This window comes from Lepus europaeus, chromosome 14 (assembly GCF_033115175.1).
Source record: "Lepus europaeus isolate LE1 chromosome 14, mLepTim1.pri, whole genome shotgun sequence".
Lineage (NCBI taxonomy): Eukaryota > Metazoa > Chordata > Mammalia > Lagomorpha > Leporidae > Lepus > Lepus europaeus.
In genome coordinates this window covers 50175028-50319206 of record NC_084840.1, presented here as the reverse complement: position 1 = coordinate 50319206, position 144179 = coordinate 50175028, and the positions used below count along the sequence as shown (strand labels likewise).

The window sequence follows — 144179 nt, the reverse complement described above, 5'->3', positions numbered from 1 at the left end:
GAGACAAAAAAGTAAAACATGTAGGTGAACACAAAAAGTTGTAGGTGCATATTTCTATCTATAAGTTAGAAAAGGCTATATACTATAACAGGCAGGAGGGATAAATAATTGGAATATAGGGTATTTTTTTCTTTTTTTTTTTTTTTTTTTTTTTTTTGACAGAGTGGATAGTGAGAGAGAGAGAGACAGAGAGAAAGGTCTTCCTTTTGCCGTTGGTTTACCCTCCAGTGGCCGCTGCGGCTGGCGCATCGCGCTGATCCGAAGCCAGGAGCCAGGTGCTTCTCCTGGTCTCCCATGTGGGTGCAGGGCCCAAGCACTTGGGGCATCCTCCACTGCCTTCCCGGGCCATAGCAGAGAGCTGGCCTGAAAGAGGGGCAACTGGGATAGAATCCGGTGCCCCGACTGGGACTAGAACCCGGAGTGCCGGCGCCGCAAGGCAGAGGATTAGCCTGTTAAGCCTCGGTGCTGGCCGGAATATAGGATATTTTTAGAGAGTAAAACTATACTGTATTTGATGGTATAATGATGGGTACTTATCCTCACATATTTGTAAAAACCTATCAATGTACATTATAAAAACTATACTGTAAACTCTGTACTTTCATTAATAGTAACATGTGTGTTGTGGCAGGCATTTAGACTGGGGGTTAAGATGCGTATGTCCCATATCAGAGTACCTGGGTTTGGTGCTTGACTCCAGCTTCCTGCTAATACAGGACCTGGGAAGCAACAGTGATGGCTCAAGTAATTGGGTTCCTGCCACCCAGGTAGGTGATCTGGACTGATTTTTGACTCCTGGCTTTAGCCCAGTTCAGTCTTGGCCATTTCAGGTATTTGGAGAGTGAACCAGTAGATGGGGACTCTGTCTCTCAATGCCTCTCCCTCTCTCTCCTTCACTCTCTTCTCTCTCTTTCTCTCTGTCTCTTTCCAACCCATTAGTCCTTCTGCCTCTCAAATAAATAAAAATTTAAAGATAATAATGTGTCAATATTAGCTCATTGGCTGTAACACTTGTACAACACCAATGCAAGTTGTTGTTGGAACAAAGTGAAAAGAAGTATCTGGGATTTCCCTGTACTTTCCCTTCATTTTTCTGTCACCCTAAAACTACTCTAAAAACTAGTGTCTTTTAATTAACAACAACAGCAACAAAACCTGACAGCCAAATGAAACACTTGATTATTGACCTAGAAAAACATTTTTATCTTGCTATACAGAATAGTACTGGGATAATTTGTTAACTTTGAATAAGGATTGTAGATGAAATAATAGCATTATATCAAAAGTGTGGTATTATATCAATATGTTTCCCAGTTTTTATCATTATACTATTGTTGTAAAACACAATGTTCTTTTTAAATATTTACGTATTTATTTTGAAATTCAGAGTTACAAAGAGAGAGGAAGAGACAGAGAGTGAAAGAGATCCTCGATCTGCTGGTTTACTCCCCAGATGGCTGCAATAGCCAGTACTGGGCCAGGCCAAAACCAAGAGCCAGGAGCTTCATTCAGGTCTCCCAGGTACGTAGCAGGGGCCAAAACACATAGGCCATCCTCTGCTGCTTTTCCCAGGCCATTAGCAGGGAGCTGGATTGGAAGTGAGGAAGCCCAGACATGAACCAGTGCCCAAATTGGATGCCCACCATGTCATAATGCTAGCCCCAGAAAATTCTTGTTTTTAGGAAAAATACAATTAAGGTTTTAGGAATTAATGAGGTATCATGTATGCAACTAAGTCAACTCAGGGAAAAACAGTAATGTGGATAGGAAGAAATAATGCAAATCTGATAAAATGTTAGCATTCAGAGAATCTGGGTGAAGAATGCATGAGAACTTTTTGTGCTTATTGGAGCTTCTCTGTCAATCTGAAATTATTTCAAAATAAATTGAAAAATTAAAACAGCTAAGGGAAAGGGCATATAAGGAAAGGTTGCTGTTGCTATGTTATGGAGACAAGATAAAAATGCACAAAAATTGGTGAAAACTGCACTACAGAATTTCAAGACAGACTGTGTGCTGGAACTGAGCCCATAGAAAACCTGACATGTATTGAACGTGTACTGAAGACTCAGTGGGATCAGTGAACTTTGCATTCAGCTACTGTTAAAAAAAGGGAAACAACTCACATATGAACCAATCTACTGCTGTGTTCACTGTTAGCATGCCTTTGTTTACCAATTCCATACAGGCTAATTAGCCTTACAGAAGCAGGCACATTGCAAACCAGACTATATTTGAATCCTCATTTAACTGATCAAACTGAAGTTAGAGAGAATGAGAAACTTCCCCAAGATCATAGAGTTGCCAGGGAAGCCACAGTGGCTGTGGAAGGGATGACAGTAATCACTGTGGGCTCATGCTTCCTTCCATGGTGTGGCGCTGTTGCTGGGAAGTCGCCTCCTCTGCAGAAGCTACATGTACCGGTTCCTGTGCATCTCTCTGAGGTCTTACGACTAAGGTCTTTCTACTAGAATTTGGAGAAGTGATGCATGCCTCTGCCAGACTGACCTACACAAACTCATTTACAGTTTCCCAGGTATTCTCTCTTTCATGATCTATCTTACTGAAAGGCAACAACACCAAGGACCTAGAGGATAATAGAAGCCATGAAGTACTAGCAGTAGCTGCAAAGCCACCTAAACAAAAAAATTAGACTACAATATGAGTGAGAAAAAGACTTTATTGTTTTCTATCCTCTTAAAATTTGATTTATCTGCAGTAGCAGCTAACATGGATACACTGAAACTGACCCTTGACTCTGCATCACACTGACTGAAAGGTCCATACGTTGAGCTACAATCCTATACTTTTTCAAAACAGTCACCCAAATTTAAGAGAGAAAATTCAACAGAGAATATTTAACAATATTCTCCCTGGAAACCTGCAAGTGTACATGTCTAAACAACAGATGTTTTCCATTCTGTGTATTCTGGAAGTGGGAACTCTAGTTACCACCTTGGTTTGCCTAAGAAACAGCAACTTTGCCCAATATGCTCTTGCTCACATTTGGTCCTGTAGTCACAGCTCAATCCTAGCTCCTAGACTGCAGTTTCACAGCATTTGCCCTGAGCATCCCAGGAAGGAACCCACTGGGGAAGATGCTCTGAGAGTCTCAAGCTCCTGCTTCCATGTCACTCAACCCCTTCTAGCAGCCATCCAGGTAATAATTGCTAGTAATATTCTATTTTATTAGTATATAAGAGGGGTCTTCAAAATGTTCATGGAAAATACATAGTATGAAAAAACTATGGATGATTTTCAAAATGTTTCTGCCATGAAATAAACTCATGCTAACTTGTTACAACACGTCTAAACAGGATCTGATTTGAGACACTAAGAAGACTAAGATATTACTTTGAAAAGAGCCCCCTATCAGATCAACATAAATTCTGCTAAAATTGAAGAAAGAATAACAATCAAATTTATGATGAATCTTAGACAGAAGAATGGTAAAATCACTGATGCTTTCTGAAAGTTAATGGGGACAGTGCCCCCAAAGAAATCAGCAGCTTGTAAATGGATAACTCGTTTTAAGAAAGGACAAAATGATGTTGAAGATGAAACCTGCAGCAGTAGACTACCCACATCAATAGCTGAGGACAAAATTATCTTGGGGCTGGTGCTGTGGCATAGTGGGTAATGCCGCTCCCTGCAGTGCTGGAATCCCATACAGAATCCCAGCTGCTCCACTTCCGATCCCGCTCTCTGCTATGGCCTGGAAAAGCAGTAGAAGATGGCTCAAGTGCTTGGGCCCCTGCACCTGTGTGGGAGACCTGGAAGAAGCTCCTGGCTCCTGGCTTCAGATCAGCACAGCTCTGGCTGTTGTGGCCATCAGGGGAGTGAACCAGTGGATAGAAGACCTCTCTCTCTCTCTCTCCCTACCTCTCCTTTTCTCTCTGTGTAACTCTGACTTTCAAATAGTCAGTGGCATTGTGCATTGAAAATCTATTTTAAAAAAAGAAATTATCTTGTTTGTGCTCTAATTGAAAAGGACCATCAATTTACAATAGTAATAGTAGACAGCCCATCTCAGTTGGTCAGGCTTACACAATTCTAACTGAAAAACTAAAGTTGAGCAAGCTTTCTCCTCAGTGGATACAAAAAATAGAAAACTTACTCTGGTGCAAAAATGATTTCCATACCAAATACTGATTGATTATAGAAGTGAAATATTTTGGGGTATGATTTAGCCATACCATTTATATACCTTTCTATAAGGTGATTACGTAGGAACTTTTAAGAATGTTGTGTTGTTGGCTGGCGCCATGGCTCAACAGGCTAATCCTCCACCTTGCAGCGCCGGCACACCAGGTTCTAGTCCTGGTCGGGGCACCAGATTCTGTCCCGGTTGCCCCTCTTCCAGGCCAGCTCTCTGCTGGGGCCCGGGAGTGCAGTGGAGGATGGCCCAAGTGCTTGGGCCCTGCACCCCATGGGAGACCAGGAGAAGCACCTGGCTCCTGGCTTCGGATCAGTGCGGTGCGCCGGCTGCAGCGTGGCAGCCGCGGCGGCCATTGGAGGGTGAACCAACGGCAAAGGAAGACCTTTCTCTCTGTCTCTCTCTCTCTCACTGTTCACTCTGCCTGTCAAAAAAAAAAAAAAGTCAGCTAATTTAGGAAAATTTCAATAGCATGTGAATCTTCTTAGTCTCTCTGACTCTGTTACATGAAGTCCCTAGTCCCTCTAAATTAATTGTTCCATTGTTCATTAAGCACACCCTATGCTTCTAACCCTTAAAAATGGACTTCTTCACCTATAAATAATTCTAATTTTTCATGTGCAAATGTTTTCTGTCTTTCAGAGCTCTGTTCAGATTCAATCCTATCCATAGAATCTTGTCTCCATCTCATAGATGATATTCATACATTCATTCATCAATACATGTTGTATCTTTACTGAGTGCATAAGACTATACTCAATACTAAAGATGCATTTCCTTTTCTGAACTGTTATCATCCTTATTTATAACATTCTTTTAAAAATATGTATGTCTGTATGTATTTAAAAGGCAGAGAGGGAGAGACATACAGAGAGAGAGAGAGAATCTGCTGGTTCACTTCCCAAATGGCTGCAACAACCCTGGCTGGACCAGGCCAGGAGCCAAGAACTCTATCTGTGTCTCTCTTGTGGGTGGCAGGGGCCCAAGTACTTCAGCTGCCTTCCCAGGCTCATTTACTGAAAGCTGGATTGGAGTCATTGCAGCTGGGGCTTTAACCAATGCTCCAAGACAGAAAGCTGATGTGTCAAGCAGTGGCTTAATCCACTGCATCACAGTGCCAGCCTCTTCATAACATTCTTTTGGTAGTAATTGTCTGATGTCTTAAAGCATCAATGTTGTTGTTTTAAGATTGAAACCGAATCTTTGTTATTGGATTCTGTACAGCACCTGCAGAATTGCCTTACATATAATAAATTCTCCATTAATTGTTGACTTGATATGTAATAGAAATTCTTACCCTATTTTATCTTGTCCTTACCCGATAAATATCTGTACACCCATTAAGAACTTTTAAAGTAAAAAGCTTCAATGTTTTTATTTTTAAAATCTATTTATTTGAGAGGCACAAAGACAGGGAGACAGAGAGACAAAGCTCCCATCTGCTAGTTCATTTCCCCAATGATCACAACAGCTGGGAATGGGTCATGGCCCAAGCCAGGAGCCAGGAACTCAATTCAGGTCTTCCACATGGGTGGCAGGAATCCAATTACTTGAGCCATCATCACTGCTTCCTATCACTTACTGCATTAGCAGGAAGCCGGAGTCAGGAACTATAACTGGGGGATTCAATCCAGGTAGTCTGATATGAGAAAGATGTCTTAACCAGCATCAGCTGCTAGGCTAAATGCATCCCCTCCCCCCATGAAGAACTTAACGAGGTGATTGAAACTTCCCATATTAAAGAATCTGTGTATTATTCTGATAGTTCAATGAAAATTGCTTGTAATGTCTATAGAAAGAACTGATATATGTACTCATTTTCCAAAATAAGCTTCACATTCTTCATGGTGAAAAAATAAAAATCTGTTGGTTTTCATAGTGGTCAGTCTAAAGTCCTAAAGCAAAGAATTGTAGCACATACTACAACTATTACAGTATTGCCTCATGTCTTGTGAGCCCTGTATTCTATAAGTAAGTCATGTTATAAATGAGTGTGATTTATTTATTTTAAAACTTTGCATATTTTCGCAGAAGACAAATGTACTATAAAACTTTGAAATTAATATATGTAATATACCTGTAAATTATTTTATTTAATATTTTATTTATTTTTGAGATAACATTTTTAATTTACATTATACTCAAAGGCTTAGTGCTCCACTAAATAAGGAATCTGACAAATGAAGAGTGAAATCTGTAAATTTTTCATACTGGAATTCACACGGACAGAGAAAATGTTTAGTTTCCTCTTTAACTCATTTGGTCTTCCTCACTTGCCTCTGCTGTCTGAGTAGCATGATGTAAACCTTAATTTTTACCTAATATGGTCATCTTTGTCTCATGCAATAATATGAAGTATGCCTTTTCATAAATGTTCCTCTCTATAGATAAGAATGGTCAATCTCACATTTCCTCTTTATGCCTCCCTCATTTCTCTCCAAGAAAGGAAAAGTTGTGGCTGGCTGTGGCCTTGTGGCCACAAGGAAAAAGCTTCCTCAGAAACCATGGTGCCCTTGCGTTGTGCTCTTCTGCTCTCTGCAGCGATGACCACATCCTCTTGGTCACTTCTTGTCTTCCAGGCATCATGAGATCAGGTCTGCAATCAGTATAATTTGTGGCTGGGGATCTCTCAGCTTGGTCAGAGACCGAGTAGAGCTCCCGGTGTAATTTGGCCTTCCTGACAATGGAAATCAGACTGTATTTTGAATCTGCCTTCTTTTATCGTCTGGCCCAGGTGATCTACTTCCCAGCACTGATTATTTTTCATGTATTCGGTCCCCATTGCAGGATCATTAGTTCCCACCTCAGCTACCTACCATGTTCTCCCTTTGTTGCTTGCAGCAACTTCTTGGTCCTTCCTAAGTCATCTAGGAACTAAGGGACCTAAGGAAAGTTAAAAGACTGTCTTTTTTTTTAGCCTGCCAATTCCACCAAATTTTAATGTGATGTGACCTTGACTAATTTGGGTAAAAGAAAAGTTTTCAAGAACCATTATGTCTCTACTATTTTTTCTAATTAATTTATTTGAAAGAGTTAGAGACAGAGAGAGGAAAAAAAGAGAGGGAAAAAAGCGAAGAGAGAGATCAAGATCTTCCATCTGTTAGTTCAGTCCCCAAATGGCTGCAACAGCTGGGCCAGGCTGAAGTCAGAAGCCTGGAATTCCATCCAGGTCTCCCTTGTTGATGGTAGGGTTCAAGTACTTGGGCCATCTTCCACCGTTTTCCCATGTGCATTAGCAGGGAGCTGGATTGAAAGTGGAGCAGCCAGGACTTCAACCCAAGCTCTTATGGGATGCTGGTGTCACAGGTGGCAGCTTAACCCACTGTCCGATAGTGGTGGCCCCCTATCTTCCTACTTCTGGCTCTCTCCTCCCTACAGTGCCCAAAACCAAAGGACAGGCTTTTTGCCACTTGCAGTTTCCTAAAACTGCGGTGTCTTTTCCCTAGTCCTGCATCTGTAGAAACTAAGGGAATTCTTGACAAAGGCTATCTGACAAGATTATTGTCTTTGTAAGACATCTCATCTTAAATGTTGCAAGCTGAATTTTTTTTTTTTTTTTTTTTTTGGACAGGCAGAGTGGATAGTGAGAGAGAGAGACAGAGAGAAAGGTCTTCCTTTTTGCTGTTGGTTCACCCTCCAATGGCCGCTGCGGCCGGCGCATTGCGCTGATCCAAAGCCAGGAGCCAGGTGCTTCTCCTGGTCTCCCATGCAGGTGCAGGGCCCAAGCACTTGGGCCATCCTCCACTGCCTTCCCGGGCCATAGTAGAGAGCTGGCCTGGAAGAGGGGCAACCGGGATAGAATCCGGCACCCCAACCGGGACTAGAACCGGTGTGCCAGCACCGCAAGGCGGAGGATTAGCCTGTTAAGCCATGGCACCGGCCGCAAGCTGAATATTAACTCATTGTTTTCTTATGCATTCCTCTGTAACAGTCCTAATTGTCATTCCCTGACTTCCTGCAGATTGCCGTTTTGAACTAAGAAGATCATTAAGGTAGAAAAGTTAGAGGGGCAAAAAAGGAGAATAACACTAATAGTTGTACTGGTATTGTAAATTAATATAATTAATTGTAAATTAATGCAATTTGTAAATAATAATTTAAATATGTTATTGCAAATTGAATGTTATAAAATTAGTTAAGTTCTAAATCAGGGGTGAGTGATGCAGATTGCAAAAAACATTCTGTATGCTAATTCGTACATATTGCAGGGTTTCCTATAAGGGAGTACCAAATACCATTCTGGAAAAGAGAACCGTGAATTCTTTTTTTTTTTTCTTCTTCTTTTTTTAAAAAAATTTTTTTTTGACAGGCAGAGTGGATAGTGAGAGAGAGAGAGAGACAGAGAGAAAGGTCTTCCTTTGCCATTGGTTCACGCCACAATGGCCGCTGCAACCGGCACACTGGGGCCAGCACACCACACTGATCCGAAGCCAGGAGCCAGGTGCTTCTCCTGCTCTCCCATGCGGGTGCAGGGCCCAAGGACCTGGGCCATCCTCCACTGCACTCCCAGGCCACAGCAGAGAGCTGGACTGCAAGAGGAGCGATCGGGACAGAATCCGGCGCCCCGACTGGGACTAGAACCTGGTGTACCAGCGCCGCAGGTGGAGGATTAGCCTAGTGAGCCACAGCACCGGCCAGAACTGTGAATTCTTAAAGTCCCACTAGTACTATCCTAGAATAGTTACTTTCAATAGTTCAAATATGGGCTATAAGATACAAGGAAAATCTTAGATCAAAAGGGGGTAAAGAAGAAACTAGAATTTTATTAAAAATATAATTGGAGCCCACACTGAGGGCAGCACAGATTCCCTGTGTGGTCCTTGGGAAAGAGCTTCCAATCTCTGGCTCCTGTGGGTATATCATTTGCCTAACTACCTCCAATTATGTTCAGCTGTGCAGAAATACTTCCCTTTTGAATCAAAAAAAGAAAGAAAGAAAGAGAGATTTACCACACCTAACCTGGGAGTGTCATCTTTGACACACCCTCAACCCTGAGGAACCAAACACAGCTCTCAGTCCACACTCATCTCAAGCCTCTAAGGCTCCACCGAAAGCAGACAGTCCACTTAATATAGAGCCATAGTGTAACAAGAAAAAACACCACAGTGAAGAAGCCAAATATCTCCAACATGCCAAACAACAAACGCAAAAACCGAGGTAACAAGAACAAGGAAGACACTATGACGCCCCCAAATGAAAAAGACACCCCAATTCAAGATTATGAAGATGATGAGATAGAAGAAATGCAAGAAGCGGATCTCAAAAAATTGATAAGAACATTAAGAAGTTCTCAAAAACAAATTCTTGAACTAGAAATCCTTAATGGACAAGATAGAAAATCTCTCTCGTGAAAATGAAATATTAAGGAGGAATCAAAATGAAATGAAACAACTAGTAGAACAAGAAACTGTGATAGTGACGAGAAATCATAATGAAATGAAGAATTCAGTAGATCAAATGACAAACACATTGGAGAGCCTTAAAAACAGAATGGGCAAAGCAGAAGAGAGAATATCAGACTTAGAAGACAGAGAACAGGAAAGGAAACAGGCAAACTAAAGAAAAGAAAAAGAAATTAGAAATCTAAAAAATATTGTTGGGAATCTACAGGATACTATTAAAAAACCCAACATTCGGGTTCTAGGAGTTCCTGAAGGCATGGAGAGGGAGAAAGGATTAGAAGGCATTTTCAGTGATATACTAGCAGAAAATTTCCCAGGTTTGGAGAAGGACAGAGGCATCTTAGTACAGGAAGCTTATAGAACCCCTAATAAACATGACCAAAAGAGATCCTCACCACGACATGTTGTAATCAAACTCACCACAGTGAAACATAAAGAAAAGATCCTAAAATGTGCAAGAGAGAAACGTCAGATTACTCTCAGAGGATCTCCAATTAGACTCACAGCTGACTTCTCATCAGAAACCCTACAAGCTAGAAGGGAATGGCGAGACATAGCCCAGGTACTAAGAGAGAAAAACTGCCAGCCCAGAATATTATATCCTGCAAAGCTCTCATTTGTGAATGAAGGTGAAATTAAGACTTTTCATAGCAAACAGAAACTGAAAGAATTTGTTGCCACTCATCCTGCCCTGCAAAAGATGCTTAAAGATGTGTTACACACAGAAACACAGAAACATGGTCACCAATATGAAAGAAGGTAAAAGGAAGGAAACCTCACAGCAAAAGATCACAGGAAGCTCAATTTCTCTTTGACATAGAATTAAACTCTGATGCTCTGTTAAAGCAATGTGTTAAAGTAATCTATTATGTTCTCTTGATGTTTGTTGAATTCTAATTGTTCAAAAACAGCTGAATTTTTATTAAGAGCTATGGGTTATTTAAATATGTGCTTATTTTCAAAGATTTGAATAATCACCTGTAACAATGATCAAATTTGGTCTATATTATGTCATGATTTTAAGGAATCTTATTTCAACCAGGTATTTCGGATTTTGAGCCTTCTTGGCATTCTTGACAGGCATTCAAAAAATCAAAGTTTCAAACAATCTGGTCTCTAAAATTTCCAGTAAATCCTGGACTTTGGTTTTTCCAGTTTGGGCCCAACTGAAAAAATCGAAGGACCTATGTCTCTCATCTTATAGAGACACCAACTAATCAGGCTATTTGGATGATACTTTATTTTTAATGACTCACACAGATAGGAGAAGTCATTTGGGATATGGAGGTAAAATTGTGCAGTTCATGTTCACTCGTACTTACCCCTAATGGTAGAACTAGAAACATGCCAGGGGATTCCATTTCAATCCCATCAAGATGGCATGTACCAATGCCATCTCACTAGTCAAAGTGATCAGTTTAAGTTCATAATTAATTATAATGATAGGATTAAGTGTCAAAGGGATCAAATAAACAAGACTAGAGTCTGCTAATACCAAATGATAGAATTAAATAGGAGAGAACAATCCAACATGGGAAGCAGGAAACACAGCAGACTCATACAATGGCAGATGCCCTAAACAGCACTCTGGCCTCAGAATCAGCCCTTAAGGCATTCAGATCTGGCTAAAAAGCCCATGAGAGTTTTGCAGGCATGGAAAGCCAAGACATTCTGGCAAAAAAAAAAAAAAAAAAAACCTAATTGAAAGATCTCTGCGAGTGAGATCCCAGCGGAAAGAATGGACCATCAAAGAAGGAGGTACCTTTCTCTGAAGGGAGGAGAGAACTTCCACTTTGACTATGGCCTTGTCTAAATAAGATCGGAGTTGGTGAACTCAAGAGGCTTCCATAGCCTTGGCAACTCATGACAAGAGCCTAGGGTGATTACTGATGTCATAAACAAGAGTGTCAATTGTTAAATCAACAACGGGAGTCACTGTGTACCTACTCCCCATGCAGGATCTCTGTCTTTAATGTGTTGTACTATGAGAATTAATGGTAAAACTGCTACTCAAACAGTACTCTATGCTTTGTGTGTCTGTGTGGGTGCAAACTGATGAAATCTTTACTTAGTATATACTAAATTGAACTTCTGTATATAAAGATAATTGAAAATGAATCTTGATGTGAATTAGATGGGAGAGGGAGTGGGAGATGGAAGGGTTGTGGGTGGGAGGGAGGTTATGGGGGGAAAAGCCACTGTAATCCAAAAGTTATACTTTGGAAATTCATATTTATTAAATAAATGTTGAAAAAAAGAAAAAAATATAATTTACAATGCACAATTCTCACTGTCTTGAAATTGATTTTCATTTCGTGAATGATCTGAATCAAACAAGATCACTTTTCCTGATGACTTTTTCCATTTCCAGACTGTCAGATCTTCAGGCCCTCTTCTTACCTCTAGGTTACAGTTTCCAATTATGGAGTATTGAGAGTCAGACAAAACTAAGACTATACTTTTAGTCAGACACAAATCAACACTAGTTTACATGGTGAGAGAAGGGGGTAGGGAATATGCATACCAGTATTTCAAACTTAGATATAAATTACTTAAGATTATTTTAATAGTTTTTTAAAAACAGATATCAACTACTTAACATTGATTCATTGTTATTCATTCTTTAGTCAACAAACATTTTTTAAAAAGATTTATTTATTTATTTGAAACTCAGAGTTACAGAGAGGCAGAGGCAGAAAGAGTTCTTCCATCTGCTGCTTCACTCCGCAGTTGGCTGCAACAGCCAGAGCTGTGCCAATCCTAAGCCAGGAGCCAGGAGCCTCTTCCAGGTCTCCCACATGGGTGCAAGGGCCCAAGGATTTGGGCCATCTTTTGCTGCTTTCCCAGGCCTTAGCAGAGAGCTGGATTGGGAGAGAAGCAGCCAGGACTAGAACCAGTGCCCATATGGGATGCTGGCACGACAGGTGGCAGCTTTACCCGTTATGCCACAGCGCCAGCCCTGAAAACAAACATTTTTAACACCTGTCATATACTAAGCAGAGTGCTAGGTATACATAGATTAAAGAAAAATCACAGTCTAGTGGAAAGACCAATTTTTAAATTAATACTGTTTAAAAATAAGACAGTACTAAAGCTAACATCTTACTAACAGAAAAATTATTACAGCGATTTGCATGATGGATGAAAACAGACAGGGACTTACAGAAGGGAATATTATAATAATCCAAGTCAGATGTAATGAGTGCTTAAACTAGAGCACCAGGATTAAGGAAAGCATGAATTTCTTTGAGGGAACTTTCTGAAGTACAATCTAGATTAAGATGTCAACCAACCTCTTATTCTTTCTGAAGTAGAAACTGGATTAGGATGCATACCAGCAGTATAGCTGTGTAGTTTATAATCTGCAGAGGTTTCACTAAAATACCACTGGAAAAATTTGAACTGTTGTATCAATTCCTACACATACCTGCAGTCAGTTCCTTATGTAAATACCAAAATATAAATCAATGTTCTTTTATAAACAGAGATAGTTTCCTAAAGAAAAGATGTTAAAATATTTCTTGCCTGCGCCAGCATATGTGTAACTCTATTACATCTGCAGCAAACACATGACAGATTTACCATGTGACTATGGCCGACTACTAGTTACAAAATCCACGTATCTTATAGTCCCATGAACTTGACAGTCATATTTACAATCAGAAATTCTAGAGCCAAATAAAGCATAAAATCTTGTTTATTAAGAATGAGAGGCTTATTTCATGTAAGTTTTAAATATTTCCATAGGCCTCCCAGGATGTCTGATCCCTAAAAATTATGTATAAAATGTATATAGCATTTTTTCACATTCATACTAAACAAATATTGAATAATACTTAGGAGTATCAGTTGAATTGACATCATAGTTTAAGATTTCTAGGACTTTGGCACTGTGTCGTGGCAGGTTAAGCCTCTGCCTTCAGTGCCAGCATCCCATATGGGCACCAGTTGGAGTCCCAGCTACTGCACTTCCAATCCAGATCCCTGCTTATATGCCTGAGAAAGCAGCAGAGAATGGCCCAAATTCTTGAGCCCCTGCACCCACGTGGGAGACCCAGAAGAAGCTCCTGGGTCCTGGCTTTGCTCTGGCCTTACTCCAGTCATTGCAGCCAACTGGGGAGTGAACCAGCAGATGGAAGATTCTCTCTCTCTCTCTCTCTCTCTCTCTCTCTATCTAACTCTGACTTTCAAATAAAAAAAAAAAGATTTCTAGGACTGTCACATGCCTTAATATAGTCCTAGGAAAAGCCAACAGGTCTTGGAAATTGAGCATATAGAAGAAAGAGAAAAAAGTAATAAGATTTAGGATGAAGACAGTTTTGTCTTGATGAAATAGACTAACAAAACCATTGATGATGAAGAGTGAAACATCTCAACCTAGCCTGCTCACGCGATCTCCTTAATAAGATACTATATGTTCTGCACTTTCAATGTTGAAATGTAGTTTCACTATTTCCAAACATTCAAAGTCACTACTCTATAAATATAGATACCTACAAAGACTCACATTACATTTAAGCACAATTGTTTGTGCGGGGGTTCTTCACCAAATGAAAGTTTTTGACCTTTTTTATAACTGAATATTATAAAGTCTTTCTGAAGAAAAATTCAAATATACTCATCATATTGCATGTGCTCTTCTAGAGAATTTGTGGACACTCTGAAACTTCATGAATCCCAGTTTAAATTTCATCTTCGGCCGGCGCCGTGGCTTAACAGGCTAATTCTCCGCCTTGCGGCGCCGGCACACCAGGTTCTAGTCCCAGTTGGGGCGCCGGATTCTATCCCGGTTGCCCCTCTTCCAGGCTAGCTCTCTGCTGTGGCCCGGGAAGGCAGTGGAGGATGGCCCAAATGCTTGGGCCCTGCACCCGCATGGGAGACCAGGAGAAGCACCTGGCTCCGGGCTTCGGATCAGCACGATGTGCCGGCCGCGGCGGCCATTGGAGGGTGAACCAACAGCAAAAAGGAAGACCTTTCTATCTGTCTCTCTCTCTCTCACTATCCACTCTGCCTGTTAAAAAAAAAAAATTCATCTTCTGTTTTTTTTTATTCCTAGGAAATCTGATCTTCGCAGACTTACAAATAAAATACGTGTTTTATCTGTCCGACCAAGCGTCCTCATTTCCTGCTTCTGATATATTTATGCAGTGCTTTATACAGTTTAAAAGCATGCACATAAAAAACACAATGTACTTTGTCAACATCATGGTAAGTGTTTTTGTGCAGGGACTCTTTCATAAAAATGCATTTGTTTATCACCTACTTTCTGCCATCTCAGAAATTGTCACTGAATTTTTTAAGTAGAATGCAATTCTCATGGTTTACAATTATATATGAGTAGGGACTTTAAAATGTTATTTAATTGTTCACAGAAATATTTTAATAAAGAAAAATTGGAAACCAACTAAATGTCTATCAATAAATGAATGATCGGTTTATTCAACGAAATTTTCACAGCTATTAAAAATGATGGTTAGCCAAAGTTTGTAATAACATGGGAATGTGCTTATGTTTTGATGTTAATTGGAAAGGATAGTACAGATTTCTTCTTCCTGTTAGGATGTAGAAAGTCACAGAGATAATCATTCTTATCCTAACAACTAAAACAAGACAGAAAAGCTGTAATACAATGTTTTCAAAACTCATCAGAGAGCTCAGGATGCAAAGAAACCAAATGAATTAAGTTTCAGAAAGCAACAAGTCATCTCAAGAAGACAGAGTGTTCATAGCTGCTCTTATCCTTGAGGAAATAGTGAGAAGAGGTCTCTACCTTATCTGGTGGACCAGGAGAAGCCAAACAAGCTAACAAATTTAACATCCCTATGTGATTGGACATAACAGATCAGAATTCAAATGAACCACATCCACAGAGTAAGTTTGGATCCGCCCATCAACTATTTCAATAAGTCTTCACAGGATGCCGAAAGGTAGCAAGCTAGTGACTGGCAAGGAATGGAGAGCCAAGAAAAGCCTCTTTTCAAGTGTGCAGTGCCTCTTTTAAGTCCAAGGCTACTGTCCTTGGAAACAGAAGGCCAAAGCAGGAGACCTGAGAGACCAGGCTAAATGCCTGTGTGTGTCACTCCCAAATGCTGGAGGGAAAAAAAGAGCTGAGAGGAACCCTGATGAAGCTTTTTTCACAGAGAGAGTGGAGGAACTGCCCTGCAAAGACAGGTAGCAGTACAGTAGGGCAGAGACAGATCTCCTGAGGTGTAGAAAGCTAGGATCAGTACTAGAGAACAAAGCTCCTCCAGAATCCCCAAAAGTTGAAAGTTCAGCTGTAAAGCAAAAAAGGGACAGCCCATTATTTTAAAAACTGATAACTTATCTGTAAAGTACAAAGAGGTCTCTGGAAACTTGTCATTGCTTGGATCTCAAACTCTACAGAAAGAAAACTCTCAATCCCAACATCAAAACATTTAGAGACAACCAAGTCCAGACCTAGCTCAACCAGTTTTTAAAATTCTTACCTCCTTTCTTGAGAGGCAGCGAGATAGAGACAAAAAGAGATACACAGAGAGAGATCCTATCTGTTCGTCCACGCCTCGAATGCCCACAACGGCCAGAGCCAAAGCCAGGATCCAGTAACACAATGTAGGTCTCATATGTAAGTGGCAGAAGCCCAGTTACTGGAACGATCACTCACTGCCTTTCAGCATCTGCACTGGCAAGAAGCTGGTGCAGGTTATTGAACCCAGGTCCTTTGATGTGGAATGAGGAATCTTAGCAGCAACACTAAATGCCTGCTCCCCCTAGCTCAACTGTTGGTCACATGGTCTCAGCCTCCAGTTCTAGTAGCTTGACAAAAGAAGGGACAATTGCTTTTTTAGAGGAAATTATTATTTACTTCATTCTTCACTACTCTTTTGCGTATCGTCTGACATGCAAAGAAAAATTAGAAACCACAAAATTCTGACAATAAATATTGGTTAACATCAAATGAAATATTTACAACCACTAAAACTGATGACTAGCAAACATTTTTAATAAACATGAAAAAGTCTTTATATTTTGATTAAATGTGAAAAAATATTTCCTGATAAGATATAGAAAATCACAGATTAATTAAAAACACATAAAGAAGCAAGAAGGTGTGACCAATGGAAAGGAAAAAGGCAGTAAACACAAAGGCCCTTAAATTTGGCAGGTACATTGATATTTTTTATAAAAACCACATGTAAAAGTTTCAAAAGTATTGAGTTAGAAAAGAAGGATTCATTAGATAGGTTTAACAGCAAATTAGGGATAACAGAGCTTGAATACCAGAAATATAAAGTATCCAAAATGAGAAAAAATTGTTTAAAAAACCAACAGAACAAAGCATTCAAAATCTAAATAAAAGCAAAAGATCTAATATATGGGTAACTGAATTCACAACAAAGAGAAGAAAAAGGAAATAGAAAAGAAATATATGAAGAGATAATGACTGAAAATGTTCTCAGTATCACTGGTAGACATCAGCTTATAAATCCATGAAGTTAAGCACCAAAGAAAAACATCTTGGCTATCAAAAAGCTAAAAAACAAAGATAAAGAGCAAATATAAAAAGCAATTAGAGAAGAAAAAAGACACAAAAATGGAAGAAACCGTAGCTAATTTTTCACAGTAATGATGGAGAATACATGAAAATAAAAGATAAAATGCTGAAAGATACACAATCTAGAATTCTGTATCCAATGAAAATCCTCTTCAAACATCGAATAATAACATTATTATACAAATAACAGCTGAGGGAATTTTGTCTCCAGCAAACTTTTATTACGAGTTTCTTAAGCTGAAGGGAAGTGATGCCAGGTGAAACCCAATATATGGAGGAAGAAATGGAGTGTTGGATAGGGTAAATTTATAGGATTAAAGAAAACTTCTCCCATGTGGGAGACCTGGAAGAGGATACTGGCTCCTGGATTCGGATCAGCTCAGCTCTGGCCGTTGCAGTCATTTGGGGAGTGAACCAGCGAATAGATAACCTCTCTCTCTGGCTCTACCTCTCTCTGTAACTCTGACTTTCAAATAAATAAAATAAATCTTAAAAAAAAGTCTAGAGCAACATCTAAAAATAATACCAAGAGGGAAGATTAAAAAGCAAATAAAGTAATAAAAATAATATATAAATCACATGGGAGAAACAAGGAAACAAAAAAACAAATGGGGGAAAAAAAGATAGGATAAGTAGGGGTGGGCATTTGGCCTACCAGTTAAGGGATGCTAGTTAAGATGCTCGTGTCCCGTATCAGACTCTGCATTTGGCATCCAGCTCCAGTTCCTGACAAGTTCATGCCACCGCAGACTCTGCAAAGCAGAGTTAATGGCTCTAGTAGTTGACTCCCTGCCACCCACATGAGAGACCCAAATTGCACTTCTTGCTCCTTGCTTCAGCCCGGGACTAACCTGGACTATTTCAAGACTTTGGGGAGTAAACCAGAAGATTAGAACTAACTCTCTCTCTCTCTCTTTCTCTCTCTCTCTTTCTCTCTCTCTTGCCCTCTCACTCCCTCTCTCCTCCCTCTTTCTCTCTCCCTTTCTACCTTTTGAATAAAGAAAATAAAGAGAATAAAAGATACAACCATATCAATGTGTGCATTAAATGTAAATGGAATAAACACTTTATTAAGAGACAGTGCTTGAGGCTAACATTGTGGCACAGAGGGTAAAGACACCACCTGCAATACTAACATTCCATATGGGCTCTGGTTCAAGTCCCAGCTACTCCACTTCTGATCCTTGCTAATGCACCTGGGAAAGCAATAGAAGATGGCCCAAGTGCATGGGCTCCTGCAGTGGGAGACCGGGAAGAAGCTCCTGGCTCCTGATTTCATTCTGGCCCTGCCCTGGCCATTGCAGCCATTTGGGGAGTCAAACCAGCAAATGGAAGATTGTCTCTCCCTCTCTCTCTGGAACTCTTGCTTTTCAAATAATAAAATAACTTTTTTAAAAGATCATTATATAAACAAAAAGCAAGATTTAACTATGTTGTGTATAAGAATTCATTTCAAGAATAAAGTTATAAAGAGATTGAAAAATATGCTATACAAAATGTAAAAACTGGGGCCGGCACCATGGCGCAGCAGGTTAAAGCCCTGGCCTGAAGCACCGGCAACCCATATTGGCGCTGGTTCTAATCCCAGCTGCTCCTCTTCCGATCCAGCTCTCTGCTGTGGCCTGGGAAAGCAGTAGAAGATGGCCCAAGTCTTTGGGCCCCTGCACCCACGTGGGAGATCAGGAAGAAGCTCCTGTCTCCTGATTTCAAATCGGCTCAGCTCTGGCCATTGTGGCCATTTGGGGTTTGAACCAGCAAATGAACAACCCCTCTCTCTCTGTGTGTGCCTCTATCTCTCTCTGTAACTCTGTCTTTCAAATAACTAAAAATAAATCTTTTTTAAAAATGTAAAAATTAATAAAATCCAAATAAATTCTATGGTTTAGCTAATAGTATTGAACAATGTAAATGTCCTAGTTTTGATTATTGTGATTTGGTTACATAATATGTTATCATTAGAGGGAGCCAAATGGGGGTACATAGAAACACTGTACTGTTTTCGCAACTTCTGTATGAGTCATGGCTTCTATAAGAAATGGCTGGTGTGTGCAACTGAACTATTTTGTTTCAGTTTGCTTCTAATCAAAGTGGTTCAGAGATCCCAAAGTCTTCTTTTATTTTAAAATGTCTGTTGCTGTAAGTACAAGTTTCTGATGTTTCCATCAATGTGATTCTTTTAAAAATGTGGTAGCTTTCTTAAAAATCTTATTGGGATTTGTTTTATTTAGTGAAAGACACACATGCACATATAACAAAGACGAGCCTTTCTACCTTGGGCTCCCTCCGAGATTGCTATAAGACAATTTTAAGCCTCAGCAGTCCTGTTGGCCCAAGGCTTACTTTCAAGATTCTTATGGGGACTTTTATCTACTTGAACAGATCTATGATATATTCCTTAATTTTTTTTGAAGTCTTCGCAAAGAGCTTTACAGTCATACTCTTGACTTCATCTCTAGGCCATGTTTCTTGATAGTGCATTTGATTTATCTCTGTTCAAGAGACATTTTAAAATTTTAACATTGTTTCTTTTCAAGAGTCTGAAAAACAGATGCAGGAAGTCTTAGATAAGAATACTATTTTTGTTATGGCAAAAAAGAGACATAAAATTCATCCTCCCAACAGTTTCCAAGTGTGTGGTGTAGTGTTGTCAACTCTATACATGTTTTGCAATGGATCCCCAGGACTTCCCCATCCTGAGTGGTTGCAGCTGTACTCCCAGCAAGGAACAACTCCTTACCTCCAGCTCCCACCACACCCCGGCACCCACCATTTTACTTTCTATTTCTACAATTTTGACTACCTTAGATAACTCATATAAGTAATATCATGCAGTACTTTTTGTGATTGACTCTTTTAACTTACTATAAGATCTTCAAGGTTTATCTGTGTTGTAGCATATGACAGAATTTCCTCCTTTTTAAATATTGAATAATATATTGTTGCATATGTATGCTGCATTTTATTTATCCATTCTTCTGTCAGTGAGTCTTCAGGTTGCAGCCATCATGTGGATATTGTGAATAATACCCCAAAGAATATGAACATGCAAATACCTCTTTAAGATACTATTTTTAATTCTTTTGGATATTTACCCAGAGGTGTTGGATCATGGCAGTTCTATTTTTAATATTGCTTATCTTTAATATGTAACAATTCTTTCTTTTGCTTATCTCTATCTGTACCTTATCATAAGCAGCTTAAAGAAACTAGGTGACACTTTTGACATCTGTCCGGAAATCTTCTTAGCTAGATCCATCGGTTCATTAGATGCATTATTTATTTTCCATGTTACCAGACTTAACAATTCTGCTAAAATTTCTGCCACTATAGGAGTATAACAGAAGTCTTCTATCTACCTTCTGACAACATTGTCCTCATTTTTCTTTAAGCCAACAGTCTCCTTGAATGCTCTTCTAACCTCCAACTGCTTGCTCTCAAAACTATCACCACATGTTTTATTATGGAAGCACCCCACTTGCAGTTACCACAGTCTATTCCAGTTCTGTATCCTGAATAAAGAATCACCCCAGGGCCAGCGCTGTGGGATAGCAGATATAGGCACCGCCTGCAGTGCTGGCATCCCACATGGGTGCCAATTCAACTCCCAGCTGCTCTAATTCCCACCCATCTCTCTGCTATGGCCTGGGAAGGCAGTAGAAGATGACCCAAGTCCTTGAGACCCTGCACCCACTTGGGAGACCAAGAAGAAGCTCCAGGCTCCTGGCTTTGGATTGGCACAGCTCTAGCCATTGTTGTCATTTGGGGAGTGGACCAGTGGATGAAAGACTCCCTCTCTCTCTCTCTCTCTCTCTCTCTCTCTCTCTCTCTCTCTCTCTCTTTGCTCCTGCCACTCTGTAATTCTGACTTTCAATTAAATAAATAAATCTTTTAAAAAAAATGAACCACCCCACAGTTAAAAAGCTTAAGATAAGAATGATCATTTTATTTTTGTTTCTCTTGGTTTGGGAGCATTGACTGATCTCAGGTGGTTCTTGCCTAGGATCTCTCATGTAGTCAGAGGCTAGAGTTACCTTGAAACTTCTCTCATTCACCTATCTGGTTGATGCTGGCTATCAGCTGAGAGCTCACCTAAGTTATTGGCTGGAACACTTACATGTGAACCTCTCTGTGTAACTTGGAGTCCTTTAATCTGTGGTATTGAAAATCAAGGCATGTATCTCAAACATATTGAGAGAGCTGAATAGGAGCTGTATTGCCTTTTATGACTTAACCTCAGAAATCCCATTTCGGAAGCTGTCATGAAGACTCTCCACATTCAAGAGTAGAAAACCTTTCACCTCTTGGCTGGGGAGAAGCAAGTTTCTGGAAGAGCATATAGTACTGGAAATAGTGTTACAGTCATTTATGGAAAAGACAAAAAGCTACCACAGCCCTGTTTGATAAGGTGGTAGCTGGGTCATTTTCATGTTCCAGCTCACTTACTAGGGTACTTCTCATTGGTTACAAGTAGGCCACATGGTTGCAGTTAGTGCTATGATGCTTGATAGATAGGATTCTTTGACACTCATGGGGATGACTAAAGGGAATGTTTTGATCAATAATCCCAAAGGAAGTAGCACCAAGACCTTTATCTGAAGCAAAGTTTTTGTTAGATCTGGATGTGGCAAACTATTTCTTGAGGGTCAAATCCAGCCTACCACATGTATTTGTAAATGGACATGTTTTATAAGTGTGTTAATTGAAGCAGTCATGCTCATTAGTTTACCTATTGTTGGTTGCTACTTTCACAGAGATGGGTAGTAGAATTAGAGATCACATGGCCTGCAAGTCTGCATTTTTTGTGTGGCCCTTTCCAGAAAACATTGACTGATCTATAAAATAGATGACCCCTGTTTCACCATAGGATCAGGTGGATGCACTTTTCCTATTTCAAGATCTCAGGATCAGAAAGATTTCTTGGTGTTTTTCTATCTCATCTCATCTCATCAATTAAAGTCTACTGGAGGAGGGGCTGATAGAGTGTACTACCACCCAGGTGGGAGGGCAGTGTACATCTTGACCGCCAAGTTCATTGATGTAGTTCAACAGACTGTAGATCAGAGGTATATATTTATATAGGTATTTCTTAAGAGGGAGGGCTTAGTGTAGGTGGGGTCCTGTTCGTAGCTTCCAGATCGCTTTTTGACACATCTATTTAATAAATGAGAGAGTTAATGAAATGGTCTATTGTGAGGGTAAGATAGCCTGATATAGGGTTGAGGCAAAAGAATCATCTGAGGGACAGTGTTGTGGTGTAGCAGATAAAGCCACCACCTGCAAAGCTGGCACTCTGTATGTGTGATGGTACATGTCCTGGTTGCTCCACTTCTAATCCAACTCTCTGCTAACAGTCTGGAAAAAGCAGCAACGGATGACCCAAGTGCTTGGGCCCCTGCACCCACATGGGAGACTCAGATGAAGCTCCAGGCTCCTGGTGTTCATTTGGCCCAGCCCCAGCCATTGTGGCCATCTGGGGAGTGAACCAGTGGATGGAAGACCTCTCTCTCCCCATCTCTCCCTCCCTCCCTGTAATTCTGACTTTCAAGCAAAATAAGTCTTTTTAAAAAAAAAAAAAAAGAAAGAAAGAAAGAAAGAAAGAAAGAAAGAAAGAAAGAAAGAAAGAAAGAAAGAAGAAAACATTTGAAAAGGAAAGAATCATCTGAGAAGATCCCTCTGTGGAAAGATTTGAGGATCAGATCTTCCTAATCATTTCTCATTGAAGCATAGCTATTTTTTAGTTTTTTATCGTCTATTGATTTTTTTTCTTCTCTCCAATAAGGTGTCTTTGAGTAGTATAAGCAGGGAGTTGGTTGTTGTAGTCTCTGTCTTAATAATAGCAAATTGCTCTTCATGGAAATTCTGAAATCCAACTTCCATTTCTTGAATTGTCTGTCTTTAAAGTTTTGTTTTCCTACCTACATCTGGTTATTTCTGTTCAGTTCTTATGTTCTTCCTGAATTGATCTCTTCTGAAGCATTTCTATCAACTCAGAGAGTTCTTCAAGAGCCTTGGTTTTCCACTAGAGAGTTTTGTACTTATTTTCCAGGTGTATTTTGATTAGTGGTAGTGATCAGAATAGTCAAGTATCAGTTTGGGTTGTTCCTTCCATTCATGCCTAGCCCGTAGCCCACCCTCATTTTTGGTTGCAGATGGTTTCTAATATTTTTAACTAATATTAATACAATTTCTGCACACCAGATATAAATCATTTCTCTTTTCTGATATGTTAGCCTCTATTCCAATGATCTACCAGTTCTTCATTAGCTAATTTATACCTTTATTTTTATTTCATTGTATTATATGTACCATCTGATTCAAAATGAAGATCTAAGTTGCACAAGGCAATGATTAAAATTTTCAGCTTCATTTTCCTTATAAGCAAGAGTTTTTCTGTGTCTTTCTGAGACTTTAGTTTTGTTTCCTTAGATAGTAAATTTATATTTCAGACTGCTGCTTCTTCCTATATGTTTCTCCTCAGTCTTTCTCCCCTTTAAAAAAATGATTTCATATATTTGAGGTTTATAAATGATGCTATGAGATCCATATAAATATGAAAATGGTTACTATAATGAAGCAAATTAAAACATTTATCATCTCACATAGTTACTTTTTCTTGAGAAGAATATTTAAAACCTATTTAACAAAAATCTCTAATGCACTACAAATGCATTAACTTTAGTCTTCATGTTGTACATTCGGTCTCTAGATTTGTTTATCCTACATATCCGCCACTTTGTATCCTTTGACATGTCTCCCTATCTGCCCCAACTCCCAATCACTGTTTTAGTCTCTGTGTATATGATCTCTTTTTAAAAATGTACTTTGTTAGGTTTCACACATAAATGAGGTTATGCAATATTTTTTATGTATTCAACTTATTACACTTAGTACAATATCCTCTAATTCCATCCATCTTGTGGCAAATGGCAAAGTCTTCTTTTTAAAGGCTGAATAATATTCCATTGTGTATGCATACCACATTTTCATTAGCCATTCATTGGTCAGTGTACACTTAGGTTGTTTCTATATCATAGTTATTGTGAGTAATGCGATAATGACATGTGAATGTAGATATCTTTATGAGGTAGGGATTTAATTTCCTTGCCCAGAAGAGGGATTGCTGGCTCATGTGGAACTTCTGTTTTTATAGGAAGCAGGAGTTTAAACTTGAGCTTCTCTTCATTGCCTCTTCCTTCATTGGGGATATTTTGAGAAATTTTATAGAATTCTAACATCTCTATAAATTTCTGACTTTTCAAAATCTATCCCATTTGTTTACATACTATTTTTACTTGGATTCAGCATGACAAGCAGATATTTCACCATATTTTGCATGACTTCTTCAAGCCCATGGATTGTAGATTTAATTCAGTCCTTTCATGAGAAAATGAAGTCAGTTGGGCTCCCTTGTTATCCTCACTACCACTAAGCCCACTAATACAATTCTGTAATGTAATTATTTGGCTGCCTGCCATTATGTTTATAAGATGATGGGGGCATAAGCAAGTGGAGATCCTCAGAGGCCTCAACCTCTTTGTGTGCTCGCCTTCTGCTGTGAGAGTAAAGAGGTATGAATCTGAAGTCAGCTCCACGGTTGTTCTTTGGCCTTTCCAAATCTGACCCTGATCCTGGAGCTGAGCTCCTGAGTTACATTTGGCATTGTCAGCAGTATTCATCTCCAGCCAGCACAATTCAGGGGTAGCTTGAAGTATTTGGTACTTGGTAGTATTTAGACTTGTTTGCCTGGTTGGCCTGTCCCCCACCCCAGAGTGGTTCAAAGGGATGGCTCTCTCACTAGTGTATAAAAGGCATTGCATGTACTTGGAGAAACACTAAAGAAGCAAGAAGCCAGAGCAGAGGCAGGAGATGTGGGGTGGGTCTTTCTAACTGTCTTGCAGGTGGAAACCAATGCTAGGTTGCAGACAGAAACCCAAGAATGGACTTGTAGTGTGGCCTAGAGAAGGAGAGAGAAATCAGAGGGCAAGTAAAATACCACTCACACCCTGGAAATTGCTGTCACTGCCCTCTGAGCTACACCCAACTCTGGAGATAACCCTGTAGTTTCAGTGGTTGAGTCCTCTGATGACAAGGATGATTCTGAACCTCTGGTGCTATTTAAGTCACCCTGAAGTTTAAGACTCAAGAACAGAAGGTTCCTCAGAGACAGCCCCGGGCTCCTTCTCCAGGTGGTAGAGTATTCAGTATTCCACCTGTATACTCAGGCAGAACTAGTCGATCTCATATCTAAGTTAGGCAAAAGGCCTCTGAATCCATTGATGCTTTGTTGCTCCAATTATGGCATTTAGGAATGCTTCCAGGACTAAAAATAAAACAATTGGCATCCCTGACTGTGCAGAGTTGGGATCATTTCTCCTCCACTTGGGACAGCTGGCAGGGCAGCAGGCCTTCACTGTTCTTCTACAAGGCTGTGTACGTAGCCCCACCTTGTGTCATGGTTTGCTAGTGAGAGAGTTGGCACAATGGCCTCTATCTGTGACGGGGCATATATTCTGTTATATAGACAATGTGATGTCCATGTATGATTCTCTTGCAGATTTGGAAGCAGCTATGCCCACTTTACCGAACCAGTTAAAGTCATGTGACAGGGTAGTAACTAGTCAATAATCTAGGGACCAGGGCTGTTTCAAATTCTTGGGAGTTGTCTGGTCAGGGAAGACAAAGGTCATTCCCAAGGCAGTTACAGACAAAATCCAGGGCTTCCCCACCCCAAAGACTGTAAAGCAGTTGCAGAAGTTTATAAGATGGTTGGGATACTAGAAAATGTTTGTTCCACATCTGACACAAATTCTGAGGCCCTTGTACCATTCGATCAAAATGGATGTCAGGTTAGAATGAAATGAGCAAGAAAAAGTGGGCTTCACAGTGACTAAATAAAGTTACAGGCTGTCCAAGCCCTCAATGTGTTTGATCCAACTCGCCCACGTGAGCTTAACATACATGTCATTGCAGAAGGTTTTGGTTGGGGCCTTTGGCAGTGGCACAAAATGCTAAGACAGTCCAGTGGGTTTTGGTCCCAACGGGAGTGGGGCCTTACTGTCTGAACTGCAGCATGGCATATAAAACATTGGATAGTCACACATCAACCTTTCTGGGCCAAGCCATGTGGCAAGACCTATGAAAGGTAGAATACCAAAAAGAAATCACCAGATACTATATGATGAATCATATGGCATGGCCCTTTTCCATCTGGGAAATGATAAAGCTGATACCCTAGCTAAAGTGCCTTGGTTATAAAAGGCCCCCAAACTGACACCATAAACAAGAGTGTCAGTTTGTTAAGTCAACAACAGGAGTCATTGTGCACTTACTCCTCATGTAGGATCTCTGTCCTTAATGTGTTATACAATGTGAATTAATGCTATAACTAGTGCTCAAACAGTATTTTACACTTTATGTTTCTGTGTGCATGCAAACTGTTGAAATCTTTACTTAATATATACTAAATTCATCTTCTGTATATAAAGATAATTGAAAATGAATCTTGATGCAAATGGAATGGGAGAGGGAGTAGGAGATGGGAGGGTTGCAGGTGGGAGGGAAGTTATGGGGGAGGAAGCCATTGTAATCCACAAACTGTACTTTGGAAATTTATATTTGTTAAATAAAAGTTTAAAAATAAAAAAATAAATAAAAGGCCCCCAAAAATAATGTTGCCCAGTGGTTACATTGGCAGCTGCTACACACAAGACAAAAGATGTTGTGGGCTACAGTAAAGGCTTGGATCCTACCTGTAACCTACCAGGAGATTCTAAGTACCTGCAAAACCTGTACCATCTGGTCCTGGGAGCATCCCCACCGAGAACCAGTGGCCATTAAAACTGTGATGTGGGGGCAAATGCCCCTGAAAAGGTGGCAGATAGACTTTTTCAGATCTTTGGGCCAGATGGTTATGAGTAAGCTGTTAACCTGTGTAAACACTGCCACTGGATTGCTTTTTGCAGTTCCTGTTAGGTAGCCCAAACAATGGACAGTCCTCTATGCCTGGGAAAATTATGTTCCATGTGTAAGAGACCACAGGTCATTAATAGTGACCAGGGGACCCATTTTACAAGCTTAGAAGTGCAAAGTGGGACTAAACATCTTGGCATCAACTAAAAATTACACACACCATATCATACCCAAGGAGCTGAAATGATTGAGTAGTGTAATGGCCTGTTAAAGCAAGGCCTCGAAAAGGAAGCCAGAGTCTGTGGACTGTGTTATGGTTATGAAATAAATGGCCCAGCGCAGGAACACTAGGCTCTGTAGAAGCATTGCCGCATTATTCAGCAGCACCCATTCAACCACAGGTGCAAACCACTGACCTGTTAAAACTAGGTTTTGGAAGACAAAACAGAGTGTTGTTACCTGCTCCCACAGCCCTTGAGCTAGGGAAACATGTCACCTGGCAATGGCCATGGAAAATACAAAAAGCCAACAAAGCCTGATTCGCCTTGCTGTCACCATTGGAATAAAAATAAAATGTGATCTAAAGGTGACACCATAGGTAACAGCCACTTGGCTTCCTGTAGTCAAGGTACATTATCCATGGAAGAAAGGGCCACCGCCTTTCTCAAGACATATTTGTCTTAGCTTTATGGCCAATGCTAGCTTCTCCAGCATCCCTAGGTATGAGAGTACCCAGTAAAACCTGTACCCCACCAAGTCTGGTATAGGAGGCCAGGTTGATCCCTTCTCCTGCTGTCGTGCTGTCAAGGTAAATCCCTTGCCTGTATCCTACCTGATGGCAGGATTGACCACTGTCAATTGAAAGGTAGGTGGACTGGACACCTACCTTTCCAACATTAACCACCAATTCAGTTTGTTAGATATACACTGAGCTGCCTATTAGCCCTATGACTGGACTGTCTAAAAAGGTCACTGCAGCTACTGACACAAAGTCGACTTGGCCAAAAGGATAAAATTCTACTGACCTGTTATAAAACAATACCTGGACCCATGAAAAGATTCTAGTCTTGGAACAATATAATAAAACCAGTCCATGGGTGGGTGTTCTGTGTGAGATGGCTATTCTGTATTGTCTTTCCTTACATGCTTACTCATAGTTTATTACTGTAGCTTATATTGTTGTAAAAGTTAGATACAATATTCCATATTCACACACTTCTCACATGGGGATCCTCCTGGAAGAGAACTGACATGTAGGTTATGAGACAAAAAACACTAACAGCATGGAGTGTTGGGAAAATGAAGTAATTCTTCCTCCTTGACCAAATTACCGCTAAACCCAGAAGCTGATACGTTTCTGCTAGTCAGGGAGCCCAGAAGCTGGTACAGTTCTGCTATGTAACAATTTGGCTGTCAGCCACTATTGATAGTAAGCACATATAAGACCGTTGGGACATAGTCAAGTGCCAATCTCAGAGGCATGGAAACTGTAGTTAGCCATGCCAGGAGAATAAAGAGATATGAATCTACAGTCTACTCCACGGTTTTACTTGGCCTGTCCAAAATCGGATGCTGATCTTCATGGAGTGGAGATCCTGCATTATAGTTTTGTTCACTGGTTCCTTCAAATATTTATACTTATTTTATTTCAGATTTATTTTATTTATTTGAATGGCAGAGTTACAGAGAGAGAGGAAGAGAAAGAGAGAAAAATCTTCCATCCACTGTTTCATTCCCCAAATGGCCACAACAGCTAGGGCTGGGCCAGGCCAAAGCCATGAACCAGGAGCTTCTGGGTCTCCCATATGGGACAGGGGCCCAAGCACTTAGGCCATCCTCCGCTCCTTTCCCAGATGCATTAGCAGGGAAGTGGAGCAGCAGGGACTCGAACTAGTGCCGATATGTAATGTGGGTGTCACAAGTGGTGGCTTTACCCACTATACCACAATGCCAGCCCCAAATATTTATATTTAATATCACATCATTTTTTGAAAAATTGGTTTATCTTCCAGAATGTTAATTGGATGCACAAATCTTGAGTTTCAAATATTTTGGCATGCAAAATTCTTTTCACTATATCCAGGTTGTGGGTCTTTAAAGAATTCAAGTTCTTGTCCAGGGTATTTCCAACGTTACTGGCTGGACTTTCTGGATCAGATACTACTTTGGCTTTGCGGCATGTAGCATGACTTCAGTCAAGGAGAATGTTGAGAACCAATATGCTTATTGAAGTGTCCTGCAGTCTGTTAATCAATGCAAAAATTTCATGGAATTCCATTTTCCTAACCTCTGAAGATATAATGATATATTAAGTTCCTTCAAGTTTGTTCATTTTCTCTATGAATCTCTTCAAACCTTCATATATGTTTAGTAGAATTCCTTTGTTTAAAAATTATTTTATTTATTTGAAATGGAGAGAGGTAGGGAGGGAGATAGAGAAAGAGAGAGAGGAGAGAATGCGCCCATCCCTTTTTAAAAAAATTATATATTTATTTAAAAGGCAGAGTTACAGAGAGAGAGGGAAAGACAGAGAGAGAGAGAGAGAGAGAGAGAGAGAGAGAGAGAAAGATATCTTCCATCTGCTGGCTCACTCCCCAAATGGCTGCAATAGCCGGGGTTGGACCAGGCTGAAGCCAGGAGCCAGGAGCTTCATCCAGGTCTCTCACATGGTACTGCAGCCCAAGCACTTGGGCCATCTTGCACTGCTTTCCCAGGCACATTAGCAGGGAGCTAGATCAGAAGTGAAGCAGCCAAAACTCAAAACAGTACCCATATGGGATGCCAGCATTGCAGGTGGCAGCTTAACCTGCTTTGCCATATCTCTAGTCCCATTAGAATTCTATGGTAGCCTGGTCAGGCTGAAGATTTTTGTTTTGTCTTCAATGAAGTCCCCAGTTTTTACCCTATTGGAGCTAATTATTCTCTCTGTCTCTTTCTTCCTCTACTCCTTTTTTCTCTCTCCCTCTCCTCCCACCCTCTGCCCTGGCAGAAAAAAGTAAAGGGAATCCAGATAAAAGCAAGACTGTAACCATAGACACAGTGGTGAGAGGACTGCATTTACATATGTGAAAGAATATATGTCAATAAAATAGGAGAGGTAGTTGGAGCTGAGGTGGAAAGAGAGTGGAGGGTCCAATATGTTAACCTAAGGGTTTGACTTCATCCTACAGAAGTGAACTAGGATCCGTCTAAGTTTATTATTATTGCTATTACTAAGCATGGGAGAAGAATGCAATTCCTGTGTTAAGAAAGATCATTATGGGCCGGCGCCGTGGCTTAACAGGCTAATCCTCCGCCTTGTGGTGCCGGCACACTGGGTTCTAGTCCCGGTTGGGGTGCCGGATTCTATCCCAGTTGCCCCTCTTCCAGGCCAGCTCTCTGCTATGGCCCGGGAAGGCAGTGGAGGATGGCCCAAGTCCTTGGGCCCTGCACCTGCATGGGAGACCAGGAGAAGCACCTGGCTCCTGGCTTCGGATCAGCGAGATGCGGCGGCCACAGCGGCCATTGGAGGGTGAACCAACGGCAAAAAGGAAGACCTTTCTCTCTGTCTCTCATTATCCACTCTGCCTGTCAAAAAAAAAAAAAAAAAAAGAAAGAAAGATAGAAAGATCATTATGAAATAGTAGTTTTGAACAGTGCCTTGAAGGTGGGAAACAGGGAGACAAGTCAGGAGACAACTACAGCCACCTACCAGGGATGGGGAAGGTGAACTGTGCCTCAGACAAAGCAGCATATCCGAAATACTGAAGGGGAAACCTCCAGTGAGCGCAGCAGCAGCCCTATCTCAAGAGTGTCAATGCAGAGAAGCGAGAAAATATTCTAAAGAACTGAATGTGGTTTTAATTATCAGTAGTGTTATTAGTGCCTGAATGTTCTTCAAGAGTCTATCCTGGGCCGGCGCCGCGGCTCAATAGGCTAATCCTCTGCCTTGCGGCGCCGGCACACCGGGTTCTAGTCCCGGTCGGGGCACCGATCCTGTCTCGGTTGCCCCTCTTCCAGGCCAGCTCTCTGCTGTGGCCAGGGAGTGCAGTGGAGGATGGCCCAGGTCCTTGGGCCCTGCACCCCATGGGAGACCAGGAGAAGCACCTGGCTCCTGCCATCGGATCAGCGCGGTGTGCCGGCCGCAGCGTGCTACCGCGGCGGCCATTGGAGGGTGAACCAACGGCAAAGGAAGACCTTTCTCTCTGTCTCTCTCTCACTGTCCACTCTGCCTGTCAAAAAAAAAAAAAATTTAAAAAAAATTAAAAAAAAAAAAAAAGAGTCTATCCTGGCTGGCACTTTGGGGTCTTCTTGATGGATCCGGAGACTCCTTTGATCACTTGTTACCACCTCATACTCTGTCTCTCTTTTTCAAAGATTTTATTTGTGTATTTGAAATCCAGAGTGACAGGCAGGAGGGCAGGAGTGGGGGACAGAAAAAGATATTCATCTGCTGATTCACGCCCCTAAATGACCGCAAGACCTAGGGCGGAGCCAGGAACTTTATCCTGGTCTCCCACGTGGGTGGCAGGAGCCTAATCATTTGGATTGTCTTCTGCTACTTTCCCACGCATATTAGCAGGGAACTGGATTGGAAATGGAGCAACACTTCAGTATAGGATGCAGATGTCACAAGCTTAACCCACTGATCCACAAGGTCAGCCCCTGTACTTTGTTTCTTAAATAATGCTTGCGTTCAAGTTCCTCTTCTGGAATAACTGGAGTTAACCACAGATGCCATCCCAGTTTCTGTCTGTGCAGCCCCTGCATTGCATTAGGTACAAAATGTAATGAGGACACACAGGAAGAAACTGAGTTAAGGCTCCTTTCTTTACTAAAATTGTAGAGTTTACTTGATAACTAAATGGATCTGGGAAATAAACAAGAGAAGCCAGAGATGACTGATTTATCCAATTTTGACAACTGCATAATTTTGCATAGACTTAAAATGCAAAAGGAGATGGAGGGGGCATTGCAAATAAACAATTTGGAACTTCTGGTATTTGAAGTGTCTGCAAGACATCAAGGTACAGATCGCTAGAAGAGAGCTGGAAGCCCTGATAGTGTCTTCCTTATTTGGAGCTCTTTATCTGGAGCCAAACGCTCATATGTTTTTGTTGGACTGTATATAAAAGATAAGGCACTGGGAGCCGGCTCTGTGCCGTAGTGGGTAGACCTGCAGCCTGCAGTGTCAGCATCCCGTATGGACACCAGTTCCAGTCCCGGCTGCTCTATTTTTCATCCAGCTCTCTGCTATGGCCTGGGAAAACAGTAGAAGATGGCCCAAGTCCTTGGGCCCCTGCACCTGCAGGGGAGACTGGGAAGAAGCTCCTGGCTCCTGGCTTCGCATGGGCACAGCTCCAGCCAGTGAGGCCATCTGCGGAGTGAACCAGTGGATGGAAGATCTCTCTTTCTCTGCTTCTGCCTCTCTGTAACTCTGCCTTTCAAATAAATAAATAAATCTTAAAAAAAAAAAAAGATAAGGCAGAAACCTACCATCTAAAATACTTAAAAGAGTATATTTCCCCCTCTGTTTGCTGTGATGGTTGCTCTAGTAGTTCAACACTTCAGCTTCACACTCCAGTTCTTGGTTTGTCGCTTAGGCACTGCTTGTTTTGTCAGTGGGTACACTCTTCTATGATTTACAGACCATCTTCATCTGCCCCCTGAAAATGCGGATAATTAAATTGTACCTACCCTGCCTACTTCAAAGAAGTTGTTGAGAGAATTAACTGACAGATGAAAATTGTTTTACCTATATTTTGTGTGCCTCATATTATGAACTTTTTGATACAGTTTAGTGGTAATCTTTCTGACTTTATCTTAAGTCATACTGCCAGCATAATATTGAATTGTGTTGGTGTGCGATGCAGTATTAATGAAGTGATCATGATTGTTTTATTTATATTTATTTACATTCTGACTCAATAATTTAAATGACGCCATTATAATATGAGAGTTAAGTCCAATAGGAATTCTTTAAAAGTCAACAAAGCATGTGAGTATAGATGATGTGATTATCAGCCCAGATGGGAAAGACAGAATATACTCACTGAGGAAGGCCATTCTGAGAGAACAAAATACTGTGCTGGCCTTTTCGTGTCTCCTCATCCAGAACACCTTCTCTGACCATTGCAAAGTAGATGGGGTGCGCCTCTCCTGAAAGCCCCCAGGATTGCATGGACCTTGGTGTTAGCACTCCTTATGTGACATGTGCTATGACCACTTGTTAGCCTCAGACGGTCTTTCCTTTGCCCACTGCTTTGACTCAGTTTCTTATCCCTTTCTCACATATTGCATACTTTCCAGTTTGTCACTTTAATAAACAACCATATATTTTATGAGAATGAAGGCCGGCGCCATGGCTCACTAGGCTAATCCTCCACCTTGCAGCGCTGGCACACTGGGTTCTAGTCCCGATCGGGGCACCGATCCTGTCCCGGTTGCCCCTCTTCCAGGCCAGCTCTCTGCTGTGGCCAGGGAGTGCAGTGGAGGATGGCCCAAGTGCTTGGGCCCTGCACCCCATGGGAGACCAGGAGAAGCACCTGGCTCCTGCCATCGGATCAGCGCGGTGTGCCGGCCGCAGCGTGCTACCGCGGCGGCCATTGGAGGGTGAACCAACAGCAAAGGAAGACCTTTCTCTCTGTCTCTCTCTCACTGTCCACTCTACCTGTCAAAAATAAAAAATAAATAAATAAAAATAAAAATAAATATTTTATGAGAATGATTAACTCAAAGCCTATTATAGTTGGAAAGAAATTTTGTGTTTCCAACTATCTACATCATACACAGAGCAATATATAATACATAACACCCATTATAGCACTCACTCATTAAATATATTTATATACATATACCATATATAAACATACCATATACATACTGCATGTAAATATACATGTAAATATGCATGTAAATATACACACTCCAATGTACTCTTTCATGGAAATGAAATTAAAAGATAAGTTTATTACGGTGCAAAAAATTTGAAATCCGAGCATAGTTTTTCATAATAAATGTTTTCCATTACCTATTTGCAGTACTGTCACATATTGTCATATATATATATATATATGTATGTATGTATATGTATATATATAGTCACACACATCATCATCATCATCCACATAGTTATTCATAATAACTTCTAGTATACATGAAATTCATGCACCTCTAACTTGTCTTATATAGAGCTATTGAAGTGATGACCAAAGATTAAATAGCATGTAGTTTACTGAGGCTCTTTAACAAATGGCCCATGATTAATTGTGAGGAAAATTTCAATCACCAACCACAACCACAACCACAGCTCCTTTGTATATGAATTGTGGCAGCCCTCAAGATATGACTTGCACTTTAATTCTCATCTCTCTGCTTACTGTCATCCTTACATTCCAAGGAAATTCATGTCACTTTTTTTTAAAAGATTTATTTATCTTTGAAAGGTGAAGTTACAGAGAGGCAGAGGCAGAGAGAGAGAGAGAGAGAGAGAGAGAGAGAGGTCTTCCATCCTCTGGTTCACTCCCCAAATAGCTGCAATGGCCGGAGCTGTGCCAATCCGAATCAAAATGTAGCATATACTGATACAAAATAGAAAACATGAATTATAAAAGTCAGGAATACACTTTTCCTTTCTTGTTAAACCTGTTCCATTTCAAATTTCTACAGGTTTACAGAAATACTCATTCTTGGCTTTTAGCTTCTTTCATGGTCTGACAGTTATACAAAAGTATTACCTGCTTATGTAAGCAAATGCTTCTGTTAATAGAGCATTCAAATATTGTAACTTATGTTTTGTTGCAATGAAAGGAGTTTGGCCTTCTGAAAAGTGAAGAGAAAGGAACTCTTGTTTACAATAACTGTGTAATACCAATCAGAGTTAGCTAAATCACATTTGATAGGAGGATAGACAGCAAATTGATTGGTGGAGGTTTAAAAACACAGGAATAAAACATTCAACGTCTTCTAACGTACTTGGTGAGTTTAACATAATGGATTTTGGGAGGCAAAAGAGGATATGCATTTCTTTTCATACACATGTGGCACCTGCTTTGAAAACCGCGGCTATTTTCTACAGGACACTGTGAATTACAATAGCAGGAGACTGGTTTGGAAAGTTTAGTTAAGTTTTGGGTTCAATTAAGTTTTAGGTAAAGTGAGGGCTTTGTTTTTTAAGCTTCATTTATGAGGGTGAACATGTGGTATTTACCTTTCTCTGTATGGCTGATTTCACTTAACATGATGTCTTCCAATTCCGTACATTTTGCTGCAAATGATAGAATTTAATTCTTTTTGTGGCTGAATAAAATTCCATAGTGTAAATGGATTTTTTTTTTTATCCAGTCATCTGATGATGGAAACCTTGGATGATTCTGTATCTTAGCTGTTGTAAACAGTGCTCCAATAAACATGGTAGATCAAGTATTTCTCTGATATAATTTCATGTTTTTTAAATGATTTATTTATTTATTTGAAAGACTTACACAGAGAGAGAAGGAGAGGCAGAGAGAGAGAGAGAGAGAGAGAGAGAGAGAGAGAGAGAGAGAGAGAGGTCTTCCTCCGCTGGTTCACTCTGTAACTAGTTGCAATGGCTGGAGCTGGACCCATCTGAAGCCAGGAGCCAGGGGCTTCTTCCAGGTCTCCCACGTGGGTGCAGGGGCCCAAGAACTTGGGCCATCTTCTACTGCTTTCCCAGAGCATAGCAAGCAGCTGGATCGGAAATGGAGCAGCCAGGACTTGAACTGGTATTTTTTGGATATATATCCAGTAGTGGGATTGGGTTTCACATAGCTGTTCCATTTCTAGTTTATTAAAGAATTTCCATACTGTTTTCCATGCTGGTTGTACTAAATTGCATTCCATAAATTATATAAGAACTCACTTTCTTCTCAACCTCACCAGCATATGTTCTTTTTTATATATAATAGATATTCTAACGGGTAAGGTGCTATCTCATTGCAGTTTTGATCTGAAATTCTCTGATGACTAGTGATACTGAACCTTTTTTCATATATGTGTTTGCCATTTGTATTTCTTCTTTTGAGAACCTTGTTTGCACATTTCTTAATAGGGTAGACTGATTCTTATTACTGTGTTTTTTAAGTTGCTGATATATTCTGGACATTAATTTTTTGTCAGATAAGTAGCTTACAGATATTTTCTCCCATTCTGTCTGATGTCTCTTCTCTCTAATGATGGTTACTTTTGCACTGTAGAAGCTTCTGAGTTTGATATAATCTTGTTTGTCTAGTTTTGCTTTTTTGGCTTATGTTTCTGGGATCTTAGCCAAAATTTCATCGTCCTGCACCATTGTCTTCAACTGTTTCCTCTATGCTTTTTACTAGCAATTTCATAATGACAGGTCTTACATTTAGATCTTTGATACATCTTGAATTGATTTTTGTATATGTTGAGGTGTAGAGATCTAATTTCAGTCTTCCACACATGAATATCCAGTTTTACCAGCACAGTTTATTGAAAAGAATATCTTTTTTCCAATTGTGTTCTTGACATCTTTATCAAAAATCAGTTAGCTAAATGTACAAGGATATTTTTTACTTCCTCCTTTCCAATTTTGGTGCCCTTTATTTCTTTTTCTTTACTAATTGCTCTTGCTAATACTTGCAATACTATATTGAATAAGACTGGTGAAAGTGGGCATCCTTGTCTTGCTCCAGATCTGAGGTGGAAATTCCTTCAGCTTTTCCACATTCAGGATGATACTGGCTGTGTATCTGTAATATATAGCCTTTGTAATTTTGAGGTATGTTCCATCTGTACCTAAGTTGTTGAGAAGGTTTTTATTATGAAAAGATGTTGTCTCTTTTTTTATAGTAAAATGTTTATTCAAACATATCAGGAAAACATATATCATATATTCTTTAGCACAAGTATATAATACATACTTAAGCATGAATACTTTAGCATACATTTCTAAAAAACACAAACATTTTCTGTTTTTTTTAAAAGTTTTTATTTAATGAATGCATTTGTTCATAGATACAACTTTAGAAATATAGTGGTTCTTTCCCCCATAACTACCCTTCCCCTCCCAACTCCTACCCCACCTCCCTCTCCCTCTCCCATCTCCTTCTTCATTATGCTTCATTTTTAGTTTGATTTTATATACAGAGGACCAACTCCATGTTAAGCATAGATTTCAGCAGTTTGTACCCCCCCCCACACACACACACAACATAAGGAGTACAGTTTAGGAACAAAATTTGCAGTCAATTCTCATGGTACAACTCATTAGGGATGGAGGTCCTATATGGGAAGTAAGTGCACAGTGACTTCTGTTGTTCCTTTAACAATTAACACTCTTATTTATGACATCAGTGATCACCTGAGGCTCTTGCCATGGGCTGCCAAGGCTATGGAAGCCTTTTGTGACCATAGACTCCAAGATGTTCAGTCTTATAAAAATCCATTTTCTGCATCTATTGAAATTATCATATGGTTTTTGAACTTCATTCTGTTGATGTTACAATATTAACACATCCTTGCATCCCTGGGATAAATCTCACGTTGTTGTGACACAGCAGTCTTCCTGGGTAGTGTTTGATTCAGTTTGCTAATATTTTGTTGAAAAGTTTTGCTTCTATATTAATCAAGACTATTGGCCTGTAGTTCTTCTTGTGTGTTGTATCTTTGCTTGGTTTAGAGTCAGGATAAGGCTGGCATCATAAAAAGAGTTTGACAGACTTCCATTCTTTTTTTTTTTTTTTTTTTGACAGGCAGAGTGGACAGTGTGAGAGAGAGAGACAGAGAGAAAAGTCTTCCTTTTTGCCGTTGATTCACCCTCCAATGGCCGCTGCGGTAGGCACGCTGCGGCCGGTGCACCGCGCTGATCCGATGGCAGGAGCCAGGTGCTTCTCCTGGTCTCCCGTGGGGTGCAGGGCCCAAGCACTTGGGCCATCCTCCACTGCACTCCCTGGCCACAGCAGAGAGCTGGCCTGGAAGAGGGGCAACCGGGACAGGATTGGTGCCCCGACCGGGACTAGAACCCGGTGTGCTGGTGCCGCAAGGCGGAGGATTAGCCTATTGAGCCGCGGCGCCGGCCAGACTTCCATTCTTATCAGTGTTTTGGAATAGTCTGAGAAGTATTGGAGCTAGTTCCTATTCAAATGTTTTTGGAATTCAATTGTAAAGTCATCAGGTCCTGTATTTTGCTTTGATGGGGCTTGAGCCCCACCATCCACATGGGAGATCCAGATGAAGCTCCTGGCTCTTGGCTTTGGCCTGGCCCAGCCCTGGCTATTGTGGCCATTTAGGGAGTGAGCCATAGGATGGAAGACTGATCTCTCTCTCTCTCTCTTGCTCTCTCTCCATCCCTGTCCCTCCCTCCTTTCCTCTCCCTGTCTCCCTGTCTCCCTGTAACTATCTTTCAAATAAATAAATAAATCTTTAAAACTAAAAAAGCCAACTAGACAAACAGCTGCTTTTTAAAAGTTAAACAAAATAAACAAACCTTTACTAACAAAGAAAATTGAGATAAAAATGGAGACATTACAGCTGATATCACAATAATACAAAGGATCATAAGAAAACTGCTGTGGGGCTGGCACTGTGGTGGGTAAAGCTGCTACCTGCAATGTCAGCATCCCATATGGGTGCTGGTTCAAGACCCAGTTGCTCCACTTCCAATCCAGCTCTCTGCTATGGCCTGGGAGAGCAGTAGAAGATGACCCAAGTCTTTGGGCCCCTGTGCCCATGTAGGAGACTCAGAAAAAGCTCCTGGCTCCTGGCTTCGGATGGGCCCAGCTCTGGCCGTTGCAGCCACTGGGGGCGTGAACTACCCGATGGATGATCTCTCTCTCTCTCTCTCTCTCTCTCTACCTCTGCCTCTGCCTCTGCCTCTCTGTAACTTTGCCTTTCAAATAAATAAATAAATCTTTAAAAAAAAAAAAAGGAAAACTGCTATGAAAAAACTATATGGTAACAAATTGAAAAGCCTTAAAGAAATGGATAAATTCCTGGATACATACAACCTATCAAGATTAAATCAAGAGAATACAGAAGGGGCCGGCAGGTGGCTCAATAGGTTAATCCTCCACCTGCCATGCCGGCATCCCATATGGGTGCCGGGTTCTAGTCCCAGTTGCTCCTCTTCCAGTCCATCTCTCTGCTGTGGCCTGGGAGGGCAGTGGAGGATGGCCCAAGTGCTTGGGCCCCTGCACCCAGATGGGAGACCAGGAGGAAGCACCTGGCTCCTGGCTCGGATCAGCACAGTGCCGGCCATAGTAGCCATTTGGGGAGTGAACCAGCGGAAGGAAGACCTTTCTCTCTCTGTTTCTCTCTCTCACTGTCTAACTCTTCCTGTCAAATAAAAAAAAGAGAGAATACAGAAAAGCTAAACAATAACAACTCATGAGATTGAAGCAAATATTAAAAGTTTATTTGAAGACTTGAGAAGTTTTCAACTTTTTTTTAAGATTTATTTATTTATTTGAGAGGTTGAATTACAGAGAGAGGGAGAAACAGTGAAAAGGGTCTTCCATCCACTGGATTCACTCCCCAAATGGCCGCAGAGGCCATAACTGAGCCGATATGGAGCCAGAAGCCAGGAACTGCTTTGTAGTCACAGGGGACCAAACACTTGGGCCATCCTCCATTACTTTCCTAGGCCACAAGCAGAGAGCAGGATCAGCACCTGTGCCAGTGCCACAGGAGGAGGCCTTGTCCACGATGCCACAGCACCAGACCCCTATTATTTCTTTTTTTTTTTTTTAAGATTTGTTTATTTGAAAGAGCTACACAGAGAGAGGGAGATATATATAGAGAGATCTTCCATCTGCTGATTCACTCCCCAAATGGCTGCAATGCCCAGGGCTAGGCCGAGCTGAAGCCAGAAACTGGAAACTTCTTCTGGGTCTCCCATGTGGGTACAGAGTCCAAGGACATGAGCCATCCTCCACTGAGTTCCCAGGCACATTAGCAGGGAGCTGGATCAGAAGTGGAGCAACCAGGACTCGACCTGGCACCCATATGCCATGCCACCATCACAGGCAGTGGCTTTTCCTGCTATACCACAACACTGGCCCCCACACTATTATTTCATCCAATAGAATCTGAATGCCTTTTTCCTTCTTTTCAACCTCAGGTATCCCTATAATATGAATATATGTTCACTTAATGGTTTCCCAAGTGTCTTACAGGCTTTCTTCATTCATTTTTATTATTTTCTATTTATTTGTGTCTCTCTTCATGACATTCTTTTACTTGGTCCATCTCTCAACTGTATTTTTTATTTCATTGACTGCAGTGTTCAGCTAAAAAATTTCTGATGGATTCTTTTTCATGATTTCTATTTCTTTATTGAATTTGTCATTCATACCATACATTTTTCCTTATTTTGTCAAAGTTTCTACTTGTATTCTCTTGCATCTTATTGAATGTCCTTGGAATCATTACTGTGCATTCTTTTTTAGATTTTCATATATTTCCTTCAAGTCTAGAAAACAATTGTTCTTTTGGAGGTGTCATGCTTCCTTGTTTCTTGATGTTTCCTGTGTTCCTATGCTGATGCCAGCACATCTGGTATAGCAGCTCCTTTTTCATTATGGAATAGCTTTCACAAAAACCTTTTTCTTTAAATAGAATTTGAGATGTCAGTTTCAAAGTTACTTCAGCTTTGGTTCTATATGAACCCAGAAGTGTAACCTCTGAGTGATTTCTTCCGTTGTAACAAATGTCAGCATTGTCTATGAGTGCCACAGTAGTCTAATCTGCAGTAGTGCATGGGAGTGTAGTATGACTTTGAAGTGGACATGGGCTTCAGAGGGTGGGTTTCTTTAGACTCCAGAGAGTTTTCAGTCACAGTGGTGTTTGTGATGACAGTAGCCACATTTCTGGTGTTGTGGAACACTAAAGTTGCTGTCTCCTCAGGTAAGTGTGAATGGTCCTGGAGCTTGTGTCCCCTATACTTGTGTCCCTGTATCTGTGTGATGTGGATGGAACCTTCTCCAGGTCTTCTGAGTAGGCATGCATGATACTGAAACATGTAGGCCCCAGATCCCCAGTTCTAGCACGGGATGTGAAGGGGACCTTTCCCAGGCCCTGTGGGGGTGGAAACAAGTTATTCTGGGAATTGTACACTGGTAGGCATGGACTTGGAGCAGTGAAATGCAGGTAAAGTCCTCCCAAGGTCCCACAGGGTTGTTTTAGGTAACTCTGAATAGCTACATCATACACCTGCAGGATAGGAAGGGTGCCTTACCCAAGGCACATGGGAAAAGCATAGGTTATGCTGGGGATAATGCACTGGATGCTGTGGGCCTGCTCCAGTGAAACAGGGATAGGGCCATCCCAGGTCCCACACAGCAAATTCAACTAGTACAAATTTCTCCTAGGACTTACAGAACTCCCAATTGCAGTGCTAGAGCTACAGGGCACAATAGAGACCTTATCCAGGTTCCATGTCTCACATGCAGGTTATGCTGGTGATTGTACCCTGACAGGCATGGGTCTAGAGCAATGGAATGAATAGGGTCTTCTCCAGGTCCCACAGGGTGAACTCGGGTGACTCCACAGAGTATAGTTCCAATAGCCCCAGTCCATGAGCTACAGGATTCAGAAGGCACCTTACCCAGATCCCACACGGTGATCACAGGTTATGTTAGGGATTTTGCACTAACATGTGCAAGCTTGGATCAGTGGGATGCAGGTAGGTCCTTCTTCAGACTCATGGCATGATCACAGATGTCCCTGAAATTTATAGAACAACCAGTAACAGAACCAGCACTGCATGACACATGGAGTCCTTACCCTGGTCCTTCAGGGTGAACTCAAGTGACTGAAACATAGCCCAACAGACAAGAGCTGCAGGACTCAGAGGATTTTTTTTTTACCTAGGTCCCACATGGTGACCGTTGGTTATACTTGGAATTGTGTACTAGCAGGTGCAGGCCTAGACTAGTGAGATGAGGATGGGGCTTTCCCTAGTTCCCATGGGGGAGCCCAGGTGTCCCTATAACTTACAAAACCAACAATCACGGTCCCAGAGCTCCTTACCCAGGTCTCCTGGGGCAAATGCAGATTATGCTGTGTAGGTTGTGGACTGGATGTAGCTAGCCTTAAATCACAAGAATCTGGTAGGGCTCCAGTTCCCACTGGTGAGTGTGAGTTACTGCAGGGATTATAGCACCAATAGCCACAGTCCTGGCCAGGACATGCAAGGATGATTCTGGGGCTTATCCCCCAGACAAATGCAGAAGGGGACTTTCTCAGACCTGATCCACCGGATTTGTGTATCGGCTATTCCTGGTGCTAAGCCCCAAGAAACAGAGGGGAGCTTTCCTAGATAGCACAGAGCAAGTAAGCAAGGCTCCAGGGCTGATGCCCAGCAATCCTGCCGCTGTAGAATGCAGAGACTAGCTCTCTGCCCTGTCATATGCTCTGGGTTCTGGCGCTGGGGCCTTCTAGTGATTATGGGGCTGCTTGCTGTCCCCCAAGACAGAATGGAGTTTAGCAAGAACTATACAACAGCAGCTTGGGTTTGGGGATTTGGGTGCCTTTTCAGGAGCAAAGCAGTCACTCAGACCACAGTCAGCATTTTTTTTTTTAAGATTTTTTGTTTATTTGCAAGGCAGAACTACAGAAAGGGAAAGGCAGAGAGAGGGGAGAGATCTTCTATCTGCTGGTTCATTCCCCAAAATGGCTGCCACACACTAGGCCAAGCCAAAATCAGGAGCTAGGAGATTCATTTGGGTCTCCCATATGGGTGCAGGGACCCAAGCACTTGAGCCATCCTCTGCTGTTTTTCCAGGCACGCTAGTAGGGAGCTGGATCAGAAATGGAGAAGCCAGGACTCGAACTGGCACCCATATGGGATGCCAGCGTTAAAGACGGTGGCTTAAGCCACTGTGCCACAGCACTAGCTCCACCAGTCAGCTTTGTAGACTGGATTTAAAGCCAGTGAAGACTGGAATTTTCTTGTATTTAAGGCTTCAGGTCTGCAATTATGTGGGATCATGGAACTTTCTACCTTGTTCTGGCAACATGGAGTTCCCCTCCCAGGAAGCATGGATAAGAGCTGAGGTATGCTTTCTCTCCTGTGCTATTTATAATTCCTGTTGTTACAGGCAGATATTTCTGCCAGATTATTTGGAAATGTTTTAGCTCTTTATGATAGCAACTTTTCTCTCCACTGGGTTCTTTGTCTCATGACCATGAAGAATGAGGAATATGGACAAAGAAGAATGAGCAAAGTGAAGGAAATTTATTAAGCGAAAGATAAAAATTCTAGCAGCCAGGAGAGGACTCAAGAGGGCTGCCACCAAAGAACTGTGTCTAGGGTTTTTTTGTGTGTGTTCAAAATGAGGAAATTCATCTGATTGGCCTGTACATATGCAAGCAAGGCAAAAACCTGTGAGTCAATTGGGACTGACATTAATGTACCCTATTGATGGACAAGACATTTGGCAGATCAACAACACCTGATGATTGCACTGTACATATTTCTTCCATCTCTCATGATTCCTGGATAGTTACACCATGTATTATTCTTCCTTCCTTTCCAGTTGCCCCTGGAGTCCCTATACTGTCATTTCCTCACTGAAATGTTCCCTCAGTCTCCTGGAATCTTTCTCTAGGTTTTCTGGTACTTCCATGCAGTTGAGGTGAAGGTAGGACATGTCTATTCATCCATCTTGGATCTCCCCAGAACATTGAGTAGATACATTTTTAAAACATTAATGTATATTCAAAACTAATATCCATTAGCAAATAGAGCCACGACAGTAGAATTATAGAATTCAACATGTATGTAAATAGATTTATCAAAATAATGACTAACACTACTTTTGACTACAGATCTAATTATACTTAAGGAATTCATTTAAATTATAATTAATTGTTATATATCCTACCTAGTAAATTCTCAAAATTATGTAATGAGAATTTTAATATTATATCCTAAACTGTAAATGTTGTTTTGTTTCTTCATATAAATTAAACACAATTAGAATGCTTAGCTCAGCAAAAGACAATTTTGTTTGCCAAGGCTGGTCTTTCTCTGTTTAAGATTCACATAATCTGGTTGCCCCTCTTCCAGGCCAGCTCTCTGCTGTGGCCCGGGAGTACAGTGGAGGATGGCCCAAGTTCTTGGGCCCTGCACCCGCATGGGAGACCAGGCTCCTGGCTTCAGATCAGCACGGTGCGCCGGCCGCAGCGCGCCAGCCGCGGCAGCCATTGGAGGGTGAACCAATGGCAAAGGAAGACCTTTCTCTCTGTCTCTTTCTCTCACTGTCCACTCTGCCTGTCAAAAAAAAAAAAAAAAGATTCACATAATGAGGGGCCGGCGCCATGGCTCACTTGGCTAATCCTCCGCCTGTGGCGCCGGAATCCCATATGGGTGCTGGGTTCTAGTCCTGGTTGCTCCTCTTCCAGTCCAGCTCTATGCTGTGGCTCCGGAGGGCAGTGGAGGATGGCCCAAGTGCTTGGGTGCCTATACCCGTGTCAGAGACCAGGAAGAAGCACCTGGCCCCTGGCTTTGGATTGGCATAGCTCCAGCCGTAGCGGCCATTTTGGGGGTGAACCAACGGAAGCAAGACCTTTCTCTCTGTCTTTCCCTCTCACTGTCTGTAGCTCTACCTGTCAAATAAATTAAAAATTTTTTTAAATCTAAAAAAAAAAAGAGAGAGAATACCTGCATTTCATATTGGAATGACTGGTTTGAGCCTTGGCTCTGCTCTTGATTACAACTTCCTGCTAAAGTACACCTTTGGGAGGAAGAGGGTGGTGTATTTGAGTCGCTGCCACTCATGTGAGAGACCTAGATGGAGTTCTGTGCTCCTGAGGTGGGTGTTTGGTGCACCTGCATAGACTTTCCACATTGGACTATCTGGTTTGAGTCCCAGCTGTTTTGCTTCTAATCCAGCTTCCTACTAATGTGCATTCTAGGAGGCAGTAGATAATGGCTCACGTACTTTAGGCTCTGCCACTCATATAGGACACCCAGGTCAAGTCCCAGAATCATGACTTCAGGCGGGCCCAGCCCTGGTTGTTGTAGGGATTTGGGGACTGAACCAGCAGATGGAAGGTCTCTCTCTGTCTCCTCCGTCTGTCTACCTTTCAAATAAAATTAAAATAAATGAATAACAATTTTAAAAAGGAAAAGATTCACATTAAATAACATTACTTTTATAGATCATATATTTTATGCAGATTACTTTTTTAAAGATAGTTTTTATTATCAGACATATCATTCTTAATTTTCATAGCTTTTTAAAAAAGATTTATTCAGAGACAGAGACAGAGGCAGAGAGAGAGAGAGAGAGAGAGAGAGAGAGAGAGAGAGGTCTTCCATCTGCTGGTTCATTCCCTAGATGGCTACAACAGCTGGAGCTGTGCTGATCTGAAGCTAGGAGCCAGGAGCTTCTTCTGGGTATCCCACACAGGTGCAGGGGCCCAAGGACTTGGGCCATCTTTTACTGCTTTTCCAGGCCATAGCAGAGAGCTGGATCAGAAGTGGAGCAGCCGGGACTGGAACCAGAGCCCATATGGGATGCTGGCACTGCAGGTGGCAGCTTTACCTATTACACCACAGTGCCGGCCACACAGATTACATTTTTAAAGTTAATTTATGTATTCTTATTTATTTGAAAGGTGAGTGATACAGAGAAAGATTGAGATCTTCCGTCTGCTGGTTTACTTCTCAAATACCCACAACAGGGGCTGGGTCTGGCCAAAGCCAGGAGCCAAGAACTCCATCCAAGTCTCCTACATGGGTAGCAGGGATTCAAGTAGTTGAACCATCAAATGCTGCTTAGCAGTGCCTTAGCAGGAAGCTGGATCAGAAGTGGAGTAGAGCTCAATTCCAGACAGTCTGTTAAGAGATGCAGGCGTCCCATGCCGCAGTTTAACACGCTGTACCACAACACCCACCCCTTTTCAGGCTGCTTATACAAAATATTTCTAAAATTGAAGCATTTCACTGTCACAGAGTTAACAATGGGTTAGTTAGGCACCACTTGAGAATATTTGATATTTCTGTTTCTCCATGAAATATTTAGAGTATCCATAAAACATAACATCAGAGAATAAGGAAAATATCATAATGATATTGTTGATATAAATGTTCCTGAAGAGTTTTTAAATATTTTAATATTCTGGAAAATAATTTTCTGAAACCAATTCATAAAATGACTTTCTGAAATGTATTCAACATAATGACCAAGGAGATCTCCTTTAGAATTTTTATGTTAAACTCTTTCGGATTTAAGTCTTTTCTCTACAGCAATGAAGTTCTCATCATCTTCACATTATTAACTACATTCAAGTGAATGGTATTAATTTGCCTCTTCTTTTTGCATCCTTATTTTGAATTCTTAAGCGAATTTGTTCAGTACAGAAAACAATTTAATTTTCACTGAGGCTTTTCAGGCTTTGTACATTTGTGAAACCAGAAAAGAAATATCCAGAGCTCCAACTCTGGCAAAGGAAGATCTTTGTGGGACAACTTGGAAAGAAAGGAGAAGAAAGTGTCTAATGTTATTAATCATTTTAAAAATCTTTCCGAGGCCACTGCTGGTGAATCCTAAAGTATAATACTGTTTAACATTGGCATTACTATTGTGAAAGTGCCCTTTACATGGAATTCAGAAGTGAAGAGCTAAGAAATATTTTTAGAGGCTATTTTCTGCAAAGGATGCCTTCCTATAGCTTCTGAGAATGCCATGTGTCTTTTTCCATTTTTGCTGCTGTAACAGAATACTTGGAACTGATTAATTTATAATGATCAGCAATTAATTTGGCTCATTCTTCTGAAGTTTTGTAAAGCCAACATTGCAGTACTGGCATCTGTTTCAAGGCCTTCTTCCTCTGTCATCCAATGGCAGAAAGCAGAACAAGAGCCAGCAAGTGACAGGGCCCTCCCACTCTGACCTCAAGCCCTTTTATAAGGACCCTATTCCCATCCATGAGAGCTCTGTCCTCATGTTATTACTTCTTCAGGGCTCTACCTTATAATATTGTTTCAATGGCAATTAAATTTCAACATATTTTTGAAGGGGACAAATATTCAAACTTTATCACCATGCATCAGCAAAATTTGACCAAAAGAAAATAATTTGTGATGAATGCTGTTCCAGGATCTAAGGATCTGAAGGGTCCAGATGATTCCGCTAGCAAGAGAGAGGTTTACTCGTGGGTTCACCGGCAAAGCATATTGCAGATTAATACATTCATCATACACACGGAGGTATGTCCGTCTATTGTGTTCATATACAATGGTCACGGTGACTGTAGGAAAAGTATGGAAGAGAGTCTCTAGGATATCGGGTTTCACTTTATTTGTATTCTTTAATTCTATGACCTTGAGAATGTATACAAACATATGGTAAATTGATTTAAAAGATTTGGAGAAAGACTTTTCCCTTATATATAGAGAGAAAAAACAAAATAGATTGAAAAATAAGGTCAAAACAAAATTTTGAAAAAGGTTCTAAATTAATTTGGAAAACTAGTGGAATGTAAATGTGCTTTATGAAGCACTTTAAAATTGTGCAAATTATCTTAAAATTATTTCTTTTAGCACTTATCATAAAATGAGAGTAGGTAGTATTATTTCTTCTTTACAGATGAGTGAACTGAGTACCAGGAAGGCATCTGGTATTCAGATACATAAATATTAAGGGAGTTTAAGTTTGAATGCAATTCCTTCTCCAAAACTCATTGTTTTCCAACTGGAAAACAATGTGTTGCTTCTACTAAAACACTTTTTATTAAAGATTTATTTATTCATTTGAAAGAGTTACACAGAGAGAGAAGGAGAGGCAGAGAGAGGTCTTCCATCTGCTGGTTCACTCCCTAATTGGTCACAAAGGTAGTAGCTGCGCCGATCCAAAGCCAGTAGCCAGGAGCCAGGAGCTTCTTCTGGGTCTCCCATGTGGGTGCAGGGTCCAAGGACTTGGGCCATCTTCTACTGTTTTCCCAGGCCATCGTAGAGAGCTGTATCAGAAGTGGAGCAGCCAAGACTCAAACTGCTGCCCATATGGGATTGCCAGTACTGAAGGTGGCGGCTTTACCCACTACGCCACAGTGCTGGCCCCAACACTTTAGTTTTAATTCCTTCATTATTTAACACTATTTTGTACTATAAACAAATAATTCTATAATTACTTGATTTTTTATTAAGAATGTGTTTTACAAAGTTTTTACAATTATAGAAGAATAGTAAAATAACAAAAGCTGAAAGAAATAAACCAAAAATGTATATGACCATACCACTCATATGGGACCTGCACTGTGGCATGGCAAGTTAAGCTACTGCCTGTGATACCACGCCCCATATCAGTCCAAGCAGCTCTTATTCCAGGCTAGTTCCTTATTGATAGACTAGGAGGGCAGCAGAGGGTTACCCCTGACACTCACAAGGGAGACCCAGATGGATTTCCAGGTTCCTAGCTTCACTCTGGCCCAGCCCTGGCTATTGTGGCCATTTGGAAAGTGAACCAGCAAATGGAAGATCTTTTTCTCTCTATCATTCTGCCTTTCAAATAAATGAATATTTTTTAAAAAGTAATTACTATTAACGTTCTGTTATACATTCCTTACATTCTGCACGATCACATTGTAATGCTGTTTACAAATTACAAAGGCTGTTTTTTAATCAGCTTTAAAAACTTACTCTTATAATATTAATTGGATGCCTGAAATGTGTTGTTATATAACAATGTATTATGACTATTTTCCCATCATTAAATCTCTTTGATAATCATCTTATTACCAAAACAAGATATAGCTTCATTCTTTTGAGTGCCTTGTGGATGATATGAACTGATAGTTTTGTATTTCATGAGAAATTTCAAAAAAGTTAAATTATTATTTTACTAATAAGATCTCTGAATTTTCTGCAGACTCACTCACATCACCATCTGTTATAACATTTTGTGAATTGTTTTGTCCGCTTTGAAGCCATTTCCTAGAGATTGGTATATGGTAGGCATTGGCAAACTCATTACCTGTTCGTGTTCTAGTTTGTAGGAACACCGTCACGCTCATTTAGCTACTTATACTTTCTACAGCTGTTTTTATATGACAACAGCAGAGCCATTGGCTCAAAACAACAAAAAATAAGACAGTCAAAATAGCCTTCGATGTTTATTATCTAGGCCTAGGCAGAAAAATTGTTCTGACCCTGATACACAGCATAATGTTGATTTCTATCCTGGAGCATTCCTGGCCACTGTACTCACAAAAACCATATTTTGAATACAACACAGATGATTCTAAATAGAGCTTTCAGGTCCCGAACATAATGTCAGAAGGCTGAGTCACAGTCCCTCTGTACAAGAGTGCAAATAAAACCATAGATTACCCAGCCTTCCATATTAGTGGGAAATAGGGGACAACCCAAACTTCAAAGTACCTGTTAGTGAAGAAATAAATAAATACCAACAGAATGTCTGGTGCTGCAAGTTATGGTGCTAAAAGTAGAGTAAGTGTGGCTTGAATAGTAAAGTGGAGCGCAGCGAACCTAAGTAAGCATACACAAAAGTCACCCCAGCAGGAAAATAACCAACACTATGTGTTAAAACATAGGTGAGAGGTGATCGTTTTTATAGTACTAGGTGCATGGAAGAGGCCTCAAAGTGACTGGACTAGAAAGCAACCTCAGAAAAGTATTTCCTCTGACACAGGCAGTTGAGCAGAGGCGTCGTGCCTCTTAGAGACAGTGCATTGAAGGGAAAGAGGGGAGGAAGTGCAATTGAGGATCCCAAGTGGTAAGATATACTAACACTTGCACTTCCCAACACTGTCACAGACCCATTTATTAAAGACACTGCACTTCCATATCCTGGCTGAGATGGGCTTATATACAATATCCACAAAAATCTCTAGGAATACGAAAACCAAACAAGGTCAACAGTACAATACCCCCCCAAAAAGATAATAAAGCTATGTATTGAACTTTTAGCTGATGAAAACTCTCCTCCCCAAACCAGCCATGGTGTAGAGCAGTGAAACAAAAAACTCTACACTAAATTATATATTCTCAAAGAAGCATGTAAAGATAATTTTTTTAAAAGTCACTTAGAGGGGGCCGGCACTGTGGCACAGCAGGTTAAAGCTGCAGCCTGCATTGGCAGCATCCCATATGGGCACCAGTTCGAGTCCCGGCTGCTCCACTTCTGATCCAGCTCTCTGCAATGGCCTGGAAAAGCAGTAAAAGATGGCCCAAGTCCTTGGGCCCCTGCATCTGTGTGGGAGACCCAGCAGAAGCTCCTGACTCCTGGCTTTGGATTGGCACAGCTACTACCTTTGTGGCCAATTGGGGAGTGAACCAGCAGATCGAAGATCTCAATCTCTCTCTCTCTCTCTCTCTCTCTCTCTCTCTCTGGCTCTACCTCTCTCTGTAACTCTTTCAAATAGATAAAGTAAATCTTAAAAAAACAAAAGTCATTTAGAGGTACGGTGTTTTGTGTAGCAGATAAGACAATGCTTGGGACACCCACATCCCATATCAGTTTGTTCCGGCTTTGCTCCCAATTCCATCTTCCTGCTGGTGCAGACCCTGGGAGGCAGTAGGTGACGGCTCAATGAGAAAATACTTTTCTGAGGTTGCTTTCTAGTCCAGTCACTTTGAGGCCTCTTCCATGCACCTAGCACTATAAAAACGATCACCTCTCACCTATGTTTTAACACATAGTGTTGGATATTTTCCTGCTGGGGTGACTTTTGTGTATGCTTACTTAGGTTTGCTGCGCTCTTCTTTTCTATTCAAGCTACACTTACCCTACACAGAACGCACAAACATAAAATCTTCCATCTGCTGGTTCATTCCCCAAGTGGCTGCATTGGCTGGAGCTGAGCCGATCCAAAGCCAGGAGCCAGGAGCCAGGAGCCAGGAGCCAGGAGCTTCTTCTGGGTCTCCCAGATGGGTGCAGGAGTCCAAGGACTTGGGCATCTTCTACTGCTTTCCCAGGCCATAGCAGAGTGTTTGGTTGGAAGAAGAGCAGCCAGGACTAAAACCGGTGCCCATATGGGATGCCAGTGCCACAGGCGGAGGATTAACCTACTGCACCACAGCGCCGGCCCCTGAACTATCTTTTATAAGCATATTACATAGTGCAAAGGAAAATTAAACATAATGAGGTAAGAGATAGGGGATAAAGAAAGAAAAAGACAAATGGAAATAGAGCTAAAAAGGACAGTATCTGAAGTTTTTAAAATATTTGCTTGATGAAATTATCAGCATATGATATACTGCAAACAAACAAAAAAGTCATGAACCAAAAACAGAGCAAGAATGCTTTTAAATGGAATAAAAGCAGGGGGAAAGGACTGAAAAAGATCAAGAACTGCACTTCAAGGACCTGTGGCACAGTACCAAGTTACCTAATAAATATGTAATGGAGGGAATCAGTTTGAACTCATGATTTCCTGGTTCTATCAACTGAAAAAGTCTTATAAGCCCTGATACCCAAGTTGCAATAAGCACACTTGGAATCCACATCCTGGTTTCAGTTAAAATCCTGTTAGTTTTACTCACAAAGCAAGGGCTCCATGAAGAAATGCCTTATTCCAACTTTGAGTCGTCTTACTGCAATAGAAATTAACAAAGTGCTTAAACAAAAAAAATAAATAAATCTCAAAGTATGGAAAAGCATACTTGAAGAACCTCTCATTATCCAAGTGTGGGACAAGTTGGGCTTCAAAATCAGTAAGAATGGTAATTATTTGCAACCCACTGAATTTAGTATGATCCATGAGTCTACACTGATGATAAAAGCAAAAAAGTACTGATGGCTCTTGCTTGTAATAAAATGTTAGCCAAGTTTGCAGGAAGTGGTAGAGTTGGGTACACTAATCTGGTGCAGGCAAAAATTTTCAAGGAATGTTACATCTATCCTGAGATCTTAACATTTCTTCCCACAGATTGCTTATTAGTTTCATGGAGAAAAATAATAACTGTACAGTGGCTAATAAGACAGTATCGTGGGTAGGTCATCAAAATTCATATCCCAGCCAAGGGCAATTGGGCATCATGTGCCTCCTTGTGTGATATTCTAAGGACAAAACATTACTTATTTAGTATTTTGGCCAGAGAATATGTACCCAGATTTGAGTTTAATCATGAGAAAACTTTAGAGGAACCCAAGTTAAAGAACATCTTATAAAATATCTGACATACATTCTTCAAAAATGTCAGTGTCATGAAAGACAAAGGCTGAAAAATTTTTCCAAACTAAAGGAGACTAAAGAGATGACAATTAAATGCATTATGTGATCCTGAACTGAATCCTGTACTAGAGAGGAAAAAGATACTACAGTGATATTACAGAGACTATTGGTAAAATTGTAATGTAGACTTCTGTTTCAATGAGAATATTATAACAGTGTTAAATTACCTGATTTCAGTAACTGAACTGTGGTTATATAAGAGAATATCCTTGAAAATAGATACTGTAGTATTAAATGTATGCAACATACTTTCAAATGATAAAAAATAATATATGTATCAGTAAGATATAGATATGTAAAGGAAATAATGATAAAAAGTTTATATTAATGAATTCTCATGTAAAGGGTATAGAGAAGTTCTGTTTATTATTTTTGCAAATTTTCTGGAAATTTGTAATTATTTCACAATAAAAAGTTGAAAAACCATCTATTCATCAATGAAACCACAACTTGCCTCTTTTGATGATCTCCAGATATTTCTACAGAATGTTGAGTCTTTTCCTGCTACAACAAGAATTCTAAATTCTTGGGATTCTGGTTGGTACATCCGGGAGCAATTGATTTTTTTTTTCTTAGAGTCTTCAAATATTATGGACTAAACTGAGGTAAAAGCAAAGCAAAAAAGATATTTCTTGACTCAGTTCAAATTGTGACTAACTGTATTTGAATGCTAAGAAGCCGTATGTCATTTGATACAATATAATTATAAATGTCTGTATGCTATCTTTTGATTGTCACTGTAAGTAGTTTCCCTTTTCATTCTTTTTTTTTTGTCTTGTTTTTTGCTTACCACAGATTCATGTATAATAACATGAAAATGGGTTATTTGAAGAAGTTTCATGTGACCATATCAAAATGCCCTTCTTTCATACGTCCCACTTTCCGATCTGTTACTATATAATTTTCCCTTTGTGGAGTCCTCCATGTTTTTATCTTTCTATGGAATTTAATGTGTTTTTCCATGGGATTATAAATCAGATCCCCCAGTTGAAATCCATATGTGCTCCTTGTGTGTGATCTTGGAAACCGTAGAACTCCTTTGTTGTTTATTCTCCTTAAATATAAACCAGTAGTGATGATACTCACAGCATAGATTTGTTGTGAGGGTTAAATTAGATGATACATGTAACGAGTTTAAAAAACAGTGCCTGGCTATATACCACACACTACTTATTTAGGTGACAATTATCCAAAAAAGGAATAGAAAAATCGGTGCCCTAAAATCTTAAAATGAACTTTGAACTAAACAGCATTTCAAGTTGGTGGCACAGCCACATAGAGAAAATAATTAGATGACTTTAAAACACAGAACATTGACTGTCAATCCTTAATGGGAATATATTATGTGGACAAAAAGAATTTTCAAAACTCCAAAATTGTGCTACATAGTCTTATTGGTAGAACACTCTTATTACTGTGGAATTGACATAGATATTTTGTAGAATATAGCAGATATGTAATTATGTAAATGTCATTGTGAAATAATTTTAGGATAAGAGGACAAACGCACAAATATAAAATCAAATAAGTTAAAATCCTGAAATCTTAATTTTGAACCAGAATTACCAATAGAGGTTCAAGGTTTCTTTTTCTTCTGGGAAATATTACCATTCCTAGTTCTGTAAGAAAGTCCTGGAAGTAATTACAATCCAACAGCAAAGAGTACTCCTGATTGTGGTTTCCATCTACCATTTTTTTTTTAAATTTTTTTTTGATAGACAGTGGATAGTGAGAGAGAGAGACAGAGAAAGGTCTTCCTTTTTGCCGTTGGTTCACCCTCCAATGGCCGCTGTGGCCGGCGCATCGTGCTGATCCGAAGCCAGGAGCCAGATGCTTCTCCTGGTCTCCCATGTGAGTGCAGGGCCCAAGGACCTGGGCCATCCTCCACTGCACTCCCAGGCCATAGCAGAGAGCTGGCCTGGAAGAGGGGCAACCGGGATAGAATCCGGCGCCCGACCGGGACTAGAACCCGGTGTGCCAGCGCCGCAAGGCGAAGGATTAGCCTGTTAAGCCACGGCACCGGCCTCCATCTACCATTTTCTACTAAAAGGAACCAGGGCTCTTTAGAGTATTGACTGATTCCATGTTAGGTGCAAGAAATGTATAAGGTAAGCCTAACTCATCCTGTGCCAGAAAACAGGAAAAGTATCAAATATTTATTTTTATTTTTATTTTTGACAGGCAGAGTGGACAGTGAGAGAGAGACAGAGAGAAAGGTCTTCCTTTTGCCGTTGGTTCACCCTCCAATGGCCACCGCGGTAGCGCGCTGCGGCCGGCGCACCGCGCTGTTCCGATGGCAGGAGCCAGGTGCTTATCTTTTTTTTTTTTTTTTTTTTTTTTTTTTTTTTTTTTTTTTTTTTTTTGACAGGCAGAGTGGACAGTGAGAGAGAGAGAGAGACAGAGAGAAAGGTCTTCCTTTTGCCGTTGGTTCACCCTCCAATGGCCGCCGCGGTAGCGCGCTGCGGCCGGCGCACCGCGCTGTTCCGATGGCAGGAGCCAGGTATTTATCCTGGTCTCCCATGGGGTGCAGGACCCAAGGACTTGGGCCATCCTCCACTGCACTCCCTAGCCACAGCAGAGAGCTGGCCTGGAAGAGGGGCAACCGGGACAGGATCGGTGCCCCGACCGGGACTAGAACCCGGTGTGCCGGCGCCGCAAGGCGGAGGATTAGCCTGTTGAGCCACGGCGCCGGCCAGGTGCTTATCTTGGTCTCCCATGGGGTGCAGGGCCCAAGCACTTGGGCCATCCTCCACTGCACTCCCTGGCCACAGCAGAGAGCTGGCCTGGAAGAGGGGCAACTGGGACAGGATCGGTGCCCCGACCGGGACTAGAACCCGGTGTGCCGGCACCGCAAGGCGGAGGATTAGCCTGTTGAGCCACTGAGCCAGCTGAAAAGTATATTAATGTGACCATATCTAATATACATAGGAACCAACTTGAATAATTTCTCACTGACCAAAAGGGGTACGGTTTGAATATCAAAACAATAATTAAAACACATCAAACATATGAAAATCCATGCATTTACAATAAATTTTTATTTTGTGTGTTTTTTAAAGATTTATTTATTTGAAGGCATGGTGACAGAGAGGGAGAGACAGAGAGAGAAAGAGATCTTCCATCCACTGATTCAGTCCAAATGGCCACAACAGCAAGGTCTGAGTCAGGCCAAAACCAGGGGCCAGGAATTCTGCCCTGGTCTCACACATGGGTGGCTGGGGCCCCAGTACTTGGGAATGCACCCTGGGAAGCAGCAGATGATGGCTCAAGCACTTTGTTCCCTGCCACCAGGAGACCTCACACACACATACACACACACACACACTCTTTCTCTCTCTCTCTCTCTCAAATAAAATAAATCAAACTTAACCCAGAGACTCCCAGAAAGTATATACTTTATAATGCGATGTAATAAGAAATACACAGCAAACACTATGAAGTATTCTTACCTACAATATGAAACATGAATTGAATCAAAGTTCTAAAGCTAACTACCTACTACAGAAATAACAGGAATATCATAAGGAGGCAATTATCTAAATTCCAGATATAGAACATTCTACAGTAAAATGGTCTAGTTTCTCCAGTAAATCAATAGAATGAAAAAAAAATGGTGAGTTGTTAGTAAAATTCAAATGAAAGAGGTTTTGAGATATGAAAACGAAGTATAATTTATGGACTTTGTTTAGATCTTGAGTTAAATAAGGCCATTGTACAGAGAATCTTGGAGACATCCAACTTTTAATACGTGATGGATAATGGATAGCATTGAGGAAATATTTCTTAATTTTATCTGATAATGGCATGATGACTATGATTTTTTTAGAGCACTTGTCAGACCTCAATATTGAAGTTGGGATATACTTTCTATAGTATTTCAGCAGGAAAAAAAGGAGGCAGACAGAGTAAGGGGTAGGACAAGCAACAAAAGTGAAAAAAATGGTAAAAAGTTGATAATTGTTGAACTTGCCAAGGTTGCAGTTCCTTACATTATTACTTCTATTTTTGTGTGTAACTTTTTCCACAAGAAAATGTAAAAAAAAAAAAAATTAACTGTCTCTAACCTGGGTTGGTTTAACTTACTGATTATGACTACACTAAAAATTGATCGAACATTAGGGTACTATTTGTTAGAAAAAAATCATAGTGTAATTACATTAACACATAATAGTGTCATGTTTGTGAGCAATTTGAAAATTCATTACAATGAGAAATGGACCTAAAGCTTTATGCTGTATGTCTTGAGATGGATCTTTTTTAACCTAGATTGGTGGATAATTTTAAAATCATAAATGGATAAAGTTCAATAATTGATAAATTTTCCTGACTATATAGAACATTTTAATGTGTTATCTTCATAAGAAAACAATCTTAGCAGAAAGGAAAGCGTGCTGCATATACGTGGGGAAGCACAGAGCTCACTTGTGCGTCTGGCAGAACCCCCAGTCCAGACAAGCAGGTGCTGCTTCACAATGACACCTACTTATGTGTGTCCCAATACTAGCATTAGAAAATGGCTCAGATTTTTAGTTGCTTTTCCCAGAACTCAAAGATTGTCTTCCTGTTTATCTTGGTGGAATGCCTATGTTACACTTGTGATTTTTCTGTTCTCTCTAATGTATTAAAACAAGATGGTCACAGATGGGGAAACAAAAGGTCATTAGTTAACAATCAGATGTCTGATTTCCTAAACAGAAAAGATAGTCTATTGTGAATTTTAACATGTTTAGAGAACAAATAGGGCTAGTCCGTCTAGGTAAATTCTGTTCACTGAGCTTTCCTCAAGAGTTCACACAGTCATTTTTTAATGTATTTCCTCACATAACTCTGCCCTTGCATTTAAACACAGCTTTGCCTCGACCTAAGTCTTCCATTAGTACACAGTGACTACTGTTTTATAGTTGAAGTAAACACTACTAAAAGAGTAAAAGGAAGCCAAATAGGTAATCTGCTTCAGTCTAAATCGGTGAGATACCTAGATAACAAGGCTATGACTTTAATTCATCCATCAGTTTTTAAAACAGTTTCTCTTGATTAGGTTGGGAGCAGGAATGAATAATACTAATTCCTGGCTTTGAAGGACACAAGGCTTTGTTCACCTCAGAGAATCAGGTGACCCACCTAGTGCTACTGCCCATAGAATCTTAGGAACTGGGAGGCCCGCTCATTGCCTCACTCTGTATTTGTTATACCTTCTGTAAAATGAGCAATTTATAGAACATACTTCCTAACATATGAGATTAAATTAGCTAGTATTTGTAAATGCTTAGAACAGAGATTGGCACAGCATAGTAAATACCACATAAGGGTTTATAAAATAAATTCCTGTGTGTCAGTATGAATCTTCTTCATAATATTTGACTAACTGGAAACTGCTGATGAAGTACTAAAAATCTTGTTGATGAACTTGCATTGACTAGTGCACTACTAGCAAATGGTATGGTGAAATGTCACTACTTTGAAATTAGTCCACAAATGATCAATCCTGAATAAGTAAGAATTCTGAAATCATGAATCTTAATACTTGAAATCAAGATTTTATTTTTTACTCTATTCATGAAAGCTTTCATTAATCAGTGTCATAATTGATTATATTCAGTACATACACTTTAATTTGTGGTGTTGTAGACTTAATTAGAACGAGCTCATACAGGTTTTGTTATGGACATGTATTCTTTTAAGTAAGTTATCATTTTTAAAATATTTATATATTTGTTTGAAAGGTTGTTACAGAGATAGGGAGAGAGGGAGAGACAGAGAGTGATCTTTCTACCTGCTGCTTCATTTCCCAAATGGCCACAACAACCAAGGATGGGCCAGGGATGGGCCAGGCTGAAGCCAGGAGCTTCTTCTTGGTCTCCCACATGGCTGCAGGGTCCCAACTACCTGGGCCATCTTCCTCTGCTTTTAACAGGCCATTAGCAGGGAACTGGATCAGAAATGGAGCAGCCAGGACAGGAACCCACGACTCTATGGGATGCTGGTGTCAAATGCCGAGGCTTTACCTGCTATGCCACAGCACCATCCCCTTAAGTAGCTTTCAGTGAAAACAGGATAAGAATGTACAGAAATATAAATACTCTGCATGATACCTAAATAACAATTTTGAAAGAAAAGATTGGACTGATGTTTTGAGAGACATGGAATCACAGAGGAAGACAGAGTTCCTATCTGCTGGTTCACTCCCCAAATTCCACTGAGCCAGAACCTAGGAACTCAGACTGGGTCTCCCATGAGGGTGGCAGGGACCCAACCACTTGGGCCATCATCTGCTGCCTTCCAGGAAGTCTGAAAAACGACATTTTAAGTATTTAATAAAGCCCTGGGAAAGTTATATACACATCTGAGATTGTTATGTGTCTTTTTAATTCTTTGCAGAAAGTTGGGTTTTCAATTTGGTTTGGAATTTGAAGCTGTGAGTACAATACTTATCTCAGGGTCCTAAAAGACAAGCCAATTGGAATTACTGTCCTCGTTCACCAGATTGGATCCCTGGGATGCTAGTTACATATGCAGCAGAATTTAATAACACTTTCAAATTCTGTATGGTTGATGAAAGCTTTTATTCAAGCTGTTTTTTTCTAATTGTCCTACAAAGTATTTTATAGCTTCTGCTTTTGACGTACTGTAGCTCTTGTAAGACTAGCTATTATCTCAAGGATTGCTGAAGGTAACCTGCCGTCTGTTCAGATGTTACACACACCTAGCACATTTTCCCAATAGTGGGGGTTCAGTAAAGATTGTGAAAATTCGTATCACAGGGCTTGTTGTAAATGGCAGGCAGGAAGAAACACCCTTGGCTTATTTCTGGTGAGGTTTCTGTGTTCTTTAAAACAAAGAATCGTATTCATCAGCGCATATGTAGAAAGTCGTTAATGTAGTCATGCTCATTTACCACAAAATCCACGTCTCAGGAATAGTTTCAGAAGTTTGCATTTTAAAAAGTCTGAACATGGATACTGGAATGAGCATCGATTACTTATTTAACTTTGTAGCGAAAATTTCACGACGTTTTGAACTCGAAGGATTTCACAGGATTTAAATAGTTTTTGTTTTTAAATTCAGTGCCTTTAAATTAGATTCAAATGGAACAGAGGGGCTTGGATCAACACCAGAATAATTATTTTTGTTTTTAACCATTTCAGACTTTCCTCAAGCAGAGGCTGCATGGTGTAATGGGAAAAACAGCCTTGGAATCTAACAAAGTCTGATTCCTGGATTCAGTCCCAGTTCTGCGTGACCTTGGGCAAGTTACTTTACTTCTATGAATTTCCGTTTCCTTCGCAATGGACACCTTGCAACCCAGTGTCTACGGGCGCGCCTAGCACACCCGGAGTCGGCCTCAACCACAGCAGCCATGATCGCCAGTCTGCCACTCCGCGACCCTCCCGAGGCCGGCGCCCTCTCGCAGCAGGTGTAGGCACAGCCCGCGCCGCCCCCTCCTCTCCGGGCTCGCGAGCCGGACCGCGGAGGGCGGCGGCAGCACCCCGGCCTCGCGCTGTCCCCGGCGCCCACCCCGCCGCGGAGCCCGCCTAGGGGGGGGCGGCGAGACGGGCAGCGACCCGCCGCCCAGGCCCAGGCCGAGGCCGCGTCCCGCAGGGGGCCGCGGATCGAAGGAGGAGGCTGCGGCGGCGCCGCGCCCGCGACCCAGCGAGTGCGCGGCCACCGCCCCCTCGGCCCTCCCCCCGGCCCTCTCTCCGCCCCCTCCGCCCTCGCGCGCCGCCCGCCCGGGTCGCCGCGGGGCCGTGGTGTACGTGCAGAGCGCGCAGAGCGAGTGGCGCCCGCACGCCCTGCGCTCCTCCGCGAGCTGGGCCCTGCCGCCCGGGATGCTGAGGCGGCGGCCCCGCAGGCTGCCGGTCTAGCGCGCCCAGAGCCGGGCTCCTCGGCCGCCGCGCAGGCCGCACACCCTGTGCCCGCGCGCGATGAGGCGCTGAAGCCGCCGGCCCCGAGGACGAGACAGCGGCCTGGCCGAGGGCGAGGGGCGCCGGCCTGCTTGAGGAGAGGGGCGGCGGGTGCATGGCGCAGTAACGTCCCCTGCCGCGCTCCCCGCTCCCCGGCCCTGGGCCAGGCTGTCCGGCCACCACCTCTCCTACTCGACCGCCGCCGCCGCCACCATGGCCAATGACAGCGGCGGGCCTGGCGGACCGAGCCCGAGCGAGCGGGACCGGCAGTACTGTGAGCTGTGCGGGAAGATGGAGAACCTGCTGCGCTGCGGCCGCTGCCGCAGCTCCTTCTACTGCTGCAAGGAGCACCAGCGCCAGGACTGGAAGAAGCACAAGCTCGTGTGCCAGGGCAGCGAGGGCGCCTCTGGCCACGGAGCAGGCCCGCACCAGCACCCCGGCCCTTCGCCGCCCGCCGCCGCGCCGCCGCCCAGGGCCGGTGGGGCCGGAGCCCGGGAGGCCAGGAAAGGAGCGGCGCGGCGGGACAGCGCCGCCGCCGCCAAGGCTTCGGGCCGGCCGGCCGCCGGAGATGCGTCCAAGGCGAAGGCCAAGTGCGTGGCCAACCCTGCCGTGGCCGCGTCCCCGCCTCGCGCGAACCCCGGGCGCCTGGGCTCGGCGGCGGCCGAGGCGGAGCCCGGGAAGGAGGAGCCGCTGACCCGCCCGTCGCTGTACCAGGAGAAGGCGAACCTGTACCCGCCGAACCACACGCCCGGCGAGGGGCTGAGTGACGGCGGAGGCCTGCGGTGCAACGGGAAGACGAAGCCGCTGCCGGCGCTGAAGCTGGCGCTGGAGTACATCGTGCCTTGCATGAACAAGCACGGCATCTGTGTCGTGGACGACTTCTTGGGCAAGGAGACGGGGCAGCAGATCGGCGACGAGGTGCGCGCCCTGCACGACACCGGCAAGTTCACGGACGGCCAGCTGGTGAGCCAGAAGAGCGACTCGTCCAAGGACATCCGAGGCGATAAGATCACCTGGATCGAGGGCAAGGAGCCCGGCTGTGAAACCATTGGGCTGCTGATGAGCAGCATGGACGACCTGATCCGCCACTGTAACGGGAAGCTGGGCAACTACAAAATCAATGGCCGGACGAAAGTAAGTGTGTGCGAAGCGTTAGCGCTGCACGTCCCCTAGAAAGCTGGCAGTCCCCCTTCCTCGCTTAGGGCGAGGAACCGAATTCCTCCGTATAGCTTCCTTCTTGCGTAGCACCCCGTAAGGAGCACGGATAGAATCCATAGGTAGGTGTTGGTCTAGTTAGTTCTTTATCTGTGTCCCCCGTTTTCCCAACGGATTGCCCGTGCACGGACTTCTCCACTTCTCGTGATTTTTCAGGCCAAACTTAGGCACTACGGTCTTCCTTTAACTTTGCTGTTCTCTTTCTTCTATCGCACAGTCAGGCAGAATTCAAACCGTATTTGAATTTTTAACCACCCAATGGGGGGCATTAGAGCACTACCCAAATCGCATCCTGGCTTTGCCTCTGCCTCGCGTTTGCATAAGCTCTTAAGTTCTCCGTGGTGTTAGAGCCGCTCATCACATCCAGATGTACAGAGTTAAGAACTGGCCAGCCGACCACAAAGAGGCAAATTTAAAATAAGCCTTCAGTTGAAAGAGTATATTCAGGCAGAACTTGTCTACTCCCCTCCCTGTCCCTGTTTTGAACCCACTACAAAATGGGGAAAGAAGTATTTCCGTTTTCAGATCACTCAGTGTAGGTAAGGTATGTTTTTAGCAGAGATTTCCTTTATTTGCTTTGTTAATAGAATCATTGAAAAAAAGAACTGTGGTTTTTTTTGTTTTGTTTTGTTTTGTTTTTCCTGGAAAAAACAGCGAAGTCAGAGAATTGAGGCAGGAGGGTCATTCTGTTTCAATTTGATGAGATCATTTTGTCTTTCCGATTTAGTTTTTCCTGAACATCCTTCGTTTCCTACCTAGCCTAGTCCTCTTTCTTCCCTCAGGATGGTGAACAGGAGACTCAGTTCCTCCTGCAGACTCTGGTAGAGAGCCCTTCACTTTACTTCCCAGGTTCTGATCTTTGCTTTGTATCTGCCTCCTCCCAGGCCACCCTGCTCTGCCCTCCTCCGCCTTCAGTCCTTCCCATGTTGTGAGTCTTGCCAGATTGTCTTGGGAGATCCTCACATGCACATGTTTGTACAGACACACTGACTCTTCCTATTAGTTCTGTGTGCGTCAGACTATCTGTGTTGACAGTCATGATGTGTGACTCAGGCTGGCCAGCAGCTGAGCATAGACAACGAGGAAAGGTATAAACATGAACATTTTGTGGGGAAAAAGACGTGTGTCAAATCTTAATTTGTGTACTGCCAGTTCACTGCTGGATAAAGACACAAAATGAACAGTTTCTGAATATTAAACTGGAAGAGGGAAAGATCTGATTCAGTCTTAGCCTGGTCTTTCACAGATTCCTTCACTCACTTCTCTTTCTGTCCTTCTTCCTTCCTTCCCCCTTCCTTCCTTCCTTCCTTCCTTCCTTCCTTCCTTCCTCCCTCCCTCCCTTCCTCTCTCACTCCTTCCTTCCTTCCTTCCTTCCTTCCTTCCTTCCTTCCTTCCTTCCTTCTTGTCTGTTTTCCTCTTCCCGCCCTCCTTCCTTCCTTCTCCCACAAATCAAATATGAACATAGTTATGAACTCTAGAGCAAGAAAGGAGTCAGTTTGAGGAAAAGGGCTGTGAAGACTGACCAAAGTATATAATTGAAAGTTTAAGTTGGGAGTTATGATAAATGTAATGCCTTAAATCTCCCTTAGTTATTTTAGCTTCCCAAGTTAAGCTGAGAGCTCTTCTCACCTGTCCTCAGGGAAGGGACAGCAGATAGTGTGGCTTAGAACAGTTGCTTCTCAGAGGTAAACGCTTAGAATATAAGTCACCTCCTTCCTCAGGAATTCCAAAGGCTGAAGGAAGAATATTTGAAGTTGTAAGTCACCTGACTGCCCATATTATGTAATAAGGGACTAGGCATAGGCAGGATGGATTTTGAACTCTGGTTTTGATCTTATATTACTTTCAGGGACATAATTTGAGGATCTGTTAATTGTCTTAGGGAATGCCTTTCATTCTGCTTCTCAGCTGAAAGTTTTTGATAATCATGTTTGAACATGTACTGTAAGTATTCCTAAAAAACAAGGGTACTTGCTTTGGGGGAATAAGCACTCAAGATAACACCTACTATCTATTGAGCAGTTAACAGTGTGGTAGGCACTAGATTAGGTTCAATGCAGACCATGATCACAATAATCTTCATCCTATGACGTGAGTAGTAGTATTCCTAAATCTTATTTGAAGACATTTCAGCTCAGCCACTTGGCCACTTATGATAACCTGGCTGTTTTTCAAATTTGGCTCATTCAAATATCAAGCCTATGCTTTTTCTACTACAGTAGAATTAGGTAAGACTTTAGGAGACAAGATGTAGATTACTTATCATACTGCTGAAACTAAAATTTGATCTATATATTTTGTTGATAGTGAATAGCATTAACTTTATATATGCATAATCAAACTACGATTGGACTGTGTAAACTTTTTTTATTATGTATAGTCTTCTTTGATCATCACAGTTGCTATGTAAGGTGTCAGGTCTACTTTTGTGTCTATTTAAATGGTAAGAACAACAACAACAAAAAAGGTAAGAACATTGAGCTGTGACTCCAGCCCAGCCCCTCTTCTTAATGTGGTGTTCTGTCCTTCTAGAATGGAATATAAGCTGACACATCAGGCTCATCGGTAGGTTTAGCACATACACCCAACACCTTACTTTGCATCTGAGATCCCTTGTGCTTCTGCCAACCATGCCATTTAGTTTTATGAAAATCTTTCTTGTAGTGACTTAAAAACTGCTTTACATTTACGTGCCTCAAGCATGCTTACTTAAGTGTAACTCTTTAAAAGAAGTCAGAACATGATTGTTATATGTGATTTTTGAGGCAATCTACAATGAAGAATTTTACTACCTTCATAACGGTGATTTTAAAAGTTACCTCAATGTGCAGTATTTGTCACCCTTTACATTTCACAGCAGTAGGTTAGCTTACTGATGTATTATTCATATTTATAGATTAGAAAAATAGGACTCAGTTCTGTTAGTTCACTTGTTCTAAATCCTGCAGCATACCAACAGTTAAATTCACATCTTTTAATGAAGAATTTGATGTTCATTTTATTTACATTATTTATAGTGCATGGGCTATGTGTGGGTCAAGTCTGATAATCAGAAGATGTTTAATGGGCTGAGTCTCCTTTAACATAGGCCTTGGTCCCCCCCCCCCCCCCGACTCGCTTATCTGTTTATCAAATTCCATTTTGTTTTCAGACAGGGATAGAAGGAGAAAGATCTTCCATCTGCTGGTTCACTCCCCAAATGGCTGCAAAAGCTGGGCCTGGGCCAGGCTGAAGCCAGGAGCTAGGAACTCCATTCTGGTCTCCCACATGGGTGGCAGGAGCCCAAGTACCTGGGCTACCATCCACTGCCTTCCTATGCACGTTAGCAGGAAGCTAGATCATTAGCAGAGCAATTGAGCTTGAACTGGAGCTCCAATATAGGATGCTGGAATCATAAGCAACAGTTTAACCCACTGCGCCACATCACCAACCTCTGTCCAACTGCTTTGAAAGAGGATCCACAAAAGAAGGATTATGTAGTATAGGAGAAAAACAGAAACAAAATTGTAGCCTCCTGAGTAACTGAGCTCTAGTTTCTGCTTTCTCTGGTCTTTTGAGGGCAATTTTTCCCCTTTTTGCTCTGATCCTGCTCTTTGATCCTTTATCCTTTGTCACACACTTTTTCCCCCAACAAGATTTGGAATCGCCCAGTAAAAAGGAACCATAGTCTGCTGCTTTGTGAAGAATAGTATTATGTGGGCTATATGAAATCCTAGGTGCCTTGACTTGGAAGTAGAGGAAGAACAATAACACAGAGGAGTGAGGATCGTGAGAAAAGGTTCAACTTTTCTCTAGAGTTCCTTTGCCACCCTGAAGGAGAAAATTTGCCTGCAAATTATATTGCTGAGTTTTTTTTTTAAATTAATTTATTTATTTGAAAGAGTTACAGAGAGAAAGGGAGAGACAGAGAGAGAGATCTTCTATCCATTGGTTCACTCCCCAGATGGTCGCTGTGGCCAGTGCTGGGTCAGGCTGAAGCCAGGAGCTTCTTACAGGTCTCGCACATGGGTTGTAGGGGCCTGATCATCTGGGCCTTCTTCCCCTGCTTTTCCCCAGTCCATTAGTAGGGAGCTGGATTGGAAGCGGAGCAGAGTGGGAGGGCAGGTATGGTGTGTAGAATTACTGTGTTCCTAAAGTTTTACTCATAAAATGCATGAAGTTTGTATTCCTTAAATAAAATAAATTCCTTAAATAAAATAAATTCCTTAAATAAAAGGTTTCTGGGTGGGGCGGAAGGAAGGGAAGCAGCCAGGACACAAACGGACACTCATATTGGATGCACCTCAGGCAGCATACCTTCTATGTCACGATACCAGCCCTTGTGTTACTAAGTTTTCATTAGTAGTGAGTTAATTAGTCTCTGGTTGATTGTGGTTTTTAGAACACAGAATATGATAAGAAAAATACTGCTTTATTATCACTACCATAGAGATGTGATGACAGTCCTCTTAGATGTTAAAAACAAAACCAACCTTGTGAAGACACAGTGAGAAGGCCTGTGTCTACGAGCCAGAAAGAGTCCTCACCAGAACTTGACTGTGTTGCCACCCTAATCTCAGACTTTAAGCCTCCAGCACTACGAAAAAATAATTTCTAATGTTTAAGCCTAAAAAAATAAAGTAGTAAGTTTAAAAACAGAACCAAACAAAATTTCCTTCTGTATCTACTTCTGTTATTTTCTCCCTTCTCTTGGAATCTAGGACATACAAATTGAAGCTGCTTACTTAATGACTTAATAGCTGCACCAGAATTCATGATCAAAGTCAGTTATCCTGTATGCAGAAAGACTGAAAGTATTGCACCTGCAGTAAATCTGCCAGCTGTAAAGAAGATACTTGTGGGCTAAAAGGGTAGTCTTAGTTTGCAGTAAAACCAGATTCAACTCTGTAAAAAACAAAATTTTTATATAGTGAGTTAGTTTGTGTAAGCTAATATGTGTAATTCTAAAGGAATTATAAATTGAAAGGTTTTTTTTGCATCTTTATAACTTATTTACTATAAGCCACAAAAATATCATGCAAACCTTAGTCACAGGTGGGATTAGGGGAGGAGAGAAAGGAAGAATAAGAGCAAAATTGGCATCTTTAAGTAAAAGGATAATGGATTTTGTGTTGTGTTAGACCAGGGTTGGATCCAGGGTTTTCCACTGTTTCCGTGTCTTTGGACCAGTAACTTAAGCTCTCTGAGCCTCAGTTCCTTCAATTGTAAAATGATCTTAAATGATATCTATCTTTTCTGCCTCAGGCTTAAGTCACTAATCTTGCATATACAGCACTGCTTAAGTTATAAATCATTCTGCAAAAGTGTTGTTCACAATTGCCACTTTAAAATTATTGCTATTATTCTGTTCAAAAGATTTTTTAAGAGTCCTTTGCTTTCCCTGTCTTTTCCTTCTCTTACAAGCTGGAGGAAAAAAAAGTAAGTGATTGCTCAGTTTTTACCTAATCACTTCCCTCCACCTCCCCAACACACACTTTTTTTAAAAAAAAATAGAGGAAGCAAATCCCAGAGAGTTTGTGACTTGTTCAAAATCCTAGAGCTGGTTAGTGACAAAACTAACAATTGAGTCATTTCCCTCTTATGTCAGCAACTTTATGCCTCATCTCTGCATGTAATGTAAAAAATTCACTTCCTGATTAACCAAATGTGATATATTTTATGCCATCTTTAAGGATATACTTGTACATTTCTGACTTCCTTTTCTCTCTTTTACTTACATTATGCTACACATTGACTTCTTGAACATTCTAGTTTAAATTTTACTCCTTTAGATAACCCTCCCTTAATTTCTTTAGTTTTTTTTTTTTTTTAATCTACCTCTGTGTTCCATCTGCTATTACCTAAAGGTGGAAACAAGTGTACACTCTCTGGTTTCCTTAGTTGTCTTCCTGTTCTGTATTTCCAGTTTACATGTTCGTTTTCTGTTTTTCTTGCTCCCTATCAGACTTGAAATCCATCTTTGTTCTTCTCCCATGTTTCTGGTGTGCCTTTGGAATGATGTTATCAGCTTAGGTATTTTTACTTAATTTTTTGCTTTAGGCCTTTAAAGCTACACCATTCGCTTCTTGGCCTTTTGGCTAAGATCAGGTGTTAAAGCTACACCAGTATTTCAGCATCCTCTTCATTCTAGCTCATTTTTGGACAATTTTCATCGGGTTTTTTTTTTTTTTTCTTTTTTACTGTGCTTGCATTTCACCTCCTTTTCCACTATGCCCATGTTTCCATACTTGAACATTGTTTGTGACTACATGATGGTATTGAGAGACTTTGTTGAGTCCTGTGCATAGCTTGTCTTTGGTTCTTATCCCAGCTAAAACACTTCCGTTTTAAAAAAATGAAACAACCAAAAATAGATGGTTAACCAGCAATCTCCCCTCACAACACTAAATATTTCCTAGTCTAACCTCTGAACTGTTCTTCTACCTTTAATGGAATGTCTCCTACATCATAATGACATTTTTCTATAACCAAGTCACAATTGGTTTTATTTCTGAAGAGTTTGGACAGTATTTATAGCCTCTGTTTACTTGTTGCAATCACGATAAAGGTTTTTTTTTTTTTTCTAAGATATGTTTATTTGTTTGAAAGAGTTACAGAGAGAGAGAGGGAGAGATAGAGAGAGGTGCTTTATCTGCTGGTTCACTCCCTCAAATTGCTGCAATGGCCAGGGCAGGGTAAGGCCTAAGCCAGGAACCAGGATCTTCTTCCAGGCCTCCCGCATGGGTGCAGGAGCCCAAGCCATTGATCCATCCTGTGCTGCTTCCACAAGCACATTAGCAGGGAGCTGGATTGCAAGTAGACCAGTCGGTATTCAAACTGGTGCCCATATGGGATGCTGACATTGCAGGCCATGGCTTTACTAGCTACGCTGTAACACTGACCCCAAATCACCGTAAAGTTTTTATGAATATGGAATGATCATTTTCTTTATGCAGTGTCCCAGATTCTGTTTCTTTTTCTTTTTTAAAATTTTTTAAAAATTTTATTTGAAAGAGATCTCTCACCTACTGGTTTATTCCCCAAATGCTCACAACAGCCAGGGATAGGCAGGCTGAGGCCAGGAGCTGAGAACTCAGTCTGAGTCTCCAGTGTGGGAGGCAGCAATACAAATAGCCATCCTCTGCTGCCTCTGAGGGTGTGCATAAATAGGAAGCGGGAGTAGGGAGCAGAGCTTGGACTTCAGTCCAGGCACTCCAACACAGGATGCAGGTGTCCCAAGCAACATCTTTTTTCTTTTTTTATGAATGCATTTTTTTCATAGGTACAACTTCAGAAATATAGTGGTTCTTTCCCTCATATCCGCCCTCCCACCCTGACTCCCATCCCACCTCCCTCTCTCTCTCTCCCAACCCCTTCTTCATTATGGTTCATTTTTAGTTTGATTTTATATACAGAGGACCAACTCCATGTTAAGCACAGATTTCAACAGTTCTAAGCAACATTTTAACCACTGTGCCGAACAGCTAAATTCCCCCCTACCCCTAGATGCTTTTTCTTTACCAAAGTAAAATATTTGTACTCTTGGCTTCTTGTATTGTCTGAGTTCTGTTTTCATAACATTTTCATCCATTTGTTTATTTAACAAGTATTAAGTGTGTACCCTTCATGTACAGGTACATTTCCATAAGCAAGCAGGCTGGAACACAAAAATGTTCCTTCTCCTGGAGCTTAGAGTATTTGAAGGGTCGGGAGGGACAGTCAGTAAATAAATGTTTAAAGAAATGTGTGACATATTAAGTGGTGAATTTTAAGTCAGAAAAAGGCAAAATGAGGAGAATGACCAAGGGAATTCTCTTTTAGATAAGGTTGATAAAATATGATAAATAAGTAGAAACTTGAATGAAGTGAGCGAGATGAGTTACATGGATATATGCAAGAAGAGCATTACACATAAAGATAATAAACAGCAAACAAAAGCACTTGACATGGAATGTGCTTTGTGTGTTCAGGAAACAGCAAGGAAGCCACTGTGCTTATAACAGAATGAGTGAGGGAGATGTAATCAATAAAGGAGCAGTATTTGAAATTAGATCGGTTTACACAGAGTTTTGACTTGCAAGCCCTGGCAAGGACTATGGATTTTATTGTGGGTGATACGGGAGGCCAATGGAGGGTTTCTTTTAAAATATCTTTAGCTACCGTGTGGGAGTTGATGTGGGAAGGAAGGATGGAAACAGGAAAATTCTTGCAGCAGCCTTGGCACTAGATAGTGGAGGTGACGAGAATTAGTTATAACTGAAAGTAGAATCCCTGAGATGTTCTGAATGGATTAGATGTGAAATATGGAGAAAGGAAGAGGTAAGAACGACTTCAGGGTTTTTGGCTTGAGTGATTGGAATGAAATAGTTATTTTATCTCACTCTGTCTCTGCTGCTTCTCTTCTCTTGCCCCAGTTTTTTAAGAGTTTCTATTTATAGCAACTTGTTGTCACTTATTTTCCAGCCACAGTCACAGGAAAAAAATTCTGTTTTTTATCTACTTTTCTGCATTCTTTCAAGTTGGCTGTGCGTGCTGCTACTGTTACTGACCTCATAGCCCCATCCTTTCATCTCCAACAGTTTTATGGCTTCTTTGACAAGGAATTATTACAGAAAATCTTGCACTCTTCTGATGTCATCTCCCAATAAGTCTGTGCCTTCTCGAACCATTCATTTAAGATGGTTTGTAAATCCACGGAAGAAGAAATACACAGCTCAGAAGTTTGGGGAAGCACTGGAGAAAATTAAGTGGTTCAACATGAGGCAAGCACATATTTAGATTCAGTGTCAGAATAAAATCAGAAATAAAACATCTGCATTCAGAATTGCTCCTGGGGGTTGGGCGTTTGGGCTAGCAATTAAGACACTGGTTAGGATACCCACATCCACATCAATGTATCTGGGTTCAATCCATGGCTCTGGCTTTTGATTCCAGCTTCCTGTCAATGCAGACCCTGGCAGAGCTCAATAACTAGTTTCTACCACTCAAATGGGAGACTAGCTGGAGTTCCTGGCTCCTAGCTTTAGTACCTCTTACTCCACCACACTCCCACAATTATGAGTATTTAGAAAGTGAACCAGCTGATGAAAACTCATTCTGAGATAGATAGATAGACAGACAGACAGGCACTGTGGTATAGCAAGTTAAGCCTCCACTTGGAACACCTTCATCCTATATCTGAGTGTCTGGGATTGAGTATCACTTCCTCTTGCAATCCTGGTTCCTGCTGATGAGCCTGAGAGACATCAAATGGTGGTCCAAGTACATGAGTCCTGGCACCCACTTGGGAGACTTGGGTAGACTTTCTGGTTTCTGGCTTTGACCTGGTCTAGCCCCAGCTTTTGTGGGCATTTGGGAAGTGAACAGTGGTAGAAGATCTCTCTGTGTCACTCTGCCTTTTACATAAAAAAAATAAATAAATCTTTAAAAATGAGAAAAGAGAACTTTGTACAGTGGTGTAGTGCAGTGGGTTAAGCTGCCACCTGTGTTGTGGACAACACATATGACCAGCTGCTCCATTATCAATTCAGCTCCCTGCTAATGTGCCTGGGAAAGCCATAGAAGGTGACCCAAGTTCTTGAGCCCAGGCACCCATATAAATGGAAGACATAGATGAAGTTCTAGGCTCTGGTTTTGTTCTAGTCCAGCCCCAACCATTGCAGCCATTTGGGTAGTGAACCTGTGGATAAAGATCTTTATCTCTCTGGGGCAGGCCCTGTGGCACAGCAGGTTAACGACCTGGCCTGATGCGTCAGCATCCCATATGGGCGACGGTTCTAATCCTGGCTGCTCCTCTTCCATCCAGCTCTCTGCTATGGCCTGGGATAGCAGTAGAAGATGGCCCAAGTCCTTGGGCCCCTGCACCCCTGTGGGAGACCTGGAAGAGAGAGGCTCCTGGCTTCTAGCTTTGGATTGGCGCAGCTCCAGTCATTGCGGCCATCTGGGGAGTGAACCAGCAGATAGAAGACCTCTCTCTCTCATTGCCTCTCCTCTCTCCGTGTAACTCTCACTTTCAAATTAATAAAATAAAATAAGAAACCACTGTTTATAAAAAAAAAAAAAGATCTATCTCCATCTGTCTCTGCCTTTCAAATAAATAAGTCAATCTTTTTTAGATTTATTTATTTATTTACTTGACAGGTAGAGTTTACAGACAGTGAGAAAGAGAGAAAGGTCTTCCTTCCCTAGGTTCACTCTCCAAATGGCCACAATGGCCAGAGCTATGCCAATCTGAAGCCAGGGGCCAGGAGCTTCTTCCTGGTCTCCCATGTGGGTGCAGGGGCCCAAGCACCTGGGCCATCCTTCACTGCCCTCCCGGGCCACAGCAGAGAGCTGGACTGGAAGAGGAACAACTGGAACTAGAACCTGGTGCCCATATGGGATGCCGGCGCCACAGGCGTGGGATTAACCTTGTGTACCACAGCACTGGCCCCAATCTTTTGTTTGTTTGTTTGTTTAAAGATTTTATTTATTTATTTATTTGAAAGGCAGAGTTACAAGACAGTGAGAGGAAGAGACAGAGAGAAAGGTCTTCCAACTGCTGGTTCACTCCCCAAATGGCCGAGCTGTGCCGATCTGAAGCCCAGAGCCAGGAGCTTCTTCTACTGCTTTCCCAGGCCACAGCAGAGAGCTGGATCAGAAGCGGAGCAGCCGGGACTAGAACTGGTTCCCATATGGGATGCTGGTGCCACATGTGGAGGCTTAAGCTGCTGAGCCACAGCACCAGCCCCAATAAGTAAATCTTTAAAAAAAAAAAAAAAAAAACTTATTGTAGGAAATAAAAATACAGAAAGTTGGGAAGAAGTTGAATGGCCATACAAATGACGAAAATAGTACTGTTGACTTGACTTGTAGATGAAAATGATTATGTGATAGCTTCCTAAAATAGTAAGTAAAAAAAGGGAAAGTTAGTGATAGCTTTGAGACTATACTTGACTATCTGTGCCAGATATCAGAGATGTATTAGCCCTTTACTTCCTTGATGTGGAGACTTACACAGGAATTACAACAAAATCTGGGCTTTGTCTTTAAATTACTTTTCCTCGTGTTTTTCAATATTTTCATTTTTTCTCAAGTTCTAATTGTAGGGTTTTTTTGTTTGTTTGTTTGTTTTTTGGTTTTTTAAGCTAAATTCTTATCCTGATCCCTGAGGGCTTGAATGGGGAGGGGTCTTCTTCCAACTTGCTCATTCACTGGTTTTTGGCAGCATTCATGTGGGTTGTTGGGCTGAGAACGTCAGTTTCTTGCCAGGTAGGCGTCTTTAACCTAATGTTGGAAGTGATGTCTCATTTCCTCGATGTATTCTTTTGATGAGAAGCAAGTCACTAAATTCATTCTGCATTCAAGGAGAAGGAGCTTTACAAGGTGCGAATACCAGTTCTTAAGCTGGATTTTCCCTCTGCAGTAGCTGCCTTTTAAATGTCATTGTCCTTTGTGTTCTGAGATTTGTCTTCTCTTTTTCTACTGGTGTATGCTTTTTCTCCCTACGTAAGCTAATGCACTCATGGAACTATAAGTGCTTAAGTTAGTTTACTTGCTTTTAGACTTTTGTTCGGCTATGCAGTTGCTCCCTGATTTTAGGTGAATGTTTTAACAAGCATCATCTTTCTCATTAATATAACAAGAGTCAATAACAGGACCTAATTCAGAAAGGCTTGTTTGAGGATAGAAGAAACAGTATGAGATAATGCTCAGCATATTATCAGTAATTAGTGTTAACCATAACTATATTGAATAACAGTGGTAGTGTTAGCAGCAACCACGACTTCAGGTACTAGGACTTGTTAAAGATTGCTTAATCTGTCTTCTTCCATGGCATCTGTAGAGGACTGATAGACCTCTCCACCTGAATTTTCTTTAAGTATTGCAAACTCAGCATGATTAAGACTGACATTTCCCTTTGTTGGGAGGTATGAAGAATGGTAGAGCAATCTGATGGAGAGATGGTGGAGCATTACTTTATTTAAAGATTTTGTTTATTTGAAAGGCAGAGTGAGAGAGAGGGCAGGAGATCTTCATCTACTGGTTCACTCCACAAGCGCCTACAACAGCTAGTGCTAGACCAAGTCTGAAACCGGAGCCAGTAATTCCATCTGGGTCTCTCATGTGGGTGGCAGGAGCCCAGATAATCTGCTGCCTCCCAGGTGCATTAGCAGGAAACTGGATCAGAAGCACCGAGTAGCCAGGGTGTGAACCAGGCCTCCTGTGGGATGCAGGGTTTCTCACACAGCTGCTTAACCCCCAGTGCCACAAGGCCTGCCCCATGGAGGTTTTTAATTGGTCCTGTCTATGAACTCTACTGATTCAGTTTACAGAATGTCTGATTCTGTTTACTGATTCTGTTTACAGAATGTCTGATTTGTGCAGTACCCAGTGCCCCGGTCAAAGTAATCTTCTCTGCCTTTCTAGTCTTCCTGCCTGAGAGAAACACAGCATTGAACTTTTAATTCCATGTGTGTTGGATGTTTATGAAGTATATAAGATCCTATGGGATCATGCAGAAGGAGACCTAACCTGTCTGTAGGATAGGAAGGGTTTTCTTGAAGAAGTAATTATGTAGGCCGCGGCTCACTAGGCTAATCCTCCGCCTTGCGGCGCCGGCACACCGGGTTCTAGTCCCGGTCGGGGCACCGATCCTGTCCCGGTTGCCCCTCTTCCAGGCCAGCTCTCTGCTGTGGCCAGGGAGTGCAGTGGAGTCCTTGGGCCCTGCACCCCATGGGAGACCAGGATAAGTACCTGGCTCCTGCCATCGGATCAGCGCGGTGAGACTTTTGAAGAATGAGTTGATGTTAAGTCCATTGAAAGTCTCTAAATGTGAAAAGAGCATGATTCTTTAAAGAAGCATACTTTCCCATATTGTTATGAAGGCTTTACTTATTAAAAAATTGTTTCCTATCTTATTCCTCATTCCCACTTACATATTCCTATTGAAACCTATCTTCATCTATGTCCTGAATAATTACAAAAGCCTATTTTTTCTTTTTCTGTTTGTATCTTTCCTCTGCAGTCCATTTTATCCATTGCTACCTTTAAATTTGATTTTTTAAAGACTTTTATTATTTCAACTTTTATTTATTTGTTAGAAAGAGAGAGATCTCTTATCCACTAGTTCACTCATCCACTGGTTCACTCCCCAAATGCCTGCAACAACCAAAGCTAGGTCAGGGTGAAGCCAGGAGCCAGGATGAACCCTCACTGCTGCCTCCCACAGTGTGCATTAGCAGTAAGCTATAATTGGGAACAGACCCAGAACTCTGTTGTGGGCCAGACACCCAACCCCACTGTTTTTGTTTTTAAGAATATATCAAGTCCTGCCATACATCTTCTGTTCTGACCAAGAGGGGCCAGCTTTCTAGTCCCTGAACATATCTTCATTTTTATTTCTTTGTGCATTTCCCCTACTCTCCCTGGGGAAAATGGTAGGAGAATTCTTCAGCTTGTTTTTTGCTCCTGTCCATCTAAGCAGAATTACACCTCTGTCCTGTCTGTTGCTCTGGCACTGCCCATCACTGACATCACATTCTTCAGAGTAGTGGGTTCCCCCCCTGTTTCTCCTACTATTGTGAGCCACTTAAGGATAGGCCTCCTTTCTTACTCATTTTGATATACTGAGCTTTCATCAGGGACTCAGTGAGCATTATATTTGTATTTCCACTGCACAGCCCCAGTTAAGATTTTAATCACTCTATACCTGAATTACACAGTATTCTTTCCTTAATTCCTTCTTCTGTACGTGCCTCCCATATCCATCCTATGTTAATTTATCAACACTTATAAAAATCTTACAAGATTTGTTTGAATTATACAGTTTTATCTTTGCATACAATGCTTGCCATTTGCTTAGTCCCACACTGTCTATCCACTTGTATATGCCACTATTCTTTGAAATACCATATTCAAATAAATACCACTTTGAGCTAGGCTGTTTTTCTCCTTTTATTGCCCCTTTAATTATTCCCCCCAGCACTGTAAATTCTGTGACTGGTTTATCACTCTTCAGTTTCTCAAATCTTTTAAATTCTTTAGGATGTAGTTTAAGTCCCCTTCCTGAATATCTCCTCAAAGTTTGAGTCTCTATTAATGTCTCTTTTCTCAAAAACTTCTTCACATACCTTAACCAGAAGTGTCTTCAAAAAGTTATAAGGGTAAGGGACTTGTTTTTATACTATATCGTACTGTCTTTCAAAAGCACCTTTTGTTTTGTTCTTGTTATATATTTTTCATGAATTAACAGTCAGTGAATTGTCCTGAACTAATCCTGCAACCCATACCTCACCTCTGCTTCTCCACCTTTACATCCAGTTTCTAAAACTGAAGACTTTTGTGAGAGTTGTTGTCCTATTGTGGTCAACTATCCTTTTTATGCTTACCGTGGTGTTTCTAGTCCATAATTTTCCAGATAAAAATAGTCAGCATAGTCTAAGCTATTTATAACTCCCAAGTACTGGGAGAAAGGTCTGCACTGAAGGTGAAATGAAGCTGTATGCCTTGCCTATGCCAAAAGTTAGTTGATCGAGTTACAAATTGTGATAGAACCTAGCACATCCATGAATCTCAAGGAGAGAAGGCCTGCATATCATACCTCCCTCATCCACACCCATGGCCCAAGAATTCTCAGAAAACATGTCATTTGAAAACAAAACAGCATAATAGACATGATGTTGAAAGTGACCTCTTACATGACCTTGAAGAAAAAAACTTGTTGCTAGTAGAAGCAAAGTTTGATATTGATCCCACCTGATTGATATGCAAAGCAAAATTTTGAAGTTCTAATTGTATCATGGTTTTGATTTGGCTTTAGAACTGTAGTGTATTCAAAATTTCAAATACATTAGAGAAAGGTTTAAGAGTTAAGAGTCAACAAAAGAAAGCATGAATTAAACAAGATTGGAAGTATTTTATGATCAGAGAACCGTTTGATCTTAACTGTATTTCTAGATTGAAGCACTTAGCTTGGAGGAAGCAGCAGATTTAACTGTGCTAAAAGAAGTTAGTGGTAGACTGCAGATGATAGAAACCTGTCAGTGTAAAAGTCTCTGAATTTGATCTTGGAATTCATTCAGACATTTTTATCCTTAAAAAAAAAAAAAAAAAAAAAAGGTCTCATCTCTCAGTTTTTCTTTTTAACTTTATTTATTTATTTGAAAGAGTTTACAGAAAAAGGGAGGGCGAGACAGAGAGGTCTTTCATCCACTGGTTCACTCCCTGAATAGCCACAGCAGCTGAGGCTGGGCCAGTCCAGAACCAGGAGCCAGGAGCTTTTTCCAGGTCTCCCAGGTGGTACAGGGGTCCAAGGACTTGGTCCATCTTTCACTGCTTTACCAGGCACATTAACAGGGAGCTGAATCAAAAGTGGAACAGCCGGCACTTGTACCAGCTCCTGTATGTGATTCCAACATTGCAAGCAGTGGCTTTACCCACTACGCCACAACACCAGCCCATCAATTTTTCTTAACTTTGATACTTAAAAATGTGTTTTCATTCTGAGTATAGAGATTTTTTTATGTGCAAACACTGGTTGTAGTTTTGAGTGGTTACAGCCCAAAGTGGTTTAGAATGATCTATCAAAAGAGCACACAGGGACAGGGGATGAGGAAAAGATGATTTTTGACAAAAACCAGAATTAGGAATAGGACCTGCTAGTACTGCTTTGGATTCTTGTCACCTGGCCCTCTTAGTGCTAAGCAAGTCACTCATCAATCTTCGCAGTCTCCATCTGTGAGATGGGAATAGTGCTAACTTAATCAACAGAAGAGATGATTATTTATTTATAAGAAGCTTTCTTTTTAAAAATTTATTATATTTTGAGCTCCTGGCAGAGCTTTTTCTGATTATTAGAATTTGGACTAGGTTGCCCTTAACTAAACATTTGCTCTTGATCATGGTGCTGGTTAACATGGGTATCACAAGTTAAAATTCAGTTTTAGATACTGATTTATTTATACTGGGAGATCAACTTTATTTTTAATTAAAACCAATCTATTGTTGCTTAGGCCATTGGCACATAGCCTTGGCACTGTGAAAAAGGAAACTAGTGAGTAGATAAGGGCTGATTGTGTTACATCATGGGCGATGAACTAACGGGCTGAGGATAATCAAAGGATCTTTTTCTGTGCCCTCCCTCTTAGCAGAATAAAGTCAAGTGCTAATAAATATTCTATTTATAATTATGAATTTATTTAAGCTTCATTTAAAAATTGAAATGCTTAGATGTTAATTTCAAAAGGCAGACACGGGCAGACACTGGGTATAGCAGGTAAAGCTGCTACCTGTAACACCGGCATCTTATATGAGCAGCACCTGGCTGCTCCACTTCTGATCCAGCTTCCTGCTGATATGCCTGGGAAGGTAACAGAGGATTGGCCAAGTGCTTGGGCCCCTGCACTCACATGAGAAACCCGTAAGAACCTACTGTCTTCTGGCTTTGGACTGGTCCACCTCTGCCATTGCAGCTATGTGGAGAGTGAACCATTGTGTGGAAGATATCTCTTTCTCTCTGTCTCTCCCTCTCTCTCTCTCTGTAACTCTGGATTTCAAATAAATAAATAAATCTTTAAAGCAAAACAGAAAGCCAGTTGTGCATACAAATAAGTAGAGATGATTAGATCAGGAGCCAGTGTTGCACAGCGGGTTAAGGCAACACTTGGGACACCTGCATCTCATATCAGGAGAGCCAGTTCGAGTCCTGGCTTCTCTCCTTCCAATATAGCCCTCTGCCAATGCACCTGGGAAGGAAACAGAGGATGGTCCAAATACTTGGGCCCCTGCTACCCACGTGGAAGACAGAGATGGAGTTTCTGGCTCCTGACTTCCACCTGCCCCAGCCCTGGCTGTTGCAACCATTTGAGGAGTGAACTGTCAGATGAAAGATACCCATCTCCCTACCCCCATCACACTGCCTTTCCAAAAAATAAATTTTTCTAAAAAGAATGATTGAATCAAATCTCAGAAATGAGTTAATACTTACAATTCTTACATATGTAAGCATTGGTTTATTTTCTAATTTGTTGATAGTGCTTGTATTTTTATTTATCATATTGTCTGTAACCAATAGGAAGCTTTTTTTAAACAAGTACTGAAAAGTACTTGTGATTTTATTTAAGATTTTATTTATTTATTTGAGAGATAGAGTTACAGACAGTGAAAGGGAGAGACAGAGAGAAAGGTCTTCCTTCCGTTGGTTCACTCCCCTAGTGGCCGCAATGGCTGGAGCTATACAGATCCGAAGCCAGGAGCCAGGGGCTTCTTCCTAGTCTCTCATGTGGGTTCAGGGGCCCAAGGACTTAGGCCATCTTCCACTGCATTTCCAGGCCATAGCAGTGAGCTCAATTGGAAGAGGGGTAGCCGGGACTTGAACTGGCACCCATAGGGATTCTGGTGCCGCAGGCAGAGGTTTAACCTTCTGCTTTGAAAACAAATTAAAAATTATTTCTTCCTTAGAATAATGGATACTGTTCTGGGAATTTTTCATTCATGCTTTTGACTTCTTTACCATTAATAATATTTACTGGTGGCTGTTAGCAAATTTGTAGAATTACTTTGGTGTCTGTCTTAAATTTGATTCATAATAATTGTACTCATAGTAAAAAAAATATATTTAAGAAACCTATGCTACCATTAAGAAATGGTTTGCAACCTTTTTTCTAAAATTACTTATTCTTAACAGTTAAAATATGAAACCATTAAGATATATTCTACTGCATATTATGGGAAGTAGCTTTTTTAGTATTGATATAGAAAAAAACTATTATAGTCATTTTCAAAGAAAATAAAGCTTATTTGAAAATGCATCAAGGGAATACTTTGAATAATTTAATGTAGCTTAAGTAAGTGGTAATTATAGCATTTGTTATCTTTTAATTTAGGAATTACACAGATTTTAACTGTAAAAATCTTATGGTTGCTGCTTTGTTTGTGATTTTATGTGTTTTCTGATAATAAAAATAATATAGTGCTCCAGAATTTTGCAAAAACTGTGTAGAAAAGTGTAGCTGACAGGTTAAAAGTTACAGTAACTAGAGGTTTTCAATACTTCTTCCCCAGAGTACTATCAAACTTATAAGGGTGCTATGGAATATCTTAACATTTCAAGGGAAGTTCAGCAACATCTGCTGGACACCATACTATCTCATCAGTGCGTTCTTTTCAGTGATGTCATATCGTTGTGAAGGTGAGTTTCCAGTGCTTGCTGTGATAAAAAAGCAGGTATTGCCTGAAAATCAGTATCCCACAGGAAATGAGTCTGTCAGTGTCTAATCTGATTCCAAGGTATGTAAAAGTACACAGTGCTAACTGGCATTTCATTGTTAGGACTTAAATACTTATTAAGTGACTTGCCCTTAGTATTTTATAATAGTAATTACTAGAGATCTCGTTTGGCCTAGAAGTACCATGAAAAATTACTGAGACACTAAAGGTTCTGTGAACCAAGAAAATTTGGGAACTGTTGACATAGATTACTCCTCACAGGCTCCTGCCTGTGGAGCCAAGGAAAGCTAAAAAGATTGGAGACTAGGTAGAAGAGGAACAAAACAAAAATCTATTTTTATTTTATTTTATTTTTTTAACATTTCATTTAAGATTATTTGAAAGGCAGAGTTACAGAGAGAAAGGGAGAGACAGAAGTCTTCCATCCACTGATTCACTCCCCAGATGGCTGCAATGGCCCCAAGGCTGGACCAGGCCAAAGCCCAGAGCCAGGAGCTTCTTCCGGGTCTCCCACTGGGTGTCAGGGGCCCAAGCACTTGGGCCATCTTCTTTTGTTTCACAGGCACATTAGCAGGGAGCTGGATCAGAAGTGGAGTAGCCAGGACTTGAACTGGTGCCCACATGGGATGCTAGCAGTGCAGGCAGTGGCTTTACCTGCTACAACACCATGTTGGTCCCAAAAAGTTCTATGTTAAAATACAAGAGATGGGTATGTTATGTGTTGGGAAGGGGGCAATTAATAGAGAAGCAGATGTTGAAGATACAGGAAATAAGGTGTTGACTTTGAGTAAAAGGTCTCTGGAGGGATGAGGAAGGATGGACTCTAGACCCTTTTTTGTTGTTGTTTGAGATTTATTTATTTATTATTTATTTGAAAGAAAAAGAGATCAAGATCTTCTGCCCACTGGTTCACTCCACTGATAACTGCAACAGTCCAGGAAGGGCCAGGCCATAGCCTGAAGCTTCATCTAGGTCTCCCATGTAGGTGCAGGAGCCCAAACACTGCCCAAACAACTTGGGCCATTTTCCACTGCTTTTCCCAGGCCATTAGCAGGGAGCTGGATAGGGAAGCGGAATAGCTAGGATGTGCATCGGCCCCCACATGGGATGCTGGTGTCTCAGGCAACAGCTTTACCTACTATACAAGACCAGCCATAGATATTTCTTTTCTAAATGTTGCCCCCAGACTTGCAGCATTGGTTTGTTAGAAGGCATGCATAACTTCTAACCCCACTCCAGACCTCCTGAATCCAAATATACATTTTTAATAAGGTTCCCAGTTTATTTGTATGCATGTTGAAATTTCAGAGGTACTAAAGGGATTAGCCTTAACATAGGAGACATCTCTTCCTTCTACTTTTCCCATTACTTTATTGTGAACCTTCTGTATTCCAGCTGTTGTGAGGGGAATGAGATGATGAGAGTTTAAGATTTAGATATATTTAGAAATTGAGAGCTGAAGTAGTGGCTGAGAGAGGTAGATGATGGAATTTTGAAATAAGAATTTAAAAAAATGCCAACAAATCTGACCAGGAATATAGAAATTGCTAGAATTATGAAGATCCAGGTGGATGAGGTCAAAGATAACCTTAAGTGCTGTCTATCTACATAATTATAACTTTTTCTAGTGGTGCTAAATAGCTTGGGTACAGGAGCTGCAAATATTGGCTTGGTCTAAATTTGTTAGTTTGTAGGGTGAGGTCAAGGAAAAAATAAGCTAGCAAAAAAAAAAAAAATCTATCCTAGATAACAGAAAGAAATAAAACCACAAGGAGGATAAGATGAAGAAAAGGATGGGTAGAAGGATTGGAGTTCTTCTTGAAAGCTAATTGAAAAGGTCACATACTGAAGTTGGAAAAATCCTGCCCTTGTTTTTATCCAAAACAGGGGAAAATTCTTTCTTGTCAGGCTGTTGATTCTTAACAGGACTTGGTGATTGATTAGATACCAGGGAAGAAGTTTCTGTCTAGAAAATTCTGCTAGGATTCTTGTATTAAATACTGTTGGGAACATAGTATTATTAATGAAGAACTGACCTCCAGTAAGCATTCTTTTCGAGGAGCCAGGGGTATGATTTGGAGTGTGCAAGCAGGATAAAAAGATTTGGAAATGTTGAATTTGGGATTGGAGATGGCTGTTTAGACTGCTGGTAATGTGGATAGGGAACTCAAGAAGGGTCAGGTGTAATAATCGGTTTGGGAATCAGTGATAAAATAATAGCTTCTGCTAATTGTTCATTGCTGCGCAGAAGACTGAGCAGTTTGTATGCATTGTTACATCCTTTTATCAATCCTTTCAGGCAAGCAGATGAGGAAGTAGGCCTAGAGCGTTGCCTATAGCCACGTACTAGTAATTGGAACCAGATCTTTCTAATTCCCTTCACTACTAAGCTCTCCTGTATTCTGGTCTCCAACTTCTGGGCACTGTTTGATACCTGTTGTGTTAGGTCATCTCAGATGCAAATGACCAGAGGAAAAAAAAATCCCTCAAGTGGTTGTAAGCAAGCCAGAAAAAGTATTTGATGGTCTCTGTAACTATAGATCTAGTGATCAACCTTCTAGCACAGTTGAAATCAAGGGCTCAAACAGTGTTATCAAAACATATCTCCCAGCCCTTTCCTAGCTATTCTTTTGTAAGCTTTCCTTGTGTGACAGCAAGATGACTCCAATAGTTTCAGCATTACATATGCAGAAAGAGAGCTTCTCTTTACCAAGGGCTTCTACCAAAATCCTGGAGTTGAGTCCCTTTGCCACTGAGTAGCTTACGGCATGAGCCTGTTCCTGAACCAACATCCAACCCACCCTAGCAACCGAACATAGGTCGGGATTCCCCAAGGAAATGAGGCTCATGGAAAGAGAATAGAGAATGGATACTGGACAGACAAAAGCTGCTATCCACCATAGGGATGAAATCCTCCTGTGACCGTGTGAGAATGGTGGTAATTACAATGAGACTGTCATGATGATGAGAACGACCAGCATCTGGTAGATGCTTACTTGGCTATCAGGTGGTGTGTCTGTCCTTCACATGATTCTATTTTTAAAACACAAGACATTTGAAGTGTGTACTGTTATTCCCAAAAGTGAGCTAGGTAAGTGATGGAACTGAGATTTGAACCTAGACTGGCCAAATCCAACCTTACTCCCTCTATACCACCGTATTTTACTGTAGTTTTCTCATTCTATCTCTTATGGCTACGGAGCATAAAAGTTAATAGCATAGTGAATTAGACAGACCTAGACTACCCATTTGTTATACATGGTATGCTCAATAAATGTTAAGATGACTTTAAGGGGCTGGTGCTATGGCTTAGTAGGTTAAGTATCTGCCTGCAGCGCCAGTGGGCACCAGTTCAAGTCCCTGCTGATGGCCTGAGAAAGCAGTAGAAGATGGCCCAAGTCCTTGGACCCCTGTACCCACGTGGGAGACCTGGAAGAAGCTCCTGGCTCCTGGCTTCAGATAAGTGCAACTCTGGCCATTGGAACCATTTGGGGAGTGAACCAGCAGATAGAAGACCTTTCTCTCTCCCTCTCTCTCCCTCCCTCCCTCCCCCCCCATCCCCGTCTGCAATTATGCCTCAAGTAAATAAATAAAACCTTTTTGTTAAAAAAAAAGATGATTTTAAATAACATTTACCTTAAGTGCTATAATGGAAATTGCTTATTTTTAAATTTTTATTTAAAAATATTTTGTGTTCTATATTTTAATCTTCTAAGTGGCTTTTATGTTTAGCTCTAGAACTCTTTATTTTATTTACTTATTTTTTTAAAGGTTTACTTATTTATTTATTTGAAAAGCAGAGTTACATAGAGAAGGAAAGGCAGAGAGAGAGGTCTTGCATCTGCTGGTTCTCTGCCCAATTGGCTGCAATTGTTGGAGCTATGCCAATCTGAAGCCAGGAGCCAGGAGCTTCTGGGTCTCCAGCGCAGGTGCAGGGGCCCAAGGACTTAGGCCATCTTCCACTGCTTTCCCAAGCCATAGCAGAGAGATGGATCTGAAGTGGAGCAGCCAGAAGTTGAACTGGCACCCATATGGGATATCGGCACTGCAGGCAGTGGCTTTACCCGCTACACCACAGTGCCGACCCCCTTATTTACTTATTTTTAAGATTTTTTTTTTTTAATTTTAGAGGATGCCAGAGAGAAAAATCTTCCATCCACTAGTGGAGCCATGAATTCAATCCACCGCTCCCTTGTAGATGATAGGAACCCAACTACTTAAGCCATCACCTACTGCTTATAGGATTTCATTAGCAAGAAACTGGAGTCAAGACCAGAAACAGGCATCCTGATGGGATGCAGGCATCTCAAGTTGTATGTTAACTGCAAGGCTGAAAACCCACTCCTCTTCCTTTCCTTTTTTCTTTTCTTTTTTTTTTTTTTCTTATGCCATCCCTGAATATGTAAAATTCTAGTGAAATTGTTTCATTTTTCATATCTGGAGACTATGAAAAGGTTTTTGCTAGTCTTTTAGATTTTGTATCAGTAGTTTCAAAATCTTATGCAGTGTTTATATAAATACTTTTTTTTTTCAAAAATAACTGATAGGGCTATTTCAAGGCTTTTATTAGAATAATTTATTCTGAAGTTATCCTATTTTTTTTAATTTGACAGGTAGAGTTATAGACAGTGAGAGAGAGAGAGACAAAGAGAGAGAGAGAGATCTTCCTTCCATTGGTTCACTCCCTAAATGGCTGCCACGGCTGGCGCTGCGCCGATCTGAAGCCAGGAGCCAGGTGCTTCTTCCTGGTCTCCCGTGTGGGTGCAGGAGCCCAAACACTTGGGCCATCCTCCACTGCCCTCCCAGGCCACAGCAGATTGCTGGACTGGAAGAGGAGCAATGGGAAGGGGACTAGAACCTGGTGCCCATCTGGGATGCCAGCGCTGCAGGCGGAGGACTAACCAAGTGAGCCGCTGCTTCGGCCCCTCCTATTTGTTTATTAGAATTAGGTGCCGCAAAATAAAAACATAATACCCTAATATTTAAGATACTTTTCTGAAGCAGTAAAATCTAGTGTTTTGTAGTGACTAGTAAGTTTGAGGGGCTTGCGCTGTGGTGCAGTAGGTTAATCCTCTGTCTGCAGCACCAGCATCCCATTTGGGCACCGATTTGAATTCTGGCTGTTCCTCTTCTTATCCAGCACTCTGCTATGGCCTGGGAAAGCAGTAGAAGATGGCCCAAGTCCTTGGGGCCCTGCACCTGCGTGGAAGACCAGGAAGAAACTTCTTGCTCCTGGCTTCAGATCAGCCCAGCTCTGGCCCTTGCAGCCATTTGGAGAGTGAACCAATGGATGAAAGACCTTTCTCTGTCTCTCCCTCTCACTGTCTGTAACTCTACCTCAAATAAATAAATAATTTTTTTAAAGATTTATTTATTTATTAGAAAGAGTTACACAGAGAGAGGAGAGGCAGAGAGCGAGAGAGAGGGCTTCCATCTGCTGGTTCACTCTCTAGATGGCCGCAACGGCTGGAGCTGTACCGATCTGAAGCCAGGAGCCAGGGGCTTCCTCCAGGTCTCCCATGCGGGTGCAGGGGCCCAAGGACTTGGGCCATCTTCCACTGCTTTCCCAGGCCATAGCAGAGAGCTGGATCGGAAGTGGAGCAGCTGGGATTCGAACTGTGCTCATATGGGATGCCAACGCTTCAGGCCAGGGTGTTAACCCGCTGAGCCATAGCGCCAGCCCCAATAAAATGTTTTTTTAAAAAAAGTTTTGAAGTTTTAGCATGATAAAAGTTACCAAGTGCTATTTTATATTACTGTCCACTATTTTGGGCTCTGTGATGCTGGTTATATTTCTTTTAATCCTAAAGCCAGGAACCAGGAACTTCTTCCGGGTCTCCAATGCAGATGCAGTGTCATAAAGGAAGCAGTGCAGGATTGGAAATCAGAATTCCCAGGCTCTTTCTGTCGTTTAGATTTTCCATCTCTGAAGAGTTTGGGCCAGACCTTTATGATTACATCTTTGCTGTATTAGAAGTGCTGCTGAACCGAATGTTAGAGCTTGGATAGGAGGCAGTGTAGTCTGGGTCCCTTGTTCAGGATCTCAGCACCACCTAATGGCAGATGGAGGAAAGACAGAGGCATTTCTGTTTCTGGTATATTATAGGTACTTAGTAAGTGTCTGTTGAATGGATGAACATGTAGTAGTAGTGAGAGGGAAACAAGAACTTATTTTAAACCTGAATAATATCCATTATGTGTCATTAATTAAAAAGTAGACAAAATAGTAACTGCTTCTAGGGATTACTCTCCTGGAAGATAGAAAAAGAACAAAAAAAATTGTCAGTATATAGTAGACAAATCCTATCTGTTTTACATTCTCAGTGTTACTTTAAGCCGCCCTGTCCTCTCCATTCTCACATCTCTGTGTTGTGACTCTCTCTGTCATCTGTATGTTGGTAGCTTCTTATGTGTCATCTAGTCCATCCCCTACATGTAGCAATGTTGAAAATTGACATATGATTTATTACTCTTCAGAACCCTTTGCCTTTGGCCTTTTGCTATTTGGAATGAAGTGCTTGTTCATTGTACAGCACCCTGTGCCTCATCCTGTGCCTACTAGATCGTAGCTTCAAGTGGAGAGGCTGGGAACCATTATAGTTTAGGAAGTAGCCCAGGTGATTCTTAACTGAACACATTTGGTTAGTACTGGCCTATGAGTGAGAGCCTTTATGAGCTGCCACTTCCTGTCTTTCAGTCTCATCCTCTTTGCCACACTGCACTACATCTTCCAACATTGTGCTCCTTTTTGCATTTCCATCAGCAAAATGTCGTATTGGTTCTCTCTTTTTTTTTTTTGCAAATATTTTGTTCCCTGCATTTGGAATCTTCTCCTACTCTTGCAGACTTCTGTTTTTATTCTTCAAAATTCTGCTCATTTGTCACTTTTTGCATAAAGTCTTTTCTGACACCATTTCCCATAACAAAGCTCATCATGACTTTGCTGTTTGGGTACCTTATACAAAACTCTGTGGTGGTATATATTACACTATGTCTCTGACTTCATGGTATGACCTGACCTGAGCCAAGTTTTTTTCTCCCCCACAGGTATTAGATTATTTTCAAGAATCAGTGCTAACATTCAGAGGTTTCAGACAAATGAGTGCTATGGCTCTCCTCGGCCAAAACCCAGCTTCTAAATGGCATGCTACTATGAAAGCAAAACTCAAACTGAGTTCTGCTATCCATACAAAAATTTATTAGCAAGCAGTCACAAAAATAGTCTTGCAAGCTATTTTATAAGATGGGTGAAACTCCTATTCTCCATCCTTTTAGGCCTGTGACAAGCACCTTTTATGAAAGGTTTATTAAAAGAAGTGCTAATCCACTTTTAGGATTCAGCTTAATCCAGTTGAAATCAGAAAACAGAATTTCCTTAAGGAGAGTTAACCATAGAACCAGTGAAACTGAAGGCCCAGGTATAGTTCCCAGAATTATAGGCCATTAGATTCATTAGATGCATGTGTAATTGTTCATGTGAGAGCAGTAGTCCCTATTCAATGTTTATAGCCTAGCCACATGCCTTGACACCACTCTTCTCTAATATTACAGCAATTTCTAACAAATGTTAATTATCAGACTCTGATTTTGAGGAGAAATAGGGGTATTTGACTTTTATCACTGGAGTGAAGTTTTTTTGTTAACTACCTGCTCCAGGATTAAAATCCAGAACTTCTAACAGTCCATTAAAATGAATATTTATTACACTGTCTTTGCTGAAATAATTTAAACAATTTAGATCATACCTCTCTCCTGGACTCGAAACATTTTTAACATCTAATTTCCGTATCCCCATGCCACTGCAGTGCCTGCTTAGTGAGCCTCTATAAGCGCCAAAGTGAATGTTTGTAACTTCAGGCGGATAGGTGTATTGTTTGTTCTGATTCTATTTTTGTTTTAATGATCAATTGCAGTCTCTACCAAGGAGTTTTATTAATAATATGACAGATTTCCCATAGATGACAAAGCATTTATCTTAAAAGTAACATCTTCTTACATGGGCTGGAATGAGACCATGTGACTGCCTGGGTAGGGATCAAGCTGAGACCTGCTCAGAATCCTCTGCCCCCCTCATGGAAGAGGTTGCTCTGTCCTCCTCCCAAAGTTTGCAGTTGGGAATGTGGTGTGTGAATGGCATAAACACAGAACCCTGTTTGAGAATCTAAGGAAGAGTTGTGCAGAGCTAGTGCAGTTGTAGCTGAGATTTACAAATTACAGGTTGGTAGCAGAGCTAAGACAGTTCAGAATGTAAACTGCTTGGCCACATGGAGTCTTCATTTATAAAGTGTAACTTTATCAATTACTTGGTAAAGGGGAAATAGCAGCATGGAGAATAATAAGTCATTCTTATATCTCTTAGATTGCAGTGCCTGTTGGGAGCATTACTCTCACGCCACTTAATTTTTAAATGCATATTTAAACTTTCTCTTGAAAAAAATTTTTTATAAAAAAGTGGTTAAGGGACTGTCATTGTGGCACAGCAGATAAAAGCCACCACCTACAACACTGACATCACATATGGGTGCTGGTTTGAGTCCTGGCTGCTCCATTTCCGATTCAGCTCCCTGCCAATGCACCTGGGAAAGCAGCGGAAGACAGCCCAAATACTTGGACCCCTGCCACACACATGGTAGAGCTGGAAGAAGCTCCTAGTTCTAGCTTTAGCCTGGCTCAACCCTGGCCATTGTGGCCATCAGGGGAGTGAGCCAACAGTTGAAAGATCTCTCTCTCTCTCTCTCTCTCTCTCTCTCTAACTTTTTCTAATATAGCTATAAATCTTTAAAAAAAAAAAGTGGTTAATAGCTAAAGAGCTGTTCAAAATCAGTAAAGGATGAACCACTCACTGCAGAAGTGGATAAAAGTTATGTGTAAGCATTTCATAAAACATTAATTGAATGGCCAATAAGAATATAAAAAATGTTAACTTCACAAATTTATAATCAAAACATTAATAATATGATTTTTAAAGTTTTATTTGTTAATTGTAAGACAGAGACAGAAAGAGATCTGTCCTATAGTTCACTCCCCAAATCCCCACAACAGCTGGGACTGGGCCGGGCCAAAGCCAGGAGCCTGGAACTCAAGCTAGGTTTCTCATATGGGTGGAAGTATTTGAGCCATTACCTGCTGCCTCCTAGGGTGCTTATTAGCAAAAAGCTGGATTGGAAGTAGAGGCAGAACTAGAACCCAGGCATTCCAATATGGGATATGGGTGTCTTAAGGGGCACTTTATTTTATTTTATTATTATTATTTTTTTATTTTTGACAGGCAGAGTGGACAGTGAGAGAGAGAGATAGAGAGAAAGGTCTTCCTTTGCCGTTGGTTCACCCTCCAATGGCTGCCGCGGCCAGCGCGCTGCGGCCGGCGCACCGCACTGATCCGAAGCCAGGAGCCAGGTGCTTCTCCTGGTCTCCCATGGGGTGCAGGGCCCAAGCACTTGGGCCATTCTCCACTGCCCTCCCTGGCCACAGCAGAGAGCTGGCCTGGAAGAGGGGCAACTGGGACAGAATCCGGTGCCCTGACCGGGACTAGAATCTGGTGTGCCAGTGCCGCTAGGCGGAGAATTAGCCTGTTGAGCCATGGTGCTGGCCAAGGGGCACTTTAACTACTATACCACAACACCCACCCCAGGGAGATGAATTTTTGCTTATCAAACTAAGCAGGTTTTTTTTTTTTTTTTTTTGGAGATTTTATTTATTTACTTGAAAGTCAGAGTTCCACAGAGTAGGAGAGGCAGAGAAAGAGAGAGGTCTTCTATCCCATGGTTCACTCCCCAGTTGACCACAATGGCCGGAGCTCCACCAAACTGAAGCTAAGAGCCAGGAGCCTCCTCCGGGTCTCCCATGCAGGTGCAGGGGCCCAAGGACTCGGGCCATCTTCTACTGCTTTGCCAGGCCATAGCAGAGAGCTGGATCGGAAGTGGAGCATACGGGCGCCGGGACTAGAACTGGCGCCTATATGGGATGCCGGCACTGCAGGCGGCAGCCTTACTCACCACGCCGCCTTACCCCCCATGCCACTGTGCCGGCCCCAACAGTTTTTTAAAGAATAAAACTTAATACCCAGAGTTGGCAAGTAGGTAGGATGATATATGCCCTCATACAGAGGTGGTGGCAGAATAAACTAATATAACCATATTAGAGAACATTTTCACAACAAAAAGTTTTAATAATTTTAGGAAGATACTGTTTACAAAAGGTTCTTTTAAAAAAAAGATTCTATTTATTTATTTATTTGAAAGAGTTACAGAGAAGGAGAGGCAGGGTGGGGGGTATCTTCCATCTGCTGGTTCACTCCCCAAATTACCACAGTGTCTAGGATTGAGCCAGGCCAAAGCCAGGAGCTAGTAGCTTTATCTGGGTCTCCCATGTGGGTGCAGGGACCCAAGGACTTGGGCCATCCTCCATTGCTTTCCCAGGCACATGAGTAGGGAACTAGATCAAAAGTGTAGTAGCCAGGACTTGAACCAGCACCCACATGAGATGCTAGCACCGCAGGCAGCAGCTTTATCTGCTGTGCCACAGCACTGGCCCCACAAAGGGTTCTTAGAGCTATTGCTGATCACAATATTGTTGACAATAACAAGTATTTCTAAAGATTTTTAGGAGTTCTCATTTGAGAAGTACACATACACACACACACACACACATACAGCCCTGCCATCCTTGATTTACTTCCCAAATGTCCACAGTGGTCAGCAAGGGCCAGGCAGGGGCCAAAGTGGCCACAGTCTGCCCACATTTGTGTGCAGTGTTCTTTTCCCTTCTCAGGAACTGTAGCAGATCTGAATATTCCTGTCATCAAATGTTACTGTATTTTCTTGCCTTTAAAACTTATACAGTTTTCTTTTACTGTTTGAAAGTCCTGTTCTCCAACTTTATGTATTTCTTCCAAGGTTAGCCCAGGTACTGCTTCTCCCATAAAGCTTGCTGTGATCTGTTATAACAGGGTCATGGTACCTTGTTTTATGTTCTTCTCTTTCTACTTGGAATTAGTTGGGTAAGGTTTATCTACTGCTATGGATTGCCTTTATTCCCCTACATGTTTATGTCAAGAGATACTATACTTGTTCTTATTATATTCATTTTCTCAGTACTACTGTAATTAACACTTGAAGTTTTAAAAAGTAAATTATAGTAAATTCCAACTTGCTGTTATTCCCATGTTATGACCTATTTTGCCACATGTATGAACTAGATCTGTGTAGACCCCCTAAATAGTAATAGTGATGGGTAAGTGTGCTTTGGCAGTGGATGGGGAAAAGTCTTCAAAGATACATGAGTTGAGCACTATGCATGAATACGTGCCATGATAGCAAGTAGTGGGCCACTTGGGAATCTGCACTGTTAGTTTCTTTCTTTCTTTTTTTTTTTTTTTTTTTTTTTTTGACAGGCAGAGTGGACAGTGAGAGAGAGACAGACAGAGAGAAAGGTCTTCCTTTGCCATTGGTTCACCCTCCAATGGCCGCTGCGGCCAGCGCATCGTGCTGATCTGAAGCCAGGAGCCAGGTGCTTCTCCTGGTCTCCCATGTGGGTGCAGGGCCCAAGCACTTGGACCATCCTCTACTGCACTGCACTCCCGGGCCATAGCAGAGAGCTGGCCTGGAAGAGGGGCAACCGGGATAGAATCTGGCGCCCCGACCAGGACTAGAACCCAGTGTGCCGGCGCTGCAAGGTGGAGGATTAGCCTGTTAAGCCACTGTGCCGGCTACACTGCTAGTTTCATTGCAACTCTGAGGCAGACTAAATGCAAGCCTTCCTGGAGCTAGGAATTGAGGAGCAACACAGAAGGTTCTTTTTTTCCTTCTACCCTGTATCTGTTCATTTCCCTCTGCCCTGACCTTTGGCAAGTTTTTTTCTTCTCACCATAGCTAAGTTGTCTAATTTCTTTCTTTCTCTCTTTCTCTCTTTCTCTCTTTCTTTCTTTCTTTCGAGATTGATTTTATTTATTTGAAAAGCAGAGTTACAGAGAGGAGGAGAGAGCGAGCCATCTTCCTTCCACTGGTTCACTCCCCAAATAGCTGCCAGACCAGGCTGAAGCCAGGAGTCTAGAGTTTCTTCTCGGTCTCCAATGTGGATAGAGTGGCCCAGCCACTTGGGCCATCTTCAGCTGCTTTCCCCAGCAGGTTAGCAGGGAGCTGGATCAGAAGTGGAGCAGCCCAACCTCAAACCGGCACCTGAGTGGAATGCTGGCATCATAGGCAGAGGCTCAACCTGCTGCACCACAATGCCCACCCAAGTTTTCTAATTTCTAAAATGGGGAAATTAGTCGTTCTTGTTTCATAGGTTTGCTGTGGAGATTTAAGGAGATAACCAATGCCTGGTCTGCATAGTGGTTATTTATTTATTTATTTTTTTTCCTTGACAGAGTGGATAGTGAGAGAGAGAGAGAGACAGAGAGAAAGGTCTTCCTTTGCCGTTGGTTCACCCTCCAATAGCCACTGCAGCTGGCGCATCTCGCTGATCCAAAGCCAGGAGCCAGTAGCCACTGCAGCTGGCGCATCTCGCTGATCCGAAGCCAGGAGCCAGGTGCTTTTCCTGGTCTTCCATGCGGGTGCAGGGCCCAAGGACTTGGGCCATCCTCCACTGCCTTCCCGGGCCGTAGCAGAGAGCTGGCCCCAACCGGGACTAGAACCCGGTGTGCCGGCGCTGCAAGGCGGAGGATTAGCCTGTTAAGCCACGGCGCCGGCCCTGTATAGTGGTTAGTAAATGTTAGCCATTAACCTCTATAAAAGGCATAGGGCTGTGTGCCTTCAGGCAATATGTTTTAATAGAATAAAATTTCAGATAGTAAGCCTTTTTACTTCATTCTGTGTAAAAGCATTAGTTTGGTAACTCACTATACTTTAGTTCTTCTACCTTTGGATCTCTGTTTTAAAATAATTCATCTCAAATAAAGAAGGAAAAAAAAATTTCCTGGTTCAACTTCATATTGAAGCCTTCCAATGCCAGAAATAAATGTCTTCAGATTCCAAAGAGGTATCGCAAACCTCTTCCTTCCTTTTATTCTCAAAGTGAAAATCAGATTTATGGTGTTTCCTATCTTAAGGACATCCTCAATCATGTATATTTTCATATCAAAAACGAAGAAATAGTATTCAATTGTTTTATGTTGAAATAAGTTTTCCTCAATGGGAAATTGAACTATTTAGATAGGTTTTTCTCAGTAAGCAATTTAAATACATACAAGATAGCTGATTGGGAACATACCTCAGAATTATAAATGGAGGTTTGCATTGTTTTTAGGCCTTCTATTTTGCAGAGTTTCACTAGTATGTTTGGTTTGATCCTATTTACAGTTGCAGTCATGGATTGATGCCTTTCCTGGGGCTGGTATTAGCAAGCTGAGTTGACAGATAAAATATAGACGCTGGATCTTCTTTTTCTTCGTGTCTCAGTGTCTGCATCATCACAGCAGAATGAAATGGACCTACAGATGCAAGATAAGACTAAAGTGGTGTTGGCCCCTCGGGGATTGTAAAAATTAACATACTTGAACTAAAAGTATTCCTTGCAATTTACAAGATCTCAAAACTTTTCTTATTTCATCTTTTATTTTTTTTTCAAGTTTCACTTGGAATTCAAAGATCAGAAACAGTTCATCACTGCCCTTCAATTGAAAGTTGGAGACAAACCTTTTGACCTCTTCTCAGTTCATCCCCCAGCAGTCCCCACCTCTAACCAATTTAGAAGTGACTGTTACAAACAGAGCCTGTGTATTATACACAATCCTGGTGTCCTCAGTATTGTTCTGGTCTGAAATGTCTAGCTCATCTTTTCTTTCATTAATTTTTCTTTATTTATTTGAAAGGCAGAGAGAGAGGTTGAGACACATGCAGAGACAGAGAGCGAGCTCCCATCTCTTGATTCATTCCCCAAATGCCTATAACAGCTGAGACTGAGCAGAGTTGAGGTCAGGAGCCAGGAATTCTGTCTGGATCTCCTGCATGGGTGGCTGGGACTCAACCACTTGAGCCATCGTCTGCTGCCACTCAGAGGGCACATAAGCAGAAAGCCAGAACGGAGAGCAGAGCTGGGCCCTGTCAGTCCGCTGTGGGATGCAGGTGTCCCGTGTGGCAGCTGAACTGCCACCCCGTGGCTCATCCTGACCATTGCTGAAAACTCCTCTCCTACCCAATGCTTATTATTAAAATCACTCTTTGATTTGACATTTCCATTTTACTAAATGGTGACTCCATGTATTTATTTACATAGACTGAAAACCTCAGGGTCATCCTTGATTCTTACTCTCCACTTCCAGTCTATCAGCAAGTCACGTTGGTTTTCTGCCTTCAGAATACATACATCCCACTTTGCCACTCTGAGTTCAGCCTCTTTTGGTTCTGTCCTGTAAACTGCAATAACCAACTTAAGTCTTCTCTTTTCTCCTTCAGTCCAGTATGGTGATTAATTACTTAGATTCTGGAACCAAAGTCTCTGCATTCACTTGTCATGAGAGTTTGAGGACACGAATCGCCTTCCTGGGCTTTATTTCTCTTAATAGTTCAACAGAGATGAGAAGTGATAGTACTGTTTGCTTTACATAGTTGTGTGAGTTACTGTGCATAAATTGCTGGGAATGGAACTTGGCAAATAGTAAACATGCAGTAAATGTTAGGTGTTGAGTTATATGGAGGTTTTTACAGTTGTGCTTTTTTATTCATACAAAAATAAACCTGATCTCTTAAAACATTAGTCAGACGCGTTTTCAGCTGGCTTCCTGTCATTCGTAGGAGACTATCCAGTCCTTACTGTGGTTTACCAGGCCCTGTGACCCGACCCCCGCATTATCTGGTGTCTACTTTGATAAGTACTAGCCTTTGCTCACTCTTCTTCCAGCCACACTGGCCAGTTCTTTTTTTCTACTCTGCACAGTCATTTCTGCCTTTCCGCTCATTTTCTCTCCACCACATTTACTTCCCCCCCCCAGATATTTGCACAAATTGCTGTCCCTTTCATTTGAGTCTCTACTCTCAGCTCTTCAGAATGAACTTCCGTGACCACTATTCTAGAATATCATGCCTTCATTTTCTATATCCTTTCTCAACTTATTTTTTTCATATCTTATGAAAAGGTAACTTTTCACTGCCTAACATTTTACATGTTTATTGGCTGTTTGTCCCACTAGACTGGGTTATATGATAAATGAAAGCAAGGAACATAGTCTCATCATTTTGGCCTCAGAAGGCACTGGGTAGGCTTTACAAGGTACTTCTTAAATAGATGTGTGAGATGGGGTGGGGTGGGTAAATGGGAGAAAGTTTTTCCCCTCCTTTCTTTGTGCAAGAGATGCTGAGGTTATCAAGTAGTTGGAGAGACCCAAATTAACTTTAAGAAATAAAAGAGATTTATTTATTTATTTTTGAAAGGCAGAGAGAAGGAGAGAACCAGATTCCATCTGCTGATTCACTACCCAAATGACTACAACAGCCAGGGCTGGGCCAGGCCAAAGCAGGTGCCAGGAATTTTATCCAGATCTCCGACATGACTGGCAGGGGCCAAGCACTTGGGCCATCTTCCACTGCTTTTCCAAGCACACTAGCAGCTGGATTGGAAGTAGAAGAGGTGGAACTCCAATCAGCACTCTGATATGGAATGCTGGCATTGCAAGTGGTGGCTTAACCAGCTGCACCCCTCAAATTAACTTTTTTGAGTTGAGATCATGTTAGCAAAGAGTTCAGGTTTTGTGGGTTTTGTTCCCCATTGTTTTCCATGATACATGATAATTATTTCAGTTAACCACAATGTATTAATTGCATTGTTAAATTTGTACCCCCTTACAGTTTATTATTCAGGCTCTGCTGCATAAAATGCCCCTTTTTTGGCAACTAGAATTAAGGAAATTATTGGAGTCACCTTCTTTTGAACAGTCATAATCCCACTACCCTCATGCCATTCTTCTTCCTGTTATTACCAGTCTCTATTGCCGAAAGAAGGAACTTGTTAAGTCTATCTGGAGGGGTCGGCACTGTGGCATAGTGGGTAAGGCCACTGCCTGCAGTGCCGGCATCCCATATGGGCACTGGTTCGAGTCCCAACTGCTCCACTTCCGGTCCAGCTGTCTGCTATGGCCTGGGAAAGCAGTAAAATATGGCCCAGGTCCTTGGGACCATGCACCAGCGTGGGAGACCTGGAAGAAGCTCCTGGCTCCTGGCTTCTGATCAGTGCACCTCCGGCCCTTGTGGCCAATTGGGGAGTGAATCAGCGGATGGAGGACCTCTCTCTCTCTCTCTCTCTCTCTCTGCATTTCCTTCTCTGTCTGTGTAACTCTGACTTTCAAATTAATTAATAAATCTTTAAAAAAAAAAAAGTCTATCTGGAGTCAGGAGAAATAGAGACCTGTGGATATTATTGTTCACCAAAACTTCTGTTGTTGATGAAGAGCAGTAGGTCCAGGGTGCTTAGGAAAAGCAAGATTTTGTTCTCTTTTGATCTCTAGGGGATGAAACCACTGAGTTACTTTTTTCAGCAGCTTTTACATATTCCATTGAATATGAATTTCAAAAAATTTGTAATATCATTTATCTTTACTATGATGATAGAGCAATTTAATTATTATCTGATGACTTTATACCAAATCATTGTCTTTAACTTAATACTGAGCCATTGACATTAATAGGTGAAGAAATAGCCGGCGCCGCGGCTCACTAGGCTAATCCTCCGCCTAGTGGCGACGGCACACCGGGTTCTAGTCCCGGTCGGGGCACCGATCCTGTCCCGGTTGCACCTCTTCCAGGCCAACTCTCTGCTATGGCCTGGGAGTGCAGTGGAGGATGGCCCAAGTGCTTGGGCCCTGCACCCGCATGGGAGACCAGGATAGGCACCTGGCTCCTGCCATCGGATCAGTGCGGTGCGCAGGCCGCAGCGCGCCAGCCGTGGCGGCCATTGGAGGGTGAACCAATGGCAAAAGGAAGACCTTTCTCTCTGTCTCTCTCTCTCACTATCCACTCTGCCTGTCAAAAAATTAAAAATAAATAAATAAAAAAAAATAGGTGAAGAAATAAAGGATTTCAGGATAACTGGTAATCTTGAATGTCTTTGTCTTTGTTTGCTTTGTAATTCCTGAGAATTTTTTTTAATCACCTTTCCCAACTTCATTTGGCTATCATGTCCTAGGATATGTAAGTTGTTTTGTGTTGTTTATTTGGGATCTCTCTTCCACCTTCATGTTTAACACTCAACAGTCTTCTGAACCATATCTTGTTATTATATGAGCAGAAAACTATTTTCTTTCTGATTTGAAAAGAACTTAGTCACTGGCTAATTTAATTTTTTGTAAAATCACTGAGTTGATTTGCAATTGATGATTTAAATTCTGCCTATTTAAATGGGTGTCATTCAGAGACAGTGTCCAGTAGGGTGTTTGACAGTCCACCAGTCAGATGGTAATACAGGTGATTTGAGGGAGGAGAGAAATCTGTCATGGAGTGGTACAAAAACTCACTTGATCTTGATTATCAATATGTATAAAGATTGTGAAAGTGAAAGTTTGAAATCCTTTGGCATTTAAGGTTTTAAGCAAGAGCAAATGGCTTGTGATAGCCCAGGGTTCATAGCAGTGTTGCTCTCTGATCCTTTGATGCTGGCTTTTCCCATTGCTGTGAAGCAGAATTTAGATAGTTCACCAGCCTACTGTGTGTTTTTATAAATGTCAGTGTCAAATGGTTTTACCTCTTCTTTTTTACAAAATAAGGCTTCTATTAAAGAGAATAACAGTTTAAGTGTAAGTTGGAGTATCCAAAAATCAAGAGATCTGCTTTATACACTGTTTTCCCTTTTTGTGCATACATGGACTTTTAAAATCATTATTATTATTACAGGCCATGGTTGCTTGTTATCCAGGCAATGGAACAGGTTACGTGCGTCATGTTGATAATCCAAATGGAGATGGAAGATGTGTGACATGTATATATTATCTTAATAAAGACTGGGATGCCAAGGTATGCAACTTAATTGAGCATTTATTTTTTTCTCGCTGGTTCCCCACAATTATCAAGATTTATATTCTTCATAGGTGAGACTATATTTAAAACATGAAACAATTAATTTCTCTCTTAAATTTGTTTCAGTGTCAGGTATTAGGTATGGATTTTTATCAAATGAAATAGATACTAATATATTTTATATACAGTATATAGTATACTATACACAGTATATAGTATTAACAGTATAGTAATTGTGCAATTAAAAATATAAGAACATAAATCTCACGCTCAGTGTTCTAACTGCAAGAAGAAAACTAAGGCAGTGGAACACCGGAAACTTGGGAGGTGATGGATTGTTTATTACTGTGTGATTTGATGGTATCATGAGTCTCATGTATCTAAATTGTATACATTTAAATATATGCATTTTTAAATATCATTTGTACCTTAGTAAAGCTAGAAAAAAGAGGTACTGATGAAGCATTTTTAAAACTTAACTTACAAAAGTGACTTTTTATTAAAACATCTTACCTTTAAATTTTTTTATAAAGATACTGCTGAGAACAATTGTTTTATAATGGCTTTTGGGGGAGATTATTGATATATAATTATTATGGGTTATTTGCTATTTTATTCTTTGGATTTTTTTGTAGAGATATATGGCATTGGGCTGTTGACTGTCCACAAAATTGCATCTTCCCCTGACAATGGAAAAAGAGAATACTGACAAACCCTATAAATCTGATCAGAATGTACAATATAACTTAATCTCTGTTATTTCAAATGTATATATCCCAGATGTTAACCTAAGTTTCATTACATTTAAATGAATTCTTATAATTTATAGTACCTAGGCCGGCGCCGTGGCTTAACAGGCTAATCCTCCGCCTTGCGGCGCTGGCACACCGGGTTCTAGTCCCAGTTGGGGCGCCGGATTCTATCCCGGTTGCCCCTCTTCCAGGCCAGCTCTCTGCTGTGGCCCGGGAGTGCAGTGGAGGATGGCCCAAGTGCTTGGGCCCTGCACCCCATGGGAGACCAGGAGAAGCACCTGGCTCCTGGCTTCGGATCAGTGCGATGTGCCGGCCTCAGCGGCCATTGGAGGGTGAACCAACGGCAAAAAGGAAGACCTTTCTCTCTGTCTCTCTCTCTCACTATCCACTCTGCCTGTCAAAAAAAAAAAAAAAATCCCCCCCCCCCAAAAAAAATTTATAGTACCTTGGAAACTGTGTAGACTATTTTTTGGGTTGATGTTTTAAAATAAAAAATATAATCAAGCAGAAAGGTGAATATAGTATTTAGCTCAGTGGATTTTCACAAAATGAGCCTACCTGGGCAGCCAGAGTGGTTTTCTAAAATAAAAATCAAATGACCTTTAAAAAAACCTCTCCCTCAAAGTTATGCCCAAGTAGAAACCACTCAGGTCTTAAATGTACAAAAATTTCATCCTACCCTAAAAAGTGTTTTAAATTTAAAATATGCTAACCGTGCTCCAGTTATGTTTCTAAAGCGTACTGATTTTTAAAGAGTTTCCTGTACCCTATTTCAGGTTTAAAATGGAGGTAGATTTATGGCTAAGTAAATAAGGCATTATATCAACAACCAAGATTTTTCTATTACAGATTTTAAAGTCTAAAATAGAAACATAAATTTAATAATCTATCTTAGTCCCAAGGCACAAGACATTGGTGAATTTAGTTAAGACTTAAAAATTGATGTTTTGGTCAGATTTTGTGAACAGCTAGAAAGCTAGAAATAGACATAATCAACTCCTATTAACTTCTAGATTTTGTGAGGCTCCTTCTGGGCTGATCTTTTAATTTAAAAAAATTTTTTATTTACATTCATTTTATTTGAAAGGCAGGGAGACCAAAAGATAGATGGAGAGAACGGGTTCATTCTCCAAGTACCCTCAACAGCCAGGAACTCAATCTAGATGACCCACGTGGGAAACAGGAGTCATCCACTGCTTCCCAGGGTGCACAGTAGCAGGAAGCCAGGATTCCCACCAGGCCCTCCTCTAGAGGATGTGGGCGCCCTCTGTGGAGACCCAAGCACTGAGCCAAACACCCACCCCAGGTCTTTGAATTTTTATACAGCTTAGCCAAAGTCATTATTGTATAGATTCCAGATTGACACATAGGCAGAAAGCAGTCCCTAAAATTTTTATATGTAGAACTGAAAACTTCAATTTCAAGATGGCACTGAGTATGTAGTGTGCCAGACGTTCTGGGTGCTAAGGATAGAGCAGAAATGCAAATAACTCTCGTAGAGCTGTGGATCGATCTGTCGGAGGTACAGAGGATAGATTGACAGTTAAAGTAAGTTGTGCCAAGTGTCAGAATCATATCTCTGGGGCCGGCGCCGTTGCTCACTTGGTTAATCCTCTGCCTGCAGCGCCAGCATCCCATAAGGGTGCCGGGTTCTAGTCTAGATTGTTCCTCTTCCAGTCCAGCTCTCTGCTGTGGCCCAGGAGGGCAGTGGAGGATGGCCCAGGTGCTTGGCTCTGCACCTGCATGGGAGACCAGGAGGAAGCACCTGGCTCCTGGCTTCGGATCGGCACAGCGCCGGCCGTAGCAGCCATTTGAGGGGTGAACCAACGGAAGGAAGACCTTTCTCTCTGTCTGTCTCACTTGCTAACTCTATCTGTCCAAAAAAAAAAAAAAGAAAAGAAAAAGAAAAAAAAAAAAGAATCATATCTCTGGAAGTGCATAGTAAGGCCACCCAGTTCAAAGGTCAGGGAAGGTTTCCCAGGGGGGGTGTCGACTAGCCATTTCTCTTTAAACATTTCAGCCAATCATCTGTGATATTCCCAGTGACTCCAGTCAAAGGGAAGGGGACAGGGGAAAACCCGGAGAGTTGTGAGATTTTTACATAATTGCCTGGGGAATCACTGTGAACAACCTGCAACCAACACTGGAACACTGGCAAGGGGGGGCCCAAGGAGCTGGACCTGAAGATGAGCCTGATGAACATTTTTTTCTGACTAGATTATAGCTATAGGCTCAACCTACATGATGTCTTGACCAGGTAGTGCAGTTCCTTTCCATTTTAAACGTTGGCCTCTTTAGGAGTTTCTTCTTGTTTGGCTGTGATTTGCCTAGCTTTATGCTCCTCCCAGATTGTAAACACCTCAACAACAAGGTCTGGCTGTATTACCTGTCCTGCACCTAGGTTCACCACAGTTCCCAGGGAAATAGCTGCTCAGTCAATATTGGTAGGAATGGATGAGTCCATATAATTTCAGAGAATAGTGTATTTAAGTAAATAATAATTCCAGAAGGAATTGAGTTTTATAAGCAAGTAATTATGAGCATATCAAGCCCACTCTGAAAAGGGAGTCCTAACAGTGACTGTGGCATGAATGGCGGGAGTGATGATAATGATAAATAAAGACACTGTCTAGCAATATATTGAATTCTTTATATATATTTTTCTTTTCTTAAATTCTTTAAGAGACATTTGTGGCTGTTATATTAAGTGTTGAGCTTTCAAATACAATTAGCTATTAGACATGAGCCATTTAGAGTAATTTAATCCAAATGACTTGTTGAAAGGTATCCATTTTAAGGGCAGTTTAAGCAGATCATTAGGATATATAAACGTTTAATAGTTTTTGAAACATTCAACCATCATTTTGGGAATTAAATTGAGACAATATTCATGTTTCATCAAACATTTATAAAACCCCTCAAACAAGAAATGAATTTTTTCCTTGCAGCAGTGCAGTATTTAGAATCTCAGCTTACCATCATACCTTGTTAATTGATATGGATTTGTGAATAATTTGATTCAGAATTTTGTTCACTGAAACAGCCCCCTCCCCAGCTTAATCTTAGAGCATTTTTGGTTGCTCATACTTACATATTTGTCTCTTTTCCTAGGTAAATGGAGGTATACTTCGAATTTTTCCAGAAGGCAAAGCCCAGTTTGCTGATATTGAACCCAAATTTGATAGACTGCTGTTTTTCTGGTCTGACCGTCGCAACCCTCATGAAGTACAACCAGCATATGCTACAAGGTAGTATTTCTTTTAAGAAAAAATATGTTACAAAAGCTGTGGTTGGATGGGAGAGGATCATTTGAGTAAATTTGAAAAATTTCTAATGAGTATTTTCCTCTTCTCCGGGTACTTTTTATTATGTTTTATAGTCATTTTTATTTGAATAATTGTATATGATTTATTCATAGTTGGTACTAAATGCTGTGTATTTCTTTGCACAGTCACTCCTTGTCTTGGATAAGAAAAGGAAACTTCTCATCCTTCTAACCCTGTCTCTTTGTGATTTCATCTCTGAACTATTGCCTATCCTTTGATTTTCTGAGGGTGTTTACTTGGGCGATGGAAATACTAGATAGAAAAGGAGAAGGGCAGAGGTAATGAGAGGGGCCAGTATTGTGCCATAGTACTCTAAGCCTCTGCCTAGGTGCTGGCATCCCATATGGGCACCAGTTTGTGTCTCAACTGTTCCTCTTCCAATCCAGCCCTCTGCTAATGGCCTGGGAAAGCGGTAGAAGATGGCCCAGGTCCTTGGGCCCCTGCACCCATGTGGGAGACCTGGAAGAAGCTCCTGACTCCTGGCTTCTTATTGGCACAGCTCCAGCTGTTGCAGCTATTTTGGGAGTGAACCAGTGGGTAGAATACCTTTCTCTCTGTCTCTCCCTCCCTCTGCCTATAACTCTACCTCTCAAATAAATAAATAAATAAAATCTTAAAGTAATGAGAGAAAAATAAAGAGTAACAATGTGGAAAAATGGGTAGAGAGTAGAAAAAAATATGAGATAACTAGAGAATAGAAGTGAAGAGAAAAAACAATAGAAGAAAGAAAAGTAGAAGAAAGATTGGCATATGTGGGAGTTAATGTTAGAAAAATAACCTTTTAGCCTATTAATAAGCATGTGTTTTATTATGTCCTTTCTTTATTTACAACGTTTAGTACTCTAAATGTATGTTTAATTCTTTTTTTACCATTTCTCATAACTCAGTTAAAATGTGAAGACTTAAAACTGAAGTTGTTGCAGATATTGCTATGAAAATAGGTATTTGTAGAAAAAAATACTATTTTCTAAATATCTTTTTCATTTCAGAAAGAACCTAGAATATTCTGATAATGAATTCCCAGCAATCTGTTTTAACATCTGGCTTAGGAGATGCAGAGAGATACGTGCTGGAAAGAGGACGCACACCCTTAGAGACACTGAGCTTTAGTGATGATGTTAGAGTCCAGTCAGCTTGCGTGAGCTTCTGAAGACTTGCGTGTCATCTCTCCCTTTTTTCTCCTTTCTGAGTCATGCAGCCTTCACGCTAACTCACACAGAGGAGCAGGCTGAACAGTTTGTAGCCAGAAATCATAAAAGGTCCTAAATGGAAACTAGGGAGAATCTTTTCTCTTGGATCCCATCCCTGGTCCTGAAGCTCCGTGCCTGCCTCTGCCTCCCACTGCAGGCTCTTTAAATGTTTTCTGACCCAGAAACTGCTTCATAGACCTTCTTTTTAATGAGATTTTGAGCTTGGTTTGGTTGTATCCTTTTTAGATGAATAAATATTAGTTTGAAATAGTAAATAAATGTCACATCGTGTGGAACATAAGTACTCTGGGACCTGAGAGAAGGAGGAGGTGGTGTTAGACTGAGCAGTCAAGAGGCCAGAAGCCCAGCTGCGTTAGTGCAGCTCTGAGCAGAGGGCAAGATCGTCCTAGTCGTGGTGAGCAAATTTGTGAGGAAAACGATTCTTGAGATAGACTGAATAGAGATAAGGCTGGCGAGTGAGAATGGCAGGTGATGGGTTACAGTTGTTTCCTGGTAAGGACGTGGGGCGATGGTGGGAGGTGATCCAGAAATTAGAACTCTGATTACTAAGTACATGGACAGAAGACATATAGAAATATATCTGAGCCCTTTCCTATTACCAAGGCCACCAGAAAAAAATAGAAGAGGCCACCTGGCAAGAAAGGTGTTGAACTCTAGACAAAGCAGAGTGTGGCAGTCAGGAGCCCAGTCTCCGATCTCAGCTCTGTCATTCTCCAGTGAGGGATCCGGCACCTCAGAGTCTCCTCAAGTTGTCCAGATGCTCGGGTTCTGACTCAGCTCTGCATTTGGCTCTTTACTTCTAATACGCTTCATGGTTCAGTTTTGTCACATATACGGTGCCATCTTTCGATCATGCTTGCTTTCCCCCCATGACCATTGACTAGAATTTGCAAGATATTTTAATTAATTGTTGCACTCTACTGAAGAATTGATGATTTGTGCCACGCCCTCAATTTTATAGTGTCTGTACATTTTCCCCATTGCTCTTATCAGAAGATCTAACTGTATGTTTTGTACTATTTTATAAACTGGTGATGCCTCATTTATTTTTGGAATAAGATAGTCCAATTAAGTGTAATTTTCTGAAAAATGAAGTTAGCTACACTTTAAACCTCAAAACATAGTATAATTGTTTTGATAAAAATTCTAGAAGTCTTAGTATAATTTAACTCCTCTTGATGACTCAGGTTATAATTAAAAACATCCATCATCCCACTTTGCTATAATGTAATGTGATATTCTCAGAAGCTTTTGAGAATACTCTCCCTTTCACTAAAGGCCCCAGGCGTCTGTGTATGGAATCCTTTTCTGTTTCTCACTTTTTCATTTAGTACTTCTGCTATGGATAATGTGCTGTTTCTGTAGTAGCCATTCTTTTACCCTTCTGTTATCTGTTTCTGATCTGTGGTGGGGTTGCAAAAAAGATAGTCAAGCAGTTTAAAGAGATGTTCAAAAAGTCATAAAAACTCAACTTTGTGACATCAATTTTAGCCTCTCCTGGTTCTCTGCTATACTCTTCAGTGTTGAGGCTACTGGAAAAGTGAGTTGTTGTACTCATTTGTCCTTTACCATCATTCAAGTTTAGGCATAATTTTGGCATCACAAGTTTTAATATACCATCATAACAGCATACCACTACCCTACCCCCCAATGTGATCATTCTTACCCTATTCTAAATTTTCTTTTAGGTACGCAATAACTGTTTGGTATTTTGATGCAGATGAGAGAGCACGAGCTAAAGTAAAATATCTAACAGGTAAACATCATTTGGGGCCAGGGTATACGGAACAAAAGTACCCTGCCATCAGGTGGTGCTTTCAGTAAATTCAAGTATAGTCTTTTTTAACACCATGAATACTTCTTGTTTTTGTCAGATTCATTAATTCCTTTTTTTAAAAAAGGACATCCCTTAATGTCATATTCATTATTATATTTAGCCTACAAAATTGCCAAAAGATTAGGAAAGTCTGAGGCAAAATCTGAGTAGTTATTCAGTTACCATCCAAGTTTTTCTGTGATTATCCTTTTCAGTCACAGGGGACTTGACTCCTGTTAATGGCCATCTGGTTGTTACCTCTCGTTTGCCACAAGAAGGCAGTAAATATCCTTTCCTTTTTTAAGCATACATACTCTTAGAAAATATTCTAGATCTTCCATGTTCAATATGGACATGAAGAAAGTTAATATAAAGGAGATAAATTGAAAAGCCAAAGCGAGTGAATCAGGCTAGGCATGTGGACTGCATATCTCCAGTGGTATACGCAGATAGGTCAGCTCACCGGTCCCGAACTGGAAGATTCTTGGTTACACCAGTTCTCCTCTGCCCCTGCTCATGGACTCTCTCTTCTAGAGCAGTTGGTCTCAGTTTCCCATCTGATGGACCACTTGCTTTCTATTCTTTAACCCTACCTGTACATCCAGAAGTCCATTAAGTGTTCACATTACTGAGTAGCCATATTTTCATGAGCCATTGATAATCCCACTTCAGGCTTTTATTAAAAACATACAAATTGAATGTTGATGGATTTTCTATGTATTTTTAAAGTGGTTACTTGTGGCAGAGCCCACAAATAATTGCTTTTTAAAATAAAAAGGAGACAGAATCATTCTCTATACAGAGGATGGTTTTACCCTTAAAGGTTTTACTAGTTGAAATGAATGCCTTCATCATAATAGAACACCACTGATAACATTTGGAAGTGCGAGTATGAAAGTTTTCAGATGATGTTTGTCCATACTGTTGGGAATTCCGTGGGAAGCAGTAGCAGAAGCTCCCTGGTGCCTCATGAATACATGAATTTTATTTATTTTTTTCCTTGCAGGTGAAAAAGGAGTGAGGGTTGAACTCAATAAACCTTCTGATTCAATCAGTAAAGATGTCTTATAGAGCCTCTCATCCAGCAATACCCTCAGTTCACTACAATAATTGTTGACACTGTTTGTTAACTTGTGAATACAAATAAATGGGATAAAGAAAAACAGACAACCAGTCGGCATTTTAATAAGGAAAAGATACAACTGTTTTGTGTTGCATCAACAGGAAGATTTTGACTGCTGTGACTTTGTACTGCATGATCCACTCCGAATCTGTGACTGCTTATGGGAAGAAGATAAGCTATCAGTTGAAAATGGTTTTTACATCTGGACATGAAATAAGTGCCCTGTGCAAAATTTTTTCATTCTTCTATTTTGTCTGATCTGTCATCTAGCTGAGTTCATTTCATCTCTCTCTTTTTTATATCAAGGTTTGAATTTTGGGTAATTTTTGTATGATTAGGTACAATTTATCAAAACTGAATTGAGAAAAAATTACAGTATTATTTCTCAAAACAGCATCAATCTATTTTTGTAAACTTCTTCGTACTATTAAATTTTGCCCTCAAAGACCTCTCAAAGTGATTGTTGCCAGTGACTGATGATTAATTAATTTTCTTTTCACTTAAAATAAGAAAAGGAGCACTTTACCAATGGGAACATCAGATGTTTTGTAGTGCTATCTTGCTCTAATTTGGATTCTTAAGGATTGCTGCTGTCATGTTTTGACATCCTTAATAATGAAGCCTCACAGTAAAACAGTCACCATTTATTACCAGTAACTTCAGTTCATGTTTTATAAGGAAAAATACACTCTAAGAAGGGTTTATCTTTTCAAGTTTTTTTTTTTTTTTTTTTTTTTTTTTAACAAAACGAAAGTGACTGGCACTGAATGAACTTGAGATTATCCTCAGCATCAAGTTCCTAAGAAAAAAGGGCTTTCTTCTGCTTCAGGTGTTTCCTATAGAGCTAGATGGTAATTTCCCATTTCTAAGGTTTTCCCTTTTGCTTCTCAAATTGATTGTACTTTCAGATTTATTGTTTTCCTAATACTATGATCCATCTGATTTTCAGATCAGAACCTTTGTCTCTTTTGAAGAATATCAGGGGGAGATTAATTTGCATTGAGAAGGAAATGTGTTACAAACTTGATGTTCAGTGACTCTTCAGACAGCTGTTGAGGCATTCCCTAAATGTGATGCCAGCCTTCTTGTCAGTACTGAAAGACGTATGCTTAGCTTAGAAAAACAAAAAAGTGCAAAACCAGATAATTTTATTTTTATGTTTTATGGGTTTTCTTTTTTACATTTTAGAAAAAGAAGGAACATTACATAATCACACAAGGCCTCCCGGACTTCTGTTACTTAAAGAATGAGTTGAGATAGACATCTTAAATTTCATTCTCCCAGGCTCTTTAGCAAAGAGCCCTTACCAATTTAGGTTTTCTATCCTGTTTCCTCGATCTTCTTTGCCAAAATCTGAGTATACAGAAATATTTCTATATATTTCAATTTACAACAGTTTTAGCATCTGTATAGTTTGTATCCAATTAGAGACCTTTTCTATGGAAAGCTCAGTAATTTTTATTAAAAGATTGCTATTGTTCATGTAAAACATGAAAAAAATTATTTAGTGAAACTGACAGTGTGAATTTAGAATGGGATTAAATATTCGGTATCGTGTTCTCACTTAGGAGAACCTGCAGGAAAAAAAGCGATAGTTTATTGTTTTTCCTTGCCCATGTTCAGCTTTGTCCCACTTCCTCTTCCAGATGATAACATAACATCTCTACAGTAAGTGCCTCTCTGCCAGCCCGACCTGGGAGTGCAAGTTGTCCTTGCCATCTGGTCTATAGTGCAGTGCACCGCCTTGGGCCACAATTTGAAAGCACTATCGTTTTTAGCATTAGTAGAATTGTTTTAGGTAGACTGCAGTCTGTTAAGATGTATAGCATAGCCTTTTAATTTGGGAGCCTCTGTTGTTCAAATGTGTGTACCTTTGCAGTTGTACAGTTATCAGATTCTACTATCTATTGGTTGTGCTTGACAGACAGGTCTTAAATTGTATATTTTTTTGAAAAAGTTTATCTACTTTCTTGGAGATCAGTGTGAAAATATCAAGAAATCAGGATAGCCATTTCTTTTAATATTCACTGAAACTATTCATTTGTTGTTAGTGGGACCGTTAACTTGTCACCAAGCAGGACTGTATTTAAAACTAAATTGAAAATGGTTTGTGGCCTATATATGTTCAATCCTGGTTGAAGATAAATCTTCGCAATGCTTATTTTTATTCATCACATTAACCAGCTGTAAAACACAGAACTTTATCAATAGTAGGCAAAGAATTTCAGGATTCCTATATAGATAGGCTATAAAGTCATGTAATTTGGAAAGCAGTGTTTCATTATGGAAGAGCTCTCAAGTTGCTTGTAAAGCTAATCTAATTAAAAAGATGTATAAATGTTCTTGAAAAAATGATGGTGGTTATTTCCAGCTGTCTTTGTTTTTTAATCCTTTAATGGCTTTAACAATGGGCCCTATCATCAGATAATGTGCTTTTCTATACCATAGCTCTGGCTTAGTCCAGAAGGTTTGGTATTACTTTTTATAAATAGTAAGGGAAAGAGAACAGTAAATAATAGGAATTCAGCGATTTTAGAAATATGCTGGGTTATTTGGACTCTGAGATCCATGAGCTTTGTTTGCATTCTTAACATTGAAATCCTTGCCCTTCTAGTCAAATTTTTAAAATTATTTTGACACTCATAGCTGCTGAGTATATTTGTAATAGCTGCATTACCCCAGGCCCAAAAGGAGGGGCATCAGGCATCTATCTCTAATTATCACAGGTGTCCAATTGTATGTATGCAAGAAAGTTCCATTTGTGTGGTCATCCATTAAAACATAAGAGCTTTAATGTGATATTAATTTACATGTGCATATATCATTCACTTACCATTTTAGTGTGATATTTTTGTTATTTTCTGGCCTACCTTAGGGCATTTGGAGATTTCCACTGAAATATAGCTGGGCAAATTGAAGGAAAGAGAGGAAAATTAATTAGAGATGGTAACTGATAATAGTGTAATTTAAAAAACAGGCAGAATTAACAAATCTCTGTTTACTTGTGGCTCAACTTCTTGATTATGTGACCTTTTGACCCTTTTTAAAATTTGCAATAAGCACAGTTATCTGTAAAAAAAAAAAAGACTTGTATGAGACCTAAATGAAACACAGTATACAACATACCTGACAGTGATGAACAAAGTAGGTCTTCAACAAGTATTATTCCCCTCCTTTAACGTTATGATAGCACAATTGCAAAGAGGAAAAAAGTTAGATAGTGAGTTTTGAATAGTTGACAATTTTAGCAGTTGTTTTTCACATCAGTTATAACTCTGTAGTTTCCACTTAGGTTTAAATCACGCTAATTCTTTCCCAAGTGCACTGGTCTAAGAAGGAGCTATATTTTGAATGTGGAGCACAACAGATGTGTAATTATATCATGTCCCTAATCATTCTGCATTGGGTTTTTGTTCCACTTAGTTTACTAGCATTCCAAAGCAGATATTCAGCCTCCCTTGCTTCAGGGATAATTTTTGGACTTATAAAGTCATGATATATGCCCCCCACTTCCAGTTTTGCTTTTAATGATTCATTTCGTGATCACCAGAAAGCCAGTTTCATCTGAAATAGGGCGATGCTCAAGGATAAACCATTGGACCGAGGACATGTATAAAGGGCATGGACTTGTGAGCTGGAAATAGTTTCATAAATAGAACACATTTAAATATTAACCACTCTACAAAATACAGAATGTTTAAACAGCTTTATTAACAAGCAGCTAATGCCCATCTTATTGAATGGATAATTTTTGCTCTGAACAGGATGTCATGGGGTCAAAGAGCTATTGAGTAAGGTTTAAAAAACTTCATTGAGATGACTGTTTTTGCCAAAATTGTTATATTCCTATGATGTTTTCACAATACTTTGACTCTTTTTCCTCAACGTGTACAAAGTGGGCATAGCAAATTTTATTTCCATCTATAATTAAAACAGGATAGGAGAAGTGACTTGCTCACACCTTGTAAGGGGTAGAGAGCCAGGACTTGAACATGGACTTTATTTTTCTTGTTTAATCTTAGTAATTATTAATTAAACCTATTCTTTAAAGATTGTTTAAAAAAAAAATCCTCACCTTCTCCTAAGAAAACAGTTTCAAATGGGTCCTTGCCCTGTTAGGTGTTAACAATGTAACTGCATTACTACCTCTTGATGTTTCAGTATTAGGTAATATTTATTACCTTCACCACGTGGATGATGAGTTCTCTTTCCAGCAATCTTCACCACTCTTGCCACTCATCCACATACTTCCACCTACCTTGATCTTCATATAGTTATGTTGTAGGTGAGATCAGGTTGTGTTTCTATTATGACTCGGCTGTTCAAAGCTGAGATCCAAAGTAAATCGTGATGACTCTTACGTGCTTCTGTAGCTTACTTTTCCCCTTAGTGTCTTGAGTGTGTGTGTGTGTGTGTGGTGTGGGGGGCTTTTAACCTGTAGCAGTCTGGACTGGTTGCTCTTCCTTCCTGGTGCACAGCTGACCTGCCTTCAGCACTCTTGGTGTTGGGTCTCCCATCTCTGCTATCCATACTTGATAGGTTTACTTTCTCATTCTGCTGGAGCATGCGCTCCGGTACTTTCTGCAAGTGTGCAAATGATAAACGTTCCGAAACCAGTTGTCTTGTCCTACCACACTGAATTGGTAACATAGCTAAGTATAGCGTTCTAGTTGAAATTCATTTCCTTAGATATTGAAGGTATTGTCTTGCTGGTTGTAAGTTCCAGTGTGTGTGGCAGCTGAGAAACCTGAAGCCTTTCTTTTCCTAATTTTTTATCTTTTTATTTTTCTTCTGTAGAAGCTCATAGAATATTCCCATCCCCAGGACGCTAGCTCTACAGTGTGCATTAGTGTGTCCCTATTCTCACCCACTAGTTTTGCAAACTGTAAAGTATTTTCAAAGAGCTCTTTTTTTGTTCTAATTAAAATGTGTGTATATATACATAAACAACCTGTTCTAACAAAAATAATACCATTTTTCTGCTCTTGTCTTTTGTGTTGTTAGTATTCCCCCCCAAATCTGGTAAATCTTATTTATGTATTATGGTATTTAAGAGGTGGGCCCTGGGCTTCTGGTTTTCCAAGGAATGTTGGCTGCTGCCTAATTACTGAATATCTATCAGTAATCTTCCAAAACATACAGAGCAAGTAGCCCCCCATCGCCCACACCTGTAGCATAACTGAGACATAGAAAATACTTCAACTTACATGAATCCAGACAAGCAGCACCTGGAAATAGTGTCAGACAGTTGATGGAAAGTTTGTGGCAGAGATGAGGGCAGTAGGGACCCAACAGTGGCAGTATATGGGACGAAAACTCAAGGACTTCACCATCAGTGATGGGAATACTGACACTGGTGTGTCAAACCACGAGCCACTAGGGCATTAAAAGAAGTCTGAAAGTTAAGTGGACATTAAGAGAGAGTACCATTTCTGGGAGAGTCGAGATATCTCTTAGAGGCTTGATGGTAAAGTGAAGGAAGCAAGGCTCCTACAGAATGGAAAAAAAAATTTCGGAGTCAGAATAAGACTCCAACCCCACCAAAAACAGTGTGATCGAGGAGAACTAAAAGTTGTATTTCACTTTACCAACAGAACACACCTGAATCAAGGAACCCAGTAATCCCTGCTACAGAAAACCAACTATTTTTGTAAGTCAAAGAAAATAAAACGTTTGAAAATGAGCAGGAAAAGAAAAACATAAATACTATTATAGGAAGAATAGGGGAACCAACTACAGCTGACCAAAATTCTTAACCATAAGGCAGGTGGGAAAAATTAACAATATCTAACCTGAACTAAATAACGCTTTTTAGAAGTAAAAATTACTGAGTGAAATTGAAAATAGAAAAATCTCAGAACAAAAATAAGCAGAAAGGAAAAATTCCTCAGGAAGCTAAGAAATGAATGTTGATATAAGTCAGCAGAGACTGAAAAGCTACAAGGTGACCAAGGAAGAATATATTCAACTGAAAATGCAGTAAAGAGAACTGGGGAGGGGGAGTAGCGAAACAGCCAGGCGAACAAAACAGAATTATAAAGGGTCAGAAAGTGGAATGAACACTGGCATATGCATGCATATACACATGGTGATACACAGTGGAGTTCTGCACAGAACGATACTGAATTTGACTTTCACATCATGTTGGGAAACCATACTCCATCCTATACTTGCAGGTCCCATGGAGTTTGATAGTTGGTGTTAAGAATGCAATACATCAGTCATGTGGGTCCATCTTACTTTACTTCCACGATATGTGGAATTTATCATACAAATAGAATCCTGTGAGGAAGCTTTTGTAAAATAAAAAATAGCCTCCCACTTTCAGTAAATCCAGGTTTTCATGTATTTAGTTTGCAAAGAATTCTTACAACCTGGAAATTATTTGGGTCTTAACAACATTGTAACTTGGAAATTGACCTAAACTTTGGTTCTTGAGAACAGTATGGAGAGGAGTTAGTGTTCGTGTTTTTTGTAAAAGTGTTAAACCACAGAGCTCGCGAAATGCCTCACCATTTCATTCACGTAACATCAAGAACCTAAAAGGCTCTTGTCTCTGTTAGTCCTCTCAGTTAGGGGGAAAGGATGCCATTTGTGTCCTAGGAAGCTTTCAGAGTAATCTAGATGAACCAGAACACAGAAATGTTAGGCATGCAAAGGAGAAGAACTGTACTTTAAGGAAGAATGGGAAAGAACAGGTCTTGCTTTGTCTGGAATACTTCCTGTTGAGTATGGTCATGTTTTGCCATATCTTGGATATTGGCTTCTTGCAGGAGACTGTTAAGTGTCCAGTGTGAAAGGTGAAACATTGAAAACAAGTTCTGGGACATGAGGGTGTCTGGTTGATCAGTCCTTGTTTGAACAAGCACACATCCTTGGCCCGCTGTGTCCCCTTACAGCACTTGAGATCATTACCTGTTCTTTCCTTTCTATGAATCAGAACTGCCAATTAGTGTTCTGGTTGTCTTTAAGCTTCTCTTACCCATGTGCCTTTGCTTTGCCTTCAGGTCTTCATGAAAATTTAAGTTACCAAGAGCACCATCAAGTGTTTAGTAAACAAATCTTTTGGTTGGCTTAATACCAGTACCCAAAAAAAGCAAAAAGCCACTTATTTCTGTGCTACTTGTACAATGTTGTAAACTTCAATAATGACTCCAGAGTCACAAAGAGCCTCATGTCTTTCACTTTGCATTTCAAAGGATATGTGTTGATGAAGTATGTAATAATACAATGCCTAACATTATCTTGAATACTAGAGAAAATAAAAGCCAGAGCTAATCACATTGCATCCTTTTTGCTAATTTTAACTCCCTAGTCAATTTATGATCACAATTTTCATAGTAAGAGTTTCACTTCATTTGGTGGATCTGCTCAGAGTCATCTACAACAAACTGCTAAAAATGCAATACGAGCCGGTGCTGTGGCGTAGCGGGTAAAGCCGCAGCCTGCAGTGCCAGCATCCCATATCGGCGCTGGTTTGAGTCCTGGCTTCTCCACTTCTGTCCAGCTCTTTGCTATGGCCTGGGAAAGCAGTAGAGGATGGTCCAAGTGCTTGAACCCCTGTACCCAAGTGGGAGACGCGGAAGAAGCTCCTTGCTCCTGGCTTTGGACTGGCACAGCTCTGGCCATTGCAGCCCTTTGGGGAGTGAACCAGCGGATGGAAGATCTCAGTCTCTCAAATAAATTAATTTAAAAAATAAATAATGCAAAAATAACCTCAAAGACAACACCAATAAAAACAAACAAAAAAAGCCACTGGTTCCACAATAAGTCCCAGAACAAACAAACCACAAAAAAAGCTGAGACCCAACATGTGCCGCAGGCATTCAACCCCACATAGTTACTAGATTTGCAGAAAGATACATCAGCTTCCATTTGCCATTATATTTGTTTAAAAAGCCCTGTACACTTGGGGGGGGGGGGACAGCCTTACAGCTTTGGAGCAATGTGCTTACATGAGGCTTTTGTCAGTTATTTCCCTATCCATGTGAGAATTTCTAATTAGGATATGAATTTATATTCTACTGAAAATGTTTTAAGTTCCTTAATTTTGCTAGATAATATGCAGCCTGACATCAAAAAACACCAGGCTCTTTATAGAAATGTAATTTACAGGGCTTGCCTCCACCTATGACACTGATCCCATATGGGCACCAGTTGAGACCTAGCTGCTCCACTTCCAATCCAGCTCCCTGCTAATACATCCAGCCCCAGCCATTTTGGCCATTTGGGGAGTGAACCAGTACATGGAAGATTCTCTCTCCTCTCCCTAACTGCCTTTAAAATAATTTTTTTAACCTTAAAAAAAAAAAAAAAAGTGCAGCTTACAATCCCATCTACCCACAGTGGTTGAAATAACTACAAAGTCTGGTAGGAAGTTTTTTTAAAAGGAAAAATTAAGCAAAACAGAAAATGATTTCTTTGAAATAAATGACTCTGATTAACAATCCTTAGGGTGCAAATTTTTTCAGAAGTTTTCAATACAGATTAAGTAAATGCTTATGTAATTTCAAATTTGCATTGTCTTGCCAGCTAATTGCTATGTTCATCATCCTCTAGGGCCTGACACCAACTTCTGACTGTACAGCCTGTTTCCCGAACTCACCCTCTAGATCCCTGCCATCCCATCTCTGTTGCCTCCATCCAAGAGGAACCCACTGAAACCACTTCTCAACATGCCCTTGGCTTGCTTGTAAGACTTTTCAAGCCTCACCTGATCAACAGATGCTTAATATTTGGCACTACACAAGCTGGACATAAAGTGGGAAGCATGATAGATTTGGTCCCTGCCTTCAAAATTCTACTTAGCTAGACAGGTCCTATCTGCAGTCTGTCCTGCCTTTCTGCCCTTGGTACTTTATACCCTATGCATTTGGAACAGCTCCTAGTTCCTCCAGTAGGGGGTGCTAGTTGATTTCCTCTTTGCAAAGCCTGCTCTACCCTTCTTTTAGCAAGGCTAACAACTCACGGTAGAACAGTCATCTTGGATGTTGTCTCCTCAGAAACTAGTTCCTGGTAGACGCCTGCTTCACAGCACTGACCGGGCAGCACTGAGATCAACCTGCTTTGGTCTCGTGCCCCAGGAAGACTAGTCCCTGAGAACACAGACTACCTCATTCACCTCACAGCCCCAGACCTTTATGTGGTTTTGGCCCAGAAATGTAACTGCATATAATCTGTTAAACTGATTCAAAGAAAACGATTCTTTGAGAAAGTGTAACTGCATATATTCAACATAATACACATACTTTAGAAGCCATTTAACTATAAACGTTTATTAAATATTTTTAACTTCATGCTTTAAGAAATCAAAATTTATAAACATCCAACCAGAGAGGCTAAAATGAAAATGCTAACTGTTAAGAATACTGAACAACTGAAACTCTCACACACATTGCTGGCAGGAGGGCAGACTTCACTGAAGCTAGCAGTTCCATCCTGAGTACACACCCAAGACAAATGAGTAAGAATGTTCTTAGAAGCATTATTCAGAGAAGCCCCAAACTGAAAATAATTCAAACGTCCATTAACATTAGAATGAATGAAAAAATTCTGGCAATGAAAATGAACTGCTACAGATAGCACCACAGATACTACCTTATGAAGTTCAAAAACAGGCTGTACCTTTGGGTAACAGATGAAAATAGTAGTAATCTTTGAGAGTGATGGATACTGACCAGGTACAGCTGTGGTGACAAAAATGTTCTCTAACTTGATTTGGGTATTGGTTACACAGGTGGACACTGCAGAGTTGGGCACCTTACTGTGTACAAATCATACTGTGACAAAGTTAAACAGAAAATTTGTGAACTGAGGTCTCGGGGAGTGTACCAACGAGCTGTACGAGACAAAAAGCAAAACGATAAAAGTATCTCGGTCCTTTTGCTGTAACATGGAAAAGGACATTTTTAAAAACAAAAACATATTTTTCAGTGTACAAATGGCATTCCTTTTATTGTAATGCTCTAAACTTTTGGCTTAAGGTTTGTTAATGCTGTTTCCAGATAATTTTCCACTGTTACACAAATGAGGCAACTTTGTGAAACTATATATACCAGTTACTTATCAGCCCTGAATTTTAACCACTCACTTTGCTAAACTCAGTATGAAATCCAACCTCACAGAACTACAGTGGCAATTTGTTACTAGTAATATTCTAGAAGAAACATTAATTATTTTTGCTATATTCCTTTATCTACTTCAACCTAAAATCTGCTACCACTTTTTAGTAAAGGTGGAACAGAGAAATAAAATTCTTTAAAATATAGAAAATATATTTACTGTTAAGATTTTAAAAAAATAAAAAGCAGAAAGACAAAAAACCTGAGTACCCTAAAACAACTACAAAAATTTCTAATGTAGATTGTGTTTTAGTAGGTAATCACTAAGATTAACATCAGTTCAGGGAAAAAGTCTTAATAAATATCCAATTTAACCAAATAGCTGACAGAATTTTTCACATGAATATTTTTAGGAGATTCAAAATCCTTTAACAGATTTAAAATCTTTTAAGAATAAGAAAGAGCAAAAGTATGTAAAAATTATACAGAACTCTAGGCTATTGTATACATAAGGCAAATGTGACTATAGCACCTTGAGATAAAATATTTTTAATTATATTGTCATATGTATATATAAAATAGAACATTTTATACTGGTTATGTGAACTAATTATAGCCTACAAATCTTATCTTAACCAGAACTTCCTGAATGGCTGACAAAGTACATTAGTGAGGTAAAACAGGTGGTACATGAGACCCACTCATTTTTCAAGGATTTTTCAGTTTTTGACTTTCATGCTATCATCTTCAAGGCACCAGTCCAAGTGCTCGTTAATTTCAGAATTCAAAACTTCATTATGACAAACTGGACAATTAACCATTTTGCTCTGACTGGACGAACTACTGGAATTTTGAGTTGTGGTTGTAGGAGATGAACTACACTTCTGATCGCTTCCACCACTTTGTATTTTCCTTTTCTTGATAAAAAAATTGTCAAAAACAGTCTTGTCTTCTAGCCTGGGTCGTTTATTTGGGACTTTATCTTCAGATCCACTCACAACCTGGGATGCAGTAACAGATGCTGACTCCACGGCTTTTAAAGAATTTCTTAGGGGCATATTAGAAGATGTAGCCATTCTTTGAGAACTAGAAGAGCTTGAGTTTTTAGTGGCATCACCAACTGTTAAGCTTTTTATTGGGGATCCACTCACATTTCTGAAAGCTTTTGGGTTGGCAACTGATACTCTAAAGAAGTAGTTGTTTAAAACACTTTGGTGATTGGCATTAAGAACAGGGGAAATCAGATGAGATTTTTTATATGAACCATTCTGTTCAAATTTTACCTCAAGTTTAGAGCTTGGTCTTACGGCATTTCCTGAGTGATCTTGACTTAAACAACCTTGGGTTTTATTGAAGGCATTAGAGATCAACTTTCCAGATGAAGGTGAGTTGCTTGTTTTGCCTAGAACATATCCTTTCCCACTAAAAGGGATTAATCGCTGTGCCTCACCTCTACTGGTTTTATCTGCAAGAGAAGCAAATAAGAATTTTCTTCAACTCAGAATGAAACAGTAAATATTAAGTGAAAAGGACAGTTTTCCAAAAATATATTATTTAACTTGAGCCACAGAATAATTAACAATTAACAGCAGAATGACAATCTTCAAAAGCAAAGCTCTAAGAGAAAGAAAAAAAAAGACAAAGTTCTGAAACTGAAAAAACACAGAAGATAAAAAATGTATCTTGGGGCCAGCACTGTAACATAGTGGGTAAAGCCACCACCTACAATGTGGGCACCGGTTCTAATCCCAGGTGCTCATCCAGTCTGCTATGGCCTAGGAAAGCAGTGGAAGATGGCCCAAGTTCTTGGACCCCTGCACCTGCATGAGAGACCCAGAAGAAGCTCCTGGCTCCAGGCTTCGGATGGACGCAGCTCCAGCCCTTGCAGCCATCTGGGGAGTGAACCAGTGTATGGAAGACATCTCTCCTCTCTCTCTGCCTCTGCCTCCCTGTAACTCTGTGCCTTTCAAATAAACTTTTTTTTTTTTTAAATGTATCTCATATTTAGATAAAGAATCCTGGAGTTGGCACTGTGGAGTAGTAAGTTAAGCTGCCGTCTGTGGTGCCAGCATCCCATATGGGCAACCGGTTCAAGTCTCAGCTGCTCCACTTCTGATCCAGCTCTCTACTAATGTGCCTGAGAAAGCAGTGGAAAATAGCCCAAGTACTTGGAGCCCTGCCACCCACATGGGAGACGTGGATGGAGCTCTAGGGTCCTGGCTTCAGCCTGGCCCAAACCCAACCATTATGGCCATTTAGGCAGTGAAACAGTGAAGTTCTCTCTCTCTCCCTATCACTCTTTCAAATCTATCCAATAAAATATTTAATTTAAAAAAACAGCATATATAAGAGAGCTTCAAAAAGTTCATGGAAAATTCTAATTGTCCTCTTAAAAAAAAAAAAAGACCATAACAAAGGATTTTTGGATATTTTCACCATAAATAAATGTTAAACATTTGAGGAAATAGATTGTTTACCTTGATTAGACATTATACAGTGTTTATGTATAGAATATCCCAAAAGTATGTATAATTTTAATGTTCATTAAAAATTTTGTAAAAAAGAAAATTCTCATTGTCTTCCAATTCCATTTTCCATGAACTTTCTGAATCCCTCTCAATATGTCATTTCCCTTTTCCACCCATACAGTAATGGTGGAAGTCACTCAGAATCCAGCTGATAAGAAGGGGTGTGGTGAGGACCTGCTCTTCAGGCACTGTTATTTGAATTACTGATTTTTAATTTGACAATCTTTTGCTGTCTGTTTTCTAATAACTCAATTGGGTTAAGATAGGAGAAGGGACTTTACTTCAAATATTATCAATGGAAAAATTTCTTTTATTCATTTCTATATATAGAGAAATATATCTTCCTATTATCATTTCATGGAAAATGAAATTTTTTTTCTTAAGTCTACACTTGAAAACTTCAAGGGGGACCGGCGCTGTGGTGTAGTGGGTAAAGCTGCCACCTGCAGTGCCAGCATCCCACATGAGCGCCGGTTTGAGTCCTGGCTGCTCCACTTCCAGTCCATCTCTCTGCTATGGCTTGGGAAAGCAGTAGAAGATGGCCCAAATCCTTGGGCCCCTGCACCCACGTGGGTGACCCGGAAGCAGCACCTGGCTCCTAGCTTTGGATCGGTGCAGCTCCGGCCGTTGCGGCCAATTGGGGAGTGAAAGATCAGATGGAAGACCTCCCTCTCTCTCTCTCTCTCTGCCTCTCCTCTCTGTACATAATTCTGATTTTCAAATAAATAATAAATCTTTAAAAAAAAAAACTTCTATACTAGGAACAATCTTTAAGCTTATCTTTTTTTTTTTTTTTTTTGACAGGTAGAGTGGACAGTGAGAGAGAGAGACAGAGACAGAGAGAAAGGTTTTCTTTTTGCCATTGGTTCACCCTCCAATGGCCGCCGCATGGCGCTGATCGGAAGCCAGGAGCCAGGTGCTTCTTCCTGGTCTCCCATGCAGGTGCAGGGCCCAAGGACCTGGGCCATCCTCCACTGCCTTCCTGGGCCATAGCAGAGAGCTGGACTGGAAGAGGGGCAACCGGGACAGAATCCGGCACCCTGACCGAGACTAAAACCTGGGGTGCCGGTGCCGCAAGCAGAGGATTAGCCTAGTGAGCCGCGGTGCCAGCCAAGCTTATCTTAATACTGGTTCCTAAAGGATAGTAATTCTTTACATTATAGCTATGATCATGGAAAAGTTGGAAAAATATTAAAGTACCTTTATTCTCCCCTGCTGATTCCAGGTGCTGTCCTAGTTTCATCTTTCCTCTGCCTTTCTTTGAGTAGTTCTCTGGTTCCTTGATTTTTATATAAGTGCCTCCACAGGTTTTCTGGTGCTTGGCCCACCAATAGTCATGAGCAGAGGGCGCCCTGTTTGTAGCACGTTTGACATAGCCATAATACGGTTTTTCATACTGACATGGCCCATTGCAGCGCCACCAATGTCGCCGGTACTCATCCACCTCATCGTGAAAAGTATGGTATACCTGAGTTGAGAGAGGAGTTTTAGTATATGATGAACGTACAAGTTAACAATTTTAAGAAAATATTGCATATAAACAGTCTTGGCAGGGGTGAGGATTAAACTGTCCATTTCCCAGAGCTTTCTGAAAAGTTTAAATTTGGGAAAAACAATGGCTATATTTAGTTCCTGCTCAAAAATCCATCCTAATGGAAAATAACAGCAATTAATTTAATATTTCCTAAACTGTGTAAAAAAAAAAAAAACACACCAAACTCATGAGCTTAGAAGACAATGCTTTTAAAAACAAAGTCTACGGGGCAGGCGCTTGGCGCAGTGGGTCTAAGCCCTGGCCTGAAGTGCCAGCATCCCATATGGGCTAGAACCAGCTGCTCCTCTTCTGATCCAGATCCCTATTAATGCATTTGGGAAAGCAATGGAAGACAGCCTAAGTCCCTGGGCAGATGGAACCAGCGGATGGAAGACCTTTCTCTCTGTCTACCGCTCTCTCTAACTCTGTCCTTCAAATAAACAAAGATAAATTTAAAAAAAAAAAAATTAGGGGCCGGCACTGTGGTATAGCAGGTAAATGTTGCCGCCTGTAGTGTCGGTATCCCATATGGGTACCAGTTCAAGTCCTGGTTGCTCCACTTCTGATCCAGCTCTCTGCTGCAGCCTGGGAGAGCAGTGGAGGATGGCCCAAGTCCTTGGGGCCCTGCACCCACGTGGGAAGACCCAGGGGAGGCTCTGATTCCTGGCTTTGCATTGGCACAACTCCCGCCGTCGGGTCATCTGGGGAGTGTACCAGCGGATGGAAGACCTCTCTCTCTCTCTCTCTCTCTGCCTCTCCTTCTCTAACTCTGATTTTCAAATAAATAAATAAATCTTAAAAAAAAAAAAAAAATCCATGAAAACCTTCCATAGACGCTGTCTCAGAAATGAAGTTTTAAAACTAACATCAATTAAAATAAAGATTTGATATATATAACACCATAAGAATCATTGTTACTGATAAACTGAAATTTTCCCTGTAAGTAACCATACCAAAATGTTCTGGGGGCCAGCATTGTAGTATAGCAGGTTAAGCCTCCACCTGCAACGCCAGCATCCCATATGAGTGCCAATTCGAGACCCCTGTTCCACTTCTGATCCAGCTCCCTACCAATGTGCCTGGGAAAGCAGTGGAAGATGGCCCAAGTGCTTGTGCCCTACACCCACGTGGGAGACTCGGAAGAAGCTCTGGCCATTGCGGTCATTTGTGGAGTGAACCAGAGGATGGAAGACAGATTGATCAGAGTCTCAGTGTCTGTCTGTCTATCTCTCTCTCTCTCTCTGTCTTTCCTCTTTGTAACTCCGCCTTTCAAATAAATAATAAATAAACTATTTTCTGTAAACGCTTGACCCTAGCATACAAGCATCCTAACCAATGAAGCCTCTGCTAAGCTTGCTTTCCACATTCTCGAAGTTCTTGGCTACTCTCTGTGATAGACTTTAGGGGTAACATTTTATCTGTTCAGAAATGTGTCTCTCTTACCAAACTGAAAATTCTCCAGAATTTGAATGTTTTCATTTTTGTAGCCCTTATGCCTAATAAAACACAACTGTAGTGCTCGGCACAGCAAAGGTATTCAGTAAGTATTTGCCAAGTGAAGGAAAAGTCATTGAGTTAAATGAAAAATTCTTTGTAATATTCTTTTCAGTCCTTAAGCAAGATTCTTTTCACTCACCCTATAAATGAAATCTTAACTTAGATCCTAAGCAGAAAGCAGTTCTACTTGAAAGAGGGTTTGCTCTGCCAACACAGAAACATTTAGCAATGCGGAGTATAATTTAAAAATTGCCACTCATGGAGTAGGCACCTAAATTAGTAGTTAAGATGCCACTTGCACCTGCATCCCATATGGGAGTGCCTGGGTCTGAGAGCCAGCTCCACTCCTGATTCCAGCTTCCTGCTAATGCATACCCTGGGAGGCAGCAGGTGACACTCAAGTAGTTAAGTTAGGTCCCTGCCACTCACATGGGAGACCTGTACTGTGTTACCAGCTCCTGGCACAGACCTGGCTATTGCAGGGACTTGGGTAGTGAAATCAGCACATGCATGGGAACTCTCTCTCTCTGCCACTCAAAACAAAAAAAAAAAATTTCTTAAAAAGAAACTGTCAATCCTAAGTGCCTATATACACTTTTTCTTCTGTCTTCTCAGCGGCACATCACTATTTGTATAAGAATAAGGAGTATATAGCCGGCGCCGAGGCTCAAGAGGCTAATCCTCCGCCTGCGGAGTCGGCACATCGGGTTCTAGTCCCGGTTGCTCCTCTTCCTGTCCCGCTCTCTGCTGTGGCCAGGGAGTACAGTGGAGGATGGCCCAAGTCCTTGGTCCCTGCACCCACATGTGAGACCAGGAGAAGCACCTGGCTTCTGGCTTTGGATCAGCGTGGTGCGCCGGCCGCAGCGTGCCTATCGCAGCAGCCATTGGGGGGTAAACCAATGGTAAAGGGAGACCTTTCTCTCTGTCTCTCTCACTGTCCACTCTGCCTGTCAAAAAAAAAAAAAAAAAAAAAGAATAAGGAGTATCTGTGTGTAAGTATTTTTCTAACAAAGACCTTTATCTTCTAATAAAAGGTAATGCTAAGTTTTCTATAACTCCATTGACAGTTTTATATTATTTCTCTATCAGAAACAAGAATATTACTTTAATTGACAAGCATGCAAATACTGCACCTTATTTTAGATGCAGAAGGTACTGGGACATAAGTTTTTGGGCAAAGAGATTATGTTGGACTGTCCTCTCCATTATGTTCAGAACCTGTCACTTAATAATCCACTAACAAAGACAGAGAATTAGATCTGTTTTGCTTCCAACTCTTCTAACTCCTACAGCCCAGGAATGTGACTTTTATTTAACAATGTAGTCACTAAAATAAAATATTGCCTGACAGCATGAAAGTAGATTCCCTGTAAAGTTTGTTCTAACAGGATGTAACTTGTAGAACCAACGGGTATTCACTCTGTAAAAACCTTTCCTAAGAAAAAGACACAGTCAAGATAAAAGAGTATATTCTCTTCCAACTGAACAATGGGAAAGACACCAGGGTTAAACCTAGTCATTTATGAAAGTACTTTCAGGGTTGGCACCGTGGCTCACTTGGTTAATCCTCTGCCTGGGGTGCTGGTATCCCATATGGGCACCAGTTCTAGTCCTAGTTGCTCCTCTTCCAGTCCAGCTCTCTGCTGTGGCCCGGGGAAGGCAGTGGAGGATGGCCCAAGTGCTTGGCCCCTGCACCCATATGGGAGACCAGGAGGAAGCACCTGGTCCTGGCTTTGGACTGGCGTAGCTCCGGCCGTAGCGGCCATTTGGGGAGTGAACCAACAGAAGGGAGACCTTTCTCTCTGTCTCTCTCACTTTCTAACTCTATCTATCAAATAAATAAATAAATAAGAAAGTACTTCCAGGGGCCGGCACTGTGGCACAGCGGGTTAACAGCCTGGCCCCAGGTGGGCACCGGTTCAAGACACGTCCCATCCAGCTCTCTGCTCCACGTCCCATCCAGCTTTCTGCTATGGCCTGGGAAAGCAACAGAAAATGGCCCAATCCCTTGGGCCCTTGCACCCAAGCAGGAGACCCAGAAGAAGCTCCTGGCTCCTAGCTTCGGATCAGCGCAGCTCCGGCCATTGTGGCCAACTGAGGAGTGAACCATCGGATGGAAGACCTCTCTCTCTCACTCTCTCTTTCTGCCTTTCTTCTCTCTGTGTAACTCTTTCAAATAAATAAATAAATCTTTAAAAAAAAAAAAAAGTACTTCCAAAAGTGCATGGAAAAATATAGAATTTGAGTTTATTCTGGTGCAAAAATAACTGAAACATGTAATCAATAATTAACTAGGTCTTTAGAAAAGCAAAAAATGATAGATTCCCCAAATGGCCGCGAGCTTCCACAGCTTTCCCAGGCATACAGGCAGGGAGCTGGATCAGAAGTGGAGCAGCCAGGACTCAAACTGGTGCCCTTATGGCATGCTGGCACTGCAGGTGACAGCTTAACCCTCCAAGCCACAATGCCATGTCCAGAACTTTTCATTTTCCATCACACTGCCTTTACTGACTTTGAAAGAAAGGAAATACCTGGAAGTGAGTATTTAGGCTAACAAAGATGCCCACATCCCACAGTGGAGTGCCTGGGTTGACTCCCCTCTCTGGCTCCTGGCCCCACTTCCTGCTAGTACAGACCCTAGGAGACAGTGATAATGGCTCAAGTAAGTGCCACCTTTGTGAGAGACTTGGATTGCATTCCCAGCTTCTAGCTTTGGCCCTGATCCTGCCTCAAGCATTTTAATCCTTTAGGGAGTAAACCAGTAAACAAGAACTCTCTCAAATAAATGAATAAAATTTTGTAAAAATACACACACACACACACACAGAATTTAATCTATGTTGGAATTCATATTCTACTCGGTTCAATTTAATATTTGCTAATCCCATGAAGGGTACTTTACATCTTTACCTAGATATACATAAAGAAGAGTAAAAGCTATCCTGTGTTCAGAAGTATAAAAGTAAAATAAACATTGTGAAAGGTTAATATCTCTGTTGAGGGGATTCAAAAAGAGGGAGAAGTTACATCCCATTGGAAAGATGAAGGACACTGTGATACAAATTAGAAGAGCGAGCACACTTTAAGGAAGGGACACACATAAGGAGGGCAGGGAGGTAAAAAATTCAGTTAAACAGAAACACAGGACACAAGCAGGAGAGTTGGGGTTGGGGATATGAAGAATATGATTATTTAATAATTATTTAATAAAATGAATACAATAAAAATGACTAATTAGTGCCAAAATTGTGCTAAAATGTTTGGCATGTGTTTTCTCCTCTAATTCTTTCTCCTCACAAGGCTCCAATACATAGGTATTATTATCACCCCCCATCTGCCATGTGAGTAAAATAAGACCTAGAAGAGCTAAGTAGCTCACAAGGTTAATCATTAGTGAAGGCGCATTTGAACCCCAGTAGTCTGACGGCTCATGCTTTTTTGACCCCAGGCTTTGCCACCTGCTACAATACTATGCAGAGATATGAATGAAAAAGATTTCTGGTGAAGGAAGTGACATATGAAATACTACCAGAATATAGGATGGACTGAAAGAAACTACAGGGGCTGGTGCTGTGGCATAGTGGGCTAAGCCTCTGCCTGAAGCACCGGCATCCCAAATGGGCATCAGTACGTGTCCTGCCTGCTCCTCTTCCGATCCAGCTCTCTGTTATGGCCTGGGAAAGCAGAAGATGGCCCTGTACCCAAGTGGGAGACTGGGAAGAAGTGCCTGGCTTCGGATCAGCTCAGCTCTGGCCATTGAGGCTGTTTGGGGAGTGAACCAGTGGATGAAGACCTTTCTCTCTCTCTCCCTTTCTCTCTGTCTGTAACTCTACCTCCCAAAATAAATAAAATCTTAAAAAAAAAAAAAAAAACAAAACCCTACAATCTCTCAAATATAACCTCAGAGATCCTTTTAACATTCCAGAGGAGAGGTGTTGCATGCCTGAATTACCTTTGCATAAAATGTTGACCTACAGGGCAAGTGTTTGGCCTAAGAGGTCAGTCTCTGGTGGAACACCTGCCTTCCATATCAGAGTATATGGAGTCAATTCCCACATCCCAATCCTAATGCCAGCTTTCTGTTAATGCACACTCTGCTGCCTGGGAGACAACAGTAATAGCTTAACTGGGTTCCTGCTACCCACGTGGGAAACCTGGGTTGAGTACCAGGCTCCAGGCTATGGCCTGGCCCAGCCCTGGCTGTTACAGGCATTTAGGAGTGAACCAATGACAACAATTCTATTTGTCTCTCTGCCTTTCAAATAAATAAATTAGTTAATTTTTTTTTAAATGTTGACCTATAGGAAGTCAGAGGTCTCAGGCACACTGCTGCTCTGCTGCCCTTCTACCATGTAAGCTCAGACAAAACAATCAGCATCTTCTACTCTAGGACTTTCATTCACGGCTGAAAATCCTCATAGTGTTTGTTTCTTGCTATTCCTATATTTTTAATTAAATCTCAGGAGCTACTGAATTAATAGCTACTAAACATCATAAATACATAGGGCTTTACACACCGTTATATTGGCTCCAGTCAGGTGGTTGATGCGATTCATATGTTTACAAAACTCTGGACCATGTCCTTCCCGGTCTTTATCATTATTAGTCACAAATAAATAGGCGTGTATCATTTCATGCAAGAGAGTCTGAAACAGAAAACAATCAGATCAATTTGTTACGGAACATTTTGATCACAGGCTCAAACTGATAAAAATCATGAACCACCTTTCAAGAAAACTTTTGTAAGCACACATTCAAAACTGTTGCATATAACATCTGAAGCTTCGTAGCTCCCAGGTTAAGAACTCCTTTGTCCAGGAAGGCTTCTATTAATCAAAATCCAGAAGAAAATATAAATGAATTCTACAACAAAAACTTTATAATTCTGATAGGAAACAATTTATTCATTAATATGAAAGAGAAACTCAGAAAAAGATACATGTAATTCATACCATAGGTTATTAATTACTAATATTATAAAGGGTTCCTAATGAGAAAAGAGAAATAACACTTCCATTTTAAAATGGACAAAGGTTACAGAGTTCACGAGGTATAAGTGATCCATAAACATATGAAAACCTGCTCAACTTCATTTATAAGAGAAATGTGAATCAATAGTATATTAGGGCCGGTGCCACGGCTCACTAGGCTAATCCACCCCCTGCTGCGCAGGCACCCCGGGTTCTGGTCCCAGTCGGGGCACCGGATTCTGTCCTGGTTGCTCCTCTTCCAGGCCAGCTCTCTGCTGTGGCCCGAGAATGCAGTGGAGGATGGCCCAAGTCCTTGGACCCTGCACCCGCATGGGAGACCCGGAGGAAGCACCTGGCTCCTGGCTTCGGATCAGCGTGGCGCACCAGCCGTAGCAGCCATTTAGGGGGTGAACCAGTGGAAAAAGGAAGACCTTTCTCTCTGTCTCTCTCTCTAACTCTGCCTGTCAAAAATTAAAAAAAATAGTATATTAGGATACTATTTCTTGCTTATCAAGATTGGCAAAACCCCTAAAGCTTGACATTGTTAGTAAAGCTAAGAGAAAATAAACTTCACCACACATTGCCGGCAAAGTGTGAAATGGTACACCCTCTGTGGAGAATTTGGTGGTATCTAACAAAATTACAAATTCATTTATCCTTTGAGCCAGCAATACCCAGCCTAACATGAAAGGTCATATATGCAAAGCATATTTTTTTGTGGCACTGTTTATAATGGCGAAAGATTAGAAATAACTCAAGCGTTTAGCAATAGAAGCTCAGCTGAATGCACTATAGTACATCTACAAGATGGAATTCTATGCAGCCAAAAAAAATGAAAAAAAGTTCTATGAGATTATTTGGAGGAAGTGCCAAAATATAGGAAAAAGATAAAGTACAGGGGCTGGCATTTTGGTGTAGTGGGTAAAGCCACCGCCTGTGACGCCAGTATTTTATACAGACACCAGTTTGTGTCCCCCAGCTCCCTGATAATGTCCCTGGGAAAGCAGCAGAAGATAGTCCAAATGCTAGGGCCCCTTTACCCACATGGTAGACCCAGAGAAGCTCCTGGCTTCAGCCCAGCCCAGCTCCTGCTGTTGTGGCCATTTGGAGAGTGAAACAGTAAATGGAAGATGTGTATGTGTGTGAGTGTGTGTGTGTGTGTGTATCCTCTTTTTCTGTAACTCTGCCTTTCAAATAAATAATCTTTAAAAAATACATTGTGTGGGTGCCGGTACTGTGGCGTAGCAGGTAAAGCCACCATCTGCAGTGTCAGCATAACATAAGGGTGCTGGTTCCAGTCCCAGCTGCTGCTCTTCTTCTGAACCAGCTCTCTGCTATGGCCTGGGAAAGCAGTAGAAGATGGCCCAAGTCCTTGGGCCCCTGCACCTACGTGGGAGACCCGGAAGAAGCTCCTGGTTCCTGGCTTCAGATCAGCACAACTCCCGGCAACAACTTCTCTCTTAGGAGAGAATCAGCAGATGGAAGATCTCTCTCTCTCTGCCTTTCAAATAAATTAGTAAATCATATATATATATATATATATATATATATATATATAGTGTATGTGGTAGAGGGGAATAGTAAATGAATGGAAGTATTTGTAAAACAGAAAAATGAAGGCCGGCGCCGTGGCTTAACAGGCTAATCCTCCGCCTTGCGGTGCCGGCACACCGGGTTCTAGTCCCGGTTGGGGCGCCGGATTCTATCCCGGTTGCCCCTTTTCCAGGCCAGCTCTCTGCTATGGCCCGGGAAGGCAGTGGAGGATGGCCCAAGTCCTTGGGCCCTGCACCCCATGGGAGACCAGGAGAAGCACCTGGCTCCTGCCTTTGGATCAGTGCGGTGTGCCAGCCGCAGTGCAGTGGCCATTGGAGGGTGAACCAACGGCAAAAAGGAAGACCTTTCTCTCTGTCTCTCTCTCTCACTATCCACTCTGTCTGTCAAAAAAAATAAAAATAAAAATAAAACCAGAAAAATGAAAGAAAAAGTTAAGGAACTAATGATAGTTCCTATAGTAGGCAGGAAGCTCAGGACAGAGAAGGACAGGCATAGAACAAGATTCTAGTCTTAGGGTTTCAATTCATGTAAAATTTTAAACACACAATAAAACCTACTGTTTATTTCACTTCAAGGATAGAGAAGTTTATGTGTAAAATTTTAGAAAGCATTCAGGATTACTAAGGCTTTTTGCTCTAAAAAATACAAATATGATTTTTTTTAAAAAATAAAAATCATAACAATATTCAAAAGCATACTTTCTTCAAAATCTTCCAGAATTTTTTTCTTGACAGGCAGAGTGGACAGTGAGAGAGAAACAGAGAGAAAGGTCTTCCTTTGCCGTTGGTTCACCCTCCAATGGCCACCGCGGCTGGCGCACCGCACTGATCCAAAGGCAGGAGCCAGGTGCTTCTCCTGGTCTCCCATGCGGGTGCAGGGCCCAAGCACTTGGGCCATCCTCCACTGCACTCCCGGGCCACAGCAGAGAGCTGGCCTGGAAGAGGGGCAACCGGGACAGAATCCGGCACCCCAACCGGGACTAGAACCCAGTGTGCCAGCGCCTCAAGGTGGAGGATTAGCCTATTGAGCCGCGGCGCCGGCCCCAAAATTTTTAAAGCATAATTTTCATAGAAGAACTAACTTGCAATAATGAATTTTAGTCTTATAAAATTAGGTTGAAAAGAAAAATGGGGAAAATTACACATTTTAACATGGTCATTATGAAAATGTCCCTTTTAAAATTATTAACTGTGTTTCTTAAAAAGAACTTTATTTTTCAAGTAAATGAAATTCAATTCAAAAGATTCATACTCAACAAAGGCCACTCTACATTTCAAAACTTTGCCAACCTTTTAAAATACTGACAATTTTCTTATAAAGGAGAAACAAATTTAGAGTGCTGATTTTGGGTTCAATTAAACATTAAACACATTTTGAAAATAATACATGACACCATACAAAACATTTTTAGCTTTATATACCTACTGCTTTCCATATTTAGCTAGAGTCAAGCTCTATAATATGGTCCCAACATACTTGTTTCCCATTAATGTTCTACCTGGTCAAAGGCAACAATTTCTGGTCCTAAATATGTCACGAGTTCTCTTTTGTTCATAAAACTCCCTTACATTCTGCCAAGAGTAGTCTACTATCTCTTCTTGTCCATAGTCCAATCTGTCCTTTAAGGCTCAGCTCTCCAGATTTTAATGAGCAGTAGGAATAGCTATAAGGCAGTATTGATGAGGCTGAGTGATACAGGGGACAGAATAAGACCTTGAGAGCCAGGGACTAGAGCCTAAACCAAGGATCTATTATTTATTAAGAATGAGACATGGGAAAAGTTCCTACCTGCTCTAGGGTAATGGCTACAATTAATCTAGTTCAAAGTCAGGCACACAGGGCCGGCGCAGCGGCTCAACAGGCTAATCCTCCGCCTTGCGGCGCCGGCACATCGGGTTCTAGTCCCGGTCAGGGCACCGGATTCTGTCCCGGTTGCCCCTCTTCCAGGCCAGCTCTCTGCTATGGCCCGGGAAGGCAGTGGAGGATGGCCCAAGTCCTTGGGCCCTGCACCCCATGGGAGACCAGGAGAAGCACCTGGCTCCTGCCTTCGGATTAGTGCGGTGCGCCGGCCACAGCGGCCATTGGAGGGTGAACCAACGGCAAAAAGGAAGACCTTTCTCTCTGTTTCTCTCTCACTGTCCACTCTGCCTGTCAAAAAAAAAAAAAAAAGAAACAAAGTCAGGCACACAAAAGGTGTTGAAGAGTGAGTGGGTAAGAGTGGTAGTAGTACTAATAAAATCTGTATTTATAAATCTTGACTTCTTTTCCTTTTCTGAATCCCATTCATTATGAGTCAATTAAGTATTTGCAATACATTCGTCCTCTGTGCTTGACCAGGCTGATGCTATGGCTTTCTGCCGACAGGAAATGCTCCCCTCACAGGACTAGCGGCCATTTCTAATCCTCCCATTCAGCAGTTTAAAAAAAAAAAAGTTCATATGTTTAATCATTTATACAATACACATTTATCACATAGATAGTCTTCCAATTAGGGCTCCTTATAAGGCTGATTTGGTTAATAATGCTGTTCAAATTTTTGGTTTATGTGTACTATTTTTTCTGCTTGTTGAATTACTAAAATAGTTGTGTTTTTGCACCTCCAAATTTATGTTTCAAAGAACTTAAAACTATACTACCTTTCACAGTCATGTTTTTGTTTAATAAACTTATCATCATTATAAAATGTCCCCTTTCTAGTAAAACCTGTGTCCTTGAGGTTTTTCAGTCTGATTTTTTTTTTAATATTTATTTATTTGAAAGTCAGAGTTACAGAAAGAGAGGAAGAAAAAGAGAGAGAGAGAGAGAGAGAGAGAGAGAGAGAGAATCTCCCATCTTCTGGTTCACTCCCCAGATGGCCACAAGAAGCCAGGGCTAGGCCAGACCGAAGTCGGGAGTCAGGAGTTTCTTCCAGGTCTCCCACATGGATGGCAAAGGCTCAAGCATTTGGGCCAACTTCCTCTGCTTTTCCCAGGCCACTAGCATGGAGCTGGATTGGAAGTGGATCAGCCAGGACACGAACCAACGCTCATATGGGATGCTGGCATCATAGGTAGAGGCTTTACCTGCTATGCCACAACACCAGCCCCTTTTTAGTCAGATATTAATATAGCCATAATAGCTTTCTGTTGCAAAATGTCTGGATGACATAATTTTCCATTCTCTTAACATGTGTACATCTTTACTATAATTACGCCTCTTTTAATCTAATATAGGTTGAGTATCCCTTATCTGGAATGCTTGTGACCAAAACTATTTTGGATTTTGAAATATTTTCACTTACATAATGAGACATCATGGGGATAGTACCTAAGTCTAAACACAAAATTAATTTGTTTCATATATACCTTAAGACATGTAGCTTGAAGGTAATTTTACATGCTGTTTTTAGGGTACTTGAGTTTCTGCTGCGACATCAAGTTAGGTGTGGAATTTTCCATTGTAGCATCTTGCTGGTACTAAAAACGTCTTGGATTTTTAAAACATTTTGGATTTTCAGATTAGAGATGCTCAACCTTTTTTTTTTTTTTTTTTCTTTAAGATTTATTTATTTATTTGAAAGTCAAGAGTTACAGAGAGGGGTATTTTCAATCCGCTAGTTCACTCCCCAAATAGCCACAGTGGCCAGGGTTGGGCCAGGCCGAATGCAGGAGCCAAGAGCTTCACCCAGGTCTCCCACGTGGGTGCAGGGGCCCAAGGACGTGGACCATCTTCCACTGCTTTCCTAGGCCATTAGCAAGAAGCTGGATTGGAAGTGGGGCAGCCAGGACATGAACCAGAGTCCATATGGGATGCTGGTGCTGCAGGCGGAGACTTAACCCACTGTGCCACAGTGACAGCCCTCAACCTTTTTGTTATTCCGTATCTTTAACTGAAGTGTTTAGCTTGCTTACATTTAATGTAATAATGGATACTGTTTATGCCTACTTTCCTCTTTGTCATCTGGGCTTTGTTCTTTATTCCTCCTTTTTCATTAACCAAGTATTTCTGTTGAGCCATTTTATACTTAGCAGCTACTTACTTTTTTTTTTTTTCCACAAAATGTGATCAAAAAAGAAACACATAATATACAATTTACCATATTAACCTTTTTATGTAACTAATTCAGTAGTGTTAAGTATTTCCATATTGTGAAACCTATTACCTTTTATTATGCTTAAAAATAGCATCCTTCACAATTTCCAGGCATGTTTATGTTTAACATATTTACCACTCCAGGCTCTTCTGTGTAGATTTCCCAAGGCATATTACTGCAGCAGGACAAATCCCACTGGGAGCACACTGGGTGTCTACCTAGTCCAACCCAAGTTACGTTTAGTAGATGCCTAAAGTAAGCACAGTGGTCCCTCTGCTCTGTTTTGCTAGCAAGAGTGATCACAGCCCTGGATGTGAAGTGTGCCCTCCGGCTGACTTCAGCTGCCAACCCAGCAACACGGTGATTTAACAGAGGATCATGAACATTTCTGTGTCTCAGCAGGAAAACCTGGATTCTAGGTGGTTCTCTGCATCTAAATATGGAACTTAAACAAATTACTTAACGCCTCCAAACCTTCACTTCCTCATTTAAAATGAAGATGGGGTCGGCATTGCGGCACAGCAGGTAAACTTGCTGCCTGTGACACCAGCATTCCATAGCAGCACCAGTTTGAATCTCAACTGTTCTACTTCTGATCCAGTCCCTGGGAAGGTCCCTGGGAAAGCAGTGCAAGATGGTCCAAATGCTTGGGCCCCTGCCACCCATGTGGGACACCCAAGCTTTGGGCTTTGGACTAGCCCAGCACTGGCTGTTGCAGTCATTTAGGGAGTGAACCAGCAGATGGAATATCAATCAATCAATCAATCAATCTCTCCCTCTAACTCTGCCTTTCAAAAAAAAAAATCTTTTTTAAAAACTGAAGATCACAACACATAGGGCTATCATAAAGATTAAATAAGATACGAGATAAAACATCTAAAAGCCTTTCTTAACTTTGAATCACTGTAAAAGTATTAGGTACTCATTATTATTTGCCCCATAACTCAAGTGCATACTATGAGAAAAATGTTTCTTTTTAAATGCAGAAGTTAGTTCAAAGCAATCTAAATCAATGACAAGAATCTGTAAATTACTGAGCTAAGAATCAGGTTTACTCAAAGAATACCTCTACAAGATCCTTTCTTGGTCTTAACTTTAAAAGGGGTTCACTAAGACGGATGGAACACATCCCACCACTTCCTTCATAGCTGCATATCCCAGCACACCTGGAAAACAACCACCACAAAAATGGGTTACAGTTATCAAGCAGATACAAGAGAGACCAAACAAATCCTTATACATTCTTGAGAGCTGACAGGAGAACTCTATGGGGAGAGAGCTTTCTGGAAAGGATATCCTCTTTGGGAACAGACACTAGTGTTTCATCTCAGTTCATGAAGAGCAATGGCTTCCCATACCATTGCCAGGCTGCATGCAATAGCTCATCCAGGACAATCCTGTTCTATTCTAAGCCTCTTCCCCCCACAAGCTATAATCAGTTTGTGGTGGTGAACAAGCAGCATATATGAAGGAGATTTGTACTTTAAACACAATTTTGTATCACACCTTAATCTGTCTTACTGTAGGTTGTTTTGCAAGAACAACCATGGGGGGCAGGCACTGTGACACAGCAGGTTCAGCCCCTGCTTCAGTGACCAGCTCCCTGCGAATGCCCCTGGGAGACAGCAGAGGATGGCCCCACTACTGGAGTTTCTGTCACCTGTGTTGGAGACCAAGATGGAGTTCCTAGCTCTCGCATTCAATCTGGCCTACCCCCACCCCACCCCCAACCTCACCCCACCCCCCTGTTGTGGATATTTAGGAAGACAACCAGCAAATGGAAAATCTCTGTCTTTCTCGGTCAACAAAAGAAGCATGGCAAAGTGGTAACTGAAATTTAACTCTGATAATGTGCAGATTACCAACTCAAATCAGGAGCTCTCAAACTTCATATGTAGAGAGGGGATCCTTTTAGAAGCATCACCAAAGAGCTCCTGAGTCGAGAAATATGGAAACCTCAGCTCCCTCCCCATTCCAAAACACTAGCTCACTACACCAAGTGGTGGTTTGTTAACTAGGCCACCACGCAGCCTTCGGGAGTTTTTCTGCGTCCCCGGCTCCCTTTCTGGAAAGATCTGAGAGCTTGTCCCTCTTGTTTTCTAGAGCACTAGCATAGGAAGGTTAGAAACGTGTTACTTTCAAGTGGGGCGAGCTGTCTTTTGTTTTTTCTTCTTTTGGTCTTTTTCCCCCTCATTACGTCCTAATTCCAACCACAGTGGCGTTCTTAGCTGTTTGAACTGGATAAGAAGGGAGACACACATCAAGGGTCCAAAGCCAAACGCTCAGGTTTAACTCCCCTGGGACTGGCAGGCAAGAAGTGCGGCCCCCTCCGCCTCGGTTCCCCCCGCGGGGCTCGGGACTCACAGGGTCATGCGCACGCTCCACTTCACCTCCACGGCCTCCAGCTGGCCCCAGAAAAACCGGTCGTTGAACTGCACAAACAGGGCCTGCAAATCCGGCGTGGGGTCCACCAACTCCCAGGACGCGTCTACCAGCGACAGGGGCTCCTGGCCGCCATCGCGCTCCGCAACCTGCAAGTTCCACTCCTCCTGAAGCTGAAGTGCCAAAACCAGGTCCTCATCCATCACCGCCAGGATCCCAGTCGGGGCTCACTGGCGTTAGGCTGACTCCCGACTCAGGCCGCAAAAACGTTTCCGAGGCTTCAAACTCCTAGGATACCGGTTCTCGGGCTGCTCTCGGGGTCGCTCTGCCAGTCTCGCGAGAACTCGGGGAAACCTGAACTGAGAACAGGAACCAGAACCGAGTTTGCTCCGAACGCCGACGGCAAGATTCTAGGGCTTAAACAAGAAACCAGCCGTGACACCTCCGAAACTGGAGCAGAACCCGGGGCTCGGCCCGAGGACGGTTTCAGGAAGCTAGTTATCGCGTTTACGCTTCACCAGGAACTTCAAACCCCAACGTCAAGCTCTGCGCATGCGCAGTACTTAAGCCTCGCTCTCTCGCCCTCTCCCCGCTTCCGCAATAACTCCTCCTGCGCGTGCGCTGTAGTTCGCGGGCAATCCTGCGCAGTCGTACGGTCTGCACTCAGCCGCTTGCGCAGGCGCAGTGTGAGCAGCTCAGACCCGGGCGCAGGCGTACTCGTCTTGCTCGCATCTTTGCTTCCTAAGCCCTGGAGCTCGGCTGGAGTTGGGTGGGTCTCCACAGCAGTGGCGACCAGTGACAGCGGCTGCCTGAGACCCAGACGGAAATGGCGATGGCGATGTCGGACAGTGGAGCGAGCCGCCTGCGGCGGCAGCTAGAATCAGGGGGCTTTGAGGCACGGCTGTACGTGAAGCAGCTCTCGCAGCAGTCGGACGGGGACCGGGACCTCCAGGAGCACCGGCAGCGCATCCAGGCTTTGGCGGAGGAGACAGCGCAAAACCTGAAACGCAACGTCTACCAGAACTACCGGCAGTTCATAGAGACGGCCCGCGAGATCTCCTACCTGGAGAGCGAGATGTACCAGCTCAGCCATCTCCTGACGGAACAGAAGAGCAGCCTGGAGAGCATCCCGCTCACCCTGCTGCCGGCCGCGGCCGCCGCCGCCGCGGGAGCCGGCGCCGCCTCCGGCGGGGAGGAGGGGGCGGGTGGCGCCGGGGGCCGAGACCACCTCCGAGGCCAGGCCGGCTTTTTTCCCAGCCCCGGGGGCGCCTCGCGTGACAGTTCCGGCCCGGGCGAGGAAGGAAAGCAGCGCACTCTCACCACCCTGCTTGAGAAGGTGGAAGGCTGCAGGCACCTGCTGGAGACCCCGGGGCAGTACCTGGTGTACAACGGGGACCTGGTGGAATACGAAGCGGATCACATGGCCCAGCTGCAGCGGGTGCACGGCTTTCTCATGAACGACTGTTTGCTGGTGGCCACCTGGCTGCCCCAGCGGCGGGGGATGTATCGCTACAATGCTCTCTATCCCCTAGATGGCCTGGCCGTGGTCAATGTCAAGGACAACCCACCCATGAAGGACATGTTCAAGCTGCTGATGTTCCCCGAGAGTCGTATTTTTCAGGCAGAAAATGCCAAAATAAAACGAGAGTGGCTGGAGGTGCTGGAAGAAACCAAGAGGGCCCTCAGTGAAAAAAGACGAAGGGAACAGGAGGAAGCAGCGGCCCCTAGAGGGCCTCCCCAAGTGACCTCCAAGGCCACGAACCCGTTTGAGGATGATGAAGAAGAAGAACCAGCCGTCCCCGAGGTAGAGGAGGAGAAGGTGGACCTATCGATGGAATGGATCCAGGAGTTACCTGAAGACCTGGATGTGTGCATTGCTCAGAGGGACTTTGAGGGGGCCGTTGACCTGTTAGATAAGTTGAATCATTACCTAGAAGACAAGCCCAGCCCACCTCCTGTAAAAGAACTCAGGGCCAAGGTGGATGAGCGGGTCCGGCAGCTCACAGAGGTGCTGGTTTTTGAACTGTCCCCAGATCGTTCCTTGCGAGGTGGGCCCAAGGCTACTCGCAGGGCGGTTTCTCAGCTGATCCGGCTTGGCCAGTGCACAAAGGCTTGCGAGCTGTTTTTGAGAAACAGAGCGGCAGCCGTGCATACGGCCATCCGTCAGCTTCGTATTGAAGGTGCCACTTTGCTCTATATTCATAAGCTGTGCCATGTCTTCTTTACGTGTCTTCTTGAGACTGCCAGAGAATTTGAGACAGATTTCGCCGGCACCGACAGTGGCTGCTACTCTGCCTTTGTGGTCTGGGCGAGATCAGCCATGGGCATGTTCGTGGACGCTTTCAGCAAGCAGGTGTTTGATAGCAAGGAGAGCCTCTCTACGGCAGCAGAGTGTGTCAAAGTGGCTAAGGAGCACTGCCAGCAGCTGGGTGATATTGGACTAGACCTCACCTTCATCATCCATGCCCTTCTGGTGAAAGACATCCAGGGGGCCTTGCACAGTTACAAAGAAATCATCATTGAAGCCACCAAGCATCGCAACTCGGAGGAGATGTGGAGGAGGATGAACTTGATGACTCCAGAGGCCCTGGGCAAGCTCAAAGAAGAAATGAAAAGTTGCGGGGTAAGTAACTTTGAGCAGTACACAGGGGATGACTGCTGGGTGAACCTAAGTTACACAGTGGTTGCTTTCACCAAACAGACCATGGCGTTTTTGGAAGAGGCCTTAAAGCTGTATTTCCCAGAGCTGCACATGGTGCTGTTGGAGAGCCTGGTGGAAATCATTTTGGTGGCTGTTCAGCACGTGGACTATAGTCTTCGGTGTGAGCAGGACCCAGAGAAGAAGGCTTTTATCCGACAGAATGCGTCCTTTCTGTATGAAACAGTGCTCCCTGTGGTGGAGAAAAGGTTTGAAGAAGGTGTGGGGAAACCTGCTAAGCAACTCCAAGACCTGAGGAACGCATCTAGACTCATGCGGGTGAATCCTGAAAGCACAACATCAGTAGTCTGAGACTTGAGTCTGTTCATACGTGTACAGATTATAGTGCTTATATGTTATTTATATTTATATTGTTGTATTTAGCATATTCTGTATAGTCTCAAACACAGCTTACAAGTAAAAAGTGCCCTCAGAGATGCAAAATCAAAAGCAGAAAGGAAAAGAATGTGAAATTAAGCCCAAATAACAAAAATATCAGAGTTGTTAAAACATATACTGACCTTTTAAATTATGCTAGTTCTCTCATGGGTTTATGATCGCACTACAGTTATTTCAGCTTCTCCTTTGAACCAAAACACACTTTCTCACAGTGTATCTTATTCAGCACAGATACATATGTCTACAAATACATCAGTTTAAGTGTGTGTGAAAAGTTTCCCGGTTCACTACACGGTTACGTTTCTTAAAGGGTACAGTACCATATAAAACACCCTGCCTCAGTACTTCCCCTTCTTGAAGTGTGATTGAACACTTTTTGGGGAAAAGAAAGGAGTTGGGAAAGTTGGTTTTGGAGTAAACTCTAGTCAAAAGAATTCTTTCTCCATGATCTAGCTAGCTAGCTTGGGGACTCAGATTCTCCAGTCCCTATGTAAGAGGAAGCTTTTATACAAATTCAGACATTTCCAACATAATTTGATGGCTAGTTATTTTCACTTGCTAATTAGCAGCTCCATAGTTTCCTATTGGAGTTGGGAACGTTTACTTGGAAATCTTAAAGATTGTGATAAATGTTTTTCAACACGTTTCTGAATTGTGTGAATTTCCAGCTGGAGCTTTTGTCTTTGTTATATTTAAAAATAATAATAAAACAGGAAACTTGACGATCCTGACTGCAGCCGGTGATTTCAGCTCCCTTTTCAATGTAGGTTATTAGGGGCTGTCTTCAAGCAAATGCAAAAATTTTTTCACTGAACTATTTAGATTTTAGGGACTGAGTAGCTGGGAAAGTAGAAAAAAAATCATAAGCAAATCTCAGTGGTCTCACTGAGCATGACTAATTTTAGCAGAGATTTGTTTTTGGTTTTGTATTTTTGTAACAAAGTAGAGACCCGAAGTGAGATAGTGTGCCCAGAGGAAAGGGAAGAGGAGAATCTTTTCTTTAAAAAAAAAAAAAGAACAAACTCCTGGAATGCTCCGTGCTGTGTTTTTCTTGTTTTATTTTTTACTTTCCTTCTTTGCTTTTGAAAGTGAATATAATGCTTACCTTAGATTGTTAGTAACGCACAAATAAAAATAAATATGAGCTTCCCAAGATTTCTAAATGATTGCTTCCATTGTGTATTAATTATATGACATTCTTCATTCTTTGAGAGAAATTGTGCTTGCCAAGATTCATTTTTTTCCTAGTTGTGATTCTTGTCCTTAAGTGCCACTTTGGGTGCCAATGATTTCAAAAGGTCATTTCTTTCTTCTTAATAAAAATGGTGTTAATAAGACTGTAAAAATTATGTAAAAGCTAAAGTAGATTCCAAATAGTGGCTCAAGGTTGTAAAACTCCTTGACTTGATTACTTATGCTAGACCAGCCTTTTATTTTCTTTTTGACTGTGTTTAATCACAAGGTTGAAATTATTAAAATTACAATTTTAGGCCTGCGCCGCGGCTCACTAGGCTAATCCTCCACCTTGCGGCGCTGGCACACCGGGTTCTAGTCCCGGTCGGGGCACCGATCCTGTCCCGGTTGCCCCTCTTCCAGGCCAGCTCTCTGCTGTGGCCAGGGAGTGCAGTGGAGGATGGCCCAAGTGCTTGGGCCCTGCACCCCATGGGAGACCAGGAGAAGCACCTGGCTCCTGCCATCCCGCGCCAGCCGCAGCGCGCCTACCACGGCGGCCACCGGAGGATGAACCAACGGCAAAAAGAAGACCTTTCTCTCTGTCTCTCTCTCACTGTCCACTCTGCCTGTCAAAAATTTAAAAAAAAAAAAATTACAATTTTAATTTTTTTCATATAACTTTAGGATTTTCTAGATAACTACAACAATATCTCTGTGAACTAAATTATACTTTTTTAAGATGACTGGAAACTTGAATTTTGTAAAATTATGTTATTTGATTATTTTTGCCATTTACACTTTATAACATTATACTGTATGAAACTCAAGTATAAATACATGATGCTGGTCTGTGAAATGATACTTCTGAAATCAAAATTCCTCTTAAGGCATGAAGTTGTAGAAACTTAAATGTGTATGTAAACTCATATTTAAATGGTTTTGTCTTCATAGAACTGTCTACTTTTTGAAACTGGAAGTACAGAGTTTTCTTATGTTAAAATGTATGTGTCTCTTAATCAGAGTTATAACTGAAGGAAGTAAGCTTTTGCTGAATCAATTAGTGGGAAGTTGACTCAAGACCACCAGTGTTGTAATGTACCTTTGTGTCCAGAAAAAAAAAATTACAATAATTGCAATATTCAAAGTGGACTGAGACCTTCTAATTCTTTTGTTTCATTATACTCCAAAACAAACTCTAAAAATTGAATGCAGTTCAAAAATGCTGTACATATTGAAATATACAGCTCTAGCATTGACTGCCTTTGTTTTGTCTGCTTCAAGCAGAACACTGTCACTGGAGCTCGGAATCACAGACTTGATTGAATTAAATGCTGTTTGGGAAAGCGTGCCCTGTGGAATTAAGTCTCTTTTTTGATTAAAGTCTCATTTCACTTAACTGCTGAGGACTTTTTAAAAAATGCTACCTATAGAAGTCAGCACTTGCTTTTTGCAACTTGATATCTAGGATTGGGAATTTGGGACTTCATGTGTAGGTTAAATTAGTATATGTACATTTTGCTTATGCTGTGACATGAGGGAATCTGAAATGTTCTGTAAAAATAAATTAAAATTTTTCTTAAACATAAAATTATTACAGTGAATATTTTATTTAAGTTATACAAGTTTCATATGGGAATAATATTCTTATGCTCTTGCTACTGAACTGTTGAAGATCATAGTTTGTTTTTCATTTCTGTTACGTTTGTGGAGAGATTAGGCAGTTGTTAGTTGATTCAAGTAAGTGTTCTGCTAACTATAACAACTGTGACTAAATCAGATCTCAGTTCCTTAGGATTTTCTTGAATGGGAAATTTCACATGTACAAAATGTGAATTTAAAGTAAATTCATCTGCACATCCTGAAATAAAGAAAATATAGGCATAACACCTAGGACCTAAGTGACATGGTTCTGCTTTTTTAAAGTAATATATAGATACTGAGGAAACTGTCACAGATTTTAAATACTTAGTGATTAATTTAAAAGAGTGTTATATGAGGCTGGAGAGTTCAAAATAAATTTCTGCATGCTTTATTCTGTTAGATGCTTAAAATTTGGGAAAAGTCAACAAATACAAATTAGAGAATAAATGCCCAGTTGTTTAGAGTAGGAATATTGAGAAGGAAGACTGCAATGTAATTTTTGAGTAGCTTGGAAATTTCTTGTAGGATTGTTAGCAACTGTGCTGTTCTTTGAGGAATGGAGAAGACAGATGTTTAAGAAAAAGGTAGAGCATGCTGTGAGCAGAGATACAGATGTGGGAATGGGGGTGTCAAGTGAAAAGATCTACTTGAAAAGACTGCATAGTGTGGGAAGAGGTATGTAAGTAATCCACATTTGTTAAGAAACCTTCAACTGCCATCTTCCAGCAGTTCACCAACATGATGAACACAAAGGGAAAGAGGAGTACATGCTCTCTAGGTCTTTTAGAAGACATGGAGTTTTTCCTTTGGTGCACACATGCACATCTACAAGAAAGGTGATATTGAGACAGTAAGGGAATGGATACTAGAAAGGAAGGCCCCCTAAATGTTTCCAGGGCAAACCTGGAAGAGTGTACAGTGTTACCCAGCATGCTAGAAATAAGGGCAAGCTTCTTGCCAAAAGAATTAATGTGTATAATGAGCATATTGAGCACTCTTAACAGCTGAGCTAGCTTCCTGAAAGATGTGAAGGAAAATGATCAAGAAATACAGGAACCCAAAGAGACAGCTACGTGGGTTCAGCTGAAACACCAGCCTGCTCCACCCAAAGAAGCCCACTTTGTCAGAACCCATGGAAAGGAGCCTGAGCCGCTAGACTCCATTCCCTATGACGTTGCCATATAATATGTGTAAATGAGTAAATAAAAACCTGTGGACTACTATTTAAAAAGAGAGAAAGAAACCTTCAATTCATACAGAAGGAAATAAAGTAAAAATTCAAAGTCCTTATGCCCCACCAATCCCCCGAAAACACCATAACCAGATATACTAGTAAGAGTTTCATGTACATGCCAGAAATTGGGTCATACAATATATATCATAACACATCTTGCTTTTATTCACTTAACAATTGAGAATTTTTAAAACATGTTCCTCTTAAAAAGGAAGAGTGTCAGGAAAGGAGTAAGTGAAGATAAAAACTTTTTTTTAACTTTATGTGTTCTTACCACAATTTGTTAAAAATATCAGTATTACTTTGCATTTGATTACATATTATTTTAAATACATGTAAATATATGTGCATTTGCTTATGCACAATTATGTTAAGTGAAACAAATGACAGCAATGATAGAAAGGACAGGAGGAATTAGGAATTCTGAATTCTGGGCCTGCGTTGCGGCTCAATAGGCTAATCCTCCGCCTTGCGGCGCCGGCACATGGGGTTCTAGTCCCAGTTGGGGCGCCGGATTCTGTCCCGGTTGCCCCTCTTCCAGGCCAGCTCTCTGCTATGGCCCGGGAAGGCAGTGGAGGATGGCCCAGGCCTTGGGCCCTGCACCCGCATGGGAGACCAGGAGAAGCACCTGGCTCCTGGCTTCAGATCAGCGTGATGCGCCGGCTGCAGCAGCCATTGGAGGGTGAACCAACGGCAAAAAGGAAGACCTTTCTCTCTGTCTCTCTCTCTCTCACTATCCACTCTGTCAAAAAAAAAAAAAAAGGGAATTCTGAATTCTGTTAAAAAGTACTTAACTGCACTACCCATGAAGCAGTACAGTATTGTTTTAGAACAGACGTGGATTGGCTGTAAGCACATGTTGTACATTCTAGGGCACCCAGTGAAAATGATACCATATAATAGCATAAAAAATACCAGATGTCTAGGGGGAAGTCTAATAAAAGATGTAGTAGAAAGTCTTCACAAGCAAAGCTGTGAGACCACTGAAAGTAATTAAATGAATTTAATTAAGTAGTAGATTTACCATGAACCTTAGGTTGGAAGTTTCAACATTGCAAACATGTCAGTTCTCTCCAAATTGATTTATGGATTCACTGCTAACCAAATCCCAGTAGGTTTGTAGAAAGGAAACAGTCAAGATCTTTTGATTTTGATTTCCATGTAGAGAGTGTTGTGGTCTGAGAATTACTTTCATGTCCCCCAAAAGGCCCATGTGTTAAAGGCTTGGTCCTGGGAAGTGTTGGAACCTTTAGGAGGTAGGGCCTGGTGGGAGGTTCTGAGGTCACTGGAAGTGCACCCCAAGAAAGGAGTTCTCATGTGACCTCTCGAGTTCTCATGTGAGCACTGCTACAAAGCCTAAGTCTGGGCCTGGCCATTTTGCGTTCTGGCTTGCTGTGATTTTTCTTCAACATGTGCTCCTCCATTGCCACCCTCACTGGATGCCAAGCTAATGCGGCCACCGGATCTTGGACTTGAATATCCCAAACTGTGACTAAATGATCCTTTTCCCTTCGTAGAGTTAGTTATGTCAGATATTTCATCGTAGTAGTGAAAAGCTGAGTGCAACAGCTTTCTTCTTAAGACACAAGTTGTTGAAGTTACTGTGGCACATACTTTGATGAAGTATATGTGACAGACAGTCCTGATTTAGGATGTGGCTTTTGAGAGTAGTCTTTGTAATCCAACGTGACGAAATGTCCCCATGGGCATCAGGTAATGACATCCCTGACTCAGTCTTCACCTGGACTGCTGCACTTCTGTCCAGGTCCTGCAGGTCCTGGCTGCCACTCATCTGATCGTTTTTCCTTCCCCTCATTCTTGTGCTGGTTTCCTTATTCACCACCATTTCCTTCAATTTTTTTTTTTGTTGTTGTTGTTTATTCCCTAATGTTGTTGGCCTTCAATAACACCATCCCATGGGTTTGCCAGTTCATGTCCCAGCTGCTCCTTTTTTGATCCAGCTCCCTGATAATGGCCTAGGAAAGCAGCAGAAGATGGCCCAAAGTGCTTGGGCCCCTGCCATCGACATGGGAGACCCAAGTGGAGCTCCTGGTTTCGGCAATGGCCCAACCCCGGCCACTGTGATCATCTGGGGAGTGAACCAGTGGATGGGAAATTGTGTGTGTGTGTGTGTGTTCCTTTGTCTCTTTCAAGGAAATAATTAAATTAAATTTTTTTTTTTTTTTTTTTTTTTTTTTTTTTTAAGTAAGAACACCTCTCTTTTTTGATAGAGTTCCTACTTGGTTGCCTGCTCACTTTTACAAGTTGGGCAAGGACCAGCAGCTCTGAACATGGTGGCAGGGCTCTGCACACACAGTGCACAGTGGGATGATCTGGGAATGTTGATATCAGGTAGTTCCAGCTACTCAGATTGCCCAGAATTTCCTAGCCTCTTGCCTGGAGAGATAAGGCACGGCTGACTGTGCTGGGAGCTAAGGCAAGCAGGCTGAGATGGGCCATCCTCTCCTCAACTCTACTTGGCACCACCTTTGCCCAGGGAACCTGTTTTACTCTCATCAGAGGAACATATCTCCATGGGTTACTGAGGCAGCACACAGCAGTGCTGGCTTTGAGGAGTAGGAGCTGGGGATCTAATTGCTTTGTCAACAGCTTTGATCCAAGCTCCTTAAAGAACTCACGGATAGGCACAGGGGACAGAAATGTATACAACTGCTTTTAATATCCTAAACAGGTAGGGCCGGCGCTGTGGCGCAGTGGGTTAACTCCCTGGCCTGAAGTGTCAGCATCCCAAATAGGTGCCAGTTCTAGTCCCGGCTGCTCCACTTCCGATCCAGCTCT

General features: G+C 41.4%; 3 protein-coding genes across 5 annotated transcripts; 2 read left to right on the top strand and 1 right to left on the bottom strand.

The window, feature by feature from the left end:
- The first annotated feature begins 59965 nt into the window (after positions 1-59965).
- Positions 59966-114892, top strand: EGLN1 (egl-9 family hypoxia inducible factor 1). 3 transcript variants are annotated; one of them, XM_062210609.1, is made up of 5 exons: positions 59971-61200; positions 97287-97406; positions 101273-101409; positions 104387-104454; positions 105521-106372. In XM_062210609.1, exons 1-5 carry the CDS (start codon positions 60280-60282, stop codon positions 105583-105585), a joined length of 1311 nt encoding a protein of 436 aa, XP_062066593.1. In that variant the 5' UTR covers positions 59971-60279; the 3' UTR covers positions 105586-106372. The 3 variants fall into 3 exon arrangements, with proteins under 3 accessions (XP_062066594.1, XP_062066595.1, XP_062066593.1); XM_062210610.1 differs by lacking the exons at positions 104387-104454; positions 105521-106372 and adding an exon at positions 114197-114892 and having other exon boundaries at positions 59966-61200; XM_062210611.1 differs by lacking the exon at positions 104387-104454 and having other exon boundaries at positions 59966-61200.
- A 1358-nt stretch (positions 114893-116250) lies between these two features.
- Positions 116251-134960, bottom strand: SPRTN (SprT-like N-terminal domain). The gene is made up of 5 exons (XM_062210608.1): positions 134218-134960; positions 132920-133019; positions 125775-125903; positions 119427-119694; positions 116251-117163 (listed from the first exon to the last, which is right to left on the bottom strand). The coding sequence occupies exons 1-5, from the start codon at positions 134436-134438 to the stop codon at positions 116418-116420; spliced, it is 1464 nt and encodes a 487-aa protein (XP_062066592.1). The 5' UTR covers positions 134439-134960; the 3' UTR covers positions 116251-116417.
- Positions 134878-140078, top strand: EXOC8 (exocyst complex component 8). The gene has a single exon (XM_062210607.1). The coding sequence runs from the start codon at positions 135062-135064 to the stop codon at positions 137243-137245; it is 2184 nt and encodes a 727-aa protein (XP_062066591.1). The 5' UTR covers positions 134878-135061; the 3' UTR covers positions 137246-140078.
- Positions 140079-144179: the final 4101 nt, after the last annotated feature.

Coding starts and splice junctions, on each gene's coding strand:
- SPRTN (XM_062210608.1), bottom strand. CDS start 134,438: ATGGATGAGGACCTGGTTTTGGCACTTCAGCTTCAGGAGGAGTGGAAC. Junction 133,020..134,217: donor TGGAGCGTGCGCATGACCCT/GTGAGTCCCGAG, acceptor GTTGTTTTCCAG/GTGTGCTGGGATATGCAGCT. Junction 125,904..132,919: donor CAAGAAAGGATCTTGTAGAG/GTATTCTTTGAG, acceptor TTTCTGTTTCAG/ACTCTCTTGCATGAAATGAT.
- EXOC8 (XM_062210607.1), top strand. CDS start 135,062: ATGGCGATGGCGATGTCGGACAGTGGAGCGAGCCGCCTGCGGCGGCAG.
- EGLN1 (XM_062210609.1), top strand. CDS start 60,280: ATGGCCAATGACAGCGGCGGGCCTGGCGGACCGAGCCCGAGCGAGCGG. Junction 61,201..97,286: donor AAATCAATGGCCGGACGAAA/GTAAGTGTGTGC, acceptor TTATTATTACAG/GCCATGGTTGCTTGTTATCC. Junction 101,410..104,386: donor CAACCAGCATATGCTACAAG/GTAGTATTTCTT, acceptor ATTTTCTTTTAG/GTACGCAATAACTGTTTGGT.